At 27.8% G+C, this 144,179-nt stretch overlaps 5 protein-coding genes and 1 pseudogene across 6 annotated transcripts; 4 read left to right on the top strand and 2 right to left on the bottom strand.

Moving 5' to 3' along the window:
• The first annotated feature begins 2,867 nt into the window (after positions 1 to 2,867).
• Positions 2,868 to 27,960, top strand: LOC113385869 (annotated as a pseudogene).
• Positions 27,961 to 37,293: 9,333 nt separating this feature from the next.
• On the top strand, positions 37,294 to 40,898 carry LOC113385314 (protein RRP5 homolog). Its single transcript, XM_026623154.1, has 2 exons — positions 37,294 to 37,368; positions 37,429 to 40,898. The coding sequence occupies exon 2, from the start codon at positions 37,478 to 37,480 to the stop codon at positions 40,595 to 40,597; it is 3,120 nt and encodes a 1,039-aa protein (XP_026478939.1). The 5' UTR covers positions 37,294 to 37,368; positions 37,429 to 37,477; the 3' UTR covers positions 40,598 to 40,898.
• A 1,380-nt stretch (positions 40,899 to 42,278) lies between these two features.
• On the top strand, positions 42,279 to 98,137 carry LOC113384943 (rho GDP-dissociation inhibitor 1-like). 2 transcript variants are annotated; one of them, XM_026622722.1, is made up of 6 exons: positions 42,279 to 42,371; positions 95,036 to 95,220; positions 96,621 to 96,730; positions 96,940 to 97,054; positions 97,369 to 97,455; positions 97,833 to 98,137. In XM_026622722.1, exons 2-6 carry the CDS (start codon positions 95,037 to 95,039, stop codon positions 97,937 to 97,939), a joined length of 603 nt encoding a protein of 200 aa, XP_026478507.1. In that variant the 5' UTR covers positions 42,279 to 42,371; position 95,036; the 3' UTR covers positions 97,940 to 98,137. The 2 variants fall into 2 exon arrangements, with proteins under 2 accessions (XP_026478507.1, XP_026478506.1); XM_026622721.1 differs by lacking the exon at positions 42,279 to 42,371 and adding an exon at positions 94,428 to 94,555.
• Positions 98,138 to 100,664: 2,527 nt separating this feature from the next.
• Positions 100,665 to 103,414, bottom strand: LOC113384916 (E3 ubiquitin-protein ligase RING1-like). The gene is made up of 4 exons (XM_026622691.1): positions 102,624 to 103,414; positions 101,154 to 101,463; positions 100,825 to 100,997; positions 100,665 to 100,759 (listed from the first exon to the last, which is right to left on the bottom strand). Exons 1-4 carry the CDS (start codon positions 103,218 to 103,220, stop codon positions 100,715 to 100,717), a joined length of 1,125 nt encoding a protein of 374 aa, XP_026478476.1. The 5' UTR covers positions 103,221 to 103,414; the 3' UTR covers positions 100,665 to 100,714.
• A 4,351-nt stretch (positions 103,415 to 107,765) lies between these two features.
• LOC113385868 (zinc finger protein 252-like) lies at positions 107,766 to 114,540 on the top strand. The gene is made up of 11 exons (XM_026623695.1): positions 107,766 to 107,808; positions 108,872 to 109,035; positions 109,160 to 109,314; positions 109,436 to 109,500; positions 109,990 to 110,416; positions 110,587 to 110,777; positions 110,852 to 110,983; positions 111,128 to 111,275; positions 111,738 to 111,841; positions 113,564 to 113,869; positions 114,110 to 114,540. Exons 2-11 carry the CDS (start codon positions 108,913 to 108,915, stop codon positions 114,259 to 114,261), a joined length of 1,803 nt encoding a protein of 600 aa, XP_026479480.1. The 5' UTR covers positions 107,766 to 107,808; positions 108,872 to 108,912; the 3' UTR covers positions 114,262 to 114,540.
• A 7,014-nt stretch (positions 114,541 to 121,554) lies between these two features.
• Positions 121,555 to 128,723, bottom strand: LOC113385867 (uridine phosphorylase 1-like). Its single transcript, XM_026623694.1, has 10 exons — positions 128,668 to 128,723; positions 127,632 to 127,755; positions 125,350 to 125,511; positions 125,119 to 125,215; positions 124,938 to 125,026; positions 124,458 to 124,596; positions 123,576 to 123,643; positions 123,245 to 123,370; positions 121,988 to 122,041; positions 121,555 to 121,683 (listed from the first exon to the last, which is right to left on the bottom strand). Exons 1-10 carry the CDS (start codon positions 128,721 to 128,723, stop codon positions 121,555 to 121,557), a joined length of 1,044 nt encoding a protein of 347 aa, XP_026479479.1.
• Between the last annotated feature and the right edge of the window lie 15,456 nt (positions 128,724 to 144,179).

The following is a 144,179-nucleotide window of genomic DNA, read 5'->3' as shown; positions in this document are numbered from 1 at the left end:
TATCGAGGCGAAGAAAAATAAAAAAATTATTCTTTAATATAAAAATTCAACCCTCCTACGGCGTAAGAAATGAAAAACCCCTAAAACGATTTAATTAGCACATCAAAGGCATTAGAAAGACATCAAAATCAAGTCCATGCAAAATAACTATATCAGCTCCGGGCATGTATATAAAGCAACCATGTATTGTGCAGGATTGAGGCAATCGTTTCTTTTAGGCCTAAGGCGCCTAACATGTCTACATATATGTATTATATAGAGACTCTTCTTTATATTACAGTAACAATCTATTAAATACATGTTATTTTGGTTTTCGAAGTAACAAAAAGTATTACACACATCTAGATGTCCCGGAAACAAAAACCAAGCTATGAAATCCTTGGAAAAATAATTAGTATAAAAATATACTTGAATTTTTGGAGTTTTTGGACACCCCAATATTTCATAGCATAATAAATAAGTAAAATTGTTGATATAGTAGTAAATAATGTTGCAATAATGCACGATTGTTAACTTTTTTTTTGCAAACAAATTTGTATTATTACAAAGCGTGAATTATTTGAGCATATTATAAAAATGTATAATATGGAACTGCTAACAGTGTATGAAAAGACAATGGCTTATAATAACGATGTAAACAACAGAAAAGTTGAAAGTTTCGTAAGCACAGTAATATTCAAATATTTTTGAGTAAAGAATTTCAATACTTTGTTCTAAACTTGGCATTTTAAAGAATTTCATAATTACATAGATAATTTGTTCAGTTTTCATTTGATTTATAAAATAAATATTTATTTAAAACTGAGAAACTATTATACGAGGTAACAAGTAAGAAAACCAAAACAACATATTTCAGTAGATCATCACATCGATTTATCATTGATCGAAACCGAAATGGTTATATAGCATGAAATGAAGCTACAAATATCATATTAACAAATCAATTATAATCTTATTTATGAATAGAAAAATATAGCAAAGCATGATGTCATTGGGTGAAGTATCAGTTACTATCATGCTGCTCCCGGGCCTCGTGCTTGTCATTCTGCTTACGCATTATCGAGTAAAGACAGCAGATATGCTAACAGAAATAAATAACCGATACGGAATTTTATTTATTTTTTGAGAGTATACTCTTGTACTGCGGTATGTCTTTTCGCATACCGAAACGTCAGCCATGTCTCTCGCGTTAGATTTTTAATCTTTCGCCAAAGAAGAACCGCGCATCCATTCAAGTGTCAATAATGCGCGCACACAACGATGCGCGGCCACGTGATACAAATCTGATAAGCATCGCCGATGGGAATTTGTTAGAAGCTAATAAGCTTCTTGTCGTACACACTGCGAAATCAGTGAGAAGCGATTTCTTAATTTTCTTTGTGTGTACACAAGAATAATATACATCAACACCTTTAAATATTGTACTATTTTTTAATGTCTCTATATATAACCCCTTGAACCCTATGTCATAATCAGTATAGTTTCAATGTTATGGTAACTCACTACGATACCCTGGCACAACCGTACCCGGTCTCCCTTAATAGCTTAAAATATTATATTAATTCATCACCATTTTATTAATTGAATTTTTAATTTAAGTGTATTATATTTGTGTTTGATGCCTATAGTTATGACTTAAAAACCCATCTAAACTTATTGTTGAAAACTTAATATAATTCTTCATCTCGATTTGTGTTTACATAATTTACTAAAAAATATTGAAAATTAAAAGTTTTTTTTTGTTAAAATAATACTGCTTTCAATACATATCCTTTACATATTATTTTATTTTTTCCAGAAACACCGCTCGATCTATCGACAGCTCTTCTGTCAAGAGTTATCACCCTACCAGTTTCACCATCCACAGAAGATGAAAGAAAATCATTATCTGGAGAATCGACAACATCATCGTACTTCGATCATAATTCTACAAGTTTTTCTACATCAAGTTACGAAATTTACCCCAAGATTTACACGACGGGTTTCAACCAGCGAACCCCATGATTTGTCACGATCTCCTAGAAATCATTCCAATAATCCTTCCCTAATGTTAGGAACTTATCGGAATCCTTGAAACATTTAGGCCACTCACCGCCAACGTACATACCAGAAGCTATTTTAGGCAATAGAAATCTTATGGATTCTGTGAGAAACTTACATAGTACGCCTGAGACTTTAAAAAATATGCCTGACCCTCTTCGAGGTTTGCACAATCATTCGCCCGCATCTCTACGGCATTTATCAGAATCTCTCAGAAATTTTAGTGATCCTAGACATATATCCGAAGCGATGATGATGCAATTTGCAAATGATTTGCCAATGAGACATTTGCACGAATCTCTAATAAACTTAGCCATTCGCCAGCAGGAGTGAGAAATCTTTCAGATTCTTGAGAAATTTACAAAATCATTCACCTAGTGCCTTGAAAAACCTACAAGATACGATAATAATGCTGCCGAAGCACATAACTATAACAGAAATATCACAGAGCACATGAGAAGTCTTAATCATTCGCCAGAAACGTTAAGAAATCTTTCAGAGTCTTTGAGGAACCTGCAAAACCATTCACCAACATCTGTGAGAAATATTACTGAAAACATTTTGAGTAATAGAAACTTAACAGAGAATATGATGGCAAATCAATCGTATCCCAGGAATATATCAGATTCTCTGCGCAATATGAACCACTCTCCGGACTCGCTTAGAAATTTATCAGATTCGTTCAGAAACTTTTCGAAAAATACTGACTATAACGACAATACACCAAGAAATTTGACAAAATCTCCAGTTTTTGGAACGACAAAAATAAATCAAGTTTCGGAAAAAACAATATTAGTGTAACAGCCTTAGGTACGCCGCGGGGAGTAATGAGGAAAGAAGGAAAATCTGAACGAACACTTCTGCCGTGTGAAGTTTGCGGAAAAGCTTTCGACAGGCCCAGTTTATTAAAAAGACACATGCGGACACATACAGGTAAGAATTATTATTATTATCTTTAATATAATCAGTATTTATTTACAATATTATCGAAAAGTTGCAATCATGGAAGTATCGATTACATATACATTGCAGAAATGTAATAAAAAGTGTAGATGTTAATGGCCTTTTGAAGTACGACGTTTTGTTTGAAATCTTTGATATTAAATTTTATGGCAGCGGAAGTTTTAATGCAATGTGTTTTTTAAATGCGTTAATCTTAATCCCTTAGGATAATCTCAATAAAATTGAACACATAAAAATAATTTTGTGTTGTATTACGTTATCAAAATAACGAGCACCAATGCGACCCGCAAGCGCACCATAAAACAGTGAATAGCAGACATTTTTTCCATCCTTGGGAAAAAACTTAGCCAATATAAGATTAAAGTATAATCTGGTAATTTCTTCTCAAATTAAATATTTATATTTAGACATTTTTCATACATGCCTAGATGGCGGCGCTGTTTTGTATGAATGTTGGTATGAGTGATAGTATGGATCTATATGAGATTTGCTATGGGTGGATAATAAGAAAATAAGAATAATGAATATATAGTAGCAGATAAGCAGTTAGAGAGAGATTATAGTGAAATACGTGTATAATTAAGAATTGAAATTCGTAACAAAACCCAGAATATAAATTTTAATTCATGTCCATAAAAATCAGATGAAGACATAATGCAGAAAATTGAATAAGGTACATTTAGTAATATATCTAATAATTTATTGACTAATTTACTTGAGGTTCACTATATGTTATGTGAGTAATTGATAATCAATGTGACAATTGATATTAATGAAATTTATAACAAAATACAGAATATTCACTAGCTCCTCATCTGATTCTTTACCATCTCATGCGGATATGTTAAACCCGCAGCTAATTAAAACAGTTCATTATTATTATCGGAACATTAATGGATTCAAATTAACTATATCGATAAAACGACAGAGTGCCAAATTAAGCATGCGACATCGTAAATTCATCGGCTGTATATACGAAATGACTGTCGATAAAGATAAAACCAAACCGTATGATGTGGTGATATATATTTGAGGTTAACGCCATTTGAATCTGATTGCTTTGGAGTTAATAATGGGGAATAGATAAGTCTAACTTCCTGGTGTATCCAAATAATTTGAAATAGAAACAAAAAAGGACAATCTATCTTTGCGAGTCCAATTTGCTTTTATTGGCTCTAAGACATAACAAATCCATTACCCTTCTAAACTTAGATTTCACTCGTGCTAACTATTTGCTAACGTTGTCGTTACTAGTAGGCACTAATTTTATTAAATTATAGTATACGCGTTATTTGAAAACATATAACAAATAAACTGCTACGTATTCGATCTATGTATCATCTCGCGACACGAAAAAAATTTATACGAGATTTATTCGTGTTTTTATATTTTATACTCTGCTAATGATAAATCTTCTGGTAGTAAATCAAGATAGTGCGCCTATTAATTCTGGACTTGATTAAGTAATTAGTTCATTTTACGATTTTAAATTTCGAATTGACGACATCGCGGTGCCGAAAAAAATGATCCCGTTTTAACTATCCAAATAGTGGACTAATAATATCCGTATAGAAATCGATATTTGTATCACAATTCGGTGATTGATCGAAAAAAATGTATTTTAGTAATAGAAATAGAAGAAATCTTTTATTACTTCTTGGAGAAGATATATAAAAAATAATTTTTAATAAAATAGAGAAACCCCAGAACTAGTTTAAGGTTGTTCGAATTAGTTTATACATTAATGTAGCGTAATGCCGTAGCACCTTCTTCAAAAAAAGAAGCCTGATTTTACTAAATTAACTATAACTAAAGAATAGATCAGTCATTCTCATTAAATACTATATTTTATTGAATAAATAAAAATAAAAAATTATTAATTCATTCTTCAAGTATGTACACAAGAAATTGAAGCGCACGAGCCGGTTGACAGAAGCAGATCGCGCGGAAACAAATATGAATTATACATTCATAATTAATAATTTCAAATAAACAAAGTGACATATTTTTTCGTACTCTGATTCTGTTAATTCATGCGAGAAATTTTCAAATAGAGACATTACACTGCGTGGGCTTGATTACATTAAGAACATGTCATATGCTAATAGAAGAGATAGCTTATAGGCGAATAACTGTTGTTCGTAAATTGTGTAGTCGACCTGAAGGGAATTCAATAAATCAACAAATAGATAAATACAATACTAAATCGCTGCTGCCGAACTTGCCTTTATTGACACTTGTGTTAGATGGATAAACCATAAGTGAACAACGACTATCGGATTAGCAAAGACAGGGCTGGGAAACTGAACAATTCTAAACTTTTCAATTTTATTTACATTCATACAATAAAGACTACTTGAAACTTTTGCTACTTAAAAAAGTATAATGATGTAAAAGCACTAATTTTCCAGTCGTTTTCTCCTTGAGTGTTTCAAAGTTTAATTACCTAATAAACTCTTTTTTTCAAATAAATTGCCATTCAACAGTATTTTTGCTTTTTCTAATTTAATTTTTCTAATTTTTTAAATATTTATTCAAAGTTCACCAAGCTAAGAAAAGAAAGAAAGTACTCAAATGAAAGACTATAAAGAATGAAATCTATAATTCTGTTTATGAAAAAATTCACCATTTAAAAAAAATCCATGATAAAAAAACGATTTTTCCAGTCGTTTCTTTTTGTGTATTTCATATTTTAATTTTCTATAAATTCTTATCTCAAATAAATAATCATTTAACAATGTTTTTGTTTTCTGTATTTAATTGCTCTGATTTTAAAGTTCACCTAGCAAAGAAAAAGAAAAGTACCCCAAACCAAAGTCAATAAAAAATAAAATCCACAACTGTGTTTATAATTAATTGTATGTGTTTATAATATAAATGTATGCAATCTTGTGGGCTAAACAGAATTAGAATAAAATTCTAATAGATAAAATGTTTGATTTTGCTATAACGTTAATATAAAGTTAATATTAAAAACAAACAGAACAACGGGCCTAAATTATATTTTCATTTGAATGAAGGTATTCAATTTTTTATCGTACAGTTCGATTTTTGATTTGTTTATTTATATAATTTTAATTCACGTTATGCGATATCTTTTTCTTTTCACCTACGTCATTGATTTCCATTCATCCATCAGTCGGCTGAAGGGAATTGGATTAACAAGTTGATCATACGAGAGGCGATACATTTCGAAAGTGCATTATTAAAATGTTGACACCTGCTCTTGATCCGATCACAAAATGAAATCGAACGAGCTCTGTAAAAAATAATAATGTAAAAAATCAACCGTTGACTCTAAGAGTATATAACTATGCAGTTACTCCATGCATGAGTATATGATCGAATTTATATGTGCATATGTAATGCCATTATAATAATTTTGGACGATGTACTTGAGTTCGTCGCGGTGAATGGCGAGCTTTTAATTGATATCGTTTGAAAAAATTATTATAGAGAAGTTTTGATTGACTTATTAATTGAATAAATCAAACATAAATCGAATATGTATTTAAGAGTTACATTTATATTTAGTGCAAACAATTTTTTTTATTAAAATGCTACGCGAGAACAGAATATTTACTCTCAAGTTTAACTAATTGCTTCTGTTTAGTCTACATGAGTGCATATACACTATTATACATACAAATTATTTATAAACATTTTTGTATGTCATGCATAATTTTATAACTTCTTATTCAGATGGTACTAATATATTATATTTAAATTAATACAAATGCTTACAAGTACTCAGTATTGTTACTAATGTGAATTATGAATTTGCCCTCATACTTTGTACACAACACCTACGTATATATTTCCATACAAATGTAATATATTTATGTGAGTGTATGTAGATGGCTATCAAATGTGTGAGAAACTATATTGATTTTGATCGATCGTCATGAGCACAAGTTATGAACATGAGTGATCACCTAAGACGATCACTATGAAACATCACGTACAGCATATCAAATTTAATAAACCAATGTGTTTAAAACAACCTATTCAATTATAAGCATTGCTTGTTTGAACTATGATGTGTCGGATGAATAGATGGAGATATAGCCAAATTACTAGCAGATTCGTATATTGGATGTACGATTAACTTCCTACAATTTACTAAAAATTATAAAAGGAATTTTGATTTTGTGATTATAATTTTCTAATCTCAATATGGAAAGAATATTGTTATTCAAAGTTAGGAATATATTGTGTTCTAAACATTGTCTGCTATTTTTGTCGTTTATAGTAATTAATAAGAATGTTCAATTTCTAATAATAACTTCAATGACTTATTGGATAATTGATTTTAATTAACAATTGTACATTTTATTCACTTTCAGGAGAAAAACCACATGTTTGTTCCGTGTGTAGTAAAGGCTTCAGCACGTCTTCCTCTCTCAATACTCATAGAAGAATACACAGTGGCGAAAACCACACCAATGTCAAGTTTGTGGGAAACGATTTACTGCAAGCAGTAATTTGTACTATCACCGAATGACACACATCAAGGTGAGCTAAACATTACATTCAAATTTTGGACAATTGTCGAGATCCGTATTGAAATCATTGAATAGCTATCTGTTTCTATGATTCATTTGGATTTTCCTCGAGACTGATTTGTCTCTCATCATGGTAGTAATTTTAATACAATTTTTTTCTTATATTTTAAAATAGGATATTTATTTACTAAATCAAGAACATATCTAGAATAGTTCTACAACTCTTAAGATAAATGAAAAATATTAAACGCGTATGAATATTTAAAAATATTAGTAATATCTTTATTTATTTTGTTCTGAAAGTACATTTACTGCAATACAATAAATGAATAGAACTTGTTCAATGCTACATTTTAGCTAAATCTGATATGAAAATCATACTAAAGCAATAACTCAAGAATTACTAACATAGCGATATGCAAACCTGAACTTACCATAAAATACGTTTCTACCGTACAGGATTTTGTCCCTCCGGGCGACCGAGAGTGCACAGTAGCTTTTACCGCCGTAGAGCCGTAACGAAACGTTCGGCGACTTTATAAATAAATAAACGAATAAATAAAATCGGTCGCAATTATAAAAACGATCTCATTCAATAAACATAGAAAACCAGCGTATCAAAAAGCAACATCAAAATGACATCATTCGTCCGCCGATTAAAACGCTTAATAAGTATATTGATTAAAAAAACTGTTCGCTAGCCTTTGTAAGTATATTCACCAGATGGGAAAGTCTCTTGAGATTTCTCCAATCAAGATATAATGATGTATTACTTATTTATGAAAATTTCTATTGAATTGAATAATATGGACAACATAATAATTAGTCACAATAACATGAAATAATGTTTTATAAATGATTGAAATATTTTTATTAAAATATGTGAAATAAGTATAAAAAAATGTGTTGGACATTTACTTTACTATGTTCTTCTATAATATTATTTTTATAAGTCATAAAAATTATACCTCGTTTGCAATGCATGTAATAAATTTTTTGTAAGGCATTTCAAAATATTATAATTACTAAACCCAGACTACAAAATAATAATAATAACCATTGAGAAAAGATTCATATGTTTATGTCAATTGGTCATTTACGATGGACATTGCAAAATTCATATATTCGTGACCCGCGTACTTATATTAAGTTTGCATCGAGAGCATAAATATCCTTCGAAGGTATACGAGCTACCGTGGGCTCCGGGCTATTTTATGAATCGCGTGCTCATCGGCCATACACGGACTCCGGTGAGTCAGTAACTCAACATTCAATTTTATTTTTCCTTCTTTTCGGAGAATAGAAAGATCACTGATGGAAACTTTAATCTAAAAATTGTAGGTACTTAATATAGCTTACTAGCTTTTCTTTGTGAAGTTGATAAGAAATGAGTGAAAGGTATAATCGGGAAACAGCGTGACAAAATGAACTATAAAATTGATAATAATTCGATTCGATGCCTATAATATTTCAAAGTCCATTTCAAAGAAATTAGTACTATTTCAATTCAAACCTATATCTTTATTCGAATTTGCAAAGTATTTATTAATACTAAACTATGAACTGATGTATTTTGTAAAATATTCCAACACGGTTTAAAATATTTATTATAGGTAATATTTGTAACGTATTTAATAACTAAAAGTTAAATGAAACATAATTAATGCAAAGATTTAGATGTATTCGCTGGCGATATTTATGAAATAAAATTTTATAAAATTGATTCCATTATTGCACCAGATTTATTTTCTATTTTAGTTTCTAGTAGGGTACTAGTCCCATGAGTCTCATCATATATAAAAAAATATTCTATTAAGTTATGTTTATACTATAAACAGAAGTAATTACTAAAATGGTCTATAAAAGACCCCCAGAGGTTGGTGGCAACTTTCAAGGGGTCCATGACATCAAAAATGAAATTTAGGGGCCAACGAAATAAAAACTAGCTGTAAGTGGAATTCTGTCTTAAGGCAATTAAGGCATCGTGTTTTTAGGCAAATTGCTGGAACTTTCCGTACCGCAATTCAAAATTCGAGTTATTAAAAATAATCAATAATAATCAATAAAAGTTGATCAATGATTTGAAACTTTTAATAGAATTTCGAACCATATTAAATAATTCGATCTTAAATCATTTATTTTGAAATATTTTGGAAATTTAGAATTTTTTCAAAGCAATCGTACTTCTTTAACTGCATAGACACGAGATATCTAAGCGCGTAAGCGCCGCGCCGCCGTCTAAAGCGTGAACATTGGTACGGAACCCACAGAAATGTAAACAAAATTTATACTTATTGTTAAAATCTCTATAAAATATCTGATAATTTGATGTACATATGTCATATGTCAATGATCATTTTTGACCGTCAAATGGCATTTTTTTTTTACTTTTTTTACTAGATCTCCGAAACCGCTTGACCTGCCTTCATGAAAATTTGATCAGTTCTTTATCTTGTTAATACAAGTAAAATGTTTTTTGAATTATTCAAATCGGACGCTCCGGTCTCTTAAAAACTGAGTTACCGTTTTTGGCACTTTTTTTCCCATATATTCGAAATGGCTAGACCTGCCTTCGCCAAAAACTAATCAGCACGTCTCCTTATCAATACAAATCTAATGTTTCTTGAATAATTCAAATAGTTTCATCCGTGTTCCCGAAATCGTCGACGAAAATTTGTATCCGAACACACACACATACACGCACATACATACACACACACATACATCCATTTTTTCTAAGGTATGCTAAAATGTTCAGAAGGTTTTGAAACGTAAAGATACATAAAAATTTTCATTTTCGATTTTTTTTCGATTACTATAACTTGCCCTACGGGAAGTTAACTAGTAGTGGTAGTGGATCACAAAACACCATAATAATATATATTTACTTATATTATGCTATATCTGATAAAAAGTCGGTTTAGTACAGTTAGCAGTTTATAAAAAAAAACTAGAGTGTCGGGTAAATAGCGGGCTCATGGCAAAGACCAAGGGTAGATGACAATTCTGCATATGTAATTTACATTTATGTACGTAAATTTTATTTATCTGACAAATAATCCAACTTATTTATTATCATACCACTTGTTATACAAAAACACCAAAATTTGAAATTTCTTGCCAATATAATCTCAAACCATTACCATCTATTCTATAAATCACATACATCTTTCCGATTCCATTTTCTACTCATTGGTGGCACGCTGAGTTTTGTATTTCTTATTGCTTCTCGATTGCTCAGTTTTCTTATTTCTCGACGCTTGTCATTTTCTTTTTCGCGATGCGAAAGACAGGATGCTCCCGATGGATTAGCGTCAACATGGAGCGCGAGCTAACGCTCGATGCTTTTTACATCACGACTCTTAAGAAGATGCTTAAGCGGAAAACCGATGAGGTTGTGGTAGTTTGATAAACAGAGTTGATGAAAATTGAGCTTGTAAAGCTAAGGGACCATAATTATTTTGAAGTTCAGTATCAAAATAGTGATATGCCTGCTTCAGCTTGGCACTATTTTTGAAAGCTTCAGTTTTTGTTTCATTTCCATTACCATTTCCATTACAAACTGTTTGGAAAAGCCTTCAATAAATTTGTGACTAAATGTGGTAATTATTTTCTGTTTACTAGATGTTAACTATAATCTAATGAACCTGCTGAATCTAATGGAGTTGTTTTTTTTTCTTTGAGACTGATGGTATGATTGGTATGTGATTGAGTGGATGTTTGAAGAAACCTTGTCTTTTGCAATTTAATTCGGATGGTGTTTAAGTCTAGTCTTGTTTTTCATGCAAGTCTTCTGATTTCTTCTGCTACTGTATATATTTTGGAGTCTTGGTGAATTATCAAGTCATTTTGGGACATACTTGGATGCCTTATTTGAACAAATGTACAACGTACAATTGAAGTGAATTTGAAGTATTACCTTGCTTTCCTTATTTTTATGGTGGCTTAATAAATTATAAGTAGATACCAATATTTACCAATTAATGGACCAATTTCAATGTCATTTTATTTGTATTCCGATTCATAAAGATTGTATGTGTATTTGCTTTTGCTCATGGAATGCCACAGCAAATACGGTCCCTGGCGCACGCAATAATTAACGCTGATGGATAGTACGCGCGCGCGTATTATCTTTTTTCTGATACTCTTTCCTTGGATACTTTTTGCACTTTTTTATTTACATCTCAGTCTCTCGTATTGGATTCTGGATAAATCGCGCGAAAGAGATCATAAGATTTATAATGACGACGATAAAATGCACATGGAGAGTATCGATGCGTGTCCGGAGAGGATTAGCTAACTACGAACACACACACACACACATATATATATATATATATATATATATATTTATACATATATATATATATATAATATTTATTAAAATTTATTTATATATCACTTCGTTAGTAATAAATACAGCAAATTTTAGATACGGGCGTTCAAATCTCTTATGCCAAACAGAAATAATGTACTCAGACACAGTAAGAAGTGTAAAAATTGACATCCTGATCATTCCCTAATGGTCACGAAAGTTTTTAGATGAAATTCATAATATAAAAGTTATGAATTTCATTAATTTGAAAGTTATAAATTTCAAAGTATTAAAATTTCAAGAAAAATCCTAGTGACACATTTTGAGTCTACTAATAAGTAAAAATCACTTTGTGTATTATTGTTTTTCCTTTTTGTACTACTATCACCTTGAAGATCTGAACCACTGGACGTAATTCTTCGATTGAAATTTTGGGTTAGATAAATATTTATTTCAATTTATTTCAAAATTGTCAAGAACAATGTAGATGTATATTTGTAAATGAGAAGTACGATAAATTTCTTTATATATTTATTGAAAGAATGTTTTATGAAAAAGATAAAAATAAGTATGTTGAAGACATTTTTTTGTAAAAATTTGTTTATTTATTTTATATGTATATCAGAGTTTATGTACATATAATTATATTTATATATTCTTAATACAATTCAGAAGGAAGTAAATTTTATCTGAGTAGCTGTACATAAGGTCATTGGCTAGCATTCGTACTCTTACCCGTTACTAGGTAGTTTATCAAAATAAATTTTATTACTTAATGATCCATCAATCATCAATGAAAATCGTTTCATTAGCACATGCAAATCTGTTTATTTTGCTGCCCAAGTAATATTAGACGAGAATAGTCAAGTGGTCGTAAAAGTTTTGTCATGTGAGTAATTAATGTTAACAGTAGCAAAATGAATTATTTATGATTGAATAAACCCGGTAGGTTTTAAATAATAAGTTGTAAAAGTTGTTCAGCTTTTAAAATCTAATTTAAATTGGACAGGCTACTGCAAAATGCTATGAGACGTATTTTATTAACCATATAAAATAATAAAATATGTAATTTGATTATATTAGTAGAGTGGAAAATCTTCATTAAATTTTTTAATGCGTTTTGGTAATAATAATCACAATAATATAAATAGCGATTGTCATCAGAAATATTTTATTAATATTTATTATAATTACGTCTGAAAACAAAAAGTTTATACGCTTACAATTTAGTTGCAAAGTTCAAAAATATATTTTAAATGCTTAATACGAGACAAACAGGTGTTACTTGTTGCTGAATCAAAATGCTCTAAAGTTTTAAAATGTAATAAAAAACTAACAAAAGTTTGGTATCGTTTTAACAAAAAAGGATGCATTGGTGGTTAAAATGATATGAAATGGAATACTTTAATCCTTGATAAAAAAAATTCTTCTATATAAACTCAATAAATCGGTCGGTCTAAGTATTATGTAAAACTTAATTTATTTTTGAAATTACTTTTTATTTCTAATATTCTAATTCTAATTGTGAAATATTAAATGATAGCGCCGCATCTATAATAATTGTTGGGAGTCGTTGAGTACTAGCAATCGTTTAAACAAAATTTATTTCTAATATGTTAAAATGTATTAAATTGCATTATATCACTTGTATTGAAAACCATTAATCATGAAACAAATTTGCACTTAACTTTATGGAGGGAAATATAATCCTTTAGTGGCAATACGAATGCTATATAACATATAGCGAGCACATACGTACAAAAATAACATTAAGCGGATTATTGAAGGCTCAGATGATCCGATATATTTAGCATTTTTTTCTAGATATGCTGATGTACACATACACATATATCTTTATATATTATATTATCTAATACTTAATACTGTATCGAAGAGCGGTGTTTCATAAAAAACTTTGCCTCTTCTCTTTAGTCAGCTTATCGCTTTGTTGCGATCGACTAATATGACATATATCCTTTTCGTACAGGTATACTGCAATATATATATATATATATATATATATATATATATATATATATATATATATATATATGATGTTGGATGCAGATGATACTACCACCTTCTTCAAGAGAATTGAATGATATCAAAATGTAAATAAAATATTAAATATTAGTGGGTTCCTTAATTATGCTACGTGAAATTTTTTTAAAAACATTACAACTTTATTATAACATGGTTATCCAATATGTTCCAATCCTAACACGTTAATAATCGTTAAAATATATTCCTAATTGCTCTATAAATAGCTTGTAATTTGGATTAATTTACCAATCTATCAACTGCTACTATACTTGAATTTATATTATGAAGTGAATGTTAAATACAAAGATTACCCATGTCCCGTGCTCTTCAAAAACTACTTTCCATCAATACCTCAATAAATCATTCTCCTGTGTACAAAAATATTAAAATACCGCTATCTACACAGTCGAATCACGACAATATGACCGGTAATATTAATTTCGGACTTCAAACATGTTAACTGAAGTAATAAATAACATAAAATATTTTTCATATGTGATTTTTTGTCTTCTATTTTCAAGTTTTTTTTACCAACGAGACGTGTAAGACAAGATCGATCGTTTGAATGGTTTATTAGATTAAGACAAACTTATCTGGCGTTCAGTTGTTTTGATGTTTTGATTGATATATTCCTAATAATCAATATTTTCTTATGAAAAGGTCACGAGATTCCATAGATTGGGTTCAGGGGAACTATTCGCTTGGTGCATGTGAAAGGCGAGCATGGGTTACATTTGTTCGGAATTTATTTGAAAAAAATATTACGCGCTCGTTAGTTGCACAGAGGTGTGATTGATTTTTGCTACTGTTGTGATAAATAATTATTGAGAAAGTTACACAATTTTTATTGAAGATTAGTAGAAAATTGCTTGTGTGTGATGTGGTATCTCAGTAAATTTAGCTATACCATAAATATTAGGTTGTCAAATATCTCCCTTCCGCCTTTTTGTATTATAAACCAAGAGCAAAAAAGCGGAAGGGAGATATTTGACAACCTAATAATAATGGAAGCTCTGCCCTAATAGTGAGCTCGTTTCAGGAAAGAATAGTGTAAGAAATTTCCCATTACCAATTCACACAGGAGTATCAATTTTCAATTGGTTTCAATTGGTACGCCATAAAATACCCAAATTTAGATATGTGAATTATTATATACAGCTTTACTTGTAAATTTTAATTCGCAAAACATAATTGAATCACATTTACCTGATTTAATAATAAAACGCCATCAACCATCATCCACCACCACCATCATGAATATTACCTTTAGTATGTAATATTTATTATTAAAGCATAAATATTCCTCTTCCATTTACTAATAACAAAAAATTACTTTATTTCTGCATACTCAATTGCTCCTTATTTTCTTTATTTTTTGTTACATTTGAATCAGTACTTTAGTTTTTTATCCTACTTAGTCACTTTAAGGCAGGTACAAATAGTGTTAGAACAAAATATCGAGTACTGAGTAAATATCGATACTTTTCGGTCGATAGTGAGTACTTTTGGTATCGATTTTCTAGCTCGATCTATTTGCCAATATCGATCTTTTTCGTCGATAGTACTCAAAAAGAATCGACAGCGTAATCTATGAACCCCACAAATCGACCAACTATGAACAGCACTCATTGCAAATGCAATACAATAGTCTCTCTAGGTGGTCGTAACTGTTCAAAGAATTGTCCGAAAACGATCCCTCAGGGTCATCAGTCTCAAAAACCCAAAATGAATATGACCACACTAATAGATAAAGATGTTTATTTATTATTCTTATGTAAAATGAAACGGATTTTAAAATACCTTAAATGTTTTATAAAAACATATTCAACAAATAAAGTATGATTATTTTGATTCTTTTTTACGCAAAATACTAATACATAGAAATTGATGAATATTATTATTTGAAATAATTATATTTCGATTCTTTTTTACGCAAAATACTAATATATAGAAATTGATGAATATTATTATTTGAAATAATTATATTTCGAATCTTTTTTAACACAAAATACTCATGTTTTGAAATTTTTGAATTTCAACATGCAAACATATGGGTTTGAGTTTCTCGGAACCATTTAAACTTTAAATACCATCGCTCCGAAGGGATGTTTCTCTACAAGTGTCGAAGATAATATATCTTGACCGTCATTAACAATAAACTGAATGTTTATTGCTTTCCGTTTATTTCTTCATATTGCAGTTTTATGCAAACATGTAACGATTTTTTAAAGTTGGTAAAATTATTCATATAAAATATTCAACAATTATGAAATATTATTTTACTTAAAAATATTAAAAATATTATTGTGCTTAAAATACTTAAAACGTATTGCTTTTTGAATATAGTATCAGACCATTATATTGTTTTAATCAAAAATACTCAACTATTATAACTTGTCTTTTTTTTTGAAAAATTATAGAATTTGAAAGTAGTATTGAAAAATTACTGTTAAAATTTTACAATATTGAAAATGATTCTGATTTAACACATTAGATGCAAGCAATAGAATTCATTCTAATATTGTGATATGATATTTAATGAGTTTTAGATCTTTCTTGCACTTATGTTTGATTTTTATGAAAAGTACTCAAAATTCGATATTGAGTACTATCGATACTTTCGCCACGATATTTTTTTGGCATCGATATTTTGATTAGATACTTTTCAAAGTACTCAATATCGATCTTTTGGCTCGATACTTCTAACACTAGGTACAAAGTTATACAACTTCACAAGTCATTCCCGATGCTTGAAAAAAATCTTTTGTTAAGCGACTTCTGTGTCCATTCAAGGACAGATGTTTTCGGCTTCCATGTAAAATTTATCTTCAGCAGGTGAATTTTGTATATAAAAAACTTAAAATGGTAAAATTAGCCCTTTCGAGATATCTTCTCTTAGGAAACAAGATATCCAAAAATATTTATTTGATTGCTATTGTATATAATTTCTTTGTTAAATCTCAAGGAATTTGAGATTATTAGTATATGAAATTTTTCTCATAGCATGGAATTCATAACAGGATAGAGATAAACCCTTGTGAGTGAATTTACTATGCGCCTTTTTTGAGACAGACTTAAAATCAGAGACAAAGTTCAAACTGATTTATAATTTTTTAGATATATGTTAAAAAACTCAAATAAAGTTGTTTAAAATCTGATAAGTAATTGGTCAAATGATTTGAACTATGCTCAGGCTAATAAGATTGCGGCAAAAAATGAATTAAGCCTGGACTATTCGATAAACTGTACATCACATATTTAATATTGATTTTAAGCATCATTTTTCACTTCTCATCAATTTAAGAATTTCGATTCCAGAAACAAATGTTCATAATCTTCTAGTTGAATTTCTTGATACATTAATGAATCTTTATTGCAAAGGGGGTATTTATAAGTGAAACAAGACCTTTGTGCACTCAAGCGTATTTTCTCACGACTTGAAGAATATATTTGTGACCCCATGCGCCTCAAAGAAAATGAATCCACTTTGTGGTATTGTATGGCTTTACAAGAACATATGTAAAGAAATGAGTCTATGGTAATTGGAACTATTTTAACTTGCATTTTTAAAAGCTATTTCAAATACTACAATATGCACAAACTTTAATTGTCTTAGCCTTGCAGAACAAGATATACTTTAGATAAGTTTCTAGGACTTATAAGAAACAGTATTATTAAGTTAATTTAAATATTTTATTTTTTAGATGATTATTCTTGAATAATCAATCAAAAATTTTATATTTTTTCCACCTTATTCATCAAAAGCTTTGAACTACACGAACCCTTCTAAGAGATTCATATTTAAAAAGCAAAATTCGCTCCGTTTTGTTTGATAAAAAAAAATTAGTTCTCAAAAATTTGGTCTTAAGTATAGACAGTAGTTCTATAACTGATTGTTAAATCGTAATTTTTACATAAAACCAAAAAATACAAATTTCAATTAAAATTTTAGGGAATGAATTCACTCAATAATGCATTCATAACTGCTTCAAACAATTGCTGAAGGATATAAATATGGAAACTTTTTTGTTAAAGGTTAACATATTTGAAGAATCAATCAAAAGTTAATTAATTGCTTATTATTGAGAAATATCACTAACTTGGGTTAGTGAAAACTAGTGGCTGTATATTTTTCATCCAGATTCTCCTCACCTTTAATCAATAGAGCCATAAATCTTTGTTTCTATCTACCACGCGATGTTTAAACTGAAGCAAAATATTTATATGCACATGAAGATTTTGAATTCAAGGCTATGGGATATTTATTCTATTCGAGACAATGGCTTAGCTATATGATATCATTAGTTCCCACGCCGATATTAAAAAACAGTAATTTACACAAATAAAGATGTGTTATACTGATTAAGAACGGATCGTTCTTGTGTATTACGTTGCCTTTGAATATGAATTACTATGATGAACAACATTACTGACTTGCAATGTCTTTGTTATTACGGGATTATAATTTAATACACGGATAAAATAATTATTGGCGATTTACGTTACCAGGAAAATATCCAAATAATGGAAGACTAATTGTAAGACAATACTTTGTCAATACTCTTGGCTAATCATAATATTATCGGTTGAAGAAAATCTATATCATTTAGTTTATTAAGACTAGTCTAGACTCTATTATAATCCCATCCCATTTTTTTTAAATCCTATTCTAAGATTATTTTTTAATTCTAGCATATAGTGAAATTCTATTAGAAATAACAACTTCCTATAGTACAAATGAGAAATATGAAACAAATAAGAAAATACTCAAATGATGTATAAAATATTAGGTAATTTAAACAATGAACAGAAGACGTTAAAAATTGACATTACCAACATTTGATTAGCAAACCAACATTCAAAAGTTAGTTTGTTTAAAATCAATTAGTTTCCAAAGTTAAAATATTATATATGCATACAAATTTTCCATATAAGCAAAAGGCTCTACGCACAATTAGTGCCTGCTTATGTATATCACTAATTATAACCTTTGTATTCTTCCCGTTATTATGAAAATTCTGATTATTAGAAAAAGTATTAACACGTTAGTAATTGTATGTTGTGCCTCGCGCAATCATTATAAATTGCAAGGATGTTGGTTTTTCCTCATAATAGTTTTATTTCAGTAATAATATTTCAATCATAAAATAGTAGCTACTGCTATTTACTACTGACTATTCCACAGGAAATTGCAGTTTAAAGGAATAATTAAGTCATTAATATATTTTATCATTTTATACACATACGCCCATACATACATACAAATACATACATTCATACATAAAGAATATGGATATCAAACCCCAAAGTCTTCTACGTCTGATTTTGTTTATCAAAATCTATCAAAAATGTGTCCACTATATTTTGCAATGTTTTTAATACTACTTTTACTTAAACATCTAAATATTTTTTTAAATATCGGTGAGTATATGCCACAATATCTTCTGTATATCTGTTACATCTTTGATAACAAAAAATTCTCACGGGCTGAACATTTAACAATCCCTAAATTAGTGAACAACTCCTTAAGAAGTACAAGACCCTATCTTAAGTCAGGGCATTCGGGCGAGACAGACCATGTTAAGAATTTCTTGAAGATCACACGGAACTTCGTAACCCGGAACCAAATAAATTAACTTTTATAAACAGGGGCTTTTCTTGGAATCACAATAGTTGAAATATAATCATAAATAGATCTTGACCGATAAATTATGCGATTTATCGAGAATGGGTTCAATAAATACTTGATTTATTGCATAATTGTTTTTTAATAAATTACCTAATTAGTTACTTAAAATACTGATAATTAATAAATAAATATTTTAAATGGAAATAGTATTAAACAAAATAAGATTAGAATTATAAGTTTTGCTTCCGCGTGTATTTTTAAATGCGCCGCCATATGAATCCAAGAATCATAAGACATTCTATATTACCAGATTGTATAATACAAGACTGTTTATCGATTAATATTGTAAAGAATAATAATTTATGATAAAGAAGTGTAAAATGCAATCATGTTCCATTAATAACGTTTGTGATTGAATTCAAATCAATAGACATCGCCTGGCATAATTTAATAGCCGAAGTAATTAAGATATTTTCATATTGTAAAAAAATTCATGTTTGATCATAAAATAATGCAAATTAGCATATTTATTGTGTACAAACGTAATGAGTTTTTGTTATCCGTGCCGTATATTTTAGTGTACCTATATAGTTTTTCTGCTGACGAAGACGCTATAGTAACTCCTTGAACGTTTGCGGTTCGTTGAATTTCGTGTGAATTCTTCAGATAACTTTTTTCATTGAAAACGCTTTGACTTTGAACAGTAAAGAACTCTGACTTTTGACATGATGAAATGTAAATACGTACAATAAATAAGTACTGTATGAATAAAAAATGGCTAATTTTAATAGTAGAGGCTTGAGTCATGCCATACAATCTGCAGAGTGACAACGTAAATGAATTATATTTTTGATTTTAAGGTAACGCAATATTAAGTTTATGTTAACATTAAAATTAAATGTTAACGCAATAGGTAACTAAATGTTACAACTATAGATCTATCTGTCTAATACAGATCACATTTTTCAATCACTTACTAATTTGAATTTGGAAATCAATTACATTTTCGAACTGCTATATATTTGCATACATAGTTTTACTTATTGATACTATCGATGCAAACTTTTTATAATAATTAAACTCTTTACTTATCTTTACCTATTTTTTTCCATTCACATAGAAGTAAATCAAACGTCGTCAAATTAAATCTAACAATGAAATCAACAATCATCACCATATATTTTATCATTTTCTTACATTTTTTGAGTACTGTCAAATACTGAATCTCTTGGAAAACGATGCTCATTGGTACATTTCACTCGCTGATGCTTCCAATGAGCACGAGCACTTTAAATATGTACTCTATTTTCCAATATATTATTAACAGGTCTGGTATTGCAGCGAAGCTTTTATATGGCGGTTGAACAGCACATTCATTTCATTTATATTTGAAGTTTTCTTTAACTTAAAAAGAGTGTTTTATACCCTCATATCATTATATTTTCTCACACTGCAAAGTTCCCATACAAATTTGACCCGCATATCATGTATCCTTCCTTACTCACCCACCACAAATTATATCAATCACCAACCCTATTTCTATCACACAAAGTGGACATTAAATGTAATCATTTACTTATGTCGTCGAATTACGTGCTCCAAGACATTTTCGAAGGGTCACAAGACGTTGCATGTGGGTTTTGCCTTCGATGACTCCCTCGTTTTATTTCTTAGCTCAATTTATTCAGAAGTTCCTCGTAAGGTCGACTTTCCCACGACTTATTCTTATAAAAGTGTACTTAAGGTGCAATATGTAGCCAGGTGTGACCATGACATAGAATTTTATTTATACGATAGTTTTATATGTATATACATATATAAATATATGAAAAGCTAATATTGGTAATTAAAATTATTTATCACCTGGTTAATTTTGTTTTCAGCTCGGAATAAACTAAAATTTCCTACTTCTTAACTTTTCTACATAAAATTACCACATTATTAGCATAAAACTTTTTTGTGAACCCGTTTAGATTTTACTGAATTACAAATGGCAAAACAGGAGCGTTTCAGGAAAAAAAGAACAGAGTTTCCATATTTTTGCACTAAAATTATTATCATTCGTCAAACATTATATATATATATATATTAGGGTGGTCCTTAAAATGGTCATTTTTTAATTTCCTTGCTCCCAGGGGCTCAAATGGTTCCAAATTGATAAAAAACAATTCTCTGAAAGTTTTAGCTCTTAATATTAACGTTTAGATAGAGCGCAATTCAATCAAACTTCGTATGGAAAGAGCATGGAAAAAAATTTTAAAATTAAAAAAAATGCTTTAGGTATAACTTAGCGACAAATGAATGAGTTTTATTCATTCATTTGTTCGCTAAATTACATCTAAAAAACATTTTTTAAATTTTTGAAAAATTTTCCATGCTATTTCCATACAAAACTTTGATTGAATTGCGCTCTATCTAAACGTTAATATTAAGAGCTAAAACTTTCAGAGAATTGTTTTTTATCTATTTGGAACCATTTGAGCCCCTGGGAGCATGGAAATTCAAAAATGACCATTTTAAGGACCACCCTAATATATATATATATATATATATATATATATATATATATAAGTTTATAAGCACAGGCTTTAATATAAAAATATATACTATAATTTTAGATTATAAATAAGATTCCTCAAAATGAAACTTATCATTTTCGCAGAACCGCAACTTTATCAAACAGTTTTTGACATAATAACTTCTTGTGTTATATATCAGAACGGTTTAAAAAAAATTGAGTATATATTTTTTGTGTGTATTTCTAATTAAATTTCCACACATATTGATATAATCAAACAAGACATCGGTAGTGATTTCTCTATCATCGATAGCTTTTCAATGGCAGCCAATAAATATCGGAATGTGGGCGCTCGGACACATTTATATTAAAACATAATCAAAACCACTTACCGGGCGCAATTAAAGATGAATTTTTAATAAAGGTTCGCGCTTGAGGTGTCAGATGCTATAAATCAATTTATACGACCGCCCACTTTTACTATAGCGTTACAAAATTTTCTAAACGTCTTTCCTAAATGTTTTATTATCATTATTATTGTCATCGATTTTGATTATGAATGAACGGACATTAAAAGCGACGCCGTTAAGAGTTGTTTCAAAAAGGAAGCTGTTAGAATATCTTTGACCACAGGAAGAATTAAAATGATTTATTTATAGACTTGTTATACAAAATTCGTTTTATTGCAGGACGTTTTATGAACAAGAATACGCGTCACTAATACCTGTACATTGTAATTTATGATTTGTGTAAATGGGTGCTTATATATTTTATGATGATTTTAGGATCATGTTTAAATTAAAAATAAAATTGTATGTGACTATTTTGAATTTAACTATTTTAGGATTATTAATGTAAGAAGAATCCAAAGTTAGAAAAATTATCAATAAATTCTAACAGATGCCAAATGTCTTCTTTAATTTTTTATGAGATACTCCATATAAGAATATATCACAAATAAATTTAATATTACATTTAATTTATGTATTTAAAATATGATCTGAAGTTTCATTTATAACCGCGTATTTCAAACAAAACCATGTCGAGCATAAACAAAAATTAAATTTCTCAATTTATAATTGCTAAGATTGCTGCTCCGAGACGAAGTATCCCCGGACTACGCAGAAATAAATGATGAGCCTTGTTGGTAATAAAGAATACTGGAACTCTATACTTAAGCTCGATTAAGCATTATATATTACCTAACATTGTAGCCATACTGCCGAATGAAATATACAAGGCAATTTTAATATTTTTAATTTGTGTAATGAAACTTCGATTTGTGAATTATGTTTGTGGCTGAGTCTTCATTAGTGAACTTTAACGAACGCAATAAGAGGGATCATATATCTTGGATTATTTATTATTTGCAAGGGTCTGTATTATATCGATCAGTTTTATCAAAATCTAATCAGGCCACTGGGTTTCAAAATGTTATGTTACAATAAGAATTGTATAGTTCATATTTCATAATATAATCGAAGACTGAACCAATTTAAGTCAGCGTACATATAGCGTTTTCGTTCTTGATTCATATTGAGCAAAAACTTAATAAATTGAAAACATTATTAATCATGTGCATCCTTATATGAAGATATATATATATATATATATATATATATATATATATATTTAATTTGAGTTTAATATTCGGGCGTAACATCAATAAAAATAGTATGAGTTTTTTTTTAAATTTATTTATTTAAAATCCATACGTTTCGGCTAGCATCTTAGCCATCATTCAGTGGTACCACTACCACTGAATGATGGCTAAGATGCTAGCCGAAACGTATGGATTTTAAATAAATAAATTTAAAAAAAAAAAAAACTCATACTATTTTTATTGATGTTACGCCCGAATATTAAACTCAAATTAAACATATATATCAACATCAAATTCAAGAATATTCAAAAATATATATATATATATATATATATATATATATATATATATATATATATAGGCGAGAATTTAAAAAAATCACAAATGAAATTATGGTAAAGTACTTTTGTAAATTGAATTACCTTGTAGCGCCATGTGTACTGCAGATTATTCTCCACATTGTTTGCACTACATCAAATTGATTCTTGAGCAGTGATGCATTCAGAAACTCTGGAAATATAAAATATTATAAAAATTAAATTTCAAATACAGTTAATAAGAAATCTTAGTAAAACCTTTTTTTATATATCTATTTTTTCTTTCGCATTTTGTCATAGTTAGGTTAAAAAAAATATCTGTTTTTTTTCACCCGAAATTGACAAGAAATACCATGCCACAACCGTAATCTTATAATTTGTCACAACTGTACCCAACGCACACCTTTGAAAACAAATCATCGTTTTGAATAATTGCTGGTAATTAACTTCTAATGTTCAACTTACACCAAAATAACAATCAAAGTGTTGCTATCTGTATACAATTAACTGATTAACTGCTATTATTAAAAGAACTTGAGCGAAGAAAATGAAATTTTTTATATAAATATTTTCATTTTTAATATAAAAATAAATATACATATTGCATGTCTAGTCATCTCTTACGATTAAATTTGATTTTCATATGGTTGATAAATTTATTATAGCTTATATCTTATATTTATTATAGCTTATATGTTTGTCAAAAAATTGGGTTTCTCTTCCGAAGACAGGTGCAGATCTGCACTTTACGGCAGCATTACTGCATCGCGCCGGTAGCCCGAGCAAATAAATCGAGCAAAGTAAGAAAGAGCGCAAAAACTAAATTAAAACAAATATTTATTGCTTATAGACTGCTGCGAGTGGCCGACGAGAGTAAATAATATTCAACAAACTGAGCCGAGGCAAAAAGCGAACGCATCCTGCAAGAAATGTAACATTACTGTTCAGCGGCCGCTACTTAGCACGTCGGAATTGAATTCAAGTGCGGCAAAAAAACGAATTGATTGATTCAATGATTTTGTGATAATATGAGTTTTTATGGGAGCCACGATGCATTCGTGAATACAATAAATATGACGAATGAAAAATTGGTACTTTTTTCGAAACGTAATTAATTTTAACAGTTTGCTAGAACTGATCATTATGTTTTGGATTTCTATAAAATGTGAATTGAAAATTCAGTTTTTTGAGGAAATCAGTATAATAGCTGAATGACTACTATATAAATGTATTGAGCAAAAGAACATAGTATCAAGACATTATTATTATTAGGTTGTCAAATATCTCCCTTCCGCTTTTTTGCTCTTGGTATATAATACAAAAAGACGGAAGGGAGATATTTGATAACCTTATATAATCATTTTTAAATTAAAACAAGGTGATCCTTAATACATTATTAATTGAAATCAAAGATCAAGCTTGTAGTAAAAGACGATAATTTCATAAGAAGAGAAATTTTATGATTTACTAAATACTAACAAGGAAAACCTCAGGTTTGCTCTTTTGGGATTTTGATGAAACATCGCATGGTAATAGAGTTTATAGTCAAACCGAACACCTTAATCAATATTAAATACATATAATATTATGTATTTATAGATTTCAGATATATACATTTTTGTTCACAAAATATATGAAATGAATCAATAATTATGAATATTTGCACAATATTTAAATACTCAAAAAAAGTATTAAAAAAAATTAAAGTATAAGCTGACATAGAGCTATCGAAACTAACTGATAGGAAAGAGTCTTTCTGAGTCTATTTCATGCAATTAATGCAATTAATTAATTTTTAAAATTAAACCACTTCTCATAGCCTTATAATATTTTAAGGTGTTTGATTTGACTATCAACTCTATCACCGTGCAAAGTTTTATCAGAATCTCAAAAAAATAAACCTGAAGTTTTCCTTGTAAGTATGCGTTCGTGTTTTTATCTACATTATAAAAATAAATGCATTTCTGTCACTATTAAATTATAAGAAAACTAATAGTATTTAGAATAAAATGTTCCCATAAAATTAAAAATTGCAATTTTATTCCGCATTTTGAAAATTCATTTTAATTGATGCAGAATTCCATCTTATTACCAAGATATGAAGCGGATGCGCTACCGCATAGGTGACAAATATGTATATGTAATACTAATAATATTAATGAGTGTACTTTATCTTTATATACTTTGAGATAAACAAGCAACTTAAGTTTCTCACATAAATAGTGTCATAGAGCTCATCGGAAGCTGTTAACACTTTATGTTATTCGCCATTGATTCGTTGTTTAATAGCAAGAATTTCCGGAACATATAAATATACGTAATATATATATATATATATATATATATATATATATATATATGCATATTGATTGAAATTGAAATTAATAGTTCCTTATCGTTGAATAAATCACATGGAACTTTGTACTGTGGGAATCATATTTTTTATACCAGGCATAAATAACTATTTAATGAAATATGCGTACGCGTATGAGAGCGTATGGTATGGTTTTTAATTTATGTATCGACTGCGAGAGGATACTGTTCTCGTAATTATTACCCGACTGGCTAATAGCCTTCTGGTGATAATGACTCGAAATGAATTTAAAATGGTTTTATACTGGAAAACATTTTTATTGGGATCATTTTGTTGATTGATGAAAATGCTATTGCTACTTTTATAATTAAATGAATAATGCTTCTAGGTAATTGATCATTTGTTATTAAACTAGTGGAGTGTATGGCATCGTGCCTTAAAGCAAATTGCTGGAACTTCCCGTATCGTAACGAAATGTTCGAGGAATACTGAATGTTTTCAAATAGATTATTATTAATATTGTAACATTGTCTAATATCTATAAGAATTATTATATATAAACTAAATTGCAAAGTTGAAATTTAAAGTATATTAGAACTATAGTCAGAATTAAAAATAAAATCTGAATTATTTTCGATATCCAAAAAAAAAATTTTCTGAAAAAAAAAGTTGAAACAATTTTTTCCCAAATCAATTATTTTGTTAAGACAAGCAGAAAGTTCTTTGAATCATTTAAATCGGACGCTTAGTTCTATAAAAAACTGCTATTTTTTGCACATTTAGCTCCGTATCTTCAAAATGGCTGGGCCTGCCTTTGCCAAAAACTAATAAACACTTCTCCCAATCATTACTAATTGAATGTTTTTTAGATCATTCAAATCGGATACTCCGTTCTCTCAAAAACTCGATTTCTATTTTCTGCACTCTTTGCTCCGTATCTCCGTAACGGCAGGACCTGCCTTTGCCAAAAACAAATCAGCTCTTGTCCCTATCAATATAAACCGAATGTTTTTTTAACCATTCAAATCGGTTGATTCGTGCGCCCGAAAACGTGACTGGAAATTTGTATTCCTACATACATACACATACACACACAAACATCCATTTTTTGTGAGGTATGCCAAAATATTCAGAACCTTCAAAACGTCGAGAAATGTAAAAATTTTCAATTCCGATTTTTGGCCTATTACAATAACTTACGCTACGGGAAGTTAATTAACACTTTTAATATGTTGAAAAATACTAGAAATAAAGTAAGGCATGGCGGTACACAAAGCTCCAATTTGACTTTGAGCAATTATATTGTGAAAACCAAACTAATTATATGATTACAAATAATATATACTGGCAAACAACAATATGACTATGATTATGTTATAAATTTCAATATATCATGTCTATCCACGTCCATAATATTGAGCTGTTATACTATATACAAATTTTACGTTAAGGACATTTCTCGTTTTATAGTGATAGTATTGAAAAACAATAGTTTCGTTGGTATATTATATTAATGTTATTTTTCTGTTGTTTCAGGAGAAACCTCACAAATGTGGCCTCTGCTCCAAGTCGTTCCCGACGCCCGGAGATCTTAAATCTCACATGTACGTCCACAGTGGATCTTGGCCTTTCAAATGTCACGTCTGCGGACGAGGTTTCAGCAAGCACACGAATCTCAAGAATCATTTGCTACTACATAGCGGTAGCGAATAAAATAAAATAATTTTATTTTTGAATAAAAATCTTGAGATTTCAGAAATAACTATGCAAAGTTTGCGATCTACTTCAAGTTCGGAAGTACTGTTACTGGAAAGGTAACGCATGTGATAATGCTAAAAATAAATCAGATTTTAATGAATTTGTCATGCGATGTTCTAAAAATTTTAAAGTTTAAATTCTATTGAAAATAATAATTTTTCAAAATAAGAATTAATCAGATCTAAAAATTAAATGAAAAGTGTAACAAAATATTTAAAATTCGTTATACTTGTACTTGTGTATATAAATCAACAACAATATGTCTAAAATATATAGAGTATTGTACATATAGTTTGCATCTTGAAAATAACTTGAATATCTTCGAAAATCGAATTTAATTTATAATGATCAAATATTATGGCGAATAATAGATACATATCTGAAATATCATCGTTAACTTTTGATCTACTATAAATTTTCAATTACGATAAAAATAAATAATATTGAATAATTCAATTAGTATTATTCAACATATACTTGATTTTCATCAGTGTCTTGAGAGAATAATCATAAGCATAAAAATAATCAATAAACAATAATTTGAATAAATTTAAAATTGAATATCCGTCCAATTAAATTTACAACGATTAACTACTTTTATTATCAGGAAATAATGTAAATAAAAAAAAAAAAAAAATCTGTTATCAGAAAATTGATATTGATGTGATAGATAGTACCCTACATGCGTTATTGATTATTTTTCTTATTCTCTATGGCAAAAATAAAGTTTACATTTTAAAACTTACTAACGAAGAAATTTTACTTTAAACATACGAAAAATATGTTTAAGTTTATTGTATGATATAAAAACAAATATATATATATATGCACACATATATACATTATTAAAAAATAATATCAATCTTAAAATTTTGAAATTTTATCACAACATGCAACCTGAATATAAAATGTATTCTGGTGTTTGATGATTTTGTAAATATTCCCTGACATCCAATTTCTTGGAAATAAAAAATCATATATTTGTAAATAATGTTTATGTTATATATTTTATTATAATTGATGATTAGTTCAAAGCACAACTTTTTTACATTTAGAATAATAATATTAGTATAAATTATTTGTATCAATATTCTAAATGTATCGCTCAAAATTCTTAATTTTGTGTTTAACAAATATTTGAACTATTCATTAAAGCTATTATTGTTTATAAATGTTTACATTATAAATTTGTTATAGATATAAGTTTTATTTATTTGTTAATATATTATATTAAGTAGATGTAATGGTTTTGCTGTTCAGCTTTTATGTCGATATTCTTGCCTTCATGTACTTTAATTCGTAAATAATAAGTTTATTTAAAATTCTCTTAACATTAATTGTATCAAAAAGGTACAATATACAATAACAGTTTATTTAATGCTATTAATTTAATTCTATCTTAGTCAATGGAAGTTCTACTTATTATGAAATTTATATTTTTAGTAACTTATACGCGTACTTTTAAGATCATATTTTAACTTTTATATGCTGTGTAAATATTACTATTTAAATCATTCACGAACAAATTGAATAATCTATACGAACTAGAAATATTGAAGTTTTTCATATACAAAATTATATATTTATATAAACATATTTAATTGAAAGTGAAATATATCATTATTGAAAAAATATTACATGCGTTTTTTTATGATATTTCAGGTGATTAAATTAAAATAGCATAGCAATTTTTAAAGGTTAATTTCTATTCAAATCTATTGAAGTCATTTTGCTGCAGCCAAGAAAATAAAACAGTGGGAAATCAATAACAGGTAAAATTTAAAAATTTATCATTATTAGTTTTGTTAGAAATATTGTGAATTTTATTCAATCATTTCGAGAATTTTATACACAGGCCCATAAAAATTTGAGAAAAAAAAAGAAAAAATCTCCAATCTAGTAATTCTTCTGCATGATAATTAAAATTTTACAATTTCTCTCGTTTCTTGGTTACCTTCTACCTTAAATGCCTATTGAGTTTCACTTAAATGATGTATTTTTTTTTTGTACAATTCAGCAGTAATTTGCAAACATTTTATTCCCCATAGGTAGCCTAACAAATTTGCAATTGAATATCTGAAAATGTGATAGCAAACTACTGCTGAATTATGGAAAAAAACTATAGATCAATTAAGTGAAACTCAGAAATTATAAGCTTTTAATTATCATGCAGAAGATTTATTGAATCAATAATTTTGTCGTTTTTTATATTTTTGCCCACATTTTGTAGTTTGATCCCCAATTTTGGCTTTAGATTCATGTTCAGCGTGTAAAAACTACATTGGAAAATATATAGTCTCAAGTTATTAGGTTACCATCCTTGCTAATATCAATTATTATTGACTCCATTTGGCCAGTATTACTGGATGCAGGTGTATATATATATATATATATATATATATATATATAAATTTGTATTTTATACCCTGCATCGGTGTTCGAGTGTCCATTGTTTGTTAAGAATCGAGAACGCGATTAATACTGAAGGTTTTTTCGCACGGTCGAAGTATAATATGTTTTTATCACTTTATACATATTTTTTGTGATCAACTGATTATTTTTCTCGTGTTGATAAAGTCGACGAAGACCGAGGATGCATTCTAATGAAGGCGATCAACTAGATTGATATTGTGCACACGAATATATTGCTACTAATTGGTATCGGTAATCACGTGGAGGAGGCCGATTTAATATAGAAACTATGATAATAAATTTTAGTAATATTAGTTGTTCAAAAAGTCAAATTTGGAAACAAATCAAGGATTATTTCCAAATCCACAATCCCTATCCAGATAGAATTCTAGACTGTTTGTTTTAAAAATAGTTAATAAGAAAGACATTTAAATTGTTTAACGAAAGCTAGTCAAGGATGTTTAGCATATCTTAGAACTTTGAAAACATTACAATTATAGCTTAAACCACGAATTGCATATTATAATATATATTACCGAAAATTAATAATGATTTCGCTAATATATGATATTTTAGTTTGATCGAATTAGTTGATGATGATACGTTTGTAACATAAGTTACTTCTAAGGGTTGAATGAATAATAATTGTAAATTAATTGGGACAAAAAACGCCAGCGTTTTTAGCAGCGATATTTAGAGATATTTAATCTGTGTGTTTCGACACTAGATACGTGTCAACATATTAAGAACAATGTAACAAAAAAAACATTTTATATAGATTCAGTTTGATTCATTATACGAAAATATTTAAAAATAATAGTTTAAAAAAATATGACGTTATTTGATTGAAAATATATGATCATTACTCATACAAACTATTTTTAAGTTTAATTGTTATGGTTAAATTTTGATCATTATAGCAGATCATCCCTGTATCGCATTTCCAACATTGCTACCTAAATGAACTATAAATCGAAGTTATTAGTTCAGCGATTCACTAGTGGCAAAAAGTGGTAGTAATTGCGGCCAAAATGATGAACTTGCATAAACAATATATTTATTAGCATGTTATAGAAGTGTGCGTTTGAGTAAGAAAACGGCACACTTTAGGTATGCGAGCAATTAATTTTAAACGCAGCAATTATTCTATGGTGTCAGATCTTGTTCAATATATCATATTTGCCACTAATTACGTTTATGCTAGATACATGCATCTACATATGTATATGTACTTGTATATGATAAAATGTAGTGGAGCTAATGGAAATTTGAAGTTATATAATGAAAATTAAATTCATTGGTGTATATATAGCGAAATCAGCTCTACGAGTCCATATCTTTGATGGCTGCCATCAGCGATAATAATTTCGTTTATGATTTTATCACATTCATATTCGTCAAACGTAAAATAATTAAAAATTTAGGGAATATTCAATTTTAAAAATTGTATCCATCCTAAAAAAAATATAATTAAATATAATGAACAATACGTACAGTATACACATGCAGCTTTTATTTTCATTATATAGTAATGATTCTGAATAACTACGTTTTCCTGATACTTATCCTTCGCAAGCACGTGAACAATGTTATTTATTTTCATCATTCGAAAATATTTTCGTGCAAGCGATCTGAATATAAAATATACTAGTCAGTATTAAAGTGATAGCTAAGTATAACTTATAGATTTTTGGAATTTTTACGGGCTATGGCACCACACAGCCGACTCAATGCATCCTTCTCAGGCACATGGGCTCATTGCTCTTTATCCTTAGTTAGTCAAATAGCTGATACTTCTTATTTAGTCTTACAATTAGTATAAGCTCATTTGATTCCTTCAGAGCTTTGAACAAGTAATTACTCACAAGGCAATCATAAGGTGCACTCTATTTCATTTAATATTATTCGCGAATTCTAGTCATCAGACGACTGGAATAGCATTCGATATTATACCTCAGACACTTTAACAAATTATTATGGTAGCTTATTATTCCTTGAAAGATTAAGTGCAGACAATTCCAAAACAGCAAAAACTTTTATGTAAACTAAAATATAATTTATAATTAAATAATATTAAATAATAATTTTATCTAAAGTTTAGCTTTCTTATTTTGCATTTTCAACATTGCATATCTACACTGACTACTCTACTGTGTGGCCTTTTAAGGAAGCACCCCAATGGTTATCGTATTCTAATAGTGATGAAACTTTTTTAAGCTATCTTTAGCAATTCTGGGAGATAATAATATCACTACTGCTTGATATAAGTTTGGGAAAGACAAAATTTGCTACTTACCGTTGCAGCGCCGATACTCATATGATTGATAAATAGTAAAGTTTCTGCTAGAATCAGATACTAATATTGGGCGAACTGATTTTCATCCAGCACCGGCACTAATATATATTTAATGATGGTATATATCCATATAAATAAATATAGCTAGCCAGGAAGTAACAAGTATCAAGGTCATATTAACATGATACGTTTACACGTATAATCATACACACATTTCAATAGTTTACTTATTGCATATTTGTGTGTTGTTTACTATAAGTGACTCATACGATAATACCACATATGCGAAAGCATAATTGACTCATAATTAACTATAAGAAAATTATATTGAAAATAACTATATTTCACTTAATTTGCTACATTAATTAGCATCAAATTATAATTAAATACATAAAATAGGCACGGTGAATGGAGATTCTGCTAATTTACTATCAACGGTAGATAATATAACTTTATTCGACAACAATTTGATCAATCAGAGCTTTATTTCAATGTGATGTGTGATAACTAAAAGTTTCCAATTGATGTAAAATAGATTTTGTACGTGTTTATAAATAGCAATAAGAATTTCAGAGTTCTATAAGCTGCTGTGATTATGTAGGGTAGGGCGAGGCACAATTTTTTATGTTTTGCACCCTGGCAAGGTGAAGGTTTAATTCTTCCCTTTATCCGCACTCAGGTGTTTATAAAGGTTAAATCAAAAAATGAATCTAACTTAAAATTATTTATATAAAACTGTCTGAAAAACTAAGCAACAGTGCTCACAATCAAAACAAATAACAACGCAAGAAAATACTTTTGTTATAGATTTTTAAACATTGCCGTTTTTTCTCCGATAGCAACGTAGTAAAAATGGTTTTTGGTTATACATCTTTTTCCTTCAACTTTCAAATATTGTTAAAAAATTCTTAACTTTACTGGTTTTTGAGATATCGGTGGTGGACCTTTCTACCCGCGGACCTTTAAACCTATACTAATATAGAAAGTGTACTGTTTCTAGTTATATCTATAAAATGGAGGAGTTTATTTATATATTTACAGGTCTTCGTTTTTACAACATTTTTAGCCACCTACATTATTCATATTATTTTTCATCATATTCTATACAATTCTTACATATATATTTCTTATACATTCAGCATATATATACTATCTCTTCTTATATCCTAATCTTCCATTCAATTTTCTTTCTCCAATTCCATTCAATTTTCATTCTTCTTCTTGTTTCTCAATATGCTCTTCTCATCTTCTAAACTAAACTTCTTTTTTCCTTCTTACTTCTAATACAATTTTTTCCTTGTATTCTACAAATTAACAATTCTTAATTTACTTTAATATTTTATATTTTTTAATTCTGGTATTGCTGGAGATTCGAACCGAATTCCTCCAGCGTGTGAGTCGAGAACGCTACTGAGTGAGCTATTCCCGCCACAATAGGTTTAGAGCACAGTAGGCGTATAAAATCTAGTAATTAAGATCTACATTATATTTATTTACAATGTCCTTAGAAAACAACTGAATATATTTTTATAGAAGTAATTTTTTTATTTATGTAAACCTTTACTTTTACATACTCTCTTCCTTGAGCAATTAACTGTTACTTTTAGCTAATTAAGTCAAATGTCTCAAGATTCACAATGTAGATCTTAATTACTAGATCTTATACGCCTACTGTGCTATAAATAAATAGATAATCTATTTTTTTAGGATCGAGTTCATTGTTTAATGATAATAGCAAAGTCTTTAGAACGGCTTCATTAGCGAACCTAGTATCAAACAATCCGCAAAGTAGCTCGAATAAATCTGTGAATGGATTTTAGTTCGCTGTAGCTAAGTACCCGGATGTGCAGAAAGACTGGATCTAGATCACAAGATTTAAGAGTGAATAACGTTACTATTATATAGCCTGGTATAGATCTCAGATTATTTATGGTAGATACATCTAATAAATCCACAGTCGAAGATAGCAATATATTTATGAAAATCTCTCGGAAAATGAGCTTGGTGGTATGAAAGTACTTTTGAAGCAAGAACTTGTTATAAATAAATTTATAAATTGAACTAAATTGTAACCCACATAGAATGCAGATCTAAATCAAAATAAAAAAACTGAACATAAGGAGTATATGGGATCTTTAAACCTTTACATAAGTTTAGTAATTAAAAGCTTATTCTAATTTAGCAAAAGGAGTCAATACGCAGTCAATTTTGTCTACACCTGGGAAAGCTGTTAAAATTATTGAGAAAAATGATATTTTTTCCCACATGATTTATAGACTTCGCAACAAATAAATTCTTGAAACTGGTAAATCAGTCCTAGTCTTCCTCTTAAACAATTAGGCAAATGTACAGGAAAATGAATCTACATCATACAATTACGTTTGCAAGCCATATATTTTTTACAATTATATTGCACAGAATAACAGCTTGAATGGTCAATTCAAATAATACCTAACTATTGATAAATAAAATGCACAACTATGCGAATCAATACTCTACATATACCTATATAGAAATTTCTACGTGTATCCTATATAAATAATTTCTAATTAGGATCGAAAATAATCCAATTTATTTTATATTAAATTGAAATTTGTTTGTAACACGTACATTGTTTATTCGTTTATTTTATTGGTTTTCATGATAACCAATAGTTAATTTAATTTCAGACGCACTTCGAAACGAAATTATAGCCTCATTCATATAAGCTGCAGTAACTACGGTAATTACATTTTACATTTTCAGATAAAGCAAACGAAGAAATTAATATTACACACAGACGTACAGGTATATATATATATATATATATATATATATCTGTGCATGTGTGAGTAACTTTATAACTAACCTTAATTAATAGCAATTTCTTAGTTGCCTTCGAAATTAAAACCGATATTAATTCTAATTTTGCATTGATAAGTTTCAACATTGATTAGTTAAACAGTATTTTTGGAAATAAACAGTCAAATACTTTTTGCATATAATAAAAATTTAACAACTATTCATTTTTTTCGAAATATTTAAAAGGAATTGAGAATATTTATATAAATATGAGCAAATATAGAATTTCAACAGAAATCTAATCTAGGAATATAACTCTATTAACCTTACAAATTATAATTGAGGAACAATTTTTCATCAAAACAAGAACAATAAAAAGCGCAATAAGCAAAGACAATCAGATGAACTGCGTGATACAGATATTTGTTTTTTTAATTCTATTACGAAGTTTATGAGGTAATAAAATTATTGTCGAAAAATTTCAAATATTCGTAAGCTACCAGAGCAAGATTGAAAAAGAAATTCATGTTATTTAACATATGTCATTTTTCAGAATCTTTGACAAAGATTAGAAGATTTTGATTTTTAAAGTCATTAATGATTAATCTAAAGTTTTACTTTTTGACCGTTGACCGTTACTATAAAATAAGAATAAACTTGGTATTGGTATTTTGCCTTGAGGCAAGTTACATGAACTTCCTGATATGTGTAAATAATCGACTTAATCAATAAAAAATGAATTAATTTTATTGTGAGTGATTAAAAGTATACCGAGTAAATTTATTAAACACAATTGAAGTATTTTCTAGAAGCAAGTTTTCAAAAATCAACATTTTTTCAATTGTACCAGTTTCCGTAGGACTTTAATTGTTTAGTATGTTAATTAAGACCAAGTTCTCTATCATTATACAACGTAAATCGTCTAATTTTAATTTTAACAAACGTCAAAAAAAACTCGCATTTACTCAAACTTTGATAAATTTTTAAAATTAAACTACTTGTCGTAAGACCGTAATATTTCAGAAAGTTCTATAAGACCATAATATTCTTATAAGTTCTATAAGACATAATTACAAGAAAACGACTCGGTAGATTTTCACCTAAAACTAATCAGTATCATTACCAACTAATATCATTCAAACAGTTCTTGATTTTTTTAAATCGATTCGGTAGTATGAGCTTAAATGTGGATAAAAAGTTTAACACTTTTTTGCAAATTACAAAGAAATGGCTTGGCAGATCGTAGCACAAAACTGACAAACGATAGTCCTCATTGAGATACATCAAACAGCTTTTGAATTTCTGAAATTGGTCCAGCCGTTTTTGAGAAAACGCGGTTTTACGGTTAACACACACGCATATATTTATTTCAAATGCGGTCTCATTCGATTCAGAATGGGTTGAAACGTCGAGAAAACGTGGAGAAATTAGCGAATCGGATTTTTTGATGAAAACATAAACTTCTCCTTTGGGAAGTTAAAAAAAACTTTTTTACTTTTAATTCTCAATAACGATTGTTCCATATGTTGATATGAAATTTTAAAATAAAATGTATAGATTTTATGATAATAATATAAGTAATTCATGTTTTATATTAAATTACCCGATTATTGTACTTTTTCAATGCCAACAACAAATTCAAAATTGATAGATACATCATCACCCACTCTTCTTTGTAATTTGTCTATGCTCAAAGCTTATTTGTTCGAACACCTAACTCTCGCCGAAGAACAGAATAACAGTTCTATGGTACCAAGCAAACGTCAAACTTACTACTACAAGGAAAGCGAAAGCAGTGTCAGAACACGTGCACTAGTATTAACCTCAAATATATTACAACAATTCCGTTCTTCTGAATATTGTTGGAGTTAAATGTATCATCAAATATTTTGTATATAAAATTTGGGGATAACTAACATCTTGTTTCTTTGAAGGAAATTGTAACGATACTTTTCTGCAAGTGATTAAAATTATTATATTATTATGGATGCTTCCCTTAATGATTTTCCGCGAGGAGGGCAAATTGTGAAGAAAAATGAGAAACAAAAAGCTACTACTACACTATTTGGTAATACTGCTGTTGTAAAAACTAAAAAAAAAACTGCCACAAAGAAACAAAGACAAAAAGCTCTTGATAAGAAAAATGAAAAACATGAAAACAGTATTACACCAACATCTTTCGAAGGATTGTGCTATAAGAGCATTAAAGATGGTATGATTATTCTAGGATGTGTTCATAAAGTGAATGAAATGGCAATTCAAGTTTCTCTGCCCGGCCGGATCTATGGTTATGTTATGGTCACAAACATATCGAAACCTTATTCCAATAACCTGCAAAAGTTTGTCGATGATCCCCAATTTACAAGTGATGATCATAAAACATTGAAACAAATGTTCAGTCCAGGTCAACTTGTATGTGTAAAAGTTCTTGCACCTGATGCCGCAACAAAATTCAGTGTAAATTTATCTCTAGATCCTTGTGATACACATAAAGAAATAAAATCGACTGAGATTACTACAGGTTCTATACATATGGTAGCTGTTCAAAGTATTGAAGACCATGGATATGTTGTTGATTTTGGAATTACACGTTGTCGAGCATTTTTACCTAATTCACATGTACCACAAAAATATGGAAGGCTAGGTATTGGTGAATTAATATGGTGCAGCGTTTCTAAAATTACTTCAACGCCTTTAGTAACAACTATGGTTTTATCAGCTTTGGAAGTAAATAGTGCTAAATCTGTCATATCTGATGTAACATCATTGAATAGTATATTACCTGGAATGAGAGTTGAAGCTACTATCGAAAAGATTTTGAAAAATGGTTTGCAACTGAAGTTCATGGATAAATATATAGGTTATGTTGGAATCTCATATCTCAAGAAGTTGAATTGCGATACTTCAAAATACAATGTTGGTCAAATTATTGATGCAATTGTTTTGTATATAGTCCCTACCGTAAAAATAACATATCTTGCTATCAGAGATCTAGAACCTATTTCAACGTCTGAAAATATCAAAATTGGAGATACAATGCAGGGCAAAGTAATTTCAAGATCAGCTAAAGGAATTTATTTAAGTCTACCTCGTCATGCCAGGGGTTTTATCCCTTTTAAGAGAGTGAAAACCAGCAAAGACAATGATCTAAGTGAGATGTTGCTGAAATTCACAAGAGGTACAACTCATTGCATTCGTATTTTGTCTTTCGATTTCATGGATAATAGCTATATATGTTCAAATGAGAAAAACGTGTTAAATGAAAAAATTTTTACCATTAATGATCTAACCGCGGGTCAAATCGTTAGTGCTACGGTACAAAATGTTAACAACAAACGGCTCATGGTTAAAGTTGGTAATGTTGTAGGAGTAATAACTTCTTTGCATGTATCCGACTTTCCCATACAAAAATCTTCCATGACAACCAGATTTACTGTGGATCAAACTGTTAAGTGCAAAGTATTGGATGTAAATACCGAAACAGAACAATTATATTTAACAATGAAGCCTAGTTTAATGGAAAATACTGCTTCACTTTTGTTCAGCATGAACGATGCTCAATTCAATAAAATATACAAAGGTGTAGTTGTTCAAATAATTCCTTCTGGTTTAGTAGTAGTGTTTTTCAATGGATTGAAAGGTTTCTTGCCCAAACAACAATTTGGTTTTCAAAATGCAGGTGATTCAAACAAATTATTTTTTGTAGGACAAGTTATAGATTGTACAATCGTCAAAATAGATAAAAGTAGTTCCAGAATGACTTTGTCAATGAATGCCGAATTAAAGAACACTAAAAAGCAAAACAATTTAGTGCAGCAAAGTAATGACATTGTGGAGAAAGAAAATGTAGAACTCACAAAAATTTCAAAACATAAATTGACTGAAAATAATAAATCTGAAAAGCGTGATGCTCAGCAAATTGATAGTGTCGTTGCAGAAAATTCTGTTGTAAAGAAAAAACGAAAAGTTTCTACAGCCTCAAGTGAACAGGATAATGTAGATTTAAAAAAAGAACAAATGGAAGTTTCAGATTGTGAAGATCAAGTAAATAAGAATGATACAGAAATTAGTATTAAAAAGAATCACTCGCAACAAGGTTTATTGAAAGCAAACGATTTTTTCAATATGAATGTGGAATGTCTACGACAAAATACAACTGCTATTTCTTCAAGTGAAGAGTCAGAAGATGAAAGTGAAACTATTAAGAAGAAAGTTAAAAGTAAAGAGAAAGAAGAAACTATACGAAATGACGAGAAAAAAATTCGTGAAAATGAATTGAAGTTTGCGGAATCATATGAAAATCCGCAATCAGCAGACCATTTCGATAGGCTACTACTCGCTAATCCTAATGATTCCAAGACATGGATAAATTATATGGCATATCATTTACAAGGAACAGAGATCGAAAAGGCTAGAGCAGTTGCACGAAAGGCTTTCTCAAACATATCTTTTAGAGAGGAGCAGGAGAAGTTAAATGTTTGGATAGCATTATTAAATCTTGAAAATCGTTTTGGAACAAAGGAAACATTTAATGAAACATTACAGGAAGCACTTCAAACAAATGACGCTTATAGCATTCACATGCAAGCAATTCAGATGTTGTCGGAAAGCTATAAAGTGCAGGAGTTGAGTGATTTAATCAATAAAGTCTTGAAAAAATATAGTCATAAATTAGAATGTTGGTTAGATGTAGGACGAGCTTGTTTTAAAGCTAAATTAGTAGACAAAGCACGACAAATCATGCAAAAGGGTTTGAATGTATTAGAAAATAATAGACATGTGGATTTATTAACTCGCTTCGCTTTTATGGAGAATCAGTTTGAAAACTCTGATCGTGCACAGGCGCTTTTAGAGCAAGTTTTGACATCCTACCCTCGAAGGATTGATATTTGGTCTCAATATATCGACATGCTTATTAAAAACTCACAAATTGATATTGCCAGGGATGTACTAAGAAGAGCTAGTTCGCTATCATTACCAGCTAAGAAAATGAAGATTATATTCAAGAAATTTTTAGATTTTGAGAAGAAATTTGGTGATGAAGATGCCGTGAACAAGGTCCGGCAAATGGCGGAAGAGTTTGTTAAGAAGGCGACAAATTAATAAGTTAATATATTAGTTAAGATGTATTTTTATGAAATCAAAAATCAACTATAAATAAAATGTAAACTAAAATTAAATTACAAGACTTTCACTTACTTGTTCATATGTTTAATGCTCTTTACATATATAATTGTCATCTAGAGTCCATGTGGCAAAGTAAATCACTTGTTAGTAAGATATGCCCATATCATTCGAATCGTATTTCATATCGTATATATTACTATAATCAGTACCTGAAAAATTGTTATTCATTATTTTATTTTTAATCACTTCTCATTTTCACACTTTTATGTATACAAAGTTTTGCATCTTTTTATTATAGTTTTTAGTTATAATATTATCATTACTTCACATTTTTTATTCTATTAACTTGAGAACATGCACATAAATACCACCTGGGATTTATTGATAACTGCATTAAAAATTGTAATCTTATTTAGATATTGACATAATCTGAACCATTTTTACTTGTTTATCTATTTACGATCTGAACTTATAATTTATTTTGTGTTAAGAAAAATTTTACGACGTGCGGGTGGTATTTTAAAAATGTGTTTAACGACTACTTCAGACCATTATGAGATTTGACTCAAATTTTGACAGGTAGACATATTTATTTATTAATTTTGCGAAAATGGTATATACTTCAAATAAGAAAGCATTTGTTCACAAACGTCTTTTATTTGTTTATTTATTCTTATTAAGTAAGTATAAGGGTGCATTCGACTTGGACGCTTACGCGCTGTGAGCGCGCTGTGAGCGCGCTTTCATCGTTCGACTTGGCGCTGTGAGTGTCACATAAGCACGCTCGTAGCACCATCGTAGGATGCTCGTAGCACATATTTTGCGCTCACATACGCTCACGCCACAGAGGTAGGGCAGCGTGAGCGTGAGCGTCAGTTGTTTTTACTATCTGTCATTTCATTTGTTTATTAATTGTCAAATTCTTTATAATTCCGCAAAAATGGCAAGCTGTAGATCACAATTATTTTTTAATATTAATATTGATATTAATTAATTTTAAATTTAATTAATTTTAAATAATTTTAAATTTCAATTTTGATATTACTATTAATTAAGCATGAGCTGACCAAATTTCATTTATTTATTAATTGTTAAATTCTATATAATCCCGCAAAAATGCCAAGTTGTATATCACATTTATTTTTTAATATTAATATTAATATTAAATAATTTTAAATTTTAATTTTAATATTACTATTAATTAAGCATAAGCTAACCAAATTTCATTTATTCATTAATTGTTAAATTTTTTATAATCCCGCAAAAATGCCAAGTTGTATAACACAATTATTTTTTTAATATTAATATTAATATTAATTAATTTTAAATTTAATTAATTTTAAATCATTTTAAATTTTAATTTTAATGTTAATATGAATTAAGCATAAGCAAACGAAATTTCATTTATTTATTAATTGTTAAATTCTTTATAATCCCGCTGAATGATCCAGAAAGTAATAAAATTTACACAATTACCGTTACCACCAGTTGCCGCCATTTTGATGCTTATTGACGCTCACAGTTTCCAAAACGAACGGATTTCAGTTATCGATTCTGAGCGCTTATCGGCCAAGTCGAACGCTAAAAATTCGTGCTTATAAGCGTGAGCGCTCACAGCGCGTAAGCGTCCAAGTCGAATGCACCCTAAGTGAATTAATATAGTGAATCTCAAGTAATGTTACTTCGAAAACAATTACACAAATTGGTGAGTGCTTCGTGCCAAACTGGGAATGATGCAAATCGCTTAGGGGTAAGTTGTATAAATGGCAAATATTTTTTGATTTCTTTGCATTTCAAAACCTGACAAAAATTAAACAAAAATGGATGTATGCTAGTGTTCTGTATACATATGAATATTCAAATACAATTTCTTGAAACCTTTTCGGGTGAACGACGTTTTCATGATACGAGGAAAATTCCTTCCGCTTTTGAGGAGACCCTTATTTAAATGCTTCATATTATCATTTATTATAACAACTAGTATAAATAATACATAATTCTATACATTTTACATTGTAATTTGAATAGCAAATATTTATTCAATAGCCTTATTAACTTCCCGTAGTTATAGTAATCGCAAAAAAATCGAAAATGAAAATTTGTATATATCTTTACGTTTGAAAGGTTTCTGAATATTTTGGCATACCTTAGAAAAAATGTGTGTGAGTGTGCGGATATAATATTTCGTCGACGATTTGGGAAACACCGATCAGCCGATTTCAATAATTAAGAAAACATTCGATTCGTATTAATAAGGAACGTTCTGATTAGTTTTTGGCAAAGGCAGGTCTAGCTGTTTCGAAGATACGGGTCAAAAACGGTAACTCAGTTTCTAAAGGAACGGAGCTTTCGATTTTAATAATCAATCAAGTAAAATAAAAGGTTTTACTTGTATTGACAAGATGAAGAACTGATTAAATTTTTGGGAAGGCAGGTCCAGCGGTTATGGACTCTCATTAAAAATAAGGTAATTTGGCGCTCAAAAATGTTTATTGGACATATGTACAATTATATGTGACAATTTATCAATATTTTATAGAGATTTTAATAATGTGTACAGATTTTGTGTACATTTTTTTCGGTTCCGTACCAAGATTGTTAATTACGGTACGGGATGTTACAGCAATTTGCCTTAAGGCACGATGCCATGCACTCCACTAGTTTAAAGTTTAGTTTAAAAAAGAGTACACAAAATTTTAGTTAGATGATGATCATGGCACGAAGATATTGCTTATATATTTATCAATGTGTAAAAAACAAATTCCTTATAAATGTTATTAATTAAAATTGCATAAAATTCCTCATTTCCTAATTCTCTAATACTTAATGGCACTTTGTTGAATAGTCTAACACCCAGTCCATCTAAAATCGATTCCCAAAATGGTCATATGCTCCTCCGGGGGTCCATGAGAACTTTCAAGCGGTCTATAGCATCGAAAAGGAAATTTGTGAATCCACGAAATGAAAATATGGGTCCACGCTAGTGAACTACAAAATATCATATTATACTATCCATAATAAAAAAAAATCATGTACAATATTTATAAATAGACCTGAGAAGTGAAAAAATAGTAAGTTTTGATAAAAATGTGCAAGTTGTAGCATGTAGAAATATTTTTTTTGGTCGCAATATGTTGTGAAGATTATATATTCTGGCTGTTGATAGTTCTAAACTCTAAAGTATTAAATGAAAAAGCTAGTTTTATTATAGGGCTTTCAACAAGTTTATGACTTAAGTTGTAATAATTAAATTTCGGATTTGAAAATATTCATTTCGAAGATAGATGGTTGGCAAAAGCAATTTCCGTGGATTTGGAAACACGGAACAAATTGCATAAAAATCATTGCCAAAATCATCAAATTATCAAAACTGAATATTTAGCACATGCACACCAAATGACTTTGTTAAAAGATTGTAAGCAATGTATAAATATTCATGCTAGAGCTGAAAATGTTCATAACTTAAGGTAACTTGTAATTACGCTTTGCAATTTGTAGCTAACAATTTTTTTCATAATTAACTTTAGTAAAATCTATTGCTTTTAGTATTTCAAGTCGATTGTTGCCACTTATTTAAAGAATTTGAGTCTGGCAATCAGAATAATCTTTTTCATTTTGCTGTTTTTCGTAAATTTAAAAATGGAATTTAAAAAGTATTAAATCGATATTTTAAATCACACAATAAGTTACATATATAGTTTCATATAACCTGTTCTCGTCGTAAATATCATTTTGATTATTTGGTGGGTTGTTGTAATCAATGAAAGAGCAGTGATTCAATTTCAACCTTAGCCCTAGTATTGACGCCATATAAATAAATTTAAAAAAAAAATCAATCTATACTTTTCAAACATTCTAGAGAATTAGGGACAAATATTGCTTCTAAAAAATTGGAAGTCCATACTTGCAAAAATTGCGTTATTTTTAAGTTTTTATTTTTTATTCGTTTTTTTTTATTATTTAAGTATTATACCATTTTATAATCCTGAATAAATATGTAAACTTTTGTTGGTATTTGCTTATATTTTAGTACATTTTTTTTCAAACATTTCAAAGTGGATCGATTTTTAAAATTTTAAATTCATAGTTACAAAAATAATGAAAATTAAACGTTATTAATGATGGACAAAGGACTGTTTGACTCTAGGCTTAAAAAAAAGCTCATAATTTTCAAACAACTGGGGATACATTTAACCGTGATAGTTACGGTCACCCCTTTTTGACTTGACGTTGAGTTCTGGGACACCCTGTATATATGTATATGTAAATATATATATATATATATATATATATATATATATATATCTGCATATGTAATTCAATGTTCATGTTCAATGTTTTGTACGTGTTCAAATAAAGTGTGTGAGCTTATATGTGTTTATGAGTATACCTGAAGTTTATTTCAAGCTTTATCGTGTTTAGTTTATACGTAGCCTTGGGATAGATCGCGTTTGAGATGCCAACACTTATTTATTTCTTAAGAGATATTAACTGTCTCAACGTCCGCATTCTGTTTGCACTTTAACAGATTCGTCATATCGAACAGGCGATCTAGCAATTGCGAACTGTGGCTGCGTAATTCAAGTTTATTCATTAAATTACAGAAATTTTACTTTGAAATAATTTACCAGACGTAATATTTAATATGTAAATATATATAGTGAAAATAATATAATATTTTGTACAATAATTGATAATATTTAATTGCACTTCGATCCTCTTTAGAAAACTGAAATATAGCCGATATTTTATTTAATTGGACTCTATTAGGGTTTGTCGGTTTTCAAAAACCGTTTTTTTGGGCGAAAATTATGGAATTCGAAAACCGGTTTTTTAGTGAAAAAAGTCGGTTTTCTCTGTATAAATGGAAAATGACAAATATAGCCAAATATAAAAGATTGATGAAAGCGTTTTGAATCTTGAAATCATATCGGTTCAATAGCATTTTATATGTCGTCAGTCTGCAATGGTCCCAGAAAAGTTTTGTATATATTAATTTAGATTTTTATACCAGTGTACATATTAATTTAAATCTAGAAACCACAAATTAAAAAACAAAAAACTTAGAATTATTATATCAGGCTTTAAAAACAATTAAGCATAATTTGGTCGCAAGTGTGAGAGTATTTTCTGAATTTTCTATTTCAGAAAATTTAGTGAGTAAACAAAGGACACGCCTAAGTAGCAATTTGATAGACGTTCTCAGTTTTTTGAAATCATATTTCATTAAACAAAAAAATTTTGAACAATCAGAATGTTTAAAATTATTTAATTAAAATGGTTCGGAACAGACAATATTCGAGTTTAGCTTAATTGTATTTAAAACTAAAATCGATATCAACAAATATGCATCAACATGTATCTAATATTTTTTTTTAATTTAATGATTTTTTTTATTTAAAAATGTGTTATCCGAAAACTTTTCTTTCACTATCATAAAAATATTTTTACTCTTATATGTGAAAATGATGCATGAATAACGAATAATTATTTTCAAAGTTATTTAATCAAGATAAACTATTATTTTTTAGTTCTACTAATTAAAATTAAAATAATTTTGTTTACTATCTATAAAGTTGAACAATAAATAAATTCAGTGAAATACTGCTCTAAATTACACTAAATTTGCGGATAAATTACAGAATATTCTAGCAAAAATTTATTTTTTATATAAAATTCGAAAACCGGTTAAAACTGTTTTTTTAGAAAAATTAAAATTCGAAAACCGGTTTTCCAAAATGTCGGTTTTTGTATAAACCCTAGACTAGAAATTATTCATATAATTTTTAAATTGTTCATAATTACGAAAACATCCATCATCTATGCTTTATGGATGTAAAATGACCATTCGTTCCGGATTTCCCGGGAAAGTGCTGAAAATCTACTTTTTCCGGATTTTTCTAGAAGTAACATTTGTGCCGGATTCATGTTTTGCTGTCTCGTATTTCTCCGAATTTTTGAAAGAATTTTTAATTCCTATATATTACAGTTAGAATTATAAGCCGAAACAACTGAGCATATCAAGATACATGACGTAAAAAGGGCACTCTGAACGCAATATTCTCTATTAAAGTTAATAATGAAGAAAATTGTACAGAATTGTATACAATGTTACATATATTTAAGTAATAAATATAATAAGTAATTCTGATTAATATGAAAAGTTTATTACTTTAAATTATTATATATTAAATAATAATTAAAAACAATTAGTTATTTATTGAAACTAATTCTCCCACCAATTCAAGTATATATCCTGGATTTGAAATTAAAAAATATGGTCATCTTAATTAATATGAGCATTAGAATACAGTATTCTTATTAGTTGTTAAATAGGTAGAAATGACATAAATATACTTATAATAATTTGATATTTTAAAAACATTTACAAATTAAGTGAAACAAATAATTTTTATTACGACATTATTAAAACTTACTTCTTTAACTTATTCTTTATTCTTTCATTGTATACTAAATTAAATCAAGAGGTAAAAAATTATTATTAGTAATGTTTAGTAAAACATAATATTTGAAAAAAATTAAAAATACTTATCTGTTACTGTAATTTTCAGAAAAAAAGTGCAATGTTTTATCTAAAATCAATCATTTTTACAAATAATCTCAAAAATAAGTTTTATTAATAGAAGAGAAAATAAATTTTATAAGTAAGCTTTACTATTATAAACCAATTAATATAGGAGTTAATGTCTGTCTTGATTTAAATTATCAATTAATGAAATCAATACTAACTTTATTTTTTTTTCATAATCAAAGAGATTTTTGGCTAAAAATAGTCACCGTTAACGAATCTCTTTTCGCGTTCGCGTAATGACCAAATAAGCGCGCCTTTTCTCAATTTTTCGTTAAACCGAATGACAGGTGTATTCCTATACACCTGTTCGGCGATATTTTTTGAATGATTCGTAAACCGACACGAATACACACTTATCGATTTATGTCGGTGTATCTTAAGCATCTTAAGGGTCATTTTACATCAGTCTGATGGGATCGTGCAAGATTAAAATTTAACGAATAATTATAAAAATATTTCTAACATACTCTGATTTCAATAGATTTCTCCAATCACACGTTGTGACAATTTTTGCAGCAAGAGTTAATATTTGAATAAAGTTTTATACTAATTGGTTTAAGAGATGATTTCGTACGTTGATCTGGAATTCCGTTACATACAGCTAAGTACTCATGAGTAGAGAAGCTAACTTTAAATTGATGTTATTTTGAGAAATTGTCTCATATACTGATAATATTCTTTCGTCATTTAATATTGCCGAATATACAAAAAAATGTTCGGTTTATGGAACAGTAGCAAACTGCCAACAGATCTTTAAACTTTCCTTTAATTTAACAAACGAGCTCGTCTACACCCTAAATCACAATGTAACTTAAATTACATATTATTAGTCTCTAATTATAAATAGAACATTTGAAGCTCTAACAATTATAGGCTCAAACTACTCTTAACCTGATAGCAACTGGTAATTAATTAGCTGCATATTTAGTAAATAAACATAATTTATCATTATCAAGCTAATTTTTAAAACAATTCTTGTAAAAAATATCTGATATTAAAATAAATTTTGCATCATTGTTGACACCAATAATGAGCAAACATTCCGAATATCAAACGTCTTAAATTTATTTAATACAAATTACAAAATTACGTTAAATCTGATTATATTTAATTATTATCAATAAAAGGAAATAAATCATTTTTTTAATTGCAGTTACCACTTGTTTGTGAATTAACTTGTCTATAATCGATGCATATTTTGTTCAGTGTAAAAAGAGCTCTAAGAATTCGTTATGTTGAACCAGGGGTCTTTCGACTAATCGAGCTTGCACTCTGCCATGGGGTTGATTGTTGGCGACTTGGGGTTACAAGTATATAGTTAGATGCATTAAGAAGTATTAGGTATGAGACGTAACGAAATGTGTTCCATGTAAGATGTTCGATGGCTAATTTATTTCGATATTAGTTAAGATGAAATAAACTAAACACAAATGGATTTCTTTTATTGTTGTTGAAGTAACAATAACAATAAAATGAGAGTTTTATATTTACATTATTTAGCTTTACCCAATCTTGGAACAATTACTTCCTAACTATACTGCTAGCATTTCTACAAAGTTGCGTCGACATTTGTATGCAAACATCCCGTGAGATAAATATGTTTGATTTTCTAGACCAGTTTAACATGCTTAATTTATGTAATTTCACATAGCTTATTCCAAGAATTATAAATTTTGCACTAAGGACAATTTATATTTGTAGTACATTATTTTTTCCGAACTTTTTGAATTTGCAAATTGCCCGATTAAATTTTCAGAACCTGAACATTCTCCGAACTTTTTGAATTGCAAATTGCTCGATTAAATCTTCACAACCTGAACATTGAAGTACATCTGACTTTATGTATAGAGTAGCTAAGCTATTTTATACTGAAAAGAATTAGTTAATTATATTGTGTAGAAAGGATTATCGTAGCAAAGATCGCTAACAGGCGGTCACATATGGATGGGGTCGCGCGTTTGACCCCTTGTTCTGGAAATCTTACATTGGGCAGTGTGAAGTCCATTTTCAATTGGAAATATATAGATCAAAACATGTTTCCAGTCGAAAATAAACCCACTTCGGGCAATGCGATTTAAAATGCAAATAGGAAAAACTCTCACACTACTTTTTCCCTGAATCGAGTTGGAGTTCAACCCAGCTCACAGTCCTGCCTTAGGGCAGTACTACCCATTATTATTGTGTAGAAATTTTTAAATCACTTTCCAAATTTTGCCGCCCTAGAAATTTGTCGCCTTGGGAACTGCCCTGATTGCCCCTACTGTAAATCCACCACTGAGACTATTTATTTTCAAACTGTTTCAAACTATTAATCGACACCTTTTGTTTTCCCAAGAATTATGATATATTTCCCTATTACTTTTGTTCACTATTACATTTAGGATTCAGCTTTTTATTATTTACTTTTTTAAATTTTCAATGGGAATTTTCTATATTTGGGATATGTTTTGAACATGAATTTTAACTTTCGTAAAAATTTTGAGGTCCATAAAGGTATATTTTTATAAATCTGTGTCAAGAAGTCTTGTCTCGAATCAAATTCATTAAACAAATCCTGTCATTCACGCATTCTCTAAATTGGGGCCAATTTAAAATTTATAAACAATTTGATTAGAAACTGGATGCTTTTTTGAAAATTATGAATATTTAAGTTTTAAGTGAATACAACAATATTGGAATAAAAAACAACTATTCTGGCGTGATTGATTGATTACAAATTTGTATGTTTTTGAATGAATTTTGAGATTCCTATGATTCTGAATAAGTGGTATAACGAAGCTATATTAATATAATTAATATTGTCCTCCAGGTTGCCTTTAAGGTAAAATTTCAAATTAGATACGTTTAAATCTTTTTCACTGCTGAATTAAGCAATGTGAGTTTTATTAATGTGAAAGTTACAAAAACACGCAGACAAATTTTGTTTCGTTAATTTAATGTAATGTGTAATGTTCAATATGTAACTTAAAAAAATATAGTTAGTTTAGTTAGCAAAGCTTCAATAATTCTTTTAAGTACTTGCTTAAAAAGTATTTATTCATTAACATTATTTGTTAGCCATGTTCGATATTCTAGATTATCAGCACTCGTCCCCTAAGTAACGTTAAAAAATCGTTAAGTCAGGTGACTTACATCGGATATAAGAACCTGTACCGCAAGGGCATGTGTTTTTAGGGGGAGTCCTGAATGTGCCTGTACCTGTTTCATCCTCGTGTGTCGGAATTAATTGCTGCCCGATGCGCATCCTATGCGGTCTTAGTACCGAACACAATTTAAGTGCAAGGTGCTATTTTTTATTCACATTATATATTCCTCTCATAATGTATTATGTCGCGGGATATACGGTGACAAGGTGTTACGACGATATGGATTTTTATAAAGTCTTGATATCGGGATATTTATCTTGTTACGCATGATACTTGATCATGCAACCCTTTAAAAATTCTAAAGAACAGATGTGAAAACCAAAAATTTTATAAAGAATTCATTGTAGAAATTGATTTACTTAATGACCATAACTGATGAAAAATAATTTAGTTTTATGGTTTTTGGATTATTGATTTTTTTCTAATACATTTCCGCTTTCAAACTATGTGGTATTTCAAATAGAAAAAGGTAAACAAAAGATACAGATTTAAAAATCCATTTTTTTTTATTTTTTAACTTCCCGTAGGGTAAGTTATAGTAATCGCAAAAAAATCGAAAATGAAAATTTTTATATATCTTAACGTTTCAGAGGTTTCTGAATATTTTGGCATACCTTAGAAAAAATGGATGAATGTGTGTGTGTATGTGTGTGCGTGTGTATGTGTGTTCGGATACAAATTTTTGTCGACGATTTCGGGAACACGGATGAAGCCATTTGAATAATTCAAAAAACATTCGATTCGTATTGCTTTCGGAGATCTAGTAAAAAAAGTAAAAAAACCCATCTGGCGGTCAAAAATAATCATTAGACATATGCACATCAAATTATCAGATATTTTATAGAGATTTTAACAATAAGTATAAATTTTGATTACATTCCTATGGGTTCCGTACCAATATCCCTTAGACGGCGGCGCGGCGCTTACCCGCTTCGATATTTTATTGTCTCTATGCAGTTAAAGCAGTACGATTGCTTTGAAAAAAAGTTCAGAATTTCCAAAATATTTCAAAATACACTTTTCTTCAAAAAGTCTTTTTTTTCAAAAAAAAAAGTAACTCTTTGTCAAAAATTTATAGTTTCTCAAAAATTTAATTTTTCAGAGTAATTTTTTTTCAAAAATGTTAATTTTTTTTTAAAAAAAAATTTGGTAAAGGAAGTTCCAGCAATTTGCCTTAAGGCACGATGCCATGCGCTCCACTAGTTTTTTAAATTTTTCAATCTCATTCATTCAGGCAGAAGTGACTAGTATGAGAGACCATACAAAATATCTATACAAAGATATCAATATCTGTATATTGATATCAAAATTATAATTTTTATCTTATATTAAATAAATCGACTATGATATATTAATTATTTTTCAATTTGCATTAGTGAAAATTTTCGATGTATTATGATGTTGATGAAGTTATAATAAAACTCAGAGCAACATAATTTTTAAAAGTATATAGTTATTCAAAAGTTAAGTATTTAATTCAAATTTATAAATAATGGGGCACAAATCCTATTTTGCAAAGCTATTTTTTATTGTTTTAAACATAGTAAATTACAAATTATATTTGATTCAAATTATATAACAAATTGCTAATAACAAAATGAAGTACGGAACAAGTTTAATTTTCAAGTAAAAATGTTCTCAAAATCAATATGTAATTTATTTATAAATTAGTTCAATCGATTGAAACCTATTTAATATTTTAGAAGTTTATGAAATAGTCTTCAAGTATTTTGATAATTGTAGCTTTATTTCTTTAAAAGTACTATATGTAAATTTATATATATATATATATATATATATATATATATGTATATATATATAATATAAATTCCGTAAAACAATATATAATATATTGTTTTACGAAATTTATATTTTTATATGGTTGCTTTCAAGAAAATGTGTACAAAAATTTTAAATTTGGGTCGCAAGCTTTCACTCGTACTTTTTTATTTTACTCCCAATTCCAAAAAGTTTTGAATAAACTGAGAGCCAAAAAATATACAATTCTTCTCTTTAGATTATATAGAAAATGCAAAAATTCTAATGCGCATAAAATTTATTAAATTATATTCTACTTTTATAATATTTTGAAACTGTAATACGTCATTGCATTCACAATCTAGAAGTGTTTAATAAATTATACATATTATGTCTCAATTGCCTTAACCCTCGTTCTTTCACAAGTCATAAGTCACGATATTATGCTGAACCCAGCCAAGCATTTCATTCTAAACAGTAGGTAACAGATTTTTAAATCACAAATAAATATTTACACAATGTTGTTTACAATATCTATTATAAACGTTAACACTTGGATAAAAGCACAGGGGTGTGCAAACAGCGTGAAGCCGAGTTACCCCCGTCGAGCAATTTAGTCATGGTTTGTTAAGCCCTGAGCTCAAATTGAAATTGGTAATCTACTTTTTAAATCAAAGTGTATAGAGATTTGATGTATGGTGATATCTTATTAAAATCTGGAAGAAATAAAACGTTTTGTGAAATTTATATAAAAATTCCATATTTTATTTAATGTTACATTTGAAAAATAGGATAGTAGAACCGGATTTACTCTATGAAGTGTATAATATTCTAAAATTGATTAGACTAATAAATTAATTGCGCAACAACGTCAGTAATTGAATACATAATCATTATGATATAAATTAGTAATTTATGTTAAGTACATAATAATTAATTATGGATAAATAATTAGCTGAATTAGCAAGGAATATTATGAGTTAATAGGAACTCAATTCATAATAAAAAGATCTTATCGCTTTAATGAATTTAGATTTTAAAAGGCGCGTCAAAAAACTGTACCATATATAATCTTACTATTGATTTTTATTAATCATTAAGTTATTAATATCAACTAGTATAATTTTAAATATACATAAAATAATAAACTAAAATTGACGTTACACACTTTATACAATTTTCCTTTAAGAGTTTTAAAAATTATTTGAAAAAAGCTGATACATGGTATCAAAATAATATAATAATGCATTCGAAATATCTTTTTTGTATACTTACTACACATTTCTCATGGTCGTTATTGGTTTGCTTAAGCCTACATCAAAGATAAATTCTACCGATTTTATTTTGATATGATATATGAAAATGATTAAAATTATACATCTATCCCTAAAAGGATATGTTTTTAATTCCTTACATCAATCAATCGCTCAAATATATCGCTGATCATAAATAAATATTTATACAAAATAACTCAAAAAATTCGAAAATTATACATGTCAAATATTTGATAGATACATAATAACCCTAGGGGTTTGAGATCAACTTGTAGAAGTCAAATATATATAAGAATGTTTATATGTGTGGGTACCATATGCTGCCTCCTTGGGCTTTTCACATGTGCGTCAGACATGAAAGCATTTTTTTAAATGTTTTTTAAAGAATTTTTTAAACAGAACATTCTTGCGGACCCAACTGTTGCATATACACCATACTATGTAGCATATGCCGGGCAGTAATTATTTATTGCTTTAATGATCGGCTATTAGCATTAGTATTAGAAGAAAATTTACTAGATCCTGATAGTTTCGTTTCTGATCATAATGGGATATAAGTATGACAGGTTAAATGCAACAGGTTCACAAAAATAAAAGAAAATTGTATATTTTTGTTATTGGCGTATAAATTGATTTTAAAATTTCAATTGGGTTTTGATGGATAGACCGTTAAAATGGCCATGAGAATGAAAAGTCTTAAATATTGTATTATAATGTATTGATTAATAATAATATATTTAAAAATAATATTTGGTTTAACTTCTGCTTACATACGTATACTATACCTGTTATTTTTGTATATACACACGCAAATATATGAACACAAATTAAAATTTAAAGGTAAAAAATTATGAAACAGATTGTCAAAAATTTAATACTTGTAGCAACTGTTTCTAAAATAATTAATTAAAAATATCCTGCCAACGTTAGACAAAAAATAAATTGAATTAGTAGTACATCAAACATTTCTCATATGTTTCTAATGGATATTTATGTCTTAATTAGTTATAGGTAGGCGGGCTAATGAGATTTCTCAATCCAGGAAGTGGCTTGAAAAATATTGAAATATATGTATATATGTATACCTATACATACACCTGTATTAAAAGATATAAAAATACACATAATCCAGTAAAAGCATATTGTTTCAAAAGTCAATTGCTTCACTTATCGCTTGTATAACCTCTTGCAAAAAATTGGTGTCAAAAATTGTTCTATTAAGTGGCTGAATATAATATACGATTTCACGGATCTTTACTTTTTACCTAATAATTTTCAGGTATGATTTCTCTAAGAAGCACCTGCGCTCATATGAGGTGTTAAAAAAATCTATATGAACTATCTACTGATGATTTACATTCATTTTTCATTTTTCATTTTTAGCTAAAATAAATATATATATATCGATCGGTACGAATACATCCGCTCTATATTATCTGTAAAGTATTCGCATATAAGGTTTAACTAACATAATTAGTAGTAAAAAATGTATAGTCTGAATATATTAGAATTAGAAGCAACAGATAATGAGGTTCTAAATAAGATTTAACGAATATTAGAAAATGAAAATCAAGATTTGTAAATAAAACTTTCTATGAAGTATTTAAAAATATTGTCACTAAGCGAAATAAATAAAATATTAAATAATTAAATTTTTGTTACGGATAAACTGATATTAAGCACTTGTGTAACATCCATTTTCATTTGGAAATATAGATTCAAAATATGTTTTCAAGTGAAAATTGCTTTTCTCGGGTATTTTTATTTTTAAATAATTAATTAATGATCACAATTAGATAAATTTTAATAATAAAAATCTATCAAATATAGATAATCTTTCTGGTCGCAAGAACAACAACTACAAATACAGGTCATAGGACGAAAGCTGGGATTTAAAAATGAAGATATATAAACAAAAATTGAATCGAGGAATGAAAATTTGATAAAAATAAGGAATAGTGTTTATTTTTCAATTAAAAAAAAACTTTTTTATAAGACATTAATAACCTAATTGTATGATTCGCTTTATCGTTTCTTAAGATATATATTAAAGCTAAATTATGAGATCCTAACATAACTAATTAGCATGAAGTCGTGGCAACTAAGTGGTATATTACAGTTGCTGATTTCCTGTCTTTAAATACATTTATATGTTTCATTTTACATATACAATATTGGTAGATATAGCGCTTTATCTTATATGTGTTGGATGCACATGTTGGGATGCACCTGACATTGATGAAAAACCGTTGCGAAGGTGGAGGCTTAACATGTTCCTTATGCATACCAACACAGGCATATATATGTATATATATATATATATATATAAATATATATATATATATATATATACAAAAATGCTTAAACACGTTTAATACATAACATACATATACGTATTACATCCAATATACCTCCCAGACATCATCTGCATGTATAAATAATATAAGCGGTTAATTTCAGAATTCAATATTAGAGTATATATTTTCACTGTCTATTGTCATTTTGGTGAAAACAATTTAGAATTCGACAGCGAACAAAAAGAAACAAAATGTTTAGGTAGGTAGTGCAGAAGCTTTGATTAATTAGACCAATTCAATTTAACTCAAGCGAATATCAAAAAGAAACAATTTTTGATGTACACCAGCCATTAATTATAAGCAGAAATCACATAAAATGATTAACTATAACATCGACATTCGGAAACATGATTAGCCGATTCATCGATATCATTTGACATGTAATTTGCGTCAATCTAGACGTTCCACTTGACTTAATAAGCCCTGTTAATGTAAAATATCACATATCGTTTATCAAGATGATCACTTATTATTATTGACAGATCATATCAATTGGTTAAGTACGTCAATAAAAGCAGACATATCGTCAAGTTGTTAAATAAGTGTGGTTGCCTTTACAAATATTGACAAATATTTTAAAATCATTACTGTATTTTCAAGTGTTTTTTGAAATATGAGCTTTTCTTGTAAAATTGTTTTGCTAATTTTATATTTGGCTAAAAGATTCTTTTAGCTTTAATTAATTCATAATAAAAACATTACCAATTTTCGAAAATTATACGTCAAATTTTTTTTCATTATGTTTTAAAAAATGAATATTTTTGTGCCAATACTAAATAAAAAGTTTATTTTGAAAAGCATTGATGATACACATATTGCTAAATTTTATTAAATAATTACATCAATATGAAATATAAACAGTTCAATTATTTTAGTTCTTTCGAATTGGAATATTTACTTTCTTCTACATTTTTTATTATTAGTTCAATCGTTTCTTTGAAACATAGGAATAAACTTTGAAAATGTTCGTTAGCTTGAAACTTAAAAATTTACCAAAAACAATAATGAATGCTGTTCAAACTTCTATAAAAGTTTTATATTTTAAGTTGCTTATGTCAAATCATATATTTTGATAAAAAAGCACTATTCTGCATTTCTTTTTCTGATGAACATTCGGTTTCCGTAAACTAATCAACTTTTCACGACTCACCTGGATTTTTTTTTCTAAAACATACACGACAGAAAGTGTTTTAATGTACTTTTATTTAAACTTATACTTATATTAAGGCATTTAAAAATCATCAGAAGGTCTTGATAGAGATAAGTATGAAAAAAATTCGAAAAATAATCGAGCTTTTCACGATTTTAAAATATACGAAGTTTTAAAAATAGTAGTGTTTACACAAACGTTCGAGGTACGAAACCTTATTAATATTTCCATATTATTACAAGTGACGGCAAAATATGCAATAATTTGTGATAATTTACTCATTTATATTTATTTGACATTGAACATATTATTTTTGAGTTTTTTTTTATTGAACGCTATGGAAATTATTATATATTACTAACTATACTTAAAGTTAATAGAAAAAAATCAACTTTTTGCTAAATTAGGTAATTATCACTATACTTATATGTAGTGATAGCAAATAATAATTCAATTGAATTAAGTTCAAATTAAATAGCATTGCGTTTCAACCTATAATTCTGTAAGGGTTCTGTATAATTTGCCATAAGATAATTAAATTAAATTTTATTTCTGCTATTGTTTTGATACTACTGTTTTTCTAGGCAAAGATGAACTTTAAAAAGTATAATTCATTCACAGTTATGAATTTTTGTTATTCATATAAAAGTCAGGAACAATCAATCTTGATACCAGAAACTGACCTTTGGCGGGTCCATAGGGTCAGCGTTCTGTGTGACAGATTAAAATGTCATAAGTCGGTGCATGACATATGTCATGTGTGTTGACGTGTATGGTATTCTCACGATTTTCGCTGAGATAATGGAGAAATGTAATTTTTTATTTTCGACAAAGAATTATTACTGGTTGTCAGTTTTTAAATGATACTTTTGAATAGTTTTCATGAATATTTAATTGCATATAAAATCTATGTGAAAATGGGAAAAACGGGATGTCTAGATATATACATTGTTTAAAATAGACTATGAGAATTTGCTCTGAATTAATAATTATGCATCCGTAAATTTTATAAATCACTAAAATTGTAGATGGTTAAGAACACATATTATACGCATATTAATTCCGGATGCCTTTGCACATGTCATAAGATACACCGTAATACTATAATTTGAATTAAGTTAACTATCAATAAATAACATGATTGAAATTGTTCAACTTCTTATTCATTAGTAATCATTGTTAATGAAAGTTAAATCATCATAGAATTTTAACACACGAATTTTGGAATTTAATTTTACATATTATTTTGATTGGATAAAAACTTGTTTATTGCAAACAAGAGCCTAAAATGATATTTAGTCTCTGATTGCTAACCTTTGGTCATTGGTTGGTTTGCATCATAATTATTATCATTATGCATGGAAGATATACAACATCCAGGAAAGTACACATGTGCTCTTATATATTTTTCCTTAGATATATGTACATTTTATATACATATATAATTTTATATACAGATGCCCTAAGGCAAATTAGCTCCTGTTTCGAGCACGTACTGATCAAGATTCCACTCTAATCATCTGCGCGCGCATGTCGCTCATATAAATACGATCCACACTTGGATTATATTATATATAGGCGTATACTTATACATATATACATACATATATATTTCATTTTGAAATAAAATTGCCTATGGAGTACGTTTTTTTATTTAACATCAGTCAGAACTTAACAAGTCTGAGTTCTAGGAGCTGTTGTTATATCTTTATGTTCTGTATTTATTATTGCTATTTCTGTAATATTGATAATTTGCTGATTAATGCAGTAATTAGAAAATATATTGCTAACTATATTTTCAAATGAAAACTGATGTCACTACTACTGCTGCTTGACGTAGACTAAAAAGGTACATTTACCTCCTGCGCATCAGCTGTATCCGCCACTTTGGGCTTAGTCAGTCTCCATCTCATGTAGGATAGGCATAGTGATCTCAATGCACAAAAACTCAGATTTTGTAATATGCTTATTGTCATCCGCCCACTGGCTCTTAGTCCAACATCTTTTTGGGAGTATCGAATCTAGAGCCCCCTTAGGAAAGCACCTGTGGAGTGCCTAAGTATATTTTTTGCAACCAACTTTGCACTTTATCATAATATGTTTTATGAGATGTTTTAGCAGGCACTGTGAAAATATACAATTGATTCTAAATTTGCCTGAAGATCTTATAATCATCGACAAATCAATAATATTAAATCAACTCATAACCGTGGATAATATGTTAGAAAATAAAATTATTTTCCGGGAAACACAGTGCATAACGCAACCCGAAAAGATTTTTCTGGCCAGAGATTTTTCATTTCCATTTTTTACACCAACTGGTTACTTTTAATTGAAAACATATTTGTATTTAAAGTTATTAGTAAAGAATTATTCGAGAAATTCATAAGCCAAAACAATAATTCACAGTGACATTTTGACTGCTTTTCGAAACCGTTATTTAACATTTTCACTGCTTTTCTAAACTGTTATTTGACATTTTCACTCGTTCTGTATTCCTTTGTAGGCCTCCAATTATTTAAAAAAAATTACTGTAAAGTTAGGTAGGTTAGATATCTTTGAATATTATTAAATATTGTTTAATATAATTATAATTATAATTTTAGAATGAAAGTTAACAAAATATGCTCACATTAAAGAAATTATATAACTGAAAGATGAAATTCGTCATTCTAACTTAAATTCAGCCATATCAATTAAGCTGTTCTACTATCTAATAAATTAGCGATCAACAATACCACCACTAAATCAGCATAAATATATAAACAAATACATAGAACATTTTAAATCACAAATTTGCCTCGGAGCTATATGGCGTCACAGTTAATAAGAGCAAGAGCGAACGCAAGAGTCGTGCCGGGGGATAAAATAAAAGTTCCGAGATAAAAGAAAATGATGATTAAAAAAGCAAAACAATTGCGAAAGGATATATCCGAGGATTATTAATACGCGCAAGGAAAAAACAACACGACCAAAAGGACCCCGCTCGCCGCCCAACGTCCGCGCGGTTAATTGAAGTCTGGTCGCTCCTGAATAAATGCATGCGCCTTACTCGGACGCTGAAGATGGGCTGTAAATAAGTTGCTCAGAGCAGGGTTATGGAAGGGAATATCCATACAATTTGGATCTTATAAAACTTTACTATAATAAAGTTTTTGGAAAATTGTCTTTATTCTGATTTAATAATGACTTAGCAGGTCTTTGTATTAAATTTTGCGCATAATTGAAAAATCTCAAAAATGATAATGCTGTAGGCAATTTTTATTACAAGCATAATAATTACAAGAAGAATTTTTATGGAAATTTGATATAAGAAATTCGAATTAGCCATCTCGGTGAGTTTCTAAGACAGGCTGCTCAACAAAGTAAAGGATCAAGTTAATACATACTGTCAACTAAATACCGGGATTTTTTTTATTGGGAATTGCTTATTTAAAAGGAGGCTGCCGTGCAAATGATTTTTTTCGCTGAAATGTTGGCATAACTGTCCTTAATATTGGTGTAAAGTTTGATTGCCAATCATCAATTATGTTGTTATTTCTACATATATGTTCTGTTAACTACAAACATATTTGGCGATTTTTGCAATGAACGAAACTGTAGAATAAAGGCTTTGTATTGAATTTCCAGTTTAGAGCAGAATTTATTATTAACTTCCCGTAGGGTAGTTATAGTAATGGGCCGAAAATCGAAAATGAAATTTTTTGCATTTCTCGACGCTTTGAAGGTTTCTGAACATTTTGTCATACCTCACTTTTTGTCAGAAAAAATGGATGTGTGTGTTTTATATGTCCGCATTTTTCGTCCATGTTTTCCGACGCACGGATCAACCAATTTAAATGGTTCAAAATACATTCGATTTCTATTGATAAGGAGATGTGCTGAGTAGTTTTTGGCAAAAGCAGGTCCAGCCGTTACGGAGATACGGAACAAAGAGTGCAGATGATGCAAATCGAGTTTTTGAGACAATGGAGTATCCGATTTGAATGATCTAAAAAAGATTCAATTTGTGATGATTGGAAGAAGAGGTGATTAGTTTTTAGCAAAGGCAGGTTCATCCATTTCAAAGATATAGAGCTAAATGCGCAAAAAATGGCAGTTTTCGAGAGAACTAAGCGTCCGATTTGAAATATTCTAATAAATTTCTGCTTGTTTCAACAAAATCATTTCTTTTGGAAAAAAAGTTATGTGTTTCTAATTTTTTTTTTCAAAATTTTTTTTTTTTGTATATCGAAAATAATTCAGATTTTAATTTAATTTTAATTCTGTTTAATATACTTTAAACAAAGAATTTTAACTTTGCAATTCAGTTTATATATATTTTTTCTTATAAATATTAATAACGTTAGAGTGTTTATAATAATCTATTTGAAAATATGTAATATTCGTCGATCATTTTGTTGCGGTATGGAAAGATCCATCAATTTGCCTTAAGGCATGATAAATATTTACAATTATTGAAAATTGTATATAGGGCCTATAACGAGTGTCCTTAATCAAAAATCTTGGCTTATGAGCAGGTACTTTAAGGCATTGGCAGAGGGCCCGAAGTTGTGGAAGATCTGATCGTCCATCAACGTCTGTCTTCAATGGATGAAATCATCGCCTAAGTCAATCTTGGTGGGGTTGTGTATTGATATATCAGAAATCATTATAAATGATATTACGGTAATAAAGATTATTATTTAGAAGCTTTGCGTCATTTGAGAGAAATTGTGTCTAGGAATCGTTTGAATTTGTAGATGGAAAAATAGTGGATCTTGCCCCATATTAAGGCACCATCGCATAAGGCCCACATTGTGAACGCTTTTTTGGCCAAAAACTCATGAAATTTCATGGGACAACCACACCAGGTATCTCATCGTAAATTATTTCTTTTTTTAAAACTGAAATCGCCACTTTGGGTAGCATCGCTTTGGGTTGATAGGCCCCAAGAAAAAATCACCGAAAGAGCTGAAGTGATACTTTTTAAGGATTTTTGGCATATGTTCATCATTTCGAGCATGGTCCATGTTAAAAATTTAATAAAAAAAATTAATGATTTAGCAAATACTTTGAGTTTTATGAAACAATTCGCGATACTTAGTTGACATGTCAATAATATTAATTAATTTCTAGTTAAAGGACTTAAACTTACACCTCAATTTATTTGTGATAGGGATCCAATATTCCCATGAGTTTATATAATTTGCTCATAAGATCGTAAAACTCATATGTACCAAAATATATAATTAAGTCATAAGTTTAAAATACATTTAAAAGCTTGTGAGTTAATTATGTTCATCAGAATCTTTGATCACCATCCCTAGTTGTTCTACGTTCTACGAGCAAAAGCCATACCTGATCGAATGTCTTTTTGCATCTCTTGATTCTTATTTTATGGTTGTTTTTTACGATATATATATAATATATTTGCTTTTGTTTTTCTCGCGATCAGAAGGAGAGCTCTGCGCTGGCATCCGTTCGGTAGCGGCTCGTTACAGGATCAGGTTTGGAGATCGCAATAATAAATAAAATGTATTATAAAATTCCTCAAAGATTCATATCGTCTTGCCGACGCGAAGAAATTATTAAACTCGTAATGATACCGGGAACTTCGCCTGCGTGATCAATTGATACGAAATGATTGTTTCCAATGCGCTCGAAAATATTTTTACATATGAACACTAATTACTTTTTTCGTTATAGTGTGTATATGTATCTAAAGTTCTTATTTTAATAAAAAGATTATTTTTATAAGGCTTAATGGTGTTCGAGCGAATATTCGAATGATTCCAAGCCAAATTAAAATGCAGACTATCTAAAAATCTATTATAATTTGAGATAAAAACTAGTATTATTAATAATAATTATTAATGCTCTCGTTAACATTTGCACTAATTTCCAATATACATTTTACATTTACACTAATTTCTTATTTGTTTTTGAAAGCTTTAATTTGCTTTGGTATGTTTCCTATTTTCAACACAAGATTTTTTTTAAATGTTAACTTTTTTGGGTATTTTGTCAATTTTTACTGCATTTTTTGCCTTAGTCCTATCAGTTCAATTTGGAAAAATAAAACTTTTCAAAATCTTTAACACTTAAAAATGTTTGATTCTTGTGAAACTTTAAAAAATTCGGACGTTTATTAGACCAATTTCTATCAATTATTTAGTTTTTTCAGACTTATTAAGTACATGTTTATGAATGCAAATCTTAAAAACATTGGTTTTGGAGTTCTTGGATTATGATTAGCACATATTTTTTAAAATTTCAAATTCCAGCTTTTTAAAAATAAATTATCGATTTTGAAATGAATTTATAATTTTTGATCGTAAAAAACAAGTCTCCAGCATATAAAATTTATTAATGATTTGCTTAGGGAATTTAATAGTTTTTCAATTGTACTTAGATTTTCTGCAAATGAAAATAGAGATGAAAATTAGAAAATCAATTCAATTTCAGAATTAGATAAGTTAAAAATTTTATTTTTAAATGAAGCTTATGAATTCAACATATCAATAATCAATTAAAAGCTTACGAATTAAGCACAGAAGCGAGAAGCATATCATATTCAGGATCTATGTAAGCAAAAACATGATATCCTCAAAAAATAATGTCAAGAACTATTTTATACCAATCTTGTCGTCAATGATTAGAAGTTTATGCTATTAAAACTTCGTTTAGCTGATTTTAAACATTTTCTGTTAATTTTTACGGTCCTGTGCAATCTGTTGCGAATCCAGTCATCTCTTGAAAAACAAAAGTGTGAAACAAGGCAGTAGCCGCTACGTGTTCGGAATCATTGACGAATAATTAATCGAAAAATCAAGACCTGGCTGGATGTTGCCTCTGTTATTATATCGAGAAGCATTACCGAGCTTCATTTTTCGGCGACCGCATCGATCGGATTTTTCGTTGACGGAATTTTAATTCAACCAGATTGCATCTGGTCGCTCTTGGAACAGATTTTCTTTGAATCGCTCATTTGACGCCCTTATTATTTTGATAATAATATAATGATATGGTATCTGTAGAAAATAATGAAGGGCTGAATAATTTGCTTAGTAATATCGTGGACAACTTAGTTAAATTTATTACATGTAGTCTGAATAAAATCAGACTAAAATCACCAAAAAAATATTCTGAACTAAAAATTCAGAAATTCAAACTAAATAACGAAATAAAACTAGCTGTAAGTGGAATTCTGTCTTGAGGCAATTATGGCATCGTGCCTTAAGGCAAATTGCTAGAACTTCCCGTACCGTAACAAAATGTTCGAGGAATACTGAATGTTTTCAAATAGATTATTATAAACATTGTCTAATATTTATAAGAATTATATAAACTGAATTGCAAAGTTGAAATTATTTGTAAAGTATATTAGAACTTTAGTCAGAATTAAAAATAAAATCTGAATTATTTTCGATATACAAAAAATTAAAAAAAAAAAAAAAAGTTGGAACAGTTTTTTTTCCAAAATCAATTATTTTGTTGAGACAAGCAGAAAGTTTTTTGAATCATTTAAATCAGAGGCTTAGTTCTCTCAAAAACTGCCATTTTTTACATATTTAGCTCCGTATCTTCGAAATGGCTGGGCCTGCCGGTGCTTTTTAAAAGTAAAAGTTAATTTTTAAATTTTCTAGTAATTTTTTATACTTCAGAATTATTGATTACGGAAAAATATCTACTTTATGTTGCTCTTGCAAATAAATATATCCTTTGAATCACGTTAAAACTATTTTGTATAATTCGGAGTCATACAAATAATTTTCATCACCTTGAGCTATGATTCTTCCGAACCATGTCAGTAAAAACGCTTTTATTTTTTCTTCTCTAAAAAGAATTCAACTCAAATCAGAGTCTACGCGTTGGCATGTTTATTGCACATAATACCTCCTAAAATTGACGGACGCCGAATACTTAAACACAATAATTACTAAACTATGCAAAATGCGAATTCAAACTGCATTTCAAACAGTAGCTAAATTGTCTGTTATTCTTTTTTACTCCAAACCAATTTAATGCGTGTTTTTCTGATGATAGTTAAGTGTTTAGGGTTAAATTGATTGGATATGTTTTTTCAATATTGGCCAAAATGCGGTTTTAAATTGCAAATTATTTTCTGAAAATTAAATGTTCAGATCGTGACCTCATTATGGAAAATATTGGCATACATACTTAGTTTCATAATAACGTAAAACGATGAATGAATCCATTTATAAGCAAAATTGATCTCATAATGATTTTATATGTAATATAATATTAAATTTTAATCAGGTTTGGAAACATAATGTTTGTTTGTACGGATTCTGAATTTATTATGTTTTACTTTTATTTTATATAGTAATTTAGAAATCATGTAATATACTGATATTGTTTAATATAGATTTTTTTTAACTGTAATAACATCATGCTTTATTATTGATAAGATTTAATAGGTGACGCATATATTATGAATTAAACCAACTTTATTGGCTAATATAAAAGTGAATATTTTTGCAAAATAAGCGATCCATTAATTATGTCACATATTATCACATAAATAAATACATTACAAAATTATACTTGGTAGTACCATAACAGAACTTTTTTAACGTTTCATGTAATGAAATGTTATAAAAAGTGTAAAACATAAAATAAATAGTGTTTCTAGTAGCATGTCTATAATATTATAATTAAACATGTCACAAGCTATCGAAAAAGCTTCTGTTTCTCAAAAAGTGGAATACTATTTTAATAATGTGTAAATAAATCTTTACTTTAATGTATAAGTTTATATAATGTTAAGCCTGAAATATAAAAAGTTACAACGGAGTAACTGCAACAACTTAATTAATAATAATAATAAATAGAAGTCTGCCCGAATGTAATCCAGTATGGATTTTTAGTAACTAATATTTTTCATTACTGATGAATATGATCTGAAATATAAAATTGTCATCTTTTATATTCTCAAGGGTACAACAGAATAATAAATAGCAAACAATTTCTATCTCAAATATTTTATTTTGTTTTGTGTGTTATATAAATTTAAAAAAACTAAATTCATTACAAACAAAAATGATGTTTTTTTAGGAGATCGATATAAGTGGTGTAGTTTTATCCTAGAAAAACTGAAGTTTTCGAGGGGCGATATAGATTAAGTCTAGTGTTAAACATAACTAAAATTATTAAATCTTTATTTTAAATAGTTGAACATTTGTGACGAAAAGCATATTAGTGTTGTTTCGGGACTGACTGAAATAATTGTGTAAAAATCATACTCATATTATAATGATAACTCATAATCATCATGCCATGGTGAAAGCACCATAAAAACAATGATTTTTGTTCCCTCCCTTGTTTATTATTCTCATGACCATTTTATTACTATTAATTAATGACCAATAACCACTTTATATTTGTTTTTATGAATTTTTCTTTCCAAACTTCTGCCTCCATGCTTCTTGGTCCTGTGCTTCAGCTTTCAGTTTTCGGTATTTTTTCTTCTCGCGTAAGTCATCAACCATCTGCCTAAATAATATTATTGAAAATGTCAATTACATCTAACTATAAAAATTAAATCTAATAAAATCGATATTTTTAGTTGGAAATTGAAAACTAACTACTTCGTGCCTGTGTTCGGATGCTGTGCTGTAGCGAATATATTTTATAATCGTCATATCTCGGGGCGTTTTCAATTCTACAACCAATACAGTCAAATCCATATACCTTATCGATATCGAGTCATTATTATACTGTGTTCGTTACCCCGTCCGGCTCGAAGGACCAATTTTGTACACACAGTAGCCGAGCGAGATAATCACAAAGACTATATACAGTAGCAGATAAGCTCGAAGATGGTTGTCAAAGATACATGACCACGTTTCACTTTGATTAATATCGGTTAATGCAATTTGAATCGACATAAGAGCAATTAATTTATTAAATTCTCCTTCGATTCGATTTTTACACAATTAGTTCAGTCAGACAGTCCCGAAACAACACTAATATGCTTTTCGCATTTGAATTTGCAACTTGACGCGAATGTTCAACTATTCAAAATAAAGACTTAATAGTTTTAGTTAAGTTATGTTTAATAATGGACTTAATCCATATTACCGCTCAAAAACTTTGATTTTTCTAGGACAAAAATACACCACTATATCGATCTACTTCTAAAAAACCATTTCTGTTAGTAATGAATTTAGTTAAACATGTTTATAATGAACTATACTTGAGAATATTTATTAACCTAAATGTTTTTTTATTTAACTTTATAAATACTGTTTGGGAAAACAAATTCGTAGCTTTTAATGATTATTTTATTAAAAAATTTTACTGTAATTTTTAATTAAAATTCTATATAATCATATAACTTGGCATAATAATAATAAGTTATAAAATATTTGAGATTGTTTGCAATTTATTATTCTGGTGTATCGAGAATATAAACAATAACAATTTTATATTTCAATTCATATTCATCACTACTGAAAAAATGCATACTGGAATACATTATATGATTTACTGAACATAGTCAGATAGTTGTTTGTTTGATACGTATTATTTGTTCTGATATGGTTTGGTTTAACAATATAATTGCAAAATATAAAATTGGACCTTTTTGGCCCGTCCTACCTTATAGTAAATAGTAATTATTATTATTAAAATATTTTTTGTAAATCCTATTGAATGTAATTGATCCAACGCAATTATTTCACCATGTTAGATAGTACTATGTTACCTATGTAATGTAACTTAATTAAATTCTTTTTTTCTTCTAAATGTTAATCTTTTGAAATGTGAATTATTTGTTTGTTTTAAACGAACATATTTCATTTATCGTAAAGATTTTAATTTTTGGTAAAACAGAGTCAAAAGCAATCTGTAAAAAACATTTATATCACAGTTTAATACAGCAATTTGAATGCAGTCAATTATGGTAATAATATATATTATTGTTATTTAATATCGTCGTTTAGCCTTAGCAATCTGAATATAAAATTACTAATTACCCGTATACGATCGAGAAAATTTTCTGCAAAGTACTCGAGTATATCAGAAGGATAAAATCGCTTTGAGAGTCATATTATCGAACGCTATACAATTTCAATATGTCGTTACCGATCGCTCGTTTCAGCAATTAAGATCCGGTCATTTTTATAAAGAGTGCTCGCACCGAGTATGAAAGATTTTGTTCATGTATTTGTTCATTATGTGAGGTGTAAGGTTATTTTTACCCGAGGAATATACATATTGAACAGGGTTCTTTACAGCTACAGACATGTGTTAGTGATGAGTTTGTGTATAAATGAGTGCATGGCAGTGGGCAGTTATTAAATAAATTAAAATCGCATCTGCGCATCTTTTGCCACCGAGGTACATAACGCTCTCTATCCAGGGTCGAGAAGATCAATCGTAATAAATAGAGATTGTAACATCAGCAACCTTCAAAGGATCATCGCTTTAAGCATTTCTTAATTTTTTTCAATGGTCATCAAAAACTTCTATAAAAGTTTCTACTTTGTAATATCAATAATTTCTGTAGCAAAAATTTGCGCCGATGAGTAGTTATTACAGACGTAGGGAAAAACACGTATATATATATATATATATATATATATATATATATATATTTTTTCTAGTACATTGTACTGTGTATCAGAGTTTATTTATTATTTTCGTTAATTCTCAAACAAATTTTCTTTGCCTTCGATATCTATGCACACTGGGGATATGTGAAATGACATACTACTAAAGTTACATACATATATATGATCAAAACAAAATCTTTTATCTCAATTTAAAAATTATTAAATAAGAATGATTTATACATTGTTATAAGATTGTAATATCACATACAATGATATAAAATTTATTAAATTACACTTAATTAAAAATTTAGGTTTTTATATCATAACATACTAAAGCCCAAATATTAATTTTTTAAATACTATAGTTTATAATTCTAGTTTGTACTTTTGATAGAGTAACTTTTAAATATGAATTAACTGCAGCTTTTCTTCTACTTCTGATAGAGTAACTTTTAAGTATGAATTACTTGCAGCTTTCTCCATTATACTCAAAAAAAAAACTAAAGTCCTGATAATTTATTCTTTGCCCATTTTTAAGAAAATTGACTTGCTTCAAAGTATTTTTTTTATAAATCAATACAAACTATGATTAATACAAATAAATTATATAATATCTGTTATAACAATATAAACGTTTATTATAAATCAACGCAAACTATAACTAATATCAGATTAGATATTTAAAATATAGTGTCTCCTGTAACACTATTTACTTACGCCCACATCTTAAAGGCTATATATTCCATTAAATCTTCTTTACCTAAATCTGTATATAATTTTTGTATGGTACAATAACTTTGTTGTTGAAACAAGCATTTAATAAAGTTACTTCATAACTTCCCGTAGAATAAGTTATAGTAATCGCAAAAAAACGAAAATGAAAATTTTTGCATTTCTCGACGTTTCAAAGGTTTCTGAATATTTTGGCATACCTTAGAAAAAAATGAATGTATGTGTGTGTGTGTGTTCGGATACAAATTTTCGTCGGCGATTTCAAGAACACCGATCAATCGATTTGAATAATTTAAAAAGCATTTGATTCGTACTGATAAAGAGACGTGCTGATTAGTTTTTGGCGGAGGCAGGTCTAGCCGTTCTGAAGATACCGGACAAAAAGTGTCAAAAACGGTGACACGGTTTTTAAGAGAACGGAGCGTCCAATTTTAAAAATTCAAAAAACATTTTACTTGTATTGACAAGATAAAGAATTGATCAAATTTTCATGAAGGCAAGTCTAGCGGTTTTTGGCGGTCAAAAATGATCATTAGATATATGCACATCAAATTATCAGATATTTTATAGAGATTTTTACAATAAGTATGAATTTTGTTTACATTCCTATTGGTTCCGTACCAATGTTTATCCATTAGACGGCGACGCGGCGCTTACGCGCTTTGACATTTTGTCTCTATGCAATTAAAGCAGTACGATTGCTTTGAAAAAAAAGTTCAGAATTTCCAAACTATGCCAAAATAAAGAAAACTTTTTTTTCAAACAATTTTTTTTTGTTTCTCAAAAATCTAATTTTTTCGAAGTAAATTTTTTTCAAAAATGTTAATGGCTTTTAAAAAAATAATAATTTTTGGTACGGGAAGTACCAGCAATTTGCCTTAAGACACGATGCCTTAATTGTCTTAAGACAGAATTCCACTTACAGCTAGTTTGTGTAAATATTTCAGATGATAACTTTGTCGCTTCTTAAATACGTTTGAAACTTTAAATAAAATGTAAAATCAAATGAATATAGTAACGAATAAGTAATTCGCGCCAGCCCTGTGCTTTGTTATTGTAGATCGCGCTTTGGTATATATCGAATGCGCGACGTCAGGCCGAGTAACGCCGCGCCGAGACAAGAAAATGTTCATTCATCGCCCGCGGGGAATGCTCTCGTGCACGCACACGCTAAATTTTTGCCCGGCGAACCTGATTCGGTTATTAATATTATTCAATGATACACGACGCATCGTGTTATATATGTACTGCACACATATTGTAAATGTTACCGAGGAGATCGTGAAATGAGTTATGTGCCATACAGGATACAGGACTTGGATAGAAAAGGATACGGTCCAGTCGAAGCACGAAATAACTGCACTACAGTAACAATTAAGACTACATGTAACAATGAAAAAGTGTTCAGAAATATTATCAATCTGTGTAAGAATAGCAATAACATTTTATGAAAGGCTTCTTAAGTAGATTTATCAAAATATAACTTGATTTCTAGCTAGGCAATGCAATAAGACAATGGGTGGTTGTATTAGGTTTTTGCAGATATGAACGAATAATAAAATAAAATTCAACATTTTTATTTGGCTAGTAAAATCGAGATAAAAACCCTCTCTCTCTATTAATTATTACTTCAAAGTTTTTAACTCCCACTTATACATATATTTCTTCAATAGATTGAAATTTGGGCATATGTGTTTTAGATTTTTAAAAGAGAAAAAATATTTAAGTATTTACTTACAATCATAACCATTTTTTTACATAAAGATTTACTACTGTCCGTATGGACATTCAGTAATTATAATGGCTTGTGCTAATTGATATAAACTCTATAAACTCAATTGTGGCTGGTGTTTGCGTTTTAGTCTTTTTGGAAGGTTGTCTTCAAGCAGTTTTCTACAATCATAATCAAATAATAATAATTTGTGAAATATGTAACTAATCTGTAACGTTTTTCATTTTATGTCAACGTTTCTCCAGTATCACTTATTTGCAATAAGCTCCCAAATATCGTAAAAGTTACTTATTGATTATAATGCTGATTTTTTTACTATTATTGCAATTTGAATTCTTAATAATGAGGGCTAGCAAAAAAATTTACTATATAAACTATGAATCAAAATTGGACACACGCCTTAGCTCCAAAAATTTTATATTCGATCAAAAACTCTAATTAGAATTCTTTTGAGGTTGCAATAGCCATATGAACATCTATCTCTGTTAATATTCATTTAGTCATGACTTGCTATAATAGAAGACAGTAATAGTAGGTCTTTGTAATAGAAGATAAATTTTGGTATAAAGTGAAAAATAATTTCATGATTTCAAAATTTCAACATTGATTTTTTAATATTTAATAAAATTCATACGCAAAATATCAATTTTAAATGAATCTGCCAGTTATTGCTCGATTTATTAATAATTTGATATTTCGGTTCTATCTAAAATATACTAAATTTTAAGACCGATTTTTGGGCTAGACCAATTAATACGATTGATAATTCTCATATTTATGCCTAATAGTGAAGTTGTCCATACTTGCACAAAAATTTTAATGCAAAATTGCTCAAATATATTTTACATTGACACACATATTATGCTTAAAAACTCTTTACAGGACGGATCAAAGTACATAGTTTATTGTTAAATAGAAATGAAATAAAATAAAATTTAGTTGCTTTAAAAACCAAATTCGTTAGGTTTATTATTAAATGTATATGTAAATGTTTGAATATATATTATGAATATATTTGATCATTAAATGGAATTATTATTGCTTAGCATGCATGTCACAACATTAAATGTCGATAATCACTTGAAAATTACAGAAATAACCGGCACGCGTGCCTCCCGCTATATACCTTCAATTAACCTCCGCAAGTAAACCAAGTTAGCTGTTTTATGATTATGAATTATAGGCTAATCAAATCAAACATTATGTCTAATAAATAAAATCTAACTACTTAGAAAATCCTTTCATTATATTATATTAATCTTTTCATTATAAATTATATTATTTAGTTAAATTAGATGTTATCCACAATGAATTGAATCATTCATTATAGTAAAATGTTTTAAGCACTAAAATAAAAGGAAAAAAATATATTAAGGCAGCTTTTTTCGTCTACGTCATAAAATAATTTAATTATTGAAAAACAATATTGATGTGCGGGATGAGATTATAGACTATGATATCATGCAAATATTTATTGCGTAGAAATAACCACATTTCTAGAGTTTTTGTAGGTCTGTCTATATGTCAGTCCGTCTACATTACACTACTATATATGTCTGATCGTCCTTATCTATCTGCCTATATGTCTGTCAATAAATTAACTTATAATAAAAGGGAAATTAATATATATTCTTTTTATATTTTAATATAAAGTAGGATTTTATAAAATGTAAAGAATGTGATTCGCCACGGGTGGAAGTGTATAAGTTAAGTAATACAAGTTGAGCGAAGAGATAATATTTAAAAGTTAGAGTTTTAGAGTTAAAAATTATATGGTTAGAAATATTTATTTCAATATAAGTCGTGCTTTCTGTCTGCTTAATTATTTTTCAGAGAAAATAGGCAATTCTTAAAATTAGAATAATAAATAATTGATAATTTTACAAAAATTAATAATTCTACGTAATACAAGTATCAAAAATCAGTACAAAACATTCGAACAAAATCTAAGTACGCTGCTACTTCTTTTTGGCCCCACTAATTTTCTTTAGATTTAGCGATGAGCTAAAAGCTCATATGGCATGTAAAATATAATATATATATATATATATATATATATATATATATATATATATATTATATATATATTACATTTTACATGCCATATGAGCTTTTAGCTCATCGCTAAATCTAAAGAAAATTAGTGGGGCCAAAAAGAAGTAGCAGCGTACTTAGATTTTGTTCGAATGTTTTGTAGGGTAGGGCGGGGCTAGTTGAGCGAATTTTTACTTAAACGGATGTAGCTCCTCAATGAAAAGTCTCAATAAATTGCTATACGGCTTAATGGATTTATTGCTTATCGCTTAACAAAAGTGTTAATACTAATTTTTGGTAATAAGTAAAATTTAAAAGCTACAGCTGTTTAAATGCAAAAAGTCAAGTATGCTCAATGTACCCCATAGGTGGGGCAAGTTGAGCACTAAGAAAGTATGATGAAATCATAGGTTCAATGTCGATTAGTGATGAAATAAAATAAGTTTTTAATAACCAGTTCTATATTTATAGTCTTTATTGACAAAGAAAAAACAAAACTTATAGTAATTTGCTTTGAATAATTAACGAAAAGTAGAATCAACAAAACAATATCGTATCTTAGGAGTTATTTTACCATTACATTCAGTATTTTCGTTTAAAATCATTATTTCTTTATATTATTACTCATAGACTTACAATTAGCTTAAATTTAAAAATAATAATTAATTTCTGGAAGTTAATGGTAATTGTCTTAGTGACAGAACAAGTTTATCAACTATGCTCAACTAACCCCAACTCGGAATTTCAAAATGAAAGTGAGTTTATAAAAAAACCGTGAGAATTATACCCAGAATCTCTGTGCATCTTAAAAGTACTATAATTATATGAAAGAATAACATTTACCTGATTAAAACTAAATAACATATGACTAAACCAGACGAAAACTCGTGATGAATTACGTTTTTACTTTTTGGTCTCAAAATAAACAAAACGCCCGTGAGCCTCACTCATTTGTCCAGCGGCCACTAGCGGTCGCGGGATGTTTATTCCTCCCAAACCTATATCTTTTCGTCATATAATGCCTAAACATACGGTAAATAGTTTTCGAGATATTTTGATTGCTCAACTAGCCCCGCTCTACCCTACTGATTTATTTGTACTGATTATATATATATATATATATATATATATATATATATATATATGCGTGTGTGTGTGTGTTAATAATTATAGATAATCAATCGAATAAGTAAACAAATATAGCAAACAGTATGCAATATCTGCAGGCGATTTATGCTTCATCCCAAATTACAACATGTTGTGCATAAAAATATTGTGTAAAACATACGATTATACGATTGTTCAATATAACTTAAAATTTATGGTTATCAATGTTTATTATATGTATAAAATTAGTCGTAAAATAATGGATTGTATAAGTCATAAATCATAATTGCCATAACGTCTATAAAATATTGTGTACAGATAATTGCGTACAGTTATATATATACATGTATAGAGTATGGGTATATATATATATATATATATATATATATATATATAAATATATCAAAACTTTATTTATAATACAGATGTATATTTATATATAATTTATGTCAACGTATGTATATATAATATTATATATGTCAACAAAATGTCTTACACCGTGAAAAATGGACAATGAATGAACATCCAAATTAATAATTTTTCACTTTAACATCAGCAATACAGCAAACAAATTTAATTAAACATAAAATAGTAAAATTTGACTGCCCAATTTGCTTTTAATGTAAAAGTAATATGGCATCCGACGTTTTTAGATACTTTATTGTGTTTGCACCTTTATACCCAATTCTAGACGAATTCATGGCCAAATAGAAATAATATTACCAGTTTATTAATAAGATTATATTGCATAATTTATTCACTGTCAAGTTTGTGACTATATCAACCCAGTTCCACATGTTATTCATTAAATACATTTTTATAACAGTGAATATCTTGAACATATTAACGAGAGTCTTTATGTCTATTATTATAGGTATTCCTCATTTTCAAATTGGCATTTTTTTGTAATCATGCCTTCAATTAGATCTATGGTTTTTATTTAAAATGAAAAAAAGTTTTCTAAATGAAACGTTTTTATTCGACTTGATATTAATATCAAATACGAACGAATGAATATATAAGATAATACATACGTCTTATTTTTATTAGATAATAAAATTAGTATACATCACAAAAGATAAATATACTAATACACATATTTAAAAAAAAATATAAGGTGAAATTTCGTTGTTGGTACTTATTTTAATTTTATTTAGGATATAACCAGAGTTGAAATAGGTAAATTTATCTTCTGGTTACCGGATTCCACATTTTCCAATTTCTAACTAGTGAAGGTAAATTCCAAAACATTTGATTTTCTTTAATTCTTTTGCACTAATTTGCAACAATTTATTCACTATTTTATAACTAATTAATGATTAAATATTACTGTTATTTAACCTTGCAGGTTATACTCAATTTTTGAATTATCTTAAGGCACTCTGACGCATAACAATCATTTCGTTATAAAAATTTTATAGACAAACCAACATTCTTCAAAACTTTATATCACTCATGTCATAAAACCATATTCCATATAGCAACTTGTGCCCGGCAAGGTAATAAATATTTGAATATTTTTTAATCCTGGTTGCTTTTAAAATATTTTCGGACGAGTAATTGCGGTCTGTAGCGTTTGTTTCCAATGTTACAGAAATTGATAGTTATTAATTTTAGAAAACAAAATGCGGTCTGAGCATACGAACAAACCGCATTGCGTTGCATTAATTAGCTATCTCTGATAGTCAAAACGTTGTTTCAGAAATACCTGGTTAAGTATTTAGATGCAATAAAAATTTGTATGTTAACGACCTTTTAGTTTCACGTTACTGCTAGATAATGGATATGGTTTTATAAAGATATTTCTAATTTTTGATTGAAACATTCAAATGGCATTAATTTATAGCCGCAGACCATTTAAACAACAGTTAGTGGAAAGATTGGTTTCAGGATAAATTTCAGTAGTATTCATATTATTTAAATGATGTCATTTGTTTAAGTATTTGATCAAATCTAACTTACTTTATTTATAGCTACTGAAGAGTATACTAAAACGCATTAACGATACAGTAAAAACATTGATCTTATACTTATTATTAATGTGAATTTGAGCGTAAATCAAATATAAATACAAATTATAAGTTGTATGCGTTTACATGCTAACTTATATAATCAGCTAATACTCAAGTAATAATGATTCAATAAAAAATTCAAATGTTTTTTTTTGTTATACTTTGAATACAATCTGTTATTCTAGGATATTCAGTAATTACACGGTTTTTTAAATGGATGGCAATTCAGAAGTTGTCCAGTCCAATAATCGGAAAATTTTAGCGATTTGGTTTAAGCATCATTAAAATTTATCTATGGATTATTTTCAAACTGTCCACGCTAAATATTAAGTGTCGGCGGTATCAATTGGAAGGAATGTCTTTTTGTTCCAATCGAGTCAAGAACTGGTAGGATGGTTTTGCTAGAGAACGAACGACTGTTAAACATATTGACTAAATGGATATCTCGAACCATAAAGTCTACCAATGTTATGGAGATGCTGGACATCTTTTTAAAAGACACATTTCGAACTCAAATATAACTTAGATGTAATACATTGTACCTGCCTGTTTAACCAATTGAGAACAACGTTTTTTCAAAAATTAAATATTTAAATTACTATTCTAAGTTTAAACGAAAGCAAAGTCAAAAGTTTCCAACTAATTTTATTGCAGAAGATTATGTTAGAAGCCAAAAATCACTCATTTCACAATAATTATAGCAACTTTATATTGCCAAGTTTGATCATTAAAAAATTAAATTAAAACTAATTTATTGCAAATCAACCAAAAAATGCGAAATTTAAAGAAAAGCTACATACATATTAACAAAGTATCAAAAATTTTGTTTTAAATATTGATCCTGTTTAAATGATGTTAAAAAAATTGTGTGGCTTGTTTTTGAGTTCTGAAGTAAATTTGGATAGTTTGTTAATAATTTGTGTAAAACATAATTACTTTGATAAAATATTTAATATTTGGGTAGACCATTAATTTGCTAAAGTAGAACCTCGATTAACCGGACTAATTGTTGTCGATGGGCATTTGGATAATCAAATGTATGAAGAATAATGTTGTGTATTTATTAAAAATAACAAATACATACATAGATAACAACGAAAATAATGTTTAATAAGAAATTGAAACTTTCTTATGTATGTACATATATATTTTGCACACATATACTAAACTGCAACTGCAGCATTAATCAAGCAAAAATTCGAATTTAAGGTATTTACATGCATATAAATTAGTCGCTGTTGGTAGTCCGGATAATCGCAAATCCGTATAACTGAGGTCCGGATAATCGAGGTTCTACTGTACACACAAATCCATATTGGGAGTGCAGTTTGGTATATTGGTAGTGCAATTCTGGAATCGGTCGGCATGGATAGTTTGTGGTAAAGTTGATGGCACAACTGGAATGGACTGTTTCAACGATGTTTCTAGTTTCGGCATAAAATTAAACGATTGGCTTCTCGATCGGCCTCCTGTATTATGTTAGAATGCTGATTGCTGACTGTGTCTCTTAACCCGTTTCCTTATCGGCTCGTTGGTCTCCTCTCTATATAGACATATCTCCGAGTGTATGGTGTTTTGTATATCTGGTGTGATTACTTTTGTACACGCTACATGTCGTTATAAACGTCTTCGGGTTCGGCCTGTAACTACCTACCAGTTTGATTTAGATTTTATTGTCGCTGCCTGATTTTATTAGGTTGCGCATGGCGATGAAATAAAACCGCAATAAAATCCATAGGCGCTTATGGGAACAGGGAATGCATATGAAAGCTTCGAGATATTAAGAGCATTGCGTGCTGCCTAATAAAATGACTTGGATCATTGCCATACGCGATCGGTTCAAGTACGAATTTTACAAAATGCGTCATTTTAAAGGTATCGTTAACACAATCATATACACATTTCAATTGTCAACTCTTTATGTTATTTTATAAAATGATTTCGAGATGTGAAAGCGATCGAAATTTTTTAGTAGCAACTTAAGGTATAGTATGAAAATAAGTAGGGGGAAATCCCCGAGTGACGGACATCTAAGGTTATTTATAAATAAATCAAAAAATATTTTACGAAATGTTTATTAAATTATGACTTCTGTTTTAACGTAGTACAAATTAATTCTTATTTATATGACTTCACATAGTACTAAAAATAAGAATAATAATAGTTTCTATATATAACCGGCTGTCTAAACATCTTAATAGCCTTGCTATTAGATCAAATTCATAACAGAAGAATTGAAAACAAATTCCTCAATGACCTATTTTAATAAAACCTAAGCCTACGAATTTAGATCTACCAGTAAGTAAAAGTACACTTTATCTTTTTTTCTTTCCATGTATCAATGTATAAACGCAAAATTATAAAAAAACAGTAAATTAACAAGATGAACTAGAACAAATCGAGATATGGAACATTTAGTTGTTTAAATGAATTGCTTTATCAGTACTTTATCATCTCTATATTATCTATAAAGAACTGCATCGTTTGATGTAAGATTTTCTTTTTTGGTACTTTATTGATAATTCATGAAACATCTTATGTACATATAATCTTTTAATTATATTAATCCTAATTCATAATCTACAACATTTTCAAGCAAAGTATATAGCAGCAAAATAGAGTTACTATAAAAATCTCCAGCATTTTATGTAATATTTGCATTTTGTACTTCATTGATAATTTTTGAAATATCTTATGAACATATGATATTTTAAAAATATTAATCCAAATTTATAGGAATTAACATTTTTAAACAAAGCATACAGCAGCAAAATACAGTTAAGATCATAAAATAGACAGTACTAATTGTCATATTTTTTGCAAATAAATATAACATTAAGCTCAAATTAATTTTTTGATTATGTTTTGCTGTAACATTTAGTTACATAAATGCTGAAATTTAACATCAATTGCAATATGTGGATAGTACATCATCAGCAATTGATTAACTGTTACTCAATAATTAATGGACGCATATATGGCTTTCAATTATCAAAATTTTCAATGAAAAATCAGTAACTCTAAAAATCACATTATTAGAATGTTAATATTTATCCATTCCTAAAGTAATTTGTCTAAAACAAAAAATTTTAATAATAGTTTCTGGTAATTTTCCAGCCTTTTGTATCTATAATTAGTATTATAACATTGTATCAAGAGAAATACCCTTTAAGAATTACTGTTTCTATTTAAACAGTTTTTCACAGTTTTTACTGTTGAAGTTTGTTAACCAGAAATTAGTATTAAAAGTTACTTAATAATATTTCTAAACAATACTCATTAAATATTAATTTTCTTGTGTGAATGATAGAAATATGGATTTAAAAAACTTGAGTGTGTATTTGCGCAAATTCTAAAAATAGATCAATTACAATAATTAAATTTTATTCTCATTCTAAGTTAATCAAACCGATAACATTTTCGGAATAATGTGGAAAACTTTTGTGGATAAGTCTCCATGAAATCAAGGTAAATTTTACAGACTTCTTATATTTGACAGATAGAAGATTGCGGAATGTGGTTTGAAATTCACAAAAGTAAGATAAGTTTTCTAGACTTTTCACCAGGTAGTAATGTAGAAGTTTTGTGAATAACTTTTTAGACATTTTGTCATAGTTAATTCAATTGAGATGCTCTCAATTTTCAACAAAATTGTCTCACAAGTTCTAGTTTGATTTAAAGATTTGATTGATTTGTTTGTGAAATCAAGTAGTGCTCTTCGAACAAAATAAAAATATGGAGAGAATATTAAATTGCTAAAAAATATGTATGAAAAATACGAATGGAAGAATGAAGATTCTTTCAAATATTTTTTTTATTTGATGTTATGTCTTCCAAAATTTTATTCATACATTTCAACATCAAAATTAACTATCCTTAACGCACATACATAATTATATATATATATATATATATATATATATATATATATAAATCAATTATGCCATTATATCGCATAGACACTGGCAGGATGCGAACTAGTTTCATCATTTTCCATATTCTTTTTTGCGTCTTATGGTGTGCGCCGCAAAGCGTGGGTTTTGTTAAAAAGCACGTGATATTGCAAGAAGATTTGCATAATCGTTGTATATAAGCTGCGAGAAGATCAATAATTAATGAATAAATAATCTTCTTGATTACAGGTCCGGTATTTTGATATCAGATTTTATTACTATTGGTGTCTATGTTAGGTATGAAAATCATATACATTAGATACCTTTAATTAAGGGTATGTAAATTAATTTAAATTGATTTTTAGGAGTAAAATTCCATTGAATATCTAAATTACTCGTAATGTTAAGTTCAACTTCATCAAATGAAAAACTTTCATGAAAAATTTTCATACATATATAATAGTTGTTCAAAATCTCACACACAAAATTATGCCCTAAAGTGCCCTAAGTTTATACTGTATATATATATATATATATATATATATATATATATAAATAAATAAATATATATATATACAGATATAGCACATGCATACATCTACACCACGCTAAGTTTCTTTGAACCAGCAATTATGTTTTGGGCAGTTATTTTTCACACATTTTTTGTTGAATTTTTTATAGTACATTGTAAAACATTTTATCTCCTAATAATCATATTATTGAACTTAGTAATCTCACATGCAGTGAAAATATCGTGAGATATCATTTGGTCCAAATGGTCTCAATTTTTTTTCTAGAAGAGCTAAACCTGGAAAACTTTTTATTATTTTGAGAATTCTAACTATAATTTTAATTTCTCTATTATAGTTCGTACCTAAACTTAACTGTAAGTTTATGAAAATTATTATTAGTTTTATAAATGGTCCTCAAAAAATATATAACTGTTTTGATATAGTTAGGAACTTAATTTAGAAATATTTATATACTGTACCACGTAGAACAGTAATCTTATAAAGCATTGAATTGTTTGAGTTTATATGTGATTTATATGTTCATGAATTGCATAAATAATTCATAATTTTACTGTGCCTATAACTTGTTACTGATAATATCTTAATATTTTATTAATAACGTAACAATGAAGAAATAATTTAACAAAAAATTGATCGAATAAACTCACTAAACACTCACCAAGAAAAGTTATTTCAAGAGGTGCCATTTCGTGCTTAATCCATTTATTAATAAAATGAGTAATTTGCCCATATTAGTTCGAAATTTCAATGAATCCAATTTAAGAGTTAGTCAATGGATCCATATAGAATTCTTCTACTGGAATATTTTCTTCTTTGCTGACAATTTACAGGGAACTTAATACTTATATACTTACATTTTTATAGAGAACTTAGTCTTAAAATTTTAACAAGTATGGAAATAAATGATTATATAGAAAAGATATTTTCATAAAAATTTATGATTATAAAACTTTACAAAATATCCTGAATTTTTGTTTTCTCAAATTCCTGGCTCACTTGATTCTCACACAAGAAAAAAAGTTGGTACTTGATGTTTTATATAAACTAAACTAATTTAAAATATCAAGTATTAATATTTCAATTTCATTATTATGAATTTTACTGATGTAATTATCGCAATCAATTCGGTTAGCATATTTGGAGGAACAATTAGAAGACAAATTACTAGCCAATATAAGTTTATCAAATGATTATTAAACATAATAAGAAAAATGTGGAGAATTTACGCTATACATTTAGTCGCATTACTATCAAGTTTCAAATAGTAGAGCTTATATATAAGTTAACAATTTCTTAGCACTTCTTTTCATATCAAACGTTTCTGACTGGTGACAAATTGGCGATTTTCGAATGTTTCCAACGTGATGAAATGTTAAAATTAATTGAATTTTATTTTCATTCTAAATTTTCCAATCCGACATTATTTTGAGAATGATATGGACAACTTTTGAGTTAATTCATTTAGGAACTTTTTTTTGCAAATTTTTTCATAAGTTTTCAAATTGCTGAATTGTTTTTGGTAGAGGATAAATATGATGAATAGAATATAAGTTCGAAAGTGATTTTAAAAATGAGACTGAAAAAAGATTTGTATTATTTTTAGAAGATTATACAGAAGAATTCAAAAACGAAATATCAGATAAAATAATCACCCGCATAAAAACATACACAACTAGTATAAATGTTCTCCAAAAGGAAGGTGCTGCAAAACGAGATAAATTTGCAAATCCTGTTATATGTATCATTACACGCAAGCGTTTGCTTTACAGTTTATCTTATAAATATTATTATGAGCTAATAAAAATGTAATCAAAGTTTAATTTATTTCATTCGATAGATATAAAATTCATTGATGTTAATTTAAAACGCTTTACATATCCATATCCAATTATAACAAACCGACTTCGAAGGGTTAATATATATAGATATTAGGATCATTATCGATCAATTTGATAAAAACAAACTATAAGCGCCTAGTGGATCAATGATAAGATCTGTATCTTACACTTTTATAAAATATAAAATACTGTCTTAAATTTTTACTTATGAGTATGATATAATATATATACATTATTTATAATCTGGGTAAAACATAATTATTAACATACCATTATGATTACGAATAAATAAGTTAGAAAGAATTACTATTATGTTAGTTATGCTTGAATTTTTATCTGAACTATTATAGCTATGAAAGAAAAGATTTTGTAAATTGTACAAAATGTATATAAGATATGGATTACACTAAATCACTGTATGAAGAAATTTGTAAAAATTAATGTTTATTATAAATAATGACTTATTTTATGAGGTATAATAATTTGATCTTAGAAACACTGAAAATTCGTTTATAGCATCATGAAATCATGCTAATCAAATAGTAGATAAAAAAGACAGACAAAATTTTTAGTAACAAAATATGGATGCTATTTTATTGAATAAAGTAATTTCATGAATGAATGGTAAAATGTTCTTTTGATATATAAAATGTAGATTTTTGATTAACCAATTAACATAATACGTAAATATTTTCCATTATGTTGTTAAAATTCTAAAATAAGTTTTAGTCAAATACTACTGATAATTACTGTTAATGTAATTTAATTTCTGAAATCATTTAAAAGGAGACAAAAGTCTTACAAGTTAGTAAGCAACAAATTAAATCCTGATACATATGTACTTATTGTTATTATTATACATAATTATTGTGGGTAATCTAGTTAGCAAATAATAAGAAGGGTTTGAAATTAATAAGCTTAATCAAAGTTTTAAATTTTAACTCATTCTTACTAAGCTTGTTCGAGGCTCAACCACAAAGATTCAGGTTCTATTTTTATCTTAGACAACCTGATATCGAGCTCTAGTGACATTAGATTTAAATTGAGAATATAGATCTGAATGTGATTCCAAATAAAAATAACCTTTTGGGTATTACTGCAAGTATATCATATTTCTATTACAAATATATGTATCCAGCAATATCGAAAAGAAAATGATTTATGAAAGAAATTGACAACCAATAGTTAGTATTCTAATAATATTGGTTTATAAGGATTTTTTTCACAACAGCTCATAGAATACAAGAATAGTTCTCATAAAATAAAAAATATATAACTTGCGTATATCCTCGATATAAAACCGAGTTTTCAGTTCAGTTTGTATTTATCTGCTTTATTTTAATCAGTAAATGTCAGCACAATTCGTCAGTAATAAAAGTTTCATGGCTAACGATTTTAAATACACATTTATTGATTAAAAAAGTGTACATTATTTTATTACCCAATATCGTAATTGCTTAATTATTTCTTCAGTATAAATCAACATTATTATACTTTCATGTGCACACATATATCAGGTGATATCCGTAAAATCCGGCGATTGCATTAAATAAAATTAAGGAGCTTGTTGACAAGAAAAATGTCAACAAACTTGATGATTTAAAGTCTCAATAAAGTGATATACTTCAAGAGAGATCAAAAGATTAGAAACAGATAAGCCGAGACAAGTTCTTCAATAAAACTTATCAAGGAATTCAATGTTCGAATCGTCATTTGCATATGGTCCTTGGGAAAGCAATTAACATTACGCATATGACAAATGTTAAATAAAATTCTGCGTTTCTGTCTTTTTATCGGAAATGTAAGGCAAACTCTATTGCGTAAATCACCATCAACAACCAATAACTAATTATTCGTATATACAAATAATAAAAACTTATCTTTGAATAAATTTCTGAGATAATTGATTGAATATTGTATGTCACATAAAATTCTTGCCTAGTTGGAGTAATTAAAAAAAACGGAAGAAATATAATAAGTCGAATATGATATATTTATTTTAGTGAACAATATCTGGACTGTGGGAATAATTCATTTATCAGTTGTGAATAATACTTTTGAAGTTATTTATCTCTAATTATTATTATTCATTACATTATTTTAATGCCTTTGATTTTGTTTTATTACTAATGAGTTTTCTAGAGATTTTATTTTTACTTAAAACTCTTCATTTTAAATGTTTGTAAACATCTTATAAAAAATGTTATGTCCAATCCCATTTACATGGCCTTTGAGTATAAATAATCTAAAATGATTCAATAGATAATATAATAAATTATTTAATACTAAAATTAGCTGTTGTATTTTATGCAATTTTAATTAATGATACGCATTACTAATCAGTCGTTATTTGTAAATAAGGACTAATTAATAATAAATAATTTATGAGCAATAAAAATAGTACTATAATACTATAAGAATACTATAAGAATCAGATTAGATTAAGAATTTTGAAAAAATATAAAATATAAAGATATTTATAATAGATAAGTAGATTTGAAAGCGTATTTATTAGTGAGGAATTCGACATTGTTCTGAAACTTATAAAATATTTTACTCATAATTTGATGTATAAAGCTAGAAAATTTTATTGTTAGTTAAAAATATTACTCTTAATTTTATAATTAGCTTCTCGCACAAATCTTACAAATTTTACGAAATTGCGGAACAAAGAATGATATTTTTAAAAGTTTGCAAATTTTTAAACGGAATTTTTAAAAGTAATATATATCAATTTTTATATACAATTTTTAACTTATATCTTAAAATTTCTCTTTCTTGAAAGTACTTTTGATTTAAGTGCAAAATCCTGTTACTTTGTTAAAAAGCGAATTTGTTCAGTAATAAGTTATCAAGAAACTAACAAAATGGTAGTTGATTGTAATACACTACAGTAATTATATTATTCTATTAAGGTTAGAAAATTAAAATAAAATGTAAAATGTACAAGACTACATAATTGCATGTATGAAACCTCGGAACTAAATTGCAATCTTAATTGTTATTATAGATTTTTTAAAACTGGTTTAATTGCACAATGTTACGAATCTAATTAAGATGATGTATTAGATTTTTTTAATAGCTACATATAAAATTTGCATTTGCAACTAACATAATAGATTGTTATATTGAAAGCTATTATATTTGCTTCCAATAATAAAATACTTTTGTTTATATTTAAAGTTTCCAATTAAAACAAAATTTAATTTATAGCAGTAAAAGCCATGTTTGATTTTTGTGAAGCGTGTATTTTGTATATTTCACTTACAACAACCTAATAATAATGTTTACAACTTTTTTGCTATAGAGTCTACTCTTTTTTGCTGAAAACCTTCACGCACGTGTTTCATATATTGTTAATAACAAATTATAAATAAATTAACACTAATCAATGCAAATCTAGTAATGATTCGCACGCAACGAATAATATTAATTGTGCTTATATCTATTTTTACTGCGATAATTAACAGCATATCTGCATATTTCGAATATATTATGATACAGGAACAATATCGAACAAAAACGATCTGCAAGGAATGATTGAGGAAAATTATGAGGCATATGTAATTTAATATATATAAATTAATAATTATTTATGCTCTGCACTAAAAATGTTAGTATTTATTAGTAGATTCCTCATTCCATCAAAAATGAAGTACTCACTTAGAAATGTAAAAACAAGCTGAATTTCAATATATTTCTACAAAGAGTTATTCTTATCATATCCACATTTTAGTGAAGTTTTCTCTTGCAATTTCACTCTATATATGATATATAGATAATTTTTGTATAATATACTACTGCATACTGCGCAATAAATATCATATCAGTTAGTGATAGTAAAATTTTGATAAAATTGAATTAAAAACTTTAGTCAGCGTTAACATAGATGTGATCGAAACTGAAATAAATTTTGAGGGATTATCGTGTTAGTATCTTATCTATCTATCGTTAGTATCTATATTAAACATATTGAGTCATTGTTGTACTAATAATTACTAATTTTTGAAGAACGAATGAATGTATTGTTTTTGCTTGACAAATGCAAACTAAATTAGACAGTTTGTTGAGAATTGATACAGAAGCGATATACTATTATGTATATTTATAATCAAAAAAATAGCTAGGAATTGAAAAAAATATCTAAAATGAAACGATGCACACTTAAGTCAATGGGCTAAAAAATCTATCCAACCATTAAGGAAACACCAATTAACATGCAATTAAAAATCTAAAGTATTGATCAATTGTCCTACTATCATTTAAAAATTGCAAGGATTGTTAATTATTTGTCGATTCATATAAGATAAGTAGAATATTCTATCTAAAAGGGAATTCATTTTTGTCACATTGATGTTTAACGCCATTCATATCAGGTTTATTGATCTGCTCACAATTACATACATAACCACATGGTTAACAGGCAACTATAACCATTTTAAAAGATAATTAAGACTGTCGGCGATATCACCGATCATATTATGAATTACATCCGAATTTCAAGATGATACAGAGGCAATGGCATCACAATCCCTATTAGTCGTATAATAGTACTATAGCTGGAATACTTTTTAAACTGCATTAAGTAGTAGATTAAGTAATGTCAATTTTCTGATAATAGAAGTTAATGATATTATTTAAAAACTTAACATAAAACACTTTTATATACTCAATTGATTTTATCATAAGGTCACATAAGATTCTTATATAAATGCAATTAAATTTTGAATGACTTCGAAATTTTAATATTAATTAATTAGTTTTAGCAATTTTTTTATAAAAAAACTTCAAATGATCTGAAAAATGTCGCAGACATTATTTGCTGGATTTATATATATATATATATATATATATATATATATATATATATATATATAGAGAGAGAGAGAGAGAGAGAGAGAGAGAGAGTTCTTCAATACATTTATTTATGATTGTTAATCGACTTATTAATTTATATGGTTTTAGTCACTTTCTTGTACTTTAGTATAATATAGATGATTTTATAATTATTACACGAATTTTATTTTACTTTATTTGGTAAAGATCCATCTTATAGTTAGTCAACATTAACTACTATGCTTATTTTTTAATATTCGGACAAAATAGAATTTAAAACTAAACATACCGCTTAAAAATTTATTAACTCAAATTGAAATATATTTGTGTTATATAATATAAAATTCTTATTGCAGAATTAGACCTAGGTACTTGAATAATCATGTATATCTCTTATTACAGGACCAAGCTTTTGAAATACAAAAATACTAGAGCACTCGAAGGAGGAACTAATATATCTCATTTTGCTAGACAAGTTAGTAATTCTTTTCCTTCATTAATAAATATAAGATGAAAATTGTAAATATATTTATTATTGCCATTTTTGCTGTAACATACTAAATAGTTCCCCTAAATAATTGAAATTATGAAATAGTAATTATTTTTTGATGATATATAATGGCGATAAAAAGCTATTACCATATTTATATCATTCTGTGAGTTAAGTTAGATTTTTTTAGAGCAGGGATTAGATCTGTTGTGAGGAATTACCTTGACGGAATTAATTCATCTCTAATAATGAATTAATTCATTATTAGAATTTCTCTAATATTGATGATTTTGTTGAATTAAAACCCATAGCTCCACTTGGACATGAGAAACCGATAAAAATTTCAAATAAAGCCGATTTCCATGCTTTATTAACTTTCCCGAAGGGTAAGTTATTGTAATCGTCCAAAAATCGAAATTGAAATTTTTTGCATTTCTCGACGTTTTGAAAGTTTCTGAACATTTTTGGCATACCTCAGAAAGAATGGATGTGAAGAAAAAACATTTGATTCCTATTGATAGGGTGATGTGCTGATTAGTTTTTGGCAAAGGGAGGTCCAGCAGTTACGGAGATAAAGAGCAAAGAGTGCAGAAAATAGAATTTTGAGAGAACGGAGCATCCGATTTGAATGATCTAAAAAACATTCAATTAGTAATGATTTGGAAAAGTGGTTATTAGTTTTCGGCAAAGGCAGGCCCAGCCATTTCGCTTTCGAAGATACTGAGCTAAATGTGCAAAAAATGGCAGTTTTTGAGAGAACTAAGCGTCCGATTTAAATGATTCAAAGAACGTTCTAGTTGTTTTAATAAAATAATTAATTTTGGAAAAAAAATATTTTTGTTTCAACTTTTTTTCAATTTTTTTTTTTTTTTTGTAAATCGAAAATAATTCAGATTTTAATTTTAATTCTGACTAAAGTTATAATATACTTTTAGAAAATAATTTCAACGTTGCAATTAAGTTTATATAATTCTTATAAATATTAGACAATGTTACAATATTTATAATAATCTATTTGAAAGCATTCAACATTCCTCTAACATTTTGTTACGGTACAGAAAGTTCCAGCAATTTGCTTAAGGCACGATGCCATACACCCCACTAGTTTAATCACAAATTTTGTATTAATGAAATATGGGTGTAATAATTTTTGAACATTTAAATATTTCCATTCTATTGTTAAATAGCCATGCAACTAGTTTAAAAATTAGATATGAAGCTCAGCAAATGCAAATTAGTTAACGAGCCCTTGTTTAAACAAAGTCAATACTTACTTACTGAATAATTATTAAAATTATGAGTGTCTATAATGAAGAAAAAAAGTTGAATCAAATAAATATAATTACCAAATTACCGGCGCTCCGTCTACGGAGCTGCATGTGCGCCGCATAGTGGACTCATCAACCTAATGAATCGTGATCTATAGTTTCCTGCGATCAGGCAAGACGTCCGTTTCCGTTTTGAAATAATTCCGATCGGTGGTATTGGCAGCAAATTTGAACCAGATCCACTAGATATCATCTCGATGCTATAATAAAACTCGATGTGTTTCCGGTAATATAGCCATATCATCCGAATATGTTGATTATGGTTATGACTCTTCATTAATCGATGTGTTAATTTCACTTATGTTTTTTTAGCTTTATGCAGGTTTATCATTTATTATTATTATAATAATGTTTCTCGGCGAATCTTAAATATTGCTCAAATTGTCACTAGAAAGAGGAGAGACTGGGTGCGGTTGTGTCACTTTTTTTTTGATCAGTAATAATTTTGTTAATTTACCAGTTAGCTGGGTATAAAGTAAATTAAATGTTAATTTGAATATTTGTCTACGTGGAAATACTGAAATACTGTACTTATGCGAAGGATTTGTCATAAAATCAAATGCACGAACTTGTTCGAATCATCATACATAATTTTTCTTCCTTTGGATCTTCTCTCAAAATCAGTATAGTTTAGCTGTTATGACGACTATCACTAACGAAGCCTGGCACAACCGTACCCAGTCTCCCCTATATTCCATTTACATATTGAATAAGATTATAATTTGATTTTTATTTACGTTAAATGAGGCTCAGTCGTAAGAACTATTGTTTGAAAAGCAAAAAGTTCCAGGTTTAATTCTTAACTCAGACATTCTTATATCAAGCACATACCTAATATCGAGTAACACTATATCCGTTTCACTCGAAAATATAGATATAAATTTTTGATTTTATAATATTAAGTAAATAGCCTTCTAGGGAATTATTGCTATGATTTAAAACTACGATGATTACAATTGAAAATAAATATAACAATATTAGAAAGGAAAGAGTTGTCTATTGTCTTTAATAATATAACAAGAATAGAATACTATAATATAGGAAGGAAAAACCTATTTAAATTTATCCATAAAAAAATAAACCTTCCTTAAAAGTTTTGTCTGAACATGTTACTTTTGACAATTTATTAATTTATTTTTATTAATATATTATAGATTTACATAATTTTATCAATCTTCTATGATATATTAGATATATGCCAATATTGAACGAACTCTTTACATCTGTTATGCTATATATTATTTATGTTCACAATTGTATATTTTGTTCACGAATATTTTTCTTGGCAGAATAGAGTGTTATATCAGGATTCTCTATTTTATAATTTTAAAGGGACTTGCTCATGAAATATACAATAAAAATTAATATTAAAAAATGAAATAAAGCATAAAGTATTTAGTAGTATATAGGTATATTAGTAGAAAAAATACAAAAAGTAATCCTTTTATAAATAATCCATTCCTCATGATAATTCTCATAAAGATAGAGTAAATATCATAAGAGCATATGTCTCACGGGGATATAAAAGTGCTTGTAAATTATACCCGCAGAACAAAAAAATAAATGTAAAAGGAATTAAGGATAATTTCGAGGTCCTCAAGGGGCAATCACGATACGAACATTATGCCTGGGTCTCTTGTAAGATTTCTTTCTCTCGTCGCTCGTAAATTATGATTTATATTTAATAATGGTAAAGCAAGGTTTCTGAAAATTTTGACTACAAAATCAATGTTATTATTATAATAGTTATAAGATTAAGTAACGTACAAATGACTAAAAAGAATTATTTCTTTGGCTTAGTTGCTCTGTACTGAAAATATAATGAGACAATATTCGATTTGATAAGTCGATTATTGCTTGAGGTTATGCTTGAGATCTATTTGTTATCATTGTTTGATATCGAGCTGGGCAAAGTTGAGATCGATCCCAGGACTAGTTGGTGCTAGCCAATGTTCTTAACTATTACTCCAAGGCAGACTAAAATTGACATTTTTATATATGTAAACCTGTATTGATATTGGTGCTGCATGTGAAAAACATTCGTTATCTTTAGGCTTGATATGCCAGGTCGCTGTTCGCATGAATTCATTTTATAAAGTCCGATCTCTTGATTTCATCGATATTGTACAATCGTACGTGAAAAATTATTCTAAATGAATTCCAAAGATACCTGAGTACCGATCGCGGCTTCCAGATGAATCGACTGCCAAGCATACTCCACATATGCACACACATTATAGGGTAAAACGGGCCTTAAAGGTCCACCACCGGCATCTCAGAAACAAGTGAAGTTAAATATTTTTTAACAACAATACTTGAAAGTAGAGGGAAAAAATGTATAACCAGCCATCACCTTGACTCTTACGACTCTCCGCCCTAGGTAGGTACCCTATATTAATTTGAAGGCAGTTTACTGCACACTGCACAGACATTTTCTTATTTCAAGCGAACAAAATATTAAATGCCCATCTAAAATGTATTGAAATAATTTGGCTCCTGGTCGACAAGATTAGTGAAGATCATATTATGTTCGAACAAATTCTTCAAACATAAAAATATGATTTGATTGTCTCAATTGACTCGAGGATATAATGTCTTATCAAACAATGTACTATTTATAGTGATCCTTATTTTTTGATAAAATTTGTTTTATCCAGCAATGAATATTAATCAACCTGCAAATAATTATAATACCCAAGTTATTACGAAACTCATGGATATTTATAACCGGAAACAAATACCTTAGAAGTCTTATCAAAACTTCGTGCCAAAAATTAAAATGATATCAACACTCTTATCATTTGGAATGCTGGCGTTGTACTATTCCATATTTTGCGAGTAACAATATGACTGTAGTTGTTCTCTAAAAAGCAAAGGATTATTTTCATAGTGTGATCTCTGAACCATTAAAAAAATCATAACAAAAATTCAATCGAAAATGATATGTTTTTATATAACTTTTCACTTACAAATATTGTTAGTTAAATTTTTATAATCTGAACGTGTACTGTCAGAATGCCGTTATTGCCAGATTCTTTATATAGGATAATTATAATTACTAATTTAATTAATTTCATATAGGAATCAACAAATGATATATAAACTATATATCATATATTATATAAAATTAATGCGAGGTTTCAATATCACTAATAAAGATGAAAAGCCTTCAAAATAGCCTTTGGTTATTTTAACTTTACCTTTTAATTTAAGTATAAGGCATTCCTTATAAATTAGGTAAAAAGGCAGTGTTATTTTTTTAACTCTTCCTCAAATACATAATTAGAAAATTTTATTTATTCAATAATTAAGTGCTTTCCCCTAAGCACACTAAATTTAGTTACAGTTATGGGATTCCAATAGGAAGTTACAGGTATGATACTCGTCTCAGTCGTGGATGCAAAACAGTAGTGACATTAGTTTTCTCTGGCAATATAAATTGAAAAGTATTTTTTGGTGAAAATAGCTTTTATCGTTATTACTGCAATCAATAAATAAATTCTTGCCAACCGTTGAGTTGCCATCTATAAATCCACGTCATTAAAAAGTCATCTCAACAAGCTTATAGGAATAGGACTATTAAGTTATGATTACTGTTAGTAAATTTATATAAAAATGTAAAAGTTTAAATATTTTCTTAGATTTGTATGAATCTTATAAGAAAGTTTAAAAATTCTCATTTATTGGTGAGGGCAAATTTCTAATGACAAAATGCATTGTATTGATACTCGTAAGTTTATAAAAATCTGGTAATTTTATATACTATTCAGTGGCGTCGGAACCGTGTGGACTGTGTGGGCTTGAGCCCACCCATGATTTTTGAGGGGGGGGGCTCAGCCCACCCTTCAATTTCAAAAAATTATATGGGCTGATATCTCTGAAATAAAACCCACTGGCTGTCTATCAACAAAAACGAGCCCACCCATCAAAAATTTGGTTCCGACGTCACTGGTACTATTGAATATTCTGCGAGTAACAATATGATTGTGTATTGTGTAACAAAATTGCTGTCGAATTTGCTATGTTTTCTATAACTTTTCACTTCCAAATATTGTTATGTGCATATTTGTAAGTGGCTACATTTTTTGTCCATATTTTTTTTTAAATTTAAATTGGTTAATACTAGCTCGTAATATCTGGCAAGATCTCTAGATCTATTTCGATTTTTTTTAGTCATTTAATGACCGCATAATCTTAAAGTGCAAAAATAATTTGCCTTATTAAAAGCATTTTTATAATAAATATAATTAAATACCTAAACTCCTAAACATTTTATTTAATTACAATATCTGTTACAACTACTAAATGGTATAAGATCTAGTAACATTAATGAACGATAACATAAATATAAATAAAATAGAGTACAAATTACAATATAATAATAATAGCGATTACAAATAGCCTTTTATGAGATCATTGGAAATTTTTCCCAATGATCTCATAAAAGTTTCCCATTTTCCCAGTTTTAGCCTGGTTGGGCGCGCTTTTGAAAATACTTTCCGTGCCAAGCTATTTGGGTGTATTTTGGGCGTTAATTCTTCTCTTATAGTTTTCTGATTTTTGTTGAATTTCTTCATTTACTGTCATCATATTGCTGTCCTGGTGAATCAACCAGTTGGGAATGTACCTGGGGGCGTTCTGAATCTTAACTTGCGGAAAAGACTAATAAAGTTCTAATAGAGTCCTATGTCAGGAGCATGACTCTGTACGGGTCAGAGACATGGACTCTAAGAAAGTCCAACAAAAACTATCTGGAGAGTTTTGAAAAATAGTGCTGGAGGCGAATGGAGTGCTAAAATGGACAGACAAGATAAAAAAATCAAAGATAAAGGTACAAGATAAAAAATCAAAGGCGAATGGAGTGCTAAAGTGGCCAGACAAGATGAAAAAATCAAGATAAAGTGGACAGACAAGATAAGAAATCCTGAGAAAAGTGGGCAAAGATAGAACTCTATTGAACACGATCCTGAAAATAAAACTAGGTCGGATCCATTCTGCAAAAAGAGTCGTCTAAGATAAAATAGAAGAACTGAAAGGATTGAGAGGAAGAAGAATGCAGATGATTGACGATTTATGCTAGAAGAGAAAATACAGGGACAGAAAGCCGAACAAAGGATCAGAAAACATGGAAGCATAAGTATCGAAAGGAAAATGCATACAAATGAATAAAAAAGTGATTCATGGTAATGAGAATAATAAACAAGGGGTGAAAGGGGATCGGTGATTTGGGATGCTCTCAAATCATTGACCTACTTTCCTATGTTGGTTTCAGTAAAAAATTTCAGTTATGATATGTATAAATTTGAATTTAATTTAAATCAAATATAATGAATAATTTGAATTGGTTTAAGTTTTGAATTTACCCGCTGAATATACTGCGCGAAGTTCACATCAATCGGCCATGTTGAATTCTTCGCTTTGGTCGCCGGTTTGCTAGACTTGACGTTTGCTTATCATTTTACAAATTTTTTACACGCCCAAATTAAGTTCTAGTGTCGTTTACTTACACGTTTCAAATAAATTGCAGATACCAAAAAGTGTTTTATTAATTAAAATATCAAGTAAGTATTCGAATAGAATATTATAAGTTTGAAATAAAATTGGAAAACTAATTAACGCGTCATTAAAAATTAATAACAACAGTTCTGGATATAAATATACTATGTACAATACGCATAAACACTTTATATTTTTGTTCCTTATTACCCTATATTTTTGATTTATATTAAATATATTTTATTTTGTAATAAATTGTATAAAACGTTAGTCATTTTAAATTTATTGTGCAATTTCGATAAACTATGAGATACACATCTTGTGTACGTTTTGTGAAAAGTTGTTAAAATTTTGTTTCTTCACTGAAGCAGATAAGTATTATATATTTTTTGCTCTTATCTTCAGAGTTTTGTTCAAAATGTAACTTGAGCCATGAATTTTTTATACAATCGATTATACATATTATATTAATCAAATACTGCATTTTTTATTCACATGAGTTATTCTGTTTTTTGGTCTAAATTATTTATTATTTTTATTTGTAGAATGTCAGAAGAAACACCAGTAGAAAACCTCGGTGAGGGAGATATCGACACCATCGATTCTAATTACAAACCACCACCAGAGAAAACTATTGAAGAAATGGTTGCAGCTGATCAAGAGGATGAAAGCTTAAGAAAATACAAAGAGGCATTGCTGGGTGAAGCGCAAGTTGGAAAAGTTATAGTTGGTATGCAATAATACAAATTCATAATTTTTCAAAATTATAATTGAATGAATATTTCAACAAAATATAGATAAGGTTTCAAAAAGAAATTCTGATACTTGACTTGTATTCTATATTTTTTATTTGATATAATATTATTTATTATTATGTTATTATATAATTATTTAATATGATAATATAACATTGAGAGGTCCACCGAATTATACATTAATGTATAATTAATATGAACTTGAATACCAAATTACACTGTTGGAAGCTATTGCAATTAGCTAGTTGTTGAAATTATGGTTAAAAAATACATTTATTATTCATCCTATCATTATGGAAAAAATCACTCTACAAAACTTCACAATTTGTATTTTAATTACTGCTAAGATACATATCCGTTATAATGTTAAAATATTTTTTAAAATAATATAAAATTTAATATACATCCACGACATTTTAAGTTGAAGGACTATGCTTATAAATAAAAAACTAGTTGGCATTGGTATTTTGCCTTAAGGCAAGTTACATGAACTTCACAATATGTGTAAATAATCGACTTGATCAATAAAAAATAAATGAATTTAGGAGTGATTAAAAGTATTCCGAGTGCATTTATTATACATAATTGAAAACGAACAAACACATTAACTCGGAGTATTTCCTAAGAGCAAATTTTTAAAAATCAACAATTTTTATAATTGAACCAGTCTCCGTAGGACTCTAATGGTTTAGTATGTTCATTAAGACCAAGTACTTTATCGTTATACCAAGTAAATCTTCTAATTTTAATTTTAACAAACGCCAAAGAAAAACTACTCATTTTCTCAAATTTTGATGAATTTTTTAAATTAAATTACTTGTCGTAAGGCCGTAATATTTCAGTAAGTTCTATAAGACCATAGTATCTATTGCCAAAAAAAGGTTCGTAAGAATCGGCAAATTTTGGTAGATTTTTACCTAAAACTAATCAGTATCATTCCCAACCAATATCTTTCAAAAAGTTTTTGATTTTTTAAAATCGATTCAGAATTGAGAGCTAAAACGTGGACGAAAAAATTTTCATTTTTCTGCTATTTGCAAAGAAACTGTTTGGCTGATCGTCGCGCAAAATTCACAAACGCTATTCCTCGTCGATACACATCGAATGGCTTTTAAATTTTTGGAATCGGTCTAGCCGTTGTTGAGAAAACGTCGATTTACTGCAAAAAATCTGTTCACACACACACTCACATACATACTTTTTCCAAATTTGGTCTCATTCGATTCAGAGTGGCTTGAAACGTCGAGAAAACATCAAATTAGCGAATCGGATTTTTTTATGAAAAGAAACTACTGCTTCGGGAAGTTAATACTATGTTTGTAAATAAAAAAAAATGAATGCAAGTTAGGTTAAGGAAGTTAATGTATTGTTTCAGATGCAAATGATCCCAGGAAAGTAATTGTTAAGAAACTAGCTCTCTGTGTTGCCGGGCGAGATGATATGGAGCTCGATTTATCGGGTGACATTTCCGCGTTGAAAAAACAAGTAATGTATTAATAATATTTGTTAAATGTATAATGCATGTATGTTTGTATAAACATTGTTTGTGAAATAGTCATTCTTGTGAATGAGTATGACAAGTATCTGAAATTTTCTGCATTTATATATTTAAGATCGAACAATTTTTAGTGAAACTACTAATGCATTCACTTTTATATTTCTTTATTAAGTAACCCAATTTTAATTTTTTGTAGGTGTTCACAATCAAAGAGGGTGTCCAATATAAAATTCGAATTGATTTTCTTGTTCAAAGAGAAATTGTTCATGGATTAAAATATGTGCAAAAGACCTTTAAACTAGGACTTCCTGGTAAGTACTTTTTGAATAAATAATATTTTTGTATGATAAAATCTAATCTGATCGTTATCATTTATGCTGCAATTTACTGAAAAGCTCCAGGTTAGCTTATTTTTGGTAAATTATATATTTAAATTATATGTTTGATTATAGTTAATGAATCAAAAACTATTTGTGATTTACTAGTACATTATTATTTGAAGTATTTGTTCAGTAATGTGCTAGTAATAATATTTTAATAAATTTTATTGTTCTATTTTTAAATAAATGCATGCTGACTCAGAGCTAAAAATATTTAAAAACTTACATAAGCATTAATGTTGCAGTTGATAAAATGACACACATGGTTGGTTCCTATCCTCCAAAAACTGAAATGCAATCTTATACTACACCCGCTGAAGATGCACCTGCAGGTAAATATCATTCATTGTGTTATTGAAAAAAGTGTGTTTATTTATTTAATAAAATTTAGATACCGTATTATATATAGATTTATATTAATAAACTGTGAATAAATGCATGACTGTTAATTTGAAATAAATTTTATATTCATTTTCCCTAGATATATAATTTTTGAAACTATTTGTCTGGAAGAATTGAATCGTATACATAACATTTTCCAATTTATCTTTTAATTGTATTAAGTTAAACTCATAAGATGTTTATCACTTAACCATTGAAATTTTTGCTGCAATATGCTTTTTTCTGATTTTTCGTTTTCAGTTGAGAAGCAGTTTTTATATAGAATATGTTGCTAATAAAAATATTAATTTTATTAAAAATGCTTCAGGTATGCTAGCTCGCGGAGGCTATTCTGTAACATCTTTATTCACCGATGATGATAAAAATGAGCATTTGAAATGGGAGTGGGCATTTGAAATCAAGAAGGATTGGTAGATTTTCTTAACGATATGGAAGTTTTAGAATGGCTCATATAAACATATCAACCTCATATACATATAAATTCATTTTTAAGCTTAGAAAGGAAAATGTAGCAGGTATGACAAGTATTAATATTTTTCGATAAGTTTGAAAACCACATGTGGTATTTTTATACAAAAAGTCTTTTCCATTTCAACTATAACAAAGCAATAGTGATATGCATTTAATGCTGGTATTAGTAGTGTAATAAATTATATTTTTAAATTAAATTTTATTCAAACTTCCATTGTTCATGATACATTACCAATTGTTCAAGGTAATCAATAGCTTTTTATTAGAATTGCAGTCTTAAAAAATATAGCTCCAATAGTTAATAAGTTTATTAGATTTGTGAAAAAATATTGAAGTATGATATTAAAAATCGTAAAAATAATTTTTTACATAAGAAGGATGTTGATATGTATACATATGAGTCAATATCAAATATAAAAAGTTATTTTATTCAACCTTATAAAAAAATTATGAAAAGTTTAATAATATTCATGCTCTTTTAGCTTTTCAAAATTCATGTACAAAATTTTGTTTGAAGCATTCGAGTAAATTTGTAGTAATAGCTTGTTTTGGATATGAACCAAAAAGTTCTTTTAAATAATTTTGCTAAAACCAAATGAATTTCTTTGTGAATATTTTAGGCAAGTGATATCCATTTATAAAAATGTGTTCCTGCAATATTAGTAAGTTATTTGCACAACTGATAAGTATATAAATCATTGTAATTAGTGTACATATGTGTGGCAAATTTTTATGAAGTTTGAAAAAATGGTTCTCAATTTAAACATTTATATTGCAATTTCATTTTGTTTTAATATTAAGTTAGTGATCTCAAAACCTAACGATTTATTATATACAAATTCTTATTTTTTACCTTTTTTTTATAAAGTATGATTTGGTGTAAAGTTTTTGATAAAATTAAAGTTAACCAGTGCTTTATAATGTGCTCATAAATGTCAAATATTGAGATAGTGTCTTTGGAATTGATTGTTGATTCTAAATCGTACTAACATAAGCATGTATACATATGTGTGAATAAATATAAAATTGTAATAAAGATTTAGAAATGTTCAATCTTGGTAGTACGGATATTTTGTAATATGAAAGGATGCATTTATTTGCCTTCCTAATTTTTATAAAACCTATGCTCCAAAATAAACAAGTAAAGTGTTAAAACATACTTTTTTTATTGATAATTATTTGAATTTCATGTTTTATAAAATATTTCAGAAATGGCTTAATTATCTTCCCGTAGGGCAAGTTATAGTAATCGCAAAAAAATCGAAAATGAAAATTTTTGTATTTCTCGACGTTTCAAAGGTTTCTGAACATTTTGGCATACCTTAGAAAAAATGGATGTATGTGTGTGCGGATACAAATTTTCGTCGACGATTTCGGGAACATCGATCAACCGATTTGAATAATTCAAAAAAAACATTCGATTCATATTGATAAAGAGACGTGCTGATTAGTTTTTGGCGGAGGCAGGTTCAGCCGTTCCGAAGATACGGGGCAAAAAGTGCCAAAAACGACGGTACCTTAGTTTTTAAGAGAACGTAGCGTCCGATTTTAATAATTCAAAAAACATTTTACTTGTATTGACAAGATGAAGAATTGGTCAAATTTTCATGAAGGCAGGTCTAACGGTTTCGGAGATCTAATGAAAAAAGTAAAAAAAAAATGCCATTTGGCGGTGAAAAATGATCATCAGACATATGCACATCAAATTATTAGATATTTTATAGAGATTTTAACAATAAGTATATTTTTTTTACATTTCTATAGGTTCCGTACCAATGTTTACACGTTAGACGACGACGCGGCGCTTACGCGCTTTGATATTTCGTCTTTATGCAGTTAAAACAGTACGATTGCTTTGAAAAAAAGTTCAGAATTTCCAAAATATTTCAAAATAAATGATTTAAGATAGAATGATTTAATATGGTTCGAAATTCTATTAAAAGTTTCAAATCATTGATCAACTTTTATTGATTATTATTATTGATTATTTTTAATTACTCGAATTTTGAATTGCGGTACGGGAAGTTCCAGCAATTTGCCTTAAGGCACGATGCCCTAATTGCCTTAAGACAGAATTCCACCTACTGCTAGTTATTTTTTTAATTTGAGGATACCAACCATTGGATGTTTTGAGGATATGGGATTCCTTTCATCAACTGTCAATACAACCAATTTTTATACAACGTTTATGCAATTGTTCAAACTTTCTAAAATCATAGAAAGAAGAGAAAGTGATTAAAATGTAAAATTTTAGTAATTATCAAGAAATTTGTATTCAGCAATAAGCCATTTTGAATTTGTCTTAAGAATATATTAAGCATCAAGATTAACTTTACCACCTTACAGTGGTAGTGTAAACTCAAAAATACTGTCTTATATATGCTTGAGGTATCTTAAGGATCTTGGTCCAAATTTTAACATACAAATACAAAGGTAATGAATTAATGTTTTGGATAGAATTAATTTACTTACATATTTTATCATCTTATTCATTCAAATCAAGAAAAATTTGTAAGTTTTAAGTAGTAATTTTCTCTCACATATATATATATTCATTAAAAAATAAATATTTTCTTTCATAATATATAATATATCTATATAAACTCGTACATCAATATTACAATCATCAATCCAACTATTAAATTATTCTATCATTACAATATAATTACATAAAATATATGTATTGCAAATCATTTGAACTTGACTGCAATTTATCTCTCATGTTTTTTTCCAAGAATAAAACATTTCCAAAGGTTTGTTCACCTATAATTAAAAATTTTGTATTAAAAGTAAATTATTGGTTTGCGAATAATATTTCATATTCTAACCTTCCAGAATTTATCATTAACTTGTCTTAAAGTTTGGTTCCCACTCAATACTAAGTATTGACCTGGTGCAGGAGCAATGTATATGCAGAAGTTCAGCGTTCTGTATGTGTCAGGAAGTTCACTGTCTAGATCTAATGTCAGTCTCATGGCTAAATACTTGCTTAAGTGATCAACTAGAAAGGGATAATAAAATTATTATATAAATAACAGTGCAACTGAGAATAACTATATCTAAGGTGTGAATGTTTGTACCAAGGCTTTTGAAATAGTTGGTTTATTTAGCAGTGGAACCTAAATATTAATAAATATGATTAATAATAATAGCAAACCTGTAGCATTTGCTGTGGTTTTTATATATCGTATAGAATTCTCCTTCAGAGCTTTCATCAATTGATTATCTGCAGTCATCTCCGTTGGATGTGGTTTAAAAACTAATTCAATTTCATTGACACTAGGTTCACCAATGCTTTCGCCTTCTGTGTCTAAATTACTATCGTTTCCTTCCATACTACTTTCTGATTCTGACTTTTCTGAAGTCAAAACCGACTTAGGCCTCTTTGATTGAGGTTTACTCGTGGAACTCACATTTGAAGGAACAGGAGATGGAGTACTCCTCAATGAAGCTGGATTTGAAGGTACCTAGAATAAGAAATCAAGTTATATTGTATTAAATGTGTAATGATAATAGTTACAAAAATGCATAAATTTGCAATTTTGTATATCTTATTTATTTATATGATATAATTCATATATACTGTATCTCAGTCAGACAATTGTTCTGGTATGAGAGATCACAGCAATTATTAACAAAAATAAAATCTAAATTTTATGTAACAGACTTACATTAAGACATCTATATATTTTTACTTACTACTATTATACACACGTATATTCACAGAACGCATTGCGTACATACATACATACTTATACTTAATTGTTATTAATATTTTTACAGAACAGAAGTAATATAGTATTTAAAATAAGGAATTTTATGCTCTATCTGTTATGTTAACTTCATTTATCTCTTATGTAATTTTTAATTTAATTTTGTAATTGTTTAGGTCCATCATTGTCTTTAGTTCGTCTGGTAGTTTATTGCTCGCACTTCTCAGGGGACTTGCAAGTCCTTTACTAGTTTTAGCATGTTTCATGTGAAAGTTTGGGTTTTGTCTCGTTTGATGGTCGTGTATATCCTGGTTGGACTCTATTGTGGTGCAAGTTTTGATTTTGTTGTTTTTTATTTTGAATATTAGTATACATTTTTCTATTTCTATTGTTTTGTGTAGTGGTATGTTCTTTGTCTTTTGTAGAAGTTCTTTTGTCGGGACTAATCCTAACCTGAATTGTTTTCAATAAATAATATAATCTGAGCATTCTATTGAATCATATAGTTTTACTTAAAGTAAAACATTCCGGAATTTTACTGATTTGTTATTGCAATATATAATTATTTCAATGTATTATATTAATCAATTGGTGATATTTCACAATATAAAAAAGCAAATTTATTCAATCTTACATTTATTCTAATGTTATGGTAATCAGGTATTCAAAAATTATAATAAAGGCAGTCTTAGTGAAGCTTTGATACGATATACTTTTTCTCTCTACTTATTGGACCATTCATTTGAACATTATCTTAATAAAAAAATATCTTTATTTGCCCATATGCGCATCTTCATTGCGATCTGAATTTTTATGAAGACTAATAATATGAATATTTTAATTACGCTAGAATGCTGATGGGGTTCTATACAAACCAATTCACAATAATTCTGTTAAATATAAATATATAATACCTGTGATGCCGAACTTTGTGGCAAATTAAGTGGACTGGCTGACTGACTCGTATTTGTGGATAAGTTGTCTTTAGATACTGCCTGCTCTGTCTGAGGAGCCTGATTCAAATTTGTTGTATCATCCAAATTTTTTCTAGATCTCTGTGGTCTATTCTGCGATTGCAATTGTATTCCTTCCTTGATAGAATTCACAAGCGCTGTTTGAGACTGACTTTTATTTAGTTTAGCCAAGACTCTCTCTTGGTGAGCTTCATACTCATCTCTACTAGGATAAATCTTGGCGATTAGGAGATCAAAATTTGGATCAGGTCTCAAAGAACGTTTGGAGACTAGTTTCTTCCTACAAGTGGGGCATTCTTTATTTCCACTGCGCAGAGCTGTAATAATGCAGTCTGAGCAAAATCTATGTAAGCATTCTTTAGTGGTCATTGTCTTCTTGAGCATATCCAGGCAAATTGGGCACATGAGTTCGCTGTGTAAACTACGAGGAGATACAGCGATTTCTGTGTTATCAACCACTGCTATTTGTGGACTTCTGTGTAATTCATATAAAGAAAGTTCCCACGTTTTGTTTTGGATTTGCTCCGTGGATGCCATTTTTGCTTTGTCAAACGTCACTTGATTATTTAAAAGAAATATGTTTCGTGCAATGTAAATTAACTAAACTAGGTCACATTATATTAATACCATGGTGCTTTTATTGAAACCATTATACTATATTAAATATTACTACTAACTCACTACATTATCCGTAATTCTAATGCCGCATAATACGCAAGCAATTTACCAAATATTTCAGATCTGTCTTTCAATGTTTGGTGTTGTCAGATTCGAAACTAAAGAAATAACACGACAGGGCAGCAAAACCTAATGTGAATAAATTGTAAAACGAAAGAAGAAAGATAGTAAGATGTTTTGAAAAAAAAAAAAGAATTATGCACATAAAGTACCTAATAATGAAATTAACAAAAATATGTTAAATCACAAACGGATCAAACACGACTTAACTAAATTGCAATTCATTTCCAAATATTTGAAATAAAGTATTTCGCTGAACAAATAGAACTCTTCCTTTTACTGAAAATTTATTTTAGTTCATTTGCACTAACAATTTCTCATTAAAAATTAATTAATCATTAAAAAATAATATTAGCAAATTAAACATCTATTGAATATTTATAGCAATGCTGACATATTTTTTTTACATTTACATTTTCAATTTAGTTTTTTAACTTATAGTCCAGTCATTTCGTCGTTTTGCCGGTACAGTACTCCGGGAATTCTGAAAATTGGTAATCTTATAGATTACGAGGTGCTCATTAAGAAAATTAACTTTGCCACCTCAAATTTGAACGGCAAGTTGCCGCCATATTGAAAAAATGGCGTCAAAAAACAGCTTTTTTTAAAATATCTTTTTTCTGGCTTATTCTACGATAAAAGTAACTATGTACGAATTAAACTAGATAAAATTTCCTACAATTCTTTGAAAAACCGTTTTTTTTTGATAGTTTGAGAGTACGGCCGCCTCAAAGTCTTTGCTGCTCTCGCCGTAGTATCAAATCTCTCCATATCTGACAGCACTTTGAACTTGACCATATTCTTTCTAATAAATAAATATTTTCAATGTTAAATTAAGCAAATAAGATCTAGCAATAAAATAATTCAAATATTTTTTTGTTTTTTTTTTGCTGATTTTTTAACACTTCAAGCTACTTACTTATAGCTACTTTGCCATTGAAGTGTTAAAAAATCAGCAAAAAAACAGAAAAATGTTTGAATTATTTTATTTCTAGATCTTATTCGCTTAATTTAACATTGAAAATATTTATTTATTAGAGAGAAAGTGGTCAAGTTCAAAGTGCTGTCATATATGAAGAGATTTGATACTACGGCGAGAGCAGCAAAGATTTTGAGGCGGCCGTACTCTCAAACTATCAACTTTACAAAAAAAGGTTTTCTAAAGAATTGTAGGAAATTTTATCTAGTTTAATTCGTACATAAATACTTTTGTCGTAAAATCAGCCAGAAAGGAGATATTTTAAAAAAGCTGTTGTTTGACGCCATTTTTCCAATATGGCGACAACTTGCTGTTCAAATTTGAGATGACAAAGTTGATTTTCGCATTCACATCGAAATCCATAAGATTACCAATTCTCTGAATTCCCGGAGTACTGTACCGGCCACAGCCTTTTTTTGCACCAAATGACTGGACTATTATTATACTATATATTACTATTTCAATTTAGACTTTGGACTTTGACTTATTTTTAGCCTTTTAATAATAACATATTACAAACCAGTATCAATATTTATTCAATTATAATGTATAATAAAACGGTACATACAAATAAAAATAATTTAGTATAATGAATTGAAATGATTTAAAAAATACAATAATAACTCCTATAACATATTTTACGTAAATTGTAATGAACTGAAAAATTATATATGTATATGCATTTATATATAATGGTGTTCCATGCTGTAATGTTTAAACTCACGGTCACGTGTGGACGGGGTCATTTTTACTTGAAGATATGTTTCCAATTGAAAATAGCCCATTTTGGGCACTGCGGTATGAAATGATAATGGGATTACTATCTAGTATTATGCATATACTATATAATACTTTAGATTGTTGGTTCGACATTAAAATATATTCTTGAGATTTTTTGCAACCATTTTGTAGAAATACAAAACACATAAAAACAATTAATACAGAAATACCCCGTTTAACGCGAGGGATACGTTCCGTCAAAGTAGAGCGCAACGCGAAACAGCGCTAAACAAAGCTATGAAAATTATTACATGAAAATATTGGAGTTAGGGAAAGACGGCTAGGAAATTGATTCGGTAAAAATAAAACCAAACATTTATTTCTTAAAGCCCAAACTAATACCACATTATTATTTCTTTCAAAAATTAAGATAAAATATAAATAACAAAACGAATATGCCGTTTTGTGACAAAAGCATCTACGAATACATTGTATGAATCTATGAATATATGAATACATCGTATTCTAATATTGTCTAGGCATCTAATGTTTTCTTAAAATTTCATCATAAACAGATAGGGCATCTCTAACACCACGGCTTACTTTAGAGCTGTTGTCAAAATCCGGATCAATTTTCAATGAATTGATCCATTATTTTAGTTATGATAGACCATTGGTAGACAATCTCCTGTTTACAAACACCATCGAAAGTCCTTTTTGCTTTTCCGCTGAATCACTGCCGTCAACATTTTTGTTTTCTTCTTGTTCAATTCATTCCTTGAGCTCACCATTAGAAAGACTGCGCTGCTTCTTGAATTATTTCTTTGACATCTTCCTCATTTATCCCTTCAAAACCTGATGACCATGACTTTAGAATAAATGTAAGATTGATTAAATTTACTTTTTATATTGTGAAATATCACCAATTGACTAATATAATACATTCAAATAATTATACATTGCAATATTAAATCAATAATAATATTGTGTTGTTAAATTGTCTGTTAACAAACTTTCTATTTCTTAATTGTTGAAATAAAAGAGCGCTAAACTGCAACAGCGATAAACGGGTTATTACTGTACCTGCACTATCTTATTAGTAGGGTATGCAATACCGGTATACCGGTATACCGAATTACTGGTAAACCGCCCGATTTTTTGGCGGTAATTTTACCGGTAATTACCCCAAAAATAACGGTATTTTCGGTATTTTTACATAAGCGCTATTTGATACAAAATACATTAAAGTTTAAATTTTTCGGAACAAATGTATCTTTAAATTCCATAATCGCATAAACAGCTATATCTTCAAGTGATTCTATAGGATAAACAAATGTCAAATATTATCTCAACTCGTCATTAAACTGAATATTTATTGCTTTACTAAGAGCTAAGAGATGTTTGTTTCATCTTATGTAAAAATGTAACAGTTTTTTAAGTAATATTTGCGACAAAATATTTTATATCATACAAATTACCTCTGCGTAATCTTTATTTTTTTTAACTTTATACATAATATATATGATAATTACTAAATATTTTTGCTTCTTATTACAATTATAAAATATTATTTTTCGAAAACGTTTCGAAGTTTGAAAATACTATAGAAGCATCACATTGTTTTAAATAACAATACTCAACAATTATAGTAACTTATTATTTATCTTGACAAAGTATCCGATCTTAAATTAGTGTAGAATTTTTTTTTAAATATTGGAGATTATGCTAATTTAACACATCGGATACAGATAATACAGTTTATTATAAGAATGTAATATGATCTTTTATAAGGGTTTGGTCTTTCTTACTCATAAGTTTGTTTTTGGTGAAAAGTACTCAATATAGTGATAATGAATTAATTAAATTGGATATAATTTTGTTAAATTATTAGTTAAAAAAATAAACTTATTGTTTTATTTTATTGGTTTTATTGTTTAGTTGAATATGGTTTTAGTTGTATATACATTTTTTTATATTTGTACTAGTAACTTTCAATTTTGTTTACGTTTGTGCAAGATAATAAAAATACCGGTAATTTACCGGTATTCCGGTTTGAAAATAAAAAATTACCGAAATACCGGTATTGAAATTTTCTATCGGTATTGCATTCCCTACTTATTAGTATGATTCATTCTGCATGTTTATACCAATAAAAACACAACAAAAATAAAAATATAAACTGACAAAAAATATGTATGTAGTTTATCACATCATTTTTGCAAGTTAAAATTGAGAGTAAGATTAGTATTTTCATTGTGCTCTTCCCGATATCAACATACTAAATGATGACACACATACGGTGTCAAAACGTACAAAATAAATAATTTAACTATTCATTGCTTCTTATTTCTAAAAAAATATTAATTTCAGAAAAACAGTAATGATATTTTATAATGAAATTTAAAATGTTGCTCAAAGGTTGCTCACACCATCATATCGACGAGATCGACAAAACTACAAGAAGCATTTCGCGAAGCTAAAGTAGAAGCTTTTCTTTATGAGATTCAATCGTTTTATGAAAAATAATCCAAATATAAAATGAATGTGATAAATGTAGCTATTATTTATATGTAGACGTGTATAGAAACTCTTTTAAAAATAATTTAGTGTGCTCTTAATTCATCAAAATAAATGGTGATGTCCATACTTCTCAAATTGGTGCTGACAGATAGATAAATTATGGCATAGGTTTGTTGTTTTATAAATATAAATATGTTTATTAACTAAATTGAATTATAACTGTATTGCAATATTATTTGTTATTTAACGTTTTGTTATATAGTGAATTTTGGCAATATTTTTTTCTCCAAACAATGTATTCCTAAAATCCTATTTGTTTTAATAATAATGATAATTATTAATTTTTATTCATACTTACATTATCTTATCAATTTAATTTTGGAATTATTTGAATTCTAAATTACAAATATGTTATTAAATAATGTATCATATTAATTTTATAAAAGCATTAAAATTTAACTTATTTCTAATAGTAATAGACAAATAATACTTAAATAAGCATATAATACTTAATCATAGATTAGTTATTCTGAGTATTTTTGTATAGTTATCAACATACTTTTAAGTTATTAATTAATTGAAATTTATAATGCATTTTAAGATATTATAATAATTTAATGAATTCATTACAATTTTAAGTGGGTAGTTAAAGAAATATTTTTAGTCTGTAGAGTAATTTCATCAATAAATTGGTAAGATCTAATTTTATGAAACTTTTTAACTTTATTCGTGATCATGTGTTATGATATTCTACTAATATCGGTAGTTAAAAACAAATTCATTTGTAATGTGAATGATTAAAATATTCAATTTGTATTGTTTACTAAAATTTGTAAGTTGTTATAAGCAAAACAATCTTAAAATTTGTTTCAAATTACATATGGCTAAAAGGTTTATTATTATCGTTATGCCTTATTATTAAGTTTTGTTATGCTGTTATTAATAACTAATTGGTTGATAATTAAAATAATTGATAGCTTATGTTAACTGTTTATTGATTTATAAGATTAGTGATGTAAACACTAACCTGAAAATTATGAATAATTTAAATAGTTATCAAAATAAAACTTTTCTTGCATCTTCATAACTAATCTGATACTTTATAAAATATTCCTTGTCTGTAAAAATTAAGAGTTATATGAGTTATTGATGTTATAATATTATAATTTCCGTTATATGATTACATGTTATATGTTATAATTTCCATTTCTAATATCCAGTTCTTTTTTAGAATCAGAAATTTTATGTTTGATTGAGACAATCCAGTGCAAAATGGGCTTTTTAGAAGGAAATATGTGTCGAATATGCTTAGGAAGAAAGGATTTGGTAGATCTGTATTCGACGGATTCTCCTGGATCTATAAGCAGTAAATTGGCTTCATTATCAAACATTCAGGTACTTACTTGCATAATCATTATTAGTATAGTAGTTGTAAATAAAATTGAAATATACCTTATTAATGTTTTTACTAGCCAGCTAATTATATTTGAATGATATATTGATCATATTTTTTTTAAAGATGAATCAGAATGATGGATTTCCCCCTTATATATGTGTTTCATGCATTCAAAACTTGGAAGTTGCTTGCAACTTTATCAAGAAAAGTGAAGATTCGGATATAAAATTACGCTCTGATTATATTCACAATAGTTATAGTCCTTTAACATTACTTGAGTGAGTATAAACCAAATTTAAAAATATTATTTAAAGTAATTTGATTTACTTGAAATAAATTTAAAATGTTTATTATAAAATTGTTAATATGTCCTAATATACTATTACTATACTCTTCCAGAATGCCATCTAATTTTGATTATAATAACGTTATTATTAACTGCAAAGTTGAAGTCGATGTTGAAGGTAAATTTGTGAATAATTTGTATATTTATAAAGTGTTATAACTTATTTTTTTTATAAATTTAATTGAAATTATATATTGTGAATAAGTTCTTTACAATATATAAAAATTAGATATTCCAATAGTTTTTGGTAATATACATAATACTGCAAAATTATTTGCTCTCTAGTTAAATATTATTCTAAAGTTTTATGCCATATTTTTCAAGATTTTGATTTGTATTATTAAAACCTCAAACCTATATTACTCAGGTAAATTACTCAGGTAAATAATACTCATGATAAAACTTACTTTTGTAAAACTTATTTATTGTAATTGGTACCTATTCACTACATAGTTAGTATATTTTATCAATTTAAAATAGTTTTGTTACTTAATCTATGCAAATTATTGTATTAATTTAATTTTTCAAATTATACTCCTTTGTAAAATATTAATTAGTGAATTAATGAAAATTATGTGCTTATTAATGTATATTGTTTTGTTTTTAGACAATGAAGAACAAAAATATCACTTTGAGCCTTCTGAAAACGTAATTTCATTTGAAGAATGCTCTGAATTGAAAAAAAAGATAGCAAAACTCACATCTATGAAAATAAACTTTACGAAAAAAATGACAACAAATAAAGCAGTTGACTATTTGAAGTCAAATACAAACCTTATAGTAAAAAAGGTTTCGGGTAAACTGAGAGGCGATAAGGCCCCATTAATAAAGAGCGAAGATTTATCTTCAGATGATGCATCTGTAGATGCAAATGATGCAAATGATGCTAGTGATTACGAACCACCTGCGAATGATTTTAATGCTGATGATAGTGATGAAGATGAAATGGATAAAGATTATGTGCCAATAAAAGTATCTAAGATAAATAAAGGTGTTCGTGTTCGATCTAGAAAATTGAAAATGAAATCCCAGAGGTAAAAAGATTTATTTTCTTTACATTTCCATAGTTTATTTGTTTTAATTTGGTTATATAGAGGATATTATGCATTTGTGCATATTGTATATCTAAATTTTTTCATTATTACTCAACCTGGTATTTAAATTCAATTTTTTTTTAATTTTTAATTTGAATTTAAAATTTTAGGTTTATGATGCCTAAGAGCAATAAGCCGAAATATGAAAAAATGACTAGAAGTTTAGAGTCTAGATTTAAAATTACTCCCAAAATAATACAACTAAGTAAATACAAAAATTGCAATACAAGTAACAAAGGTCCAAGAGGTATAGCTGAAAGGATGATCAAAGTATATAGACCTAGGAACCACTTGCATGATGGTAAATATATTGTAGATCGATTATTATTTTTATTTTCTTAAGTAATGGGTAATTTTGGGCCTTTTTAAATGCAGGTAATAGTAAAAGAGGTCGGAAACCAGTTTTAGATCGTGACGAAACCGGTCGTATTATAAGACCAAAGCATCAGTGTTATGTGTGCGGTGTGATGGCTGCTGATATTAAACAACATATGACTTCACATACAGGTAAATGGAATTTATTACATTGTATTCAATAAATATATAGAAATATATATTTAAATTATTATAGGCAAAAATGTTCTGTGGATCTATATTTCATTACTTGTATTTAATTTGTGATTTAGTCATAATTTATTTTATATCTATCAGGTGAAAAAAGTCACGTTTGTGATGTTTGTGATAGACGATTTAGTACAAGAGGCAATTTAATTCATCACAAGAAGATACATTCAGGCATCAAATCTCATGTTTGCCAAGTTTGTGGTGCTGCTTTTATTTATGCAAGTTGCTTACAGAGGTAAGCATTTTTATGTTCTAGTTTAAGTCACCTAAAATTTTAATATACAGCTGATATAAACCTTAGAATGTCAATTAAGAGAGTTGATTCAACCATTTATGGGTTTATTTATATTGATATGCTTAGTGTTCCCACAAGCGGAACACAAGAAGCGAGGAAAACCAAAATTTTCATTGTATGTAGTTGGTAAATACATTGTTACCAGTAGATTGTTTGAGACGGCCATACATCCCTCGGCAAAATAATTTAAATATTGAAGATTTGTCCACGTCCGAGTTTTCGAGTTACTAGTTGAGTTATTACATTCAACGAGACTTAATGAAACCAATGAATTCATACTCAATTACGATCATTATAAGCCGTTATCCGCTACTTGAGATGCCCAAACAGTTGCTATTTATGATTTTATGCTTTATTACAGATATTCTTATTTTCTGAAATAATTTAAAAAATATTTTCTAGGCACTTAGATATTCATACTGGTACTAAACCTCACAAATGCCATCTTTGTGATAAAGCCTTCCAGCTGGCTCAAGGGTTAAAGCGGCATCTCACAGTTCACGAAGGTGAGTTCATAATGATGTCTGTCATAAATGCTAAATTTTTTTCTGTTTCCCATCATATTATTTATTTTTGTTTATTATTATTAAAACATTAATAAAAAATAATCTTTTTTACACTGGACAATTTGTACTTTTTTGTATGTATATTTTTTTTGTGTTAGTGGTGTACGAATAGAAGAAAAATTCTTATTTTTCTTAATTTAAAATATTTCAGTTCAAAATATTTCACAATATTTCAGTTTTGTGAGTGCAAGCAGTAATATAATAATTTTCACATGTTTGTAAATAATGTAGGCATTATATGGTGTATCAGAAATGCTGACTTCTTGATAATTGTTTAACTAGATGCTATATAATTCATAAGATTGGTCTTAATTCTTCACTTATTCACTTTTTTAAGAGTTATCTTCATAATCGTAAACAGTTTGTCTATCTTAATGGATTCTTGAGCAACATTGAAAATATTAGTTCAGGTGTTCCTCAGGAATCCATTCTTGGTCCACTACTATTTATTATTTTTATTAATGACATTTCTGATATTATTAGCTGTCCACATTTATTATTTGCAGATGATCTGAAACTATATCTCAAAATAAATTCTATTGATAACTGCTTATTATTACAGTCTCAACTTGACCTTTTCCACTCATGGTGTATCTATAACAAATTACATTTAAATATATCAAAGTGCAAGATTCTTAGTTTTACACATAAGCGCGTTCCAATACTTTTTGATTATAAAATTTCTAACACCAGCATTGATAGATTAATAAAATTTCCGATTTAGGTGTTCTATTTGATTCTGGTTTGTTTTTCACAGATCATGTAACTGATATTTGTAATAGAGCACATAAATCTTTAGGTTTGATACTGAAAATTGTAAACAATTTAAGTCTACCAATGCACTTCTTTGCATGTACTATTCTATTGTACGTTCAAAATTAGAATACGGTTCGATTATTTGGTATCCTCATCAAATCAACAACTCTGATGCGATAGAGAAAGTTCAGCGAAAATTTCTGAAATACCTTTATTATAAAACATATAAAATTTACCCTGAACGTGGCTTTGACCACAACACTTTACTAAAAGAATTTGGTATTCCTTCCCTTGCCTCACGTCGATTTATCTGTACAATTATGTTCTTATTTAAGCTTTGCAATAATTCTATTGACTGTCCTCTTATTCTCAATCAACTATCCTTTAATGTTCCTAGGCTATCTTTGCGTTCACAATTATTTTTCATTTATCCTACCCCTAAATCTAATTCTCTTTTAAATTCGCCAATTTTACTTATGTCCTCTAACTTTAACTTAATTAATAATGAAATAGATATTCACAACACTTCACCTAATCAAATAATCTCCATCTGCACAAGTTAACCTTTTTATTTTCTTTTCAAATATCTCATTATTTTCTTATTCTATTTATAAATAATATTGTTACATTCTGCATTATATGTAATTTTATCTTAAGCATTTTGTTACTAACTATATATTGTAATTTTGTATATATTTTAATTGTTATTCATTATGTAAAATAATTGTATTTTTGAGTCCTCTTGGAGAAATCTGTGGGCAATATATTTAAATAAATAAATAAATAAATAAATAAATAATTTTTGACTTCTGAGAATCTCATTACAATATCATTAAAGGATAGTATAATTTACTCTGATGTGAATCAAAAAACAAATTAGCAAAAATTCTATCTATCTATTCCTAGGTGCTCGTCCCCATGCCTGCCATATGTGTCCAGCTCGATTTAATCAACCTCATCAACTGAAAACTCATATAAGAAGTCACACTGGTGAAAAGCCTTATGTTTGCCAAGAATGTGGAGAAGCATTTACTTACAAGTATGTTCTCAACAATCACGTTAAGAAGCATTTGGCTCAGAGAATGGACCAAACAACCTCGGCACCTGGTTTAAATGTCGAAGTCAATGGCTCTACTATAAATGTAACAGTTACTGGTAATGGTAATAATGGCATGCAGCAAATGGTATCTTCTGGACAACAAATGGTTTTAGGTATGTTTCATGTAGGTAATATTTATTTTTTTGGTTTATATATAATTGAATGTTTTTTCATAATATAATATATTAGCAATTATAAATATCAGTGTGAACCATTTCAATCAGTACATTTCGTACTTTTTACATCACGCCGGAAACTTTTTATTTTAGAGATTTTTGTACATAATCCATAATAATTTTTCCGAATTCGCCGTAACTAAATTATAAAATTTGAATCAATTATTATCCTTGCAGCACCTGGTTTAACATCGTTGCATGGTGTTCATCACATGGCTCCAGATATCATACAGAATGGTAATCTGGTTCAACACATCACAACCAGTCAAGGACTTGTAGGATTAGTTCAGGCGAATATAGCTTTGGGTCCACCAGTGTGCAGTCAATGATTGGAAAATAAATGACTGTTTACTTTACGCTGCAAGTTAGAAATGTTCACCGAGATTCACAATCTTATTAAGAAATTGATGGGTAATATATTATTATTATTACTACATTTAGTACATTTAGGGCGACTCACGTATTTATTATTTTTTTTATTTTCCAAAAGAAATAATTTTAGAAGCTATATTCCATCAGCACATATGGCATATGTCTGATGTTTTTGTTTAGATATGTATGGATTCTGAGCATTCATGATATTGTCTTTATCTTACTTGATCAGAAAAATGGACATAATGTCCGACATAGAAAGTTTTTGCACTATCATATAAAGTATCATTTATTGTATGGATCATTCATTATATTCAAATTAGTGTTAAGTTATATCTATTTATAAAGTATTCTATAATTATCATGAAAGTATCTGCCAACGTTGTGATAGTGATGATGTTTTATCTTTCTATTGATGTAGATAAAAAGCAAATTATAATTTTCATTGTCTGGTATTGAAAGTTTGAATGTTTTGTGTGTAACACTGTGATACAAGTTGAACAAAAATCATAAAAAGTTTTGAAAGTATAATGCGACCTTTATGAAATTGAAATTTATATCAAATTTTAATCCATGAATTTAAAATATGTATAAGTAGTTATTAGTTATTTATTTTACACAATATCGTTCGTTACATGTTCAACTTGTATCAGAGGCAATAAAAATTTAATTAAATGTAAAAGCGTTTTTAATACTAAATTGAATTGAATACAGATAAAGATATGGAGAATTGTGAACCAAAATGAATTTTATGAGTAAATCAAAAAAATAATATCACTCAGTACATCGACTAATATTTATATTTGGATATTACGCAAATTTACATGTATATTTACGCTTATTTTTTAAACCGACAAATAATGGAGATTTTTTTAATAATTCTTGAAGAATTCACTCATCATTAATTCTCGGAATGATTTTGAACAAAATGAAATACTGGATGCACTTGCATTTATTACTTAGCTTTATTTTATCAGAAAAGTATTTTGTAATTCTGAATGGTATATAATTAAAAAAAAAAGGGTTGCCCCATGTTTAGAATAAATTGAAAACTAATCTACATGTTTTCATTTTGGTTCCGAATTTTTCGTTGCCTTGTCTGTACTAGAGAAATATAATTTATGTTAAATTATGTTTTACAATATAATCAGCAGAATGAATTAAAAAGTTTTAATTAATAATTCATTTTGATTTTATCTTATCGATAATTTGTATATCAGAATATTCTTGTAGAACAAGAATCGATATTTCAATATACAACTTCAGAAGTAGTTTCTTATACTGTGTTATCTTATGCTTCCAATTTTAAAACCTTCGCTTTCATTAGTTTAAGATATAACTAAAAATACTTGTTATACAAAGTATATTTTATATTTACAGTGAAATGCATATCGATTCTGTAAATGCGATTTCGAAAATTATTCACAGAAATACTTAGTTTAGGATTTTTTTATAATATTTATTTGCATTTATTAACATATTTTGAAAAGTTCAAAATCTTAGTAATAAATGAACTACAAAGTACAATATGAAGATGTTTTAATTCTTTATTTTTTGCAGAAGAAGTAAATAATTTATAATTATAAAATCTTCTTTTTGCCATTTCATTCGCAATATTTATATCAAGTCAATATATTAACTGTAGGTATTTATAACTACCATAAGAAAATGTTAAAAATGATAATTACAAAAATGATTGATTTTATTGAACTGAAAATAGATTAATCATGGTTATTATAAAGGCTCTTGAATAGAACACATTGACAATCATATTTTAAAGAAAAGTTACAGTTTTATAAAAAAAAAAATCGTCAAAAAGTAGAACGTTATCGTGGAACAATTGTTACTTGTGTTTTATATAATGAAATCACGTAAAGGTCGATCTTGCACATTATATTTATGGTATGTTGCAAGCCATTTATAATATAAATATGATTCTGAATTTTTTTCCTTGCTTTATTTATATGACTTGGAAATCATCCAAGCATATTATATGAATTTTTTTTTTATCCTATGTCAGTAGTTTTAATTTCAAACTTAGGAGACGTTGCACCTTAAGTCGTACCTGTGCAAAATTCCTTTTTATACTGGTATAAGAAAATAAAGACCTTTTTATGAAAAATAAAAAATAATTTATAAATATGAAGAAACAATGAATAATATAATATCTCCAAGATTTTGCTTAAAAAGAAGGGTATAACGGTACAATAACGGAATTACCTCTTTGAACAGTTCCAGCATAGTTCCAACCATAGATAACTAAGCATCCAACTCCATTCTTAGCACTCCAGATTTAATAATTTTATAAATTCATTTGTTACATTATTAATTTAATATTTTAATCTAGGTGTCAGTTTAATAATTATGTTCGACTTGATATCTATAATAACTGAAGTGAAGTTAATCTCAGATTTTATTCTATTTTTTTTTGTTTTTTGTAGTGGTACTACTGGGGTGACTAAATGTACCGTACCACCGACATTTCAGTAATTGTTAATCATAAGTCAAGCTAAGTAACTAAAAGGTCCAGTGAATTTTTGCTTTTGCTTTATTTTAATTGCAATAAATATTACATAATTATTTTTTTTAGGAAATCTCACTCAATTGTAATAAGTGAATAGTTCTTAAATTATGTATGGAGTAATTTAAATTTTTATAGTCGTGATGATGTTTTTAAAATCTTGAAAAATGGTTGTTGTGTTTTGTTCTTTACATGTTGCATAATATGTGTTTGTGACTGATGAAAATAAGTATTCAGTTTCGCACGAAGCATGTTTATTACTAGTTGGAAATTAATAAAAATGTACTCAAAAACTGAATAGAAGTGACAATTTGCATTGTTGCTGACAGAATGTGACGGTTAATGTCATTTCTTGCGAAGTCTTTATACTCGTACTTTGAATCTTTGAATATAATGTGACATTTGTTTGACTAAAGTTTACTGATTTTTAACGTGTAAGTTTACATTGTTTACTTTCCGTCAGCTCTTCATATTGCTGCTGTAAAGGTAAGTCTTTTTTAATTTTATTTATATGAAGATAAAATTATGTAATATTGATGAAACTTCTTTCAATGTCGCAGTTAGGGTTTTTATAAATGTTAGTAAATATTCGCTTGTTTGACATTTACATTATTGGTTCTTTACTGCAGTTTTTTTATTATATTTTTTGGACTTTTATTATTATTATATCATTTAGTTCTTAAAAATATGAAATTGAATCATCTTATGGTTTCATCCTAATCGGATACGATACATATATATTTATTGTTTACATTTTATACAATGTTCTGTTTGAACACTTATACGCATTAGTGCATTTTAAATCTATAAAATATGAATTGTGAAATTCACAGTATATATTTATAATATTCTATTTAAAAATACACAAAATTATTATTAATCACTAGCTGTACCCTTCACGCTTTGCCCTGATTTAGTTTAAATTAAAAGGTTGAACAAAGATGTGTATTTGTTACATTTAGTTTAACGTTACTACTATCTGTTCAACAATTTACCTATTCAACAATTTGTCTACAAATTTACCTATAAACTTGTTAATCAATCTACCATTTCACCGACTTACTAGTTTACCTGTCAACCTATTTACATATCAACCCGTTTCACATGTCTACCACTTTACTTATCAACCTGTTAATCCGTCTTGATAATTGTCTATCTACCATTTTACATATCCTTCAATTTACCTGAACACCAGCTATTTAACAAATTACCTTTTCACTAATTTACTTGTCTACCAATTCACCTATCGACCTGTTTATCAATACACTATTTTACCTGTCATCTTGTTATAAATGTCTACCAATTAACCTGTTCAATAAGTTACCTGTTAAACAATTTACCTGCTTAAAAATTTGTCTACTAATTTACCTATCAACCTGTTTATCAATCTACCATTTTACCGACTTACAAATTTACCTTTCATCCCGTTCTACATGTCTACCAATTAACCTGTCAACCTGTTTATTTGTCTACATATTCGGCTATCTACCAGTTCTCCTCTCTACCATTTTACATATCCTCCAATTTACCTGTCCACCAGTTTACCTTTATAAATTTCTAATTCACCTTATTTATTTACGCATTATGAAAAAATTAAAGCTCAAAATGATTCTACGTTTTAGTTAGAAAACGTTTGCATGTGAAAAAGAAAAGGGCTGTTTTTTAGGTTTTTTTCCGGTAATTATTAGATTTTTTCTCACCGTAAGAACCATCCTTGGACTTCAACAAACATTTTAAAAAAAGAATTGGCCAAATTGTTCCAGGCGTTGTTGAGTTATGCGCTTACCAACACATTTTGCGATTCATTTTTATATATAAGATAAAATAAGTGTAAATGTGGCGCAAAATTCTTGCTCACCTTACCAGAAAACTTGACAAAAATCCTGTTACAAGAAATATGGGCTTAAGTCTGTGGAATGATAACGGCAATAGTAATATTTTTTTATCGACAACATTATATATTTTACAAACGTTATGTATTTTCATTTAACTTTACATTTAATATAGCTGCAATAGATTAATTCAATATTAAGTTTCTAACAAATTATTTAAATTTAATGCATATTGGCTAACTTATAAATATATCAGCATGTTGTTAGAAACCGGTATTTTCTCACTTCTCGAAATTGTTTGTTTAAAATTTCAATAACATTAAGCATAACCCTAGACAATAGATAATATATACAGGGTTTAACAAGTAATTTTAAACGTGAGTGTTAGGTGTAAATATAACAAAGATCAAATCTGTATTAAGTTTCGACGCAAATTAGATTATTTAGTTAATTATATATATATATATATATATATATATATATAAATATATAATTATCTAAATTTACCTAATATCGATGCCTAATGTTACCTAAAACGATTTTGCAGTTGCACCCGGTTATGTAAGTAGGTCTTTATAAATATAAAGGTACACGCGCCATTCTTATAAAATTGATTTTTCCTAACAAGTATTTAAATATTTATTTAAATCAAGTATTTTTACATATGAGTATATAATATGGATTAAATATCTCTCATCATAGCTATAAAATTTTAATAATGAATTCATTTTCAAATTTTTAATACAACAGTAGGCCAACAAACAACGCTAAAAATTCACAACATTTAAATATTTTAACAATGAAAAGATTATTAGAAATACTCTAATGAAACTTTAACAATATTATGGTGTAAATGCACACGGACATCACACACAAATGCTTATAAATATGTCGAATAGTAAAAGATTGCTTAAGTCATACTATAAAAAAACTATATTTAAAACATTTATCGATATTTAATTGAAAATGCGTAAGAGTTTCTTGAAAATCGTTCTTTGTGTATCAGGATTTGTAATTTTTAATAGTTATATAACATGGATAACATACAAAAATTACCGTTTTACAAGCAGAAATGTAATGCAATTTCTTGATGTTTGATAAAATAACTATACCGTTTTAAAAATATAATTTTAAATTATATTTAACATAACTCTTCATTGTTTTTATTTAAATGTTACAATATATCAAACTCTTTGCACAAACAAATATACAGAAAATTTTAGAAAATGCTATCCAAGGTTTTTCTTTATTGTTCCATCAAGAAATATGTAATCAGTAAATTCTTAAGCAACCTTAAACTATATATTATAATACGTGTATATATGAAATAGAAGTATAAGTGTAATAAGTTATATACAATGTAGAATTTGAATCTATCAATTTCTTATTAATTTAATTAATTTAAATTATTTTTCAATATTTTAGACAAAAATACACTGTATTACAAACATTTTTGTAATACAAAATAGAAATAAATTTACATTAACAAATATACTCCCACAAGACCCCGCTTTATATTGCATTTATAGATGTTTTTTTTACTAAGTATTGCACAGATTGTTCTTGCAAAAATAATTCAAAAAAGTTATATTATCAAAGACTTGAAATATTTTGGATGATTTGGTATTTGTTTTAGCATATTCCTAATAATTATTATTTGTAAAATGTTCTAACTTTTTTATATTTATAAAGTAGGTTTGATTTAATTATAGACTCAAGTTTTAATATGTTGCATAAAATATTCATAGATAGCATCATATTATTTTTTCACCAAATTATCCTAATTTGTTCCTGCATTCATGGCAAATAGTACTTGTTGATAAACAAATAAAACCAACTATTTTCATACTAATATTACAAATTTTAATTTAAAAATATTATGAGTATTCACGACAGAATATTTAATCTGTTAATATTATATTATATTGTCTAACATTTATTTCCAATGTTTTAACAACAATTTTTTTGTCGACATGCTGCTTTCATTCAAGTAATTTTTATTTATTGTTCAAGCGGGATCTTGTTATATATTTGTTACAGCTAAAATTAGATCTAACATAAATTCTATTTAACATATTGTCTGCAAAAAGCACATATTAATGATTTAAAAAATATTTGTAAATGGCAGTTGCAAAATTTTCTTAACAGCTGTAAACCAGCACTTTCTTAGAATTATTAATACATAGATGTTATCGATATACATGAAATATCTGATTGCCAAATTAATTAAACGAAAATTCAATAAGTTCTAATAAACACTAACATGTATACAGCGCTTTATTTCTGGAAAAAATGCATGTTATCACATCCATAATTATTCGTATAGATTGATTTATTATGACGAATTTTATTAGCGTTCTTTCAACTTATGCGAATGGTCTAAACTTTATTTTCAATTTATTTTTGATATGTTACGAAGTGAACAATTTTAGGCTTTAAACTGAAGTAGGTGAATTAATTAATATTAATAGGCCAATTTTTTACTTTTTAGTTGGATATGATTTTTTCCAATCAGTCACTATTTGATATTGATATTTTTCATTGAACACATAGTAATTGTTTTGCGCAAATAGTTCTATTTTATCAATTCTAAATTTATCTTGCTTATGTTGCCAAATTAAGAACCAAAAGTCTTAAGGGACTATGAGCGTGTAGCTCGAAAAATTTTGGAATTTAAGAATAATACTTTTGATACTGGTGCTGAAATCATACATAAAATTAATATTAACTTTTTCTAATACTGTTTTAACAGTTCTTGCATCCACATTTTCAATATGGATTTACTATTATAGCGTTAATAAAGATAATTTGGGTTTGAAAATTACCAAGCTATTGTAAAAGGTAGTCCAAATTCGTTCACAACTCTTTTAACTTTATTGTACAATATCTGAAAATACTTAATCATAGGTCTCACTTTCCTGTTGAACCAATTTGAATCTTCTGGGACTTTTCACTGCTACTGATCCATGCCCATCTGATAGTAACCTTCCTCTCGTTGATAAATATCTTCTTATGTATCTCGCCACCTTAGAAAAAATATCAATTGATTTAATATTTTGCAATAAATTAATTTTTATTGTAACTCTTCTAATAAAAGAGTTTTTAAAATGTTTTGTTTTTGCTTTTATGCAATAATTTGCACATGTCAGCACAAAATGGCAAAAACAATTACAAAATTGTGAGAAAAAAATGTACAAATAGTAAAGTTAGGAAATTTCGTTGTTATGGCTTTAATAAGCTAATAATTAAAAATGCGTTCATACATTCAGGAGTTATAATCTAACTAAGTTTATTGCAAAATACGTGCAGTAGGTACATAAAATATCTTACCAAAGTTTGTGGGCGATTCTGCCACTCAATTAGGACTTCTTTAGGAGCCAAAACCTAATCAATAAATAATTATGATTTTTTATTAAGGCAATAAAACTGTATTTAATGTGATAAAATATGTAACATGTATATGTAAAATATTGTCCACTAGCACACATCAGAATAGTTATAAAAGCTGTTCACGTGAGCGAATTGTTATGGTCATGGCCGATCCTGGGGTCCTCAGCGCCCGCATTTTTTTCTAGACCCTCCCCCCGGCATTATTTTAACAGTTTTTACAGTTTCTCATTAAAATAATTCAAATATTTTCGTTAATTTAATATAATCTAAAAGTGCGTAATATACATTTATTGAACCGAACTAGTTTTAAATTCTCATTTTCAATTATTATTGAGCAAATCATGCCAAGAGAGCAAAAAAAATTCTAGCCTTTCATTATTAGTTGGATTTATTCAATTTAATTTGTCATTATATAAAATATCCAAATATTTTTTTTTATAATTATCTTTGAACAGCAATCAGAACCCAATAGTACTATAAGCTGTTGTGCTGATTTGACTTAATATTAGTCTGTTTGACAGATGGCCCAATCAGTTGTCACATCTCTATATGATATATTATTATTACAATTTCTGTAATAGGGCGAGTATTTTTATCGATGAAGCAATGCCAAGTGAAGGCTATTTTCACTTGGAAACATATATTACCTATATATATATTTATAGTATATATATATATATATATATATATATATATATTTATAGTATATATTACCCATATATTCTATCTATATTTTCAAGTGAAAATCGTTGTCACTGCTCCCTGACAACGGGCTGCTCGAAGTAGGTATCGAACGCTTACCTATGGGAAAGCCCTATCCAAATATGCAAAACGTTTTCCTTATTGATATCTTTCTCATCGTATATCAGATTGTTGTTTTAAAGCTAATTTTTTAACGAATTTCCAAAGATTGGTAAAAAGATGCAAATAACTATATATTTTTTGAAAGATATTGAAAAAACTATATTACAAATTTCGTATCCGCCGCCACCTAAGGCATGCGCCCGCATTTTTTTACTAGCATCGCATTCAAGGTAGGACCGGCCCTGATTATGATGTTTCTTTCATTATTTACGACATGTTTAAAAAAACTAAACAAGAATAAAGATACTCGTTATGCATTTTTTTACAGAATAATTTCTACTAATATAGAGAAATAATTAGTAATTACATTAACTATGGCCTAAACAAATATACCTGGTCACTTTTCAGCCGGTCTAATATTGTGACACAAACTACTGCAGCTTTTATTCCTGCATGGTGAGTCAGAGCAGCGAAAACTGTGCTTTCCATTTCCAAATTAACAATACCCGCTTGTTGTAGCTAAAAACACACAATAACATTATTAATTAATTAATTAATTGAAAAATCTAGAAAAAAATGAACATCGAAATAAATAGAACAAACTTTCTTATTCAGCAAATCTTTCGTTATAAAATTTTACTTAAAGAATGTTCATTTTATTCTGATTTTTTTCGATTTCAGTTCATTGAGTTTGAGAATTAGAAAATATAATGGTTAGTATTACCTGTTGGAAATATTCTTGTTTATCATTTTCGGAAAAATCACAAAACGCGCCATCCATTCTTCCTTGACCTAAAATAAAATCACAATTATTAAATTCTTTAAGCAGAATTTTATTACAAGTAAATGCGCTTTTAGAAAATCGTTAAATGTAATAGTCTCAAGTTGAAAGTCAATAGATTTTCTTTATTTCATTTCAAAATGGCATAGTTTATCTTTATAGTCATTGTATTATAGAATTGTATATATAGAATTATAGGCTCTTCGAATGATGGTACAACCTTAAGGTAATCATACAGTACAGATGCAATGACACAAAATAATGCTTTTTAATATTACTATATGCAACATAAATGAATTAATTTATTTCGCATACAGTAATATTAATATGTATTATTTTGTGTCATATCATCAGAACTGTATGATTACCATAAAAAAATTCAATTTTTAAAAAAATATAAATTTTAATATATTACTTATAATATTTTTTTTTTTTGCTTCATATTTATATAATCGGGCCAGCGGTGGCGATATCGGTTAGAACGTGGGACAGCACCAACTAGTCCCGGGTTCGCTGGTTCGATTCCCGCAATCGCCAAGCCTGACATCAGGCAACTTTGATGTCAAATTTCCACTTGAGGTTATAGATCTCAAATATAGCCTCAAGTGAAAATCGCCTTTCGTGGGTATAGTTGCATATATAATAAAATGTCAGCAAATACTTTGAGTATAGATAATTATTCATAACTGGACTGGACAACTACTGGGTTGCCATTCATTCAAGATTCATATAATAAGAAAAGTCAAAACAATTACTGAATGCCCTAAGTGTGACAGATTGTAATTAAAATAAAAACAATAAAAAAAAATTATATAATCACGATACCTTCATAGAAATCATTGGTACACATTGTTCTGCCTGTGACAGTGTCATATGGATCTTCAGGATCGGCCAAAGCTTTTAGTTCACGCACTACCTTCTTGTCTAATTTTGTAGGTCTTTGGACAATTTTGCCTAACACTGCCTGTATAAAATATAAAAATATTCTTATTGATCTTTCTAGACAGGCAAATAGTTCAAATTAAAGAAAATTATTAACTTCCCGAAGGGGAAGTTCGAGTTTTTGTCAGGAAGTCCAATTGTAAGAAGAATGTTATACTGAATTTATGAAAGTCTGTATCATAAGCATTTTAATGCTATTAACTAGAGAAACTATTTTCTTTCTCAAAATCCATTCTTTAATATTGAAATATACGATATTAGAATAAGTTATTGTCTTCAAATCACACATTGAAATATTCAAATAACATTTATAATGAAATATCACAAATAATTTATATTTGAGATTATTTATTATATTTTTACCGTTTCATAAGTGCTCCTCATTAGTCCATCAACTGCTTCTTCAGAAATGACAACAGTGCCTCCATCGATTCCAATACCTCCACAAGTTCCTACAAACATAATTATTTAAAATAAAACGCCATAAATAGGAGTTGATAAAAGCAATTTTTAAGTAAAATCTAAACATTTGTTTTATTCTTACCAATTCGGAAGAAAACGGGATCTTTAACTCGTGCGTGGTACATTAGTTTTATGAGTTCGTGCAAAAGTATTCCTACTGATGGTACACCCATGCCATGCTGAAAAATATTTATATTTGAAATTAATTATTGCAGGTCTTGTTTTATTGATACTTTGTCATGTGATTCTTATATTGCTATATTTTTTGGCAAATATATATTGTTTAAAGTAAGTTTTTCAAATAAATACTTACACTGACAGCTAATACAGGTCCGACTTTGTACATGGAGTAACGGTAGGAGAACTCACTAATATCTTGTAGTTGAGTACCAGTTGGTAGTTTGTGACCAATCTGCTCCATGATGAAGTGCGCGAAAGTTTCCATACGTTTTGGTGTTCCTCCCATGCACACAAACTATAATTTAAATAAAATTCAATTATTAAAGGATTATTTTGAATAAATGTATTTTTAGCAAGCCTGTATTTAAGTCAAATAAAGCAAATTTTCAAATTAAAATTTTTTTAGCAAGCCTAATACTTAGACTTCCGAAAAATTTTTTTTTTTATATTGCAACGGATATGGTAATATTAACAACATGACAGACTCGGTCGAGTTTTGGTACTTTGTGAAAAAATAATATACTTGAATTGCAATATTGAAATTGATTTGTAATATTGAAAACATGTGAAGATACTAACTTTGTATTACTAAGGTTACTATTAATATAAGCATACACTTTGTTGTATATAACATTTTCAGATATTTGATGGGTAGTTGTAATTTTGTTATCAAGTAAGAACGAAGCTTCAATTTAAGCATATATTTTTTGAAAATCTGGGATAAAAGATCTAAATGCAGGACAAATAATACTTTTATAAAAACCCGGGACACAAGTTGGAAATTCGTCCCAGCCAAACTGAGACGTATGATCACCTTTGTATTACGGAATCTAAATTAGATAAAAAATCAATTTGCTTTATTTTTAACTTCCCGTAGGGTAGTTATAGCAATGGGCCAAAAATCGAAAATGAATATGTTTGTATTTCTCGACGTTTTGAAGGTTTCTGAACATTTTGGCATACCTCACCGTCAGAAAAAATGGATGTGTGTGTGTGTGTGTGTGTTTTGTATGTCCGCATTTTTTCGTCCACGTTTTCGGGCGCACGGATCAACCGAGTTGAATGGTTCAAAAAACATTCGATTCCTATTAACAGGGAGATGTGCTGATTAGTTTTTGGCAAAGGCAGGTCCAGCCGTTCCGGAGATACGGAGCAAAAAGTGCAGAAAATAGAAATCGTGTTTTTTCAATTCGTAATGATAAGGAGAAGTGGTGATTAATTTTTGGCAAAGGCAGGTCCAGCGGTTTCGCAGATACAGAACTAAATGTGCAAAAATGGCTGTTTTTGAGAGAACTAAGCGTCCGATTCAAAAGATTCAAAGAACTTTCTGCTTGTTTCAACAAAATAATTGCTTTTGGAAAAAAATTGTTTCTAATTTTTTTTCCAAGAATATTTTTGTAATTTTGGATTAAAAATTCAAAAAATCACCCAGGCTAAGCACAGTCTAAGCGCCACCCTGGTACAAATGTTTGCCCAAGTGCGTTTAGACTGTTTATGTGTTGAAAAATGTAAAAATGCCGCCCAGCTAAGCGCAGTATAAGTGAAAATGTCGCACAGAATTATTTGCAAATGCGTTTAGGTTGCGACTAAACGGGAGCACATTTTCAATTTTGTGTAATTTTTTTTTGAAATTGATTCGAAATTATTTATTCTGATAACCAATCTGAACCTTGGGTTCAATGAGGTTATTTGCTAACGGGTACAAGGTTTTATAGAAATTCCCCCAGTTCATGTTCTTTCTGGAGATAAATTGATTTATGATTTACATTTGATTTGCTCAGATATAACAAGATAGTAAAAATAATGAAAGTTACACAGTATTCGTAATAATATATTTGAAAACGTTTAAAATTTCTCGAATATTTCATTACGGTACGGGAAGTTCCAGCAATTTGCTTTAAGGCACGATGCCATACACCATTAGTTTTTTTTTTTTTTTAATGGCAATCAAAATGAATTGTAATCTTACAAGCTATAGTTACACAAAAGAGAGGAAAGAAAGAAAAAAGTTAGAGTAGACGAAAAAATAATAATTTAGAGTTTACTCCATTGATAGAACTCTAGTGTATATCTGAAAATAATGTTCTGTCGCAAATTAATTTTATGAAAGTGTAAGATGTACTTGAAAATTTAAAACTAGTAGTGAAGAACTTCAAAGATCAAACTAATTTGATCAAATACTAAAATTGAATTAAATTCTATATATTTGTATCACCCAATAATTAGTAATTATCTGTTATTTTAATAATCCGATTATTTCATTTCCAATTATTTGTTTCATATACTACTGTATCAATAACGTGTCTTCAGAACATATCATTATTAAATCAAAGCATTTAATTTACTCATATTTGATTATGCTTATGGAATGTCAACACATATTATATTATATATAATGCGTGTATAAATATTTACCTTTATATCACCAAACATTTCTACCAAATCGTGTGATTCACTGCCTAAAGCCAAATGATACAAAATATCTTGATCCATTAGTTCGATGTGTGGGTTCCTAAGTCTCACAGTACCTTCATAATACCTGAGAAAATAATTAGCATATATACTATAACATATAAATAATAATCATAAACGACTTTCTAATAATTTTTGATGAACGGTTTTCTATTATTTCTACTGAAAAGCAAGCTATTAAGATTGATCTAAGTTCAGTATTTTTCTAAATATAGGTAAATCTAACGATTTGTTGATATATGAAAATATATTGTAATTACTGAATTTAATCCTGTATCCGTAATATAAATATACATATAAATATTATTAGACATTTTCATAATTTAGTTATGGAATGTATAAACTAACATTTTCATTACATTCATGCATAAAAATGAGATAAATAGCCCCTTGAATAATATTTTTTTATATAACTCATTTGCTAAATTAATTAAAAGTCTATTCATGGATTTTCTTCATCTATTGTAAAAAATTGATGGTTTCCAACAAACATGTTTTACCAGGCAAAATAATCACATTTTGTGAAATATTTTTTCTATTACTATATTTGTGTAGAAATCATTTTTTTTTATTTAGTTTTTGCTACATACATTTATTCAGGACAAATTAGGGAACTTGTTTCTGAAAAATATGCCAGAGTTTATTGATTCTACGTCATACATTCATATCAAAATTAATTTTGTAAAGCAATTTACTAGTTTAAACCATTTCTATAAATTCAAGGATATTTAAGGAAAATTTTAAGGCGTAATTTATTTTATAGGAATGAAATATCTAAATAATATGAGTTCATAAATATTTTATTACAATATTTATTATTAATATACTACAATAAAAAATCTGTTAGTGTATTTAAATAAAAATTTTACACTAATTCTTCTATAATGTAGATATAAAACGAATGTATGATTTTAATATAAAATTAATAAATATTATATTCAAGGTTGCTCTGTCAAAATATCAAAATCGATATACTCACTCGTCTCTTTCTTCATCTGACAAAGAAATATCTTGAGGTTTATTTGCTCGAGACATTTTGAACAATTTATTTAATTATTAAATCAACTTTCTAAAACTTTACACAACAAATTTTGATTCGATTATTATCAATAAATTTATCTTGAGTCACTCTATATTATGTACAAATAACGTTAGGCTTATGTATTATCTGTCACTAGTTGATGCTTAAGTACACACTGGAACTTGTTAGTTTAATATCGTTTAACTTTATTATTTTATTATTATTTTATGAATCAAGATGAGCTACACATGATTTTTCTATGATGTCTACGCCTTTGATGTGCATTCCTACATATGGTATCGATTTAAAGAGCGCACGCGCCCACCGACTAGAAAGCTCGTTTTCAAGCGCAAAGGGTGACAGTGGAAAACGCGGGAAAATTGATGGTCGAGGCGAATATTATTAATTGATTTTCGAAACTTTAATAATAACTTATATAAGTATCATGATAAAAACTGGTTTTAAACTCAGATTTCAAATTTCTTATAGTTGCGCATTTATAGATATAAATATATAAATTACAATTTTTTTTTTCACTTTATCTTTATTTAAAAAAAGTTATATTTTTTATTAGGAGTCTAATTTAAAAATTTAAAATTTTGTTATTTGAGTTCACCACATATATGAATTTCATTCATCATATAAAATATATTTGAAAAAATTGTTATGTTTTTAAGTATTAAATTCATATTATTTTTTAGAAGATCTTATATGAGTTTTAATCACACGTTATAGCTTATTTAATCAACTGAAGATATAGTTTGAACAAAATAGTTTATACAATAAAGACTTTGATGAGAAATAATTTTAAAATAATTTACATTAAATTGAATTGAATGCATAAATAACTAGTAATCAGAATAAACTATTATTGATTCAATTTATTCCTCATATGTATAATATTAAGTAAAGGTTACCACATTTTTTAAGTCACAACCGGGACGGCAATTTTTAGGAGTTAATCCTTGACGGTAAAGTTGTGGGGGGGGAGGGGTGTAGAGTCTTACATATAATTTTAAAATAACAAAAATACTATTCAAGTAACTATAAAAACAAGTTTTTTTTAATTAATTAATTTGTTTTTGAATTACTGGCTCCTAGTAAGAACTTCATTATTCGATTATATGCTACATATACTCTTATCTTCTATCTTCTTTTACCTATGTTGATATATTTATCATATGTTTAGGTCCATAAGTTTTTTTGCTTTTGAGTCTTGTATAAAATTCTGTTCATTTTTCTTCATAATTAACTAGAAAAATTAGCACATGTGCCAAGTAGTCAAAAAGTTAGTTTTCTTAATTTTGAAAAGTTAGAATTTTTGAAAATTTAGAATTTATTATTGTGAGAGACTGTTTTATTTTGACTTTGGCCATTTGTATTCAGCAGTTTTCATAACGTATTGTTTCATATAAGCATACTCATTGATATATCAATGAGTATGCAATATCAGTTTCAAAAATTTGAGGGGTAGTTATAATTTTATTATCAAATTCGTGCAAAGATTCAATTTAAACCTTTACTTTTCGAAAACCGGGACAATTCGAGATAAAATATCTAAATCCTGGATAATTATTGCTATTAGAAAACACAAGATGCAAATCCCGGACTGCCCGGCCTTAATAACATTGATTTATTTTTTATTTTTAAAATATAATTATTTATATAATTTTTTAATCTATTAATATAATTCAGTGAAATATTACACAAAAGTTCTTAAATATGTTACACAAGTCGATTCTAATTATTAGGTTTAAGTTCTCAATTATTTTATCTTCAGCTTCACGTTTTGAAAATCTATACATTTCAAATTTTTAGAACATTTTTCGAATATTTTCTAAGTTTTAAAAATATAAAAATATTGAAAGTGATGAAAAATTTTATATATCCGGATTATTTTGAATTGTAGAAATTATTAATTATTTTAAATATTTGAATTATTACATAACACGTAACTGTTTTCAAAGTGCTTTTTCGTTGATTACAATTGCGTTTCTTGTTAAACATTATGAAAAAGTTTTTCATTTTATAATATCTATTTTTTGCATTTTTTGTATATTATTTATCTACATCAGTATGAAGTTATTATATATAATTTGACAGTTTATTCGTTGAAAAATAAGACATTAGTGAAAATTTCAATAATCGATTTTTGATTTGTTTATATCATTTAGTTTAAAAAACTACAATTCATTGTTTTCAAATATTACGCAATTTTGCAAAAATGCTGCTATAATCTACATTAAACGCATTGGTGGAATTATACCATTTCTAGTCCAATGCATAATATTGTTTATAAGCAATATTTCTGAAACTTCATTTTGTGATAGAACGTTGTAATGGTTGTGATAATGTAAATTTTATTTTCATATTTTATTATTATTTGTTTACTTTTTTTTTACTGTTCTCTTTATTACCTATGAAAGCAATTTTGTATTATAAGACTTGATTGACAAACTAATAAATAAATAAAAAAGAAAAAAGATTTATTATCGGTTTTGGTATATATAAACCATTAAAAGTTTTATGTAAGTATAAATTATGCTTGAAGTATCTTAAATATTCTTCTGACATATTCTAATAAATTCTTGTTTATTAATAAAAATTATAACTTTGGCAAATATAGATAAATAATTAACAAGTTATATGTCATTTTCAGTGCGCTATTTGTTTGAGTGCAGTAATAATAACTCTATAAAGTCTAAGTTTATTTTTCCCAGCGGATTTGATTAATAATGCTTCTTATATTTCTTCTTTCAAACATTCTAATATTGTCAATGGAAATATTTGATTCGGTATGTAATTATGGTATAATATAAAATTTATCGTGTTATATGATACTAATATTTGCTACGATTTTATGCGATGGTATAAAGAAAGCTATAATCATCCAATCTGCAACTGTGTTTGACTATAATAAAGATTACGTGAGTGGATTCAAATTAGAAATCAAGAGATTAGATAAGATTTCTACTGTTCTCAATAGCCAAATTAATATTACTAGACAATTTGATAATTTTCAGGTGAGTGTTTGAAATCGTCAAGCACATCAAAACCTTATAATTAGAAAAATTAAAAATTAATAAAATTATTCTCATATATATATATATATATATATATATATATATATATGCTTTAGCTAAATAATTATTTGAATTGTTCAAATTCCTTGAATGGTTCTGCTGCATATTTGAGAAAATAATGACAGAAAATTTACAGTTTTGGATTGTTTTCGAGTATAAACATCTGTGTACGTATATGTGTATGAAATAAATCTATAGATTTTCTTGCAATACATGATATTAATTAAAATAATTAAAGAAGAACTTGGAAACAGTTTATGCTGCAAAATAGCGTGACAAATAGGAAATTTGTGTAATTGTTTTAACCGAACACAAAACTCTTACTTTGAACTAGTAATAATCATAAAAAAACATTTTTCTTTGTTCATATATTATTTTTCAAAATTATTTTAGTAAAATCATTCAAACATTTTATATTTTAGTAATACATGTGCTATATACTCCAATCGAAAGCATTTTGCAGCAAAATGTACACTAGTATTCTGAAAAAAAATGCTGAAAAACGTTTTCGACTAAATCCGGCTTACGACTTTAATACATTTTCACTACAATCCTGTATTATATCATCAAATTTTTTTTTGCTGTGTCAGGAAAACGCTATAGCAAAAAATATATGTCTTTTTGGCACAGCTAAATAAGTTTATTATTGAATTATTGTTTTATTTCAGTTTCGATTAGTTGCTTTTATATTTAGTGGATACAATTCTGTTCCTGCTTTATTGAATCATACAGTCGACATGTGTTCATATTTCAAAAATCCTGCAACGCAGTTTATTATTAAAAATATTTATCCTCGTTTAATCAAGAGTGGGCATGTGCCCGAATCCTGTCCCGTTAAAAATGTGAGTAAATTAGTAATAATTTTCTAATTAATAATTATCTAATAATTAATATGAAGTATAGAGAGTGCATATATATAATAACTTCTAGGTTTTATTATCATAACTAGTCTTAGCTTTTATAAAAAATTCTATTTGAGTATAATTTTTCCAAGTCGGAAATTTTAGTTTACAATGTAGAATTTCAATTATGAAAATACAGAAGTCATTTGTGATAATTTTACCAAATCAATCAGTTATCTAAGATGGAGTGTAAAAATACTTCAATTTAGAATTTAGATGATTGTCTTAAACTGCTTATTTAAATTTGATCCTAATCCTGTTATAATTTAAATCATATAATTACAATGTACTTATTCGATGACATTGTTAACTCAACAATAAATTTGTATTATTATTGTTGCTCACCGTAAGTTAAATATAAGTAGATCAAATCTTGCCTCTTTTTCATGAATATACATAAATCATTTTATTCATAAATCGTTTAAAAATATTTATTTCTTATAGTAATAATATTTATTCCCTAGGATTCATATTATGTGCGAAACTTTGTTGCACCTCGAAGCAGTTTTCTTCCTGATGGAAGATTTAAGTTAGATGTCTCTTTCACATCTCGAAATATAAATATAGCTCATTTCTGTATGGTGTTTTTACAAGAAAAACATTCTAAAAAATAACTTGATTGTTTGTAAAAAAATTATATATCAATATCATATCTGGAAATAATCTTACAAATTTAATAATAAAAATGTGAAATAATATTTTTAAAATGTCTAATTAATTTTTTTATATACCTACTTCAAAATACTTACTCGTTTCCAATACAGTTGTCTATTTATATTCGCAGAGAATCTGAATTTTAGGAAGTATCAGAATTTCTAATTCTTAAATAATCTATTCTTAATTAATTTAATTTTTAAATATAATTCATAATTATATATAAATTACATTGATTAATTATAATTCACAAATTTAATAATAACTAGTAGGGTGTGTGGCATCGTGCCTTAAGGCAAATTGCTGGAACTTCCCGTACCGTAATTAAAAATCTTGGTACGGAAAATATCTGATAATTTGATGTACATATGTCCAATAAACATTTTTAACCACAAAATTACATTTTTTTAACTTATTTTTATTGAGAGTCCATAACCGCTGGACCTGCCTTCCCAAAAATTTAATCAGTTCTTCATCTTATCAATACAAGTGAAATCTGTTTTGAATGATTAAAATCGGAAGCTCCGTTCTCTTAAAAACTGAGTTACTTTTTGCTCTGTATCTACGGAACGGCTAAACCTGCCGTCGCCAAAAACTAATCAGCACGTCTCCTTATCCATACGAAGCGAATGTTTTTTGAAATATTCAAATCGTTTGATCGGTGTTCCCGAAATCGTGACTGAAAAATTGTATCCATTCACACACACACACACACACATCAATTTTTTCTGAGGTATGCCAAAATGTTCAGAAACCTTCAAAACGTCGAGAAATGTAAAAATTTTCAATTTCGATTTTTGGACAATTACAATAACTTACCCTACGGGAAGTTAAAAATAATAAAAATTGAATAACAAAAGCAAAAAATCGTTTTACTACTGAAATACTATAAAAAAAATATTTGCTTGCTTATTCTACTGTGCAATATGTATCGTTAATTTTTTTTCTCTCAAACAAATTGTCAAAATCAATAAAAAAACTAAATGTTTCAACTGATGTTAATCAATAAAAAAGCTAATAAATTCATTTCGTAGACCCTGTAAACATAAATATCAAGTTTCAAAATTGCTCAATTTCTAAGAAAATTTAATCATTAAATGTGATGTTCCATTACGGTTCAAATTAAAACTAGTTAATTTTTGCTAAAAATGTAAATGTTTGATCAATTAATATTACAATTATTTGAAATGAAATCGGTTATTAATATACTTTAGAAAGTAAGCAGATAAAGTATTGGCATATGATTCCTAACTTATTGTTCTGATATCTAATCATCTAAATGTTCTGGTAATGATTTACTGTATGCGGAAAATTTACAAAAAAAAATACGAAATTATTTTTAAATTACTCAACTATTTTTAATGTGGTCACCTTTAGAATAAGTGAATATACGAATAGAATACATTTTTTGTAAATAATTCTCTATAATTTTGATGAAATATTAATAGTTTCGAGTACCATTGTCATTTGAAATCTGATAACGTTGACCTTTAATATTAAAATCATTCTATTTTATTTTTTAAAATCGCCGCACAGTTTTTGAAGCTCCAAATTAATCTTTTGCATGAAATAGAGTTCTGAAATAAATTTACTATAAGTATGTTCAACAAATTCATCTTTGTTTGTTACTTTTTCATTGCATTTATTATTGTATTTCACATTCCAAAAATGGTAAGTAATTGAATTTAATAAAACTCATGTATAAAGATCATGGGTATATTATTTGGCTTAAATATTATATCTATTTCATTATTATAAGACTGGATTGACAGTTCAGTCAATAGTGATGGATCATCTAGATGAGGATTATTTTAATGCGAAAATAGAAGTTAAAAGGATCTCTCGAACGGTTGCCGTTATTAATTGCAAATTTACAGTTCTAAAAGAAATATCAAACTTACAGGTAAATTTTTGAAGTGGGTAAAAATTAACTAAATACATGTAGATTTGTTAATATTCTAAAAAATAATCATATTATGTCATTATCTCATGTTTGCTGATGATGGTCTATCAATTTAGAATGTAAATTGCATATTTAAATACATATTTTTAATTTTTCAAAAACTCTACACAAAAGTTGCATTTGCAATTTTATTATACCCACTTTTATTAAAAAAATAAGTCTTAAATATTTTGGTATATGTTTTATTATCAATTTTATATCAAATTATCAAAACAAGTATTATAGATACTTAAATTTATTTAATTTTTTTTGCATAATATTTTTTTAAATTTTAGTATCGTATGGAACTTTATACATTCAAAGGAAATAAGTTCATACCTTCTATATTGAACCAAACATTTGAGTTTTGCGATTATTTTGATAAACCAATGTCGCAGATGTTACTACATATTATTTATCCAATTTTACAAAAAGGTGGCAAAATGCCGGAAAAGTGTCCGGTTCCTCCGGTTAGTATTCTCTTTAACTACATAAAATATTCAAAAACATTTACATATGTATTTTAATTTTAACTAAAAGGATCAATATTTAACAGTCATATTATAACTTATATATTCATAGTCATATATAATATTATTATTATCTAAATACAATTACATAATATTTTACTACAGAAAATAGGAAACTGTATGTAATATCTTTGCAATTCTGTAATTTTTTTGTTACTTAATTGCAACATTCGTGAATTACTAATTAATGATTTGAGTTTGATTACTAATTAATAATTGGGTCTTAAATGCAATCAAAAAATTAAATCACTTAACTTGTACTATTTCTTTGATATAACTAAAACTTAATTAAAACAAAATTCCTTATAATATTGCAAGCGATGTTCAATTTCATATAACTTTAATATTTTTTTGCTTATTTCTTTATAAACATTTTAATTATATTTATTGATAAACCAAACTTCATTTTCTACAAGTTTCTAATATAAACTTTAGGTATTTCGTCAATATTCCGATTCTAACTGTTATTGTTTAATCAGTCATTTATATATTTAGAAGTAAAAAGTAATATGTTAATAATTTAATGGTAAAAGATTTCTAGTAACAGCGCTTTGATACAATTCTGTTTTACAGTTAACAGACTTTTTTATGTATTGGATATTGACAATTTTGAACATTTTTTTTCAACAATTTCGATGTTATTCAGTTTCGAATAATACATGCTCGGTTAATACTCCATATTAAACTCACTTGATGATATGTAATTATACTTACAATTAGTAATTTACTCTAATAATTTACTTCTGAATTAATTTCTCTCAAACCGTGTTGTAAAGTAATAATATAGGTATATGTATACATATATTAGGATGGTCCGCTAATGCTTCCAAATGAATAAAACATGAATTTCTAATAGCGTTAGCTCTTAATATAAACATTTAGATAGAGCGCACGCCAATTGAAAGTTTTTTATATTTGTTATTAACATACGTCATTAAGTAAATTCTTCCGCCATCTGTATAGTATTCCTAAAATCAAATATTATTATTATTGTTGTTTTTTAACATTTATTAACAACAAATATTAAGACACATAATAATATTTATAAACCACTTAACCTCTAATTAAATCCTATTCATCAAGGAATCAAGATTAATTGTGATTCCTTGCTAAAATTATTTCTTTGATTGGTGATGTTGAAACTCAAATTATTATCTTGATTCCATGTTAAATGGGGCTCGCTCGTAGATAAGCGGTTAAGAGCGACGCGACTTGTTTCAGAGGGCCGGGTTCGATACCCACTTCGAGCAGCCTGTTGTCAGGCAACAGTGACAACGATTTTCACTTGGAAATATAGATAGCAATATGTTTCCAAGTGAAAATAGCCCTCACCCGGCATTGTTGCACCATACTTGCCCTATTACAGAGATTGTAATAAAAATTTATCATACAGATATGTGACAACTGTTTGGGTTGCCATCTGGAATAAAACAAACGTAGTTTGTAAGATATTAATCACAACAGCTCATAGAACCCGTAAGTTCTAATCGCTGTTCGAATAAAATAAAAAATAAAAAAAATTATCTTCATTCCATGTTAAATAAATATTATAGAATAGCCCACATGGATTTGATTAGAGGTTAAGTGGTTTATAAATATTCTTATGTATCATAATATTTGAGTTCACAAATACTATACAGATGACGCAAGAATTTACTTAATGACGTATGTTAATAACGAATATAAGAAACTTTCAATTGGCGTGCGCTCTATCTAAATGTTTATATTAAGAGCTAATACTACTGGAGATTCATTTTTTATTCATTTAGAAGCATTGGCGCCCTTGGAAGCAAAGAAATTCGAAAATGTCCTTGTTAAGGACGACCCTAATATATATATATATATATATATATATATTTCAAAGTAACTAGCAGCCCATTCGTCAAATTAAAAAAGGTATAAAGTATTAAAAACTTTTATTCATACGTTTCGACACAAGATGCGTGTCATCATTCAGCAACTATAAAAAGTATTATTTAGTTTTTAGGTTTGATAATACTTTTAATTCCTTGGATACTTTCCCCTCCCATTCCTATCAACACGCCTAGTGAAATATTTCATTCGATTATTTTGCTCGGTATGGGCGTGTTTCTTGCTTCATAATGTTACATTTCAAAACTTTTAGTCAAAGTAGTTTTAAAATCTTTTAGTTATTCATAATTTTTTCGAAAAAAATGTTTTTTTCTAATATGTTATAAGTTTAATTTAAATTTAAATAAAAAATTTTTTGAGTGTTTTTGTCCTGTGGTGTGTATAATGTTTCTCTATGTTATAATTAATCTATATTGGTGTTTATATTAGTTAATAAAATTTTCAAATTGTTATAGTTGCTGAATGATGACACGCATCTTGTGTCGAAACGTATAAATAAAAGTTTTTAATACTTTATACCTTTTTTAATTCGACGAATGGGCTGCTAGTTACTTTGAAATATGTTTCAATGTCGAAAAAACTATCAAGATATATATATATATATATATATATATATATATATATATATATATATATGTTGAAAATGTTTAAATTTGATGTTGAAATGTATGATTGATTTCTTGGAGTGCGTAACATCAAGTAAAAAAAGAGAGTGAAGTAAAGATATTTTTCAAAACATCTTTATTTTTCCATACGTTTCGACGTAAAATTCTACGTCATCTTCAGTGGTTCTACAATTTGAAAAACAGAAAGTAACGTTACAATTTGAATATACATAAGCAATAGTAAAAAGAAAAGTTTTAACTAAAGAGAATTGCAAAAAACATTACTTACTTGAATTGTTTATATTATCACTAACACATATTATTATAACTTGTAAAAATTAATAATTATAGACAAGCACTAACTGTCAGTAATTTCTTTTTTTAATAAAAAGAATAAAAGATAAAAAGTGATATATATATATATATATATATATATATATATGTATATAATGTAATATGAATAATAAGAAATCCTTATTCAATCATATAGAAGTATTATAATTCTAATATTTATTATAATATGCTTTCAGGATAGCTACTATTTAAACAATGTCACAATTCCTGATAACAAATTTTTTCCAAGTGGGCGCTACCGAGTAGACTTCACCCTGTACGTTTCTAATAAACGTATTGCACGCTTTAATACAATTGTTAGTCAGAATCATAACATTGGATAGATATAAATAAAATTGATTTAAAATGACATTTATGATTACTTTCGTATAATATTTTTTTTGATTTGTGATAAATTATAATAAATAGCAATTACAAATAAATTATGGGTATATAACATTATTTCTATGATTTGTTTTGGATATTATAAATATGTGTAGATTTAAATTCGTAGAATCTTATGATAACAATTGTTACGCTAATGATGTTCGAAATGATTGTTAATTGAAATACAAATTTCATAAATGTAATTAAAAGTCTGAGTGATTTCTAAGTACTTTCTGAATCATTCTTTTTAATTTAAATATTTTACAAAATCACAGTATAATGAACTATTTCTTCCTAGAGTAGGTATTAACTGACATCATACATAAGGTTTATTTTTTGAACACATATAATCGCATCTATACGGATATCTCATATGTATATCTTGACTTAAATATTTTTACCGAGCTGGCATGAAAAGATTTTTGTCAAAACAAATTTGTATTATTATCAATTTGTGTACTAATTTGTAAACCACAATAACATGTAAGTTATATACATCTATTCCCCTGTTTTACACAGTTCTCGTTTAATACGTTTTCTTTAAAATCTTTTTAAACCATTTTTTTTTAATTTTGCATTTACACGAAATTATGAACACTGAACTGTAATTTGTTTAAAGCATTTAATTGTTTAATTGTCGAAGTACAACACTACAAAATGTATGTTATAGTTACGAATTTTTAGTAGGTTATGTCTGATTGAATTATGTAGATGAGATAGGAACTCAATGTTTTATGATCATAACTAAATTTTGTATGTGTATAAGCTAGCTTGCTTGAAGTATCAATAGAAAGAATTAGGTTTTAAACTTTGTTTTTAATTTGTATTTGTATATAATTGATAGCGTAAATTTGTTCAAAGTAAGCTAATAACAAATTCATTTTTATTTATAAAACCGATTTTAATTTTTATCTATAAAGAAGATTAAATATAATAATATTTATTTTTCGTTCAATATATTACTTATTCATCATATAAAAACACACAAGAAGAGCTTTTCTTATAGCAATTTTCGTTTAGCACAGTTTCTCTATATAAAAGAGAATTTTTCGAGTTACACGGTTTTTTCTGAAACGTATTTTTCGTGTAAAACTAAAGAAAGGTGTATATCTATAATAAATAATAGATATACTTAATATGTGTGGTTCTTATATAGCAAAAAATACTATATCTCGAGCAGCTTGATGTCAAGCAGTAGTGTAGCAGTAGTAGTGTTACGGTGCTCATATTTTTTTTATATTATTTTTAAGAATCATAAATTGAATAATTGGCAAATTTTACTGCGTCTTAGAATAATTTATTATCTGTCAAATATATTCCAATTTATTCAAAACCTGTTTTGCTGTTAAAATAGAAACATTCAATTTAACCCTATATCCTCTATGGGCCCGCGTAACTTTCAGGTTAAATTTCAAATTTTTCGATAATTCACAAATAATTATGGCATTTTCCGAGAAATAATCCGAGCATAAATCTTAACTCTATAATGGTGTCAAGACAACCATTGTCAATATATAAACATAATCTTTTGCTAGTATATTCAACCTGAAATGACATTTTCAAAAATAATTCTTCAAACAAATTGTTTTGTTTTGCTGTGTTTTTTGTTCAACTAATTTTTTTGAGTGTGAAACAATAATTCGACCCATCGAGGGTTAAATTTCTTTAATAACATTTTATTGCAAAATCACCAAGAATTAAATATTTCATTTCCGGTTTACGAATTTAATCCATATTTAATTTTGAATATTCAGGACATTTTTGATAATAACTTCAATACTGCATGAAAAAAGAATTGTTTTTTTATCACAACATCTGTTAATTGATTTTTTTCGGACAATAGCTTATAAAGTTTGTTTACTATACGCTCTGATAAACTGTATTTGGACTAAAATTGTATTAATTATTTTAAATCACTTTTCATTTGCCTGATGATATGTACTATTAATGAATATTAGAGCACATTATGTAATATATTTATCAGTCTGAATACTAATTTGAACAAGACACATTCTTGTTTTTGAAGTATTGTTAAACTTTAAATGTTTAATATGAAAATAGTTCAACTTCATATAATAGTTGAAATGATTATTATTACTTTGTGGATATCGCATACCGTAAGAGAATTTTATGTCACAGAATTAGTAAAGCGATATTTTTAATTCTTAACATTATGTTTTCTTTAAACATACAAATAAATGTAAAACTATGAAAAGTAATAAGTTTCAAGCGTTTTCAATTTTTGTTTAGTAATTGAATAGATAAAATCACTTTCGATATTTTCCTGTTTTCTTTAACTGCAGTGTCTGCTTACATCGATATGAGACAAATTGTGGAATTTTAGACACAAAATGTTAGATAATTTGAACGAAATGAACTAACCCAAAATTGCTGGTGATTGACTATTATAGTAGTTCCAGGATTATAAACGGAATTCACTTTTTCTACGGTCTGAGTCACTATTCACTAATCAATGCAATCCATTTTTTTTACTAAACGTATTTTTTTCAAAAAACGCTTGAATCGTTTTATTTTACTCGCTTATCCAATATTATGCATTATTGAAGTAGTATTATATTATTTTAGAAATGTGTTGTACAATTGAAATACATTAATGTAAACTATTTGGATAGAGATTATGCTGATTTTGATTTAGTAGTCACAAAAATCAATCGGTTTGCTTCCGTGTTGAACGGAGATATCGTTGTAAAACAGAGGTGTGATGATGTATCTGTAAGTTGTCTATGAACAAAATATTTTGAGTAAAATAAATTATATGATTGTTTTTCTTTCAGATAGCTATCCAAACTTTTATCCATAGAGGTAAATAAAGCAACAATTGCTAATTATATAGTACAGTACTTAATTAAATAAAATGATATTACTATTTGTCAAGTTAAATGAGTATTACGTCGAATTTAAAAATGGCTATTCCAATATAAAACTAGTTTGTATTGGTATTTTGCAAATTACATGATCTTCCCGATATGTGTAAATAATCGACTTAATCAATAGAAAATAAATTAATTTATGAGAGAATAAAAGTACTTCGAGTGGATTTATTACACATAATTGAAAACAAATGAACAAGTTAACTCGAAGTAATTTCTAAAAGCAAATGTTCAAAAATCAATAATTTTCGTAATTGTAACAGTTTCCGTAGGACTTTAATGTTTTAGTATGTTCATTAAGTCCAAGTACTCTATCGTTATACTAAGTAAATCATTTAATTTTAATTTTAACAATCGTCAAAAAACTACTCATTTTCTCAAACTTTGATGAATTTTCAAAATTAAACTACCTATTGTAAGGCCGTAATATTTCAGAAAGTTCATAGAACATTCATGATCATGATATATATCGCCAAAAAAAGTTGCATAAAAATCGGCTTAATTTTTTTTTCAACAGTTAATTACAAAGAAAAACGGCTTGGTAGATTTTTACCTAAAACTAATCAGTATCATTCCCAACTAATATCTTTCGAACAGTTTTTGATTTTTAAAATCGATTACCGAGCTTAAATGTGGACGAAAAGATTAATATTTTTTTCAGATTACAAAGAAACGGCTCGGCCGATCGTCGCACAAAACTAGGAAACGATAATCCTCATCGAGATACATCAAATGGCTTTTAAATTTCTGAAATCGGTTCAGGCGTTTTTGAGCAAACGTCGATGAAAGGTTTAATTTTGACAAATGCAAAAAAAAAACGATACCAATTTCTGCAAATTTTGACAAATTTTTAAAGTTAAACGAGTTGTCGTATGACCGTAATATTTTAGTATGATCTATAAGAGTCATCTACCATTAAAAAAATAATAATAAAAATTGTCGAAAAGTTTTGTTTAACACTTTATTACAAGAAAACGGCCAGGCCGATCTCTACCAAAAGCTAATCAGCACGAATCCCAACCAATACCTTTCGAACGGTTTTTGAATTTTTAAAATCGATTCAGAATTGCTGGCTAAAACGTGAACAAAAAAACTTTCACTTTGCTATTTAGGAAGAAACGGCTTGGTCGCTCATCACACAAAACTGACAAACAATAGTCCTAATCGAAGTGCATCAAAATTTTTAAAATCGGTCTAGCCGTTTTTGAGAAAAAGTCCATTTACGGCAAAAAATCTGTTCACATACATACACACACTCCTCCACACGCACACATACTTTTTCCAAATTTGGTCTCATTCGATTCAGAATGGCTTGAAACTTCGAGAAAACATATAACTAGCAAAACGGATTTTTTGATGAAAACAAAAACTTCTCATTCGGAAAGTTAATATTAATTCGATTATAAAATATTTCCACTATTTTTCTTATAAACGCATCGAGGCACTATAAAGATATTTAAAACGGTGAAAATATGCAAAGCAAACTCGAAACAATAACACAGCTCGAAAAATATTTCAGAATTTATTCTTAACTTTTCTGCTTCACTAAAAAAAATATTTGTCTTTTAAAAAATTGAATATAATTGATAAATTGAAATGCTTGTAAAGAAATTTCAAAAGTCGATAAATCTGCGCATTTTCAATTCCGACAATTTTCAGCAAAATATGAAACTTTCAAAATAGTTGCTGATAAAATATATTGAAAGTTAAATGATTGTTGATTTTTAATTAAATTAAATTTATTGTCATATAAAGTATTTGGAAATTAAAATTAATATTCATGTTTTTAAATTATTTTAATCCAAAGTTCGGGTTTTTAGGAAACCAATTTATACCAGCTTTTATTAATAAAACTGACAATTTGTGTGCTTATTTTAAAAATCCTATGTCCCAAATGTTAATACACTTGATATATCCAAGTTTGCAAAAATCTGGTAAACTACCAACTTCATGCCCGGTACAACCTGTAAGTTTTACCTATATTTATTATTATTTATATGAATTAGTAATAATTATTATATTTGTTATGTTTTTAGGGAAACTATAATTTTAGAAATGTAACTTTCGACGAAAAATCCTATTTGCCGGATGGAAAATATAGAATAGATTTGAAGGTGCACGCAAATAAAAAGAATGCGTGTAATATTTCTCTTGTTATGGTTCAAGCACCTACTTCAGCTAAGAAAAAGCTATCTTAATATTATAACTACTTTAAAATACACGTTAAATAATTTTTTTGCTTTTATTGGATATAAATAAATGATGTAAAAT

The sequence above is a fragment of the Ctenocephalides felis genome, unplaced genomic scaffold (genome assembly GCF_003426905.1).
Source record: "Ctenocephalides felis isolate EL2017-DRISC unplaced genomic scaffold, ASM342690v1 CF-g0.4_SCAFFOLD_03571, whole genome shotgun sequence".
NCBI classification, from domain to species: Eukaryota; Metazoa; Arthropoda; class Insecta; order Siphonaptera; family Pulicidae; genus Ctenocephalides; species Ctenocephalides felis.
This window is presented reverse-complemented; position numbering and strand designations above follow the sequence as displayed.

Excerpts from the sequence above, each read along its gene's own strand:
- LOC113385314 (XM_026623154.1), top strand. The coding sequence starts at position 37,478 with ATGGATGCTTCCCTTAATGATTTTCCGCGAGGAGGGCAAATTGTGAAG.
- LOC113384943 (XM_026622722.1), top strand. The coding sequence starts at position 95,037 with ATGTCAGAAGAAACACCAGTAGAAAACCTCGGTGAGGGAGATATCGAC. Across the intron at positions 97,055-97,368 it reads CTTTAAACTAGGACTTCCTG|TTGATAAAATGACACACATG; the intron begins GTAAGTACTTTT and ends TTAATGTTGCAG. Across the intron at positions 97,456-97,832 it reads CGCTGAAGATGCACCTGCAG|GTATGCTAGCTCGCGGAGGC; the intron begins GTAAATATCATT and ends AAAATGCTTCAG.
- LOC113384916 (XM_026622691.1), bottom strand. The coding sequence starts at position 103,220 with ATGGCATCCACGGAGCAAATCCAAAACAAAACGTGGGAACTTTCTTTA. Across the intron at positions 100,998-101,153 it reads AACCACAGCAAATGCTACAG|TTGATCACTTAAGCAAGTAT; the intron begins GTTTGCTATTAT and ends ATCCCTTTCTAG. Across the intron at positions 100,760-100,824 it reads TTAATGATAAATTCTGGAAG|GTGAACAAACCTTTGGAAAT; the intron begins GTTAGAATATGA and ends TTTTAATTATAG.
- LOC113385868 (XM_026623695.1), top strand. The coding sequence starts at position 108,913 with ATGGGCTTTTTAGAAGGAAATATGTGTCGAATATGCTTAGGAAGAAAG. Across the intron at positions 111,276-111,737 it reads TATGCAAGTTGCTTACAGAG|GCACTTAGATATTCATACTG; the intron begins GTAAGCATTTTT and ends AATATTTTCTAG. Across the intron at positions 113,870-114,109 it reads TGGACAACAAATGGTTTTAG|CACCTGGTTTAACATCGTTG; the intron begins GTATGTTTCATG and ends TTATCCTTGCAG.
- LOC113385867 (XM_026623694.1), bottom strand. The coding sequence starts at position 128,723 with ATGTCTCGAGCAAATAAACCTCAAGATATTTCTTTGTCAGATGAAGAA. Across the intron at positions 127,756-128,667 it reads TCAGATGAAGAAAGAGACGA|GTATTATGAAGGTACTGTGA; the intron begins GTGAGTATATCG and ends TTATTTTCTCAG. Across the intron at positions 124,597-124,937 it reads TGAGGAGCACTTATGAAACG|GCAGTGTTAGGCAAAATTGT; the intron begins GTAAAAATATAA and ends TATTTTATACAG.